The sequence below is a fragment of the Hemitrygon akajei genome, chromosome 5, assembly GCF_048418815.1.
Source record: "Hemitrygon akajei chromosome 5, sHemAka1.3, whole genome shotgun sequence".
NCBI lineage: Eukaryota > Metazoa > Chordata > Chondrichthyes > Myliobatiformes > Dasyatidae > Hemitrygon > Hemitrygon akajei.
In genome coordinates, this window is record NC_133128.1 from 161,434,695 (window position 1) to 161,578,873 (window position 144,179).

General features: G+C 39.8%; 1 protein-coding gene and 1 long non-coding RNA gene across 4 annotated transcripts; one reads left to right on the top strand and one right to left on the bottom strand.

Annotated features, from left to right (window-relative positions):
• The first annotated feature begins 20,617 nt into the window (after positions 1-20,617).
• LOC140728387 (calcitonin gene-related peptide type 1 receptor-like) lies at positions 20,618-109,479 on the top strand. Of its 3 annotated transcripts, none has more exons than XM_073047037.1 (13): positions 20,618-20,955; positions 73,999-74,118; positions 75,026-75,176; positions 77,330-77,446; positions 84,991-85,103; positions 85,194-85,285; positions 90,725-90,851; positions 97,351-97,504; positions 99,580-99,640; positions 99,758-99,824; positions 99,965-100,183; positions 106,094-106,135; positions 107,341-109,479. In XM_073047037.1, exons 2-13 carry the CDS (start codon positions 74,059-74,061, stop codon positions 107,560-107,562), a joined length of 1,425 nt encoding a protein of 474 aa, XP_072903138.1. In that variant the 5' UTR covers positions 20,618-20,955; positions 73,999-74,058; the 3' UTR covers positions 107,563-109,479. The 3 variants fall into 3 exon arrangements, with proteins under 3 accessions (XP_072903138.1, XP_072903137.1, XP_072903139.1); XM_073047036.1 differs by having other exon boundaries at positions 20,619-20,955; positions 74,026-74,118; XM_073047038.1 differs by having other exon boundaries at positions 20,620-20,955; positions 74,026-74,118; positions 75,029-75,176.
• Positions 109,480-127,175: 17,696 nt separating this feature from the next.
• LOC140728388 (uncharacterized) lies at positions 127,176-132,157 on the bottom strand. The gene is made up of 2 exons (XR_012099060.1): positions 131,518-132,157; positions 127,176-128,832 (listed from the first exon to the last, which is right to left on the bottom strand). It is a non-coding gene; the product is annotated as an uncharacterized lncRNA (long non-coding RNA).
• Between the last annotated feature and the right edge of the window lie 12,022 nt (positions 132,158-144,179).

The following is a 144,179-nucleotide window of genomic DNA, read 5'->3' on the forward strand; positions in this document are numbered from 1 at the left end:
CCTTTTGTAGGATTTTTGATTCAAGAGTATTGGTGTTTCCATACCAGGCTGTGATGCAGCCAATCAATATACACTCCACTACACATCTATAGAAGTTTATCAGACTTTTAGATGTCATGCCAAATCATCGCAAACACCTGAGGAAATAGAGGCACTGCAGTGCTTTCTTTGTAATTGCAGTTACATACTGAGCCCAGGACAGGTCCTCTGAAATACTAACACTGAGGAATTTAAATTTGCTGACACCTCTGATCCTCCAACAAGGACTGGCTCCTGGACCTCTAGTTTCCTCTTGTTGAAGTCAATGACCAGCTCCTTGCTCTTGCTGCCATTGGTGAGAGGTTGTTATGGCATCACTCAGCCAAATTTCGATCTCTCTCCTATATGCTGATTCATCACCACCTTTGATTCGGCCTATGACAGTGGTGTCATCAGCAAACTTGAATGTTACTTTGGAGCTATGCTTAGGTACACAATCATAAGTGTAAATGTAGTAGAGCAGAGGGCTAAGCATACAGCCTTGTGGTGGCCCTATGCTAATGGAGATCATGGAGGAGATGTTGCCAATCTGGTGACCGTGGTCTGCAAGCGAGGAAATCGAGGATCCAATTGCACAAGGAGGTATTGAGGCCAAGGTCTTGAAGCTTATTGATTAGTTTTGAGGGATTTATAGTATTGAATACTGAGCTGTGTTTGATAAAGAGCATCCTGATGTTTGCCTCTCCAGATGTTCCACGGTTGGTGAAAAGCCAATGAGCAGCATCTGCTGTGGACCTGTTGCTCCAGTAGGTAAACTAGAGCAGATTCAAGTCACTTCTCAGGCAGGAGTTGGTATGTGTCATCACCAACCTCTCAAAACACTTAATCACTGTAGATGTAACTGGACGATAGCAATTGAGGCAGGTTACCATGCTGATATACCTACCTTTTTAACAACGAATCACAGTTTTACATAATTTTACATGAGGAAACCTCCTCTCCACAACCACTTTGATAAGGCCCTCAAGGTCATTTATGTTCTTTCAAGTCATCTCTCACTTTTCTGAACATAGAAACTTAGCCTGTCCGACTTATTCTCATGACACAACCAGCCCATTCCAGGACTAGTAAACCTCTCAACTGTTATCAGCACATTTACATCCTTCTTTAAACATAAAGACTATTATTGGACCCATTTTTCAGATCATTTCTCATCATACCTTTATTAATTGAAATAAAACATTTTTCTCTACTTTTGCATTTGAATCCTTTAACAATGAACAAATATTCTGTTGATAATTAATTATAGTATACTAGCTTTTGTGAATCATGCATTACAACAAACAGGCCACTCTACATCTCATGAAAACTAATATTTTTACTTCTGTTTTGCAAATTTCGCATTTTACTGCATTATACGTTATTTTCCTGATCTTTTCCCTCTCACTTAAGCTAGCTACAGTACATCCTTTCCTAGCCTCCTATGTCCTTTACGCAATTTACTTTCCCACCAGCCTTTGCTCATCAACATTCACATCAATGGTGTCATCATCTAGGTCATTAATATAAGTTATAAAAGGTGAGGCTCCAACACTGATCCCCATGGCACACAAGGCCATAAGATATAGGAGCAAAATTAGGTCATTTGGCCCATTGAGTCTGTTCCGCCATTTCATCATGACTGATCCATTTTCCTGCTCAGCCCCAATCTCCTACTTGCTTCCTGTATCCCTTCAAGCCCTGACTAATAATGAATCTATTAACCTTTGCCTTAAATATACACAATGACTTGGCCTCCACAGCTGCCTGTGGCAACAAATTTCACAGATTCACCATTCTTTCTCTAAAGAGATTCTCATCACCTCCATTCTAGAAGGACGGCCCTCTGTTCTGAGACTGTGTCCTCTGGTCTAAGACTCCCTCACCATAGGAGACATCTTCTCCACATCCATTCTATCAAGGCCTTTCAACATTTGATAGGCTTCGATGAGGTCACCTCTCATTCTTCTGAATTCCATTGAGTAGAGGCCCAGAGTCATCAAATGCTCTTCATATGACAAGACGGAATCATTTTTGAGAACCTTCTTTGAATCCTCTCCAATGTCAGCACATCCTTTCTTACATAAGGGGCCAAAAACTGCCAGCAATACTCCAAGTGAGGCCTCACCACTGCTTTATAAAGCCTCAACGTTACATCCTTGCTTTTATATTCTAGTCCTCTTGAAATAAAAGCTAATATTGCATTTGCCTTCCTCACCACCGACTCTGAACCATGTCAGAATAAATTGATTCTTGAAAGTTCATTACTAATGCCTTCACAATCTGTTCAGCCTCCCCTTTCAGAACTCTATGGTTTAGACCACTTGGTGCAGGTGACTTATCTATCTTATGACCATTCAGGTCCCAAGAACTTTCTCCCTAGCAATGGCAACTTCACATACTTCTGCTCCCTGGCACTCTTGAACTTCTTGTACACTGCTAGTGTCTTCCACAGTGAAGACTAATGCACTGGTTCATCAAGATGGCGGCGCGATGCAGCTTGCAGCAGCCACTCTGGAGCTGATATGTTAGTTGTTAAGCGGGGTGCCGTGCGTAATCCTAATCTAATGAAAAACGGATGTGGGAGAACGGAGCACGGAGGAACATCTGGAAATCTCCAGGAAGGCCCTCTTCGTTGCTGCTGCTGCTGTGAGGTCTGGGTCTCTGCTGAGAAGAACAGGACCCCAGTCCTCGGGGTCGCGTTGCCGATGGCCGTTGGCGGGGGCGTCTTAATACACTCAGCAGAGGATGGTTCTCAGAGAAGCTCTGCTGAAGGGGATGGTCGGAGGCTAGGAGGTTCGACAGACTCGGAGTTCGCTGCGGTCAGGTCGCTTTCAGTGTATGCTGTGTCTGTGAGGCTGGGTCCGACGGAGCTTTCATTGTGTGCTGCGTCTGTGAGGCTGAGTCGGGCGGCACCATGGAAGTCCATAGCAGAGGTATTCCCTTCTGCCAGCTGCGTGGGATGACAAGTCTATTGGGACTCTGAGGACTTGTGGAAACTGTGTGGTGGTTACTTTTGAACTTATAGTCTTTTAACATCGTTGGACTATTTTTACCATGCCCATGGTCTGTTTTTTTTAAAATCAATTATGGTACTATTTGCACTGTTGTAACTATATGTTGTAACTATGTGGTTTTGTGCAGGTCTTGTAGCTTTAGTTTTTGGTCTTGTTTGTCTGGTGGATTTGGAGCTCCTTTCTCGGGGAATATGCTAAGATGGTAGCACGATATTAATACGCAGCAGCCTCTCCGGACTCTGGATTGGGGATTGCCAAACGTTATGTGGATTTTCTGGTTTAGTCTGTTTTGTCATGTGCTTTTGTGATATCATTCTGGGGGAACGTTGACTCATTTTTTAACTGCATTGCATTTGTGGTTTTTAAATGACAATAAACTGAATCTGAATCTGAATCTGAAAATACTTATTCAATTCATCCGCCATTTCCTTGTTCCCCATTGTTTTCCAGTGGTCTTTACCTACTCCTGCCTCTCTTTTATACTATATGTATCTGAAGAAACTCCTGGTATCTTCTTTAATATTACTAGCTAGCTTACCTTCACTTTCCATCTTTTCCTTCTTAATTACTTTTTTAGTTGTATTCTGTGGTTCTTAAAATCTTCCCAATCCTCTAACTTTTCCATTTTTTTTTGCTTTATTATATGCTCTCTCTTTGGCTTTTATGTTGGCTTTGACTTCTCTTGTCAGCTACAGTTATGTCATCCTGTCTTTACAATATTAATTCCTCTTTGGAATGTATATATCCTGTGCCTTCTGAAATGTTTCCAGAAATTGCAGCCATTGCTGCTCAGCTGTCATCCCTGCCAGTGTTTTTTTTTCCAATCAATTTTGGCCAGGTCCTCTCTCATGCCTCAGTAATCCCCTTTACTGCATTATAATACTGATACATCTGACTTGTTCATCTTGCCACTCATAAAAAAGATTTTTTTTTGGTCTTCTCTTTACTTCCAGTAAGCCAAGTAACCTTCAACATCCAAATTATTACTTTCTAATGCAGCACCTTATCTTCTGGATATCTACATTTAGTCCATTCAGAAATATTACTTCTGAATGGCAATGAATTGGTTAAACATAATTTCCCTTTTATAGGATAATTCTGATTTTCTGATTAGCTGTTTATTTTTATTGCCCTGCAGATAATAGCTTCTGACATTTTCCCATGACAAATGTTTAGTCAACTGGCAATGCTCTTTTCAAATCTAATGAAACCTCTATGAATTTGAGGGGATTTAGGAAAACTAAAATCAATATATCAATACCTCTTAATACTCTAGGATGAAATCCCTCAGGACATAGTAATTTATCAGCCTGAAACTCTCCAAGAATTTGTTGAGAATCAGTTCCCTGGATCTTGTAGATTTTTTGAATTCTTCTCTTCCTGCCAATTCTTGGTTAACGACTGTTTCTGGAATATTGCTCATGTCATCAACCATGAAGAATTATGCTTCTTGCTTTTCATTATTTATTCCCCAGGCTAACTTCCTATTGAACCAATGATTATATTGCTTAAACTTTAAAAAATACTTACTGAAGTTATTAATACTTTTCCAATTCTGGTCATCTTTAGCTTCACAGGATGTTTCTGTTTGTTTGCTGTAGAACAATGCACATAGAACAGTACAGCACAGGAACTGGCCCTTCAGCCCATGACATTGTACTGAAATAATTAAGCTAATGATGCTTAATTGCACTAATCCATTCTGCTTGCAATTGGTCCATGTTCCTCCATTCACTGCAAATTCAAGTGCCTAGCTAAGAGCTTCTTAAGTGCCTCTATCATATCTTCCTTCACCATCACCCACCAATTTCCACTTAAAATATCAGTGCTTTGAACATCCGCTCCTTTCCCTTTAAGCGTGTGTCCTGTAATATTTGACATTTCTACCCTGAATCAGATTCTAACTGTCTACCCTATCTATGCTTCTCATAATCTGATAATGCCATCAGATCTCTCCTCAGCCTCAGACAGTCCAGAGAAAGCCACCCTAGATTGTTCAACCTGTCCTTATAACACATGCCCTCTAATCCCAGCAGCACCCTCGTAAACTTTTTCTCTAGTCTCTCTCCAAAGCTTCCACATCTTTCCCATAAGTGAAGAGGCAGGTCGTGTTGAGGAAGCAGAGAAGCTATAGAAGTACTTAGGAGAATGGGCAAAGAAGTGGCAGATGGAATGCAGTGTCGGCCATGCAATTTGGTAGTAGAAATAAAAGGGTAGACTGTTCTCTAAATGGTGAGAAAATTCAAAAATCTGAGGTGCAAAGGGACTTAGGAGTCCTCATGCAGGATTCCCTAAAGGGTAGTTTGCAAGTTGAGTCAGTGATGAGGAAAGCAAATGCGATGTAAGCCTTCATTTTGAGAGGACTAGAATACAAATGCAAGGATGTAATGCTACGGCTTTATAAGGGACTGGTGAAGCCTCACTTGGAGTATTGTGAGCAGTTCTTAAAAAAGGATGTGCTGACATTGGAGAGGGTTCAAACAAGTTCATAAAAATCATACTGGGATTGAAAGGCTTATCAAACGAGGAGCCTTTGATGGCTCTGGGCCTTTACTCACCGGAATTCAGAAAAATGAGGGGGGATTCTCATTGAAACCTATCGAATGTTGAAAGGCCTTTATCTGGAGAAGAACAATTTCAGAGTTGTATACTGCATATATACTTTGATAATAAATGAACTTTTGAAACTTTAGAGTGGATGTGGAGAATTTGTTTCCTATGGTGAGAGAGACTAAGACCAAAGAACACAGCCTTAGAATAGAGAAACATCCATTTAGAACAGAGATGAGCAGAAAGTTCTTTAGCCAGAGAGTGGTGAATCTGTGGAATTCATTGCCGCAGGCAGCTGAGGAGGCCAAGGCATTGGGTATATTTAAGGCAGCAGCTGATAGACTGTTGATTAGTCAAGGCATGAAGAAATATAGGGAGAAGGAAGGAGATTGGGACAGAGAGGGAAATGCATCAGCCATAATAAAATGGTGGAGCAGAGTTGATGTGTCAAATGGCCTAATTCTGCTCCTATGTCTTATGGTCTTTAATGGGCCAACCAGAATCGAATGAAATACTCCAAATGTGGTCTAACCAGAATTTAAAAAATCTGCAACATATCTTGCTGACTCTTGAACCCAGTGCCTCAACTTACAATGGGACGCATGCTATATGTCTTTTTTGCCATCCTTTCGATTTGTGCGGGCACTTTCAGGGAGCTACGGAAATGGATCCCAGGATCTCTCTGTACATTAACACTGGGTATTTGCCAATATAATGACCGATGAGAGTTCCAAATTCAGCAATGCCTCGCAGAAATCAGCTTTGTATGATTAACCAGATTGAAGATCACTCTCGTAACCACAAATCCCTACTCTGGGAAGAAAGCTGTCTGTGAAAAGAAGAAACCTATTTAAATTGGTCCTACTTCTGCACAAGCAAAAGCATGGCCCCAGCCTTTGTGTATATTATCTCCTAATATGCATGTTGCTAGTAGACTTGTTAGTAACAGAATAGGTAACTGGTTCTATTTGAAAATGTTGCAGGAACAAGATATTGCGCTGAAGTTATCTCAATTCCTATATTAGTGTAAGGGGGTTTCTTCTTTTGCGAGGGTTTTCTTTGTGTATTGAGGTTTCTTCTTTATGTTACTGGGTATGTTAATCAAAATGTCTTCTTTGTTTTGTTAAAAGTAGGAATGCTGCTTTGTTATGATAAGTGCTTTCTCTCGCAGTTTGTTTGGGTTAAAATTACTGATATTGCGAATTGTATTTGTTTGTTAACCAATTGGGATTAATGTTATTCTTTCTTCTGGGTCTGTAAACTGATCGTTGTCGGGCATTTTGGGGAGTCGGCGCAGGGGGTGAGAGAGAGAGGACGCGATGCTGTAAGCTGGGCGACAGAACGGACCTAGTACGGGGGGTCCGAGGCCAGGATTTTCAGCGAGGAGAGGAGACGAACACAGACGTGCCAGGGGTGCTTGGTTGATCACTTCGGGTGGTCCTGAGCTGCGAGTCGAGGAGGTCTGAGGGGATCGAATTGTGGCCAGAAGACTTCATTAATTGAGCTCCAACGGTTGTGCACTAAGTGGTTTGGACTTTGATAAGTTTGGCGCCTTTTCTTTATTTTCTTTTCCTTCATATATACTGTTTCGTTATTAATCATTTAGTTTTAGTAATCTCTATAAAGTGTAATCGTTTAATCGCATTTGGATGAATAATAAAATAAAATGGGCGGCATGGTGCCCTGTTGGTTGGCACTGTTGCCTTGTGGGATTCGGTGAAAACTAGAGTTAAGATTGGATCAGCCATGATCTTGTTGAATGGCGGAGCAGGCTTGAGGGGCCGATTGGCCTACTCCTGCTCCTATCTCTTATGTTCTTATGTTCTTATATTCTGTACTGTCTGTTAATTGGCAGGGTTGGGGACATCACACAACATTTACACAAGCTGATTATCCAGTTTGGTGGGGCCGAAGGCTGCTGCCCCTAGACGGATGTGAGCTGAGCGAGCCTGAGGTGAGCCAGGGGGCTATGTTAGCTATACTTCTCTTTTCTGTAATAGTGCCTTGGTTTTAAGGGAAGCTATCATCTATTGAGTATGATCGGCCATTTTCTTCAGTAATGATTCAACTGGTTAGGTTCCACATTACATTTGAAGATAGATTCTGGATCAAGCAAGTTTTAAAGAAAGAATATCCACCAGCAGGATTGACCCTCCTGTCAATCAAAAGGTCAGATGAATTGAAGGATTTTAGTAGTTCAACAATGATGTCTTTTAATTACATATCAATTTATTGAGTTGTTTTGGATAAGGCTAACATCAAATTCTTTTATCTTTCTGTCAAGCTTTAAAATATGCTCGTTTTCCTGCACACTAATTATTCAAATCTAGGCAAATGGTTAGAAAGAAATAATGCTATTGGTGAACCTTGCCAACTACGAAAGATCTGTATGGACCAATGGCTGGAGTGTTTACAGACACATTCAGTTTCACACTTGTACTTCAGAAAAAACATCTATTTTACCAGTGCCCACCGGTGACCTGCCTCAGTGACGACAGACTGGTGGCACATCAACTATAATGAAGCTCTTTGAGAGATTGGTTATGTTGTGAATCAACACCGGCCTCAGAGATGACCTGGATCTGCTCCAATTTACCTACCACCACAACAGATCGACAGCAGATGTGATTATTCAGGCTCTTTACTCTGTTCTGGACCACCTAGACAACTGTTCATTGAGTGCAACTTGACTTACAACAAAATCATCAATTCCAAATCTATTATCAAACTTCCCACTGTACCTCCCTCTGCAATTGGATATTTAAATTAATCATCAGTAGATCAGTAGGGGAGGAAGCATTAAGAAGAGGGACGCCTCACGTCTTAATAAGCTGGTAAGGAAGGCGGGCTCTGTCGTGGGCAAAGTACTGGAGAGTTTAACATCGGTAGCTGAGCGAAGGGCGCTGAGTAGGCTACGGTCAATTATGGATAACTCTGAACATCCTCTACATAGCACCATCCAGAGACAGAGAAGCAGTTTCAGCGACAGGTTACTATCGATGCAATGCTCCTCAGACAGGATGAAGAGGTCAATACTCCCCAATGCCATTAGGCTTTACAATTCAACCGCCAGGACTTAAGAACTTTTTAAAAGCTATTATTAATGCTTTTTGAGATAGTGATTTAGATGCATATCATATTTTTTACTGAGTTAAGTATTGTATGTAATTAGTTTTGCTACAACAAGTGTATGGGACATTGGAAAAAAAGTTGAATTTCCCCATGGGGATGAATAAAGTATCTATCTATCTATCTATCTATCTATCTATCTATCTATCTATCTATCTATCTATCTATCTATCTATCAGTCCTTGAGGTTTGGTAACAACATCTCCTCCTTGCTGATTATCAGCACCGGCACACCTCATTAGCTGTATGCTGATCTCCCTGTTCTACTTTCTGTACACACATTACCATGTTGCTGAGCACATCTCCAATGCCATCTTCAAATTGACCAATGACGCCACTGTTGTTGGATGATTCAGGGCTGGTCATGAGTCAGCTTAGAAGAGCAAGGTAGGTCACCTGGTTGAGTGGTGTCACAACTACAACCTCCCGCTTAACATTAGCAAAACTAAAGATTGTTAACTTCAGGAAGGGAATGAGGGCCAACATGTACCCGTCTACATTGGGAGATCTGAAGAAGAAGAAGAAGAAGAAGAATAGCCCTTAACTCGGCAGTGGAGTTATCGGGGCACCGTTTTTTGACGGTGTTTCCAGCTATTCTTGTTTTTTACGAGGCTGAGTTGCTAGCTCAACGCTCAACCCAACTTGGATTCAAACTCAGGAACCTTCGCTCTGGAGTCTGGTGCTGATATTATTGCGCCACCAAGTGGGGGATCAGCAGTAGTTTAATTTCCTGGGCGTTGACATATGAGGTGACCTGTCACGGGCCCAGCATATAGATGCAAACATGAGGAAAGTGCTCCAGTGTCTTTACTTTCTTAGGAGGTTAAAGAGGGTTGGCTTGTCACTAAACACTCTAATAAACTTTATCAGGTATACTTTTGAAAGTATCCTGACTTGCAGAATCATAGCTTGGTACCGGAATTCGAATGCACAATACCTCAAGGAGCTGAAGAGATCAGCGGACTCTGCCCAATGCATCATGGGCACAGCCCTCCACACTAGTGGTATTACCTACAAGAGGCACTGCCTTAAGAAGGCACCATCCATCATCAAAGATCCTCATCATCCAGGCTATGTCCTTTTCTTCGCAACTACCATTATGCAGGAGGTGCAGAAGCTTGAAGTCACCATCAGATTCAGAAATAGTTACTTTCCTTCAGACATGCGGTTCTTGATCCAACCGGCAAAACCATAATCACTACAGTTTACCAACGCTATGCCCACTTTTATCACTTTGCAATTCAATGGCTTTTTTGTTTTTGTAAAAATGTGTAACTTATGATTAATTTGCCTTTCATGAGGATGCTGCTTATATGATGCCATGTGTCTGTGAAACTGCTGCAAATACATTTTTTGTTGCACCTGTGCATACACATACTTGTGCATTGGAAAATATGCTTTGACTTTAAACATTGAATACATTTAAAACGGAAAACGCTGAAAACACACAGCAGGCCAGGCAGATCTATGGAATGTTAAACGGCATTAACATTTGAGGTCAAAGGCTCTTCATCTGAACAGCTGCGTCCGCTCTGTGTCTTTGATTCTATAGATTGCAAGTATTAGTGTTTACGAAATAAGACACCTATTATTAGTGAAATGCATTTTACTTCTGAGGGCTTTTAAAGTTAGTTAACGTCTACAAGCATGCACATTATGAAAACTGGGATAAGCATACTATGATGATCCTCTGCATTAGCTGCTGGTGTTCTGTGTGTAATTGTACACCAGAGGGCACTCTCTAATAAGTTTTCCCTCTTTAATAAATTCCCACTGAATAAGAACTGTTCATTAAACAAATTCTGGTGAGACAATGATGGATCAGTTTCTACCTTTTATATAATGCAACACTATCAACCTCAAAATGTTGGCATAGTTTCAGAATGAGAATTGTTCGGATGCAGATTTATAGATTTATGCCATTCCAGTTTGTGTGAATTTCAACAGGACACCTGGTAGAGGGGAAAATTTCATGCAAATACTCAGTTTAGTAAGTCTCACGATAGCCTGATGTGTTCTACATGATCTCTGCTTGGTGGCTTGGTAATCAAAGATACCCATAAATTATATGCAGATGTAAAAATCAACTGATGAAGGCTAATATGGCGGGCCATTATAAGAATAGCTGATGCTCTATTTGCGAAACTATCACTTCTGTAAGAAATTTACATGATTCAACCCAGTGCAACTGGATCCTGAATTTCCTCACATGTAGGCTCAGTCAGTATAGATCGGAGCAATGTCCCTTCCATACTCACCTTCAACATAGGTACACTACAGAGCTGTGTCCTTAGCCCCCTGCTTTATACCTATGATTGTGTGGGTAAGTGCAGCTCCAATGCTATATTTAAGTTTGCTGACAACACCACTGTTCTTGGCTGAAGCAGAAGTAGTGATGAATCAGCATATAGGAGAGAGATTGAAAATCTGGTTGAATGCCAGTGGATGTAGTGTATATGGATTTCAGTAAGGCATTTGAAAGGTCCCCCATGTGAGGCTCATTCAGAAAGTAATGAGGCATGGGATCCAAGGAGACCTTGCTTTGTGGATCCAGAATTGGCTTGCCCACAGAAGGCAAAGGGTGGTTGTAGATGGTTCATATTCTGCATGGAGGTCGGTGACCAGTGGTGTTCCGCAGGGATCTGTTATGAGACCCCTCCTCTCTGTGATTTTTATAATGACCTGGATGAGGAAGTAGAAGGGTGGGTTAGTAAGTTTGCTGAGGATATAAAAGTTGGGGATGTTGTGGGTAGTCTGAAAGGTTGTCAGAGGTTACAGCGTGACATCAATAGGTTGCAGAACTGGGCTGAGAACTGGCAGATGGAGATCAACCCAGATAAGTGTGAAGTAGTTCATTTTGGTAGATCAAATTTGAAGACAGAATATAATATTAATGGTAAGACTCTTGGCAGTGTGGAGGATCAGCAAGATCTTGGGGTCCGAGTCCATAGGAGACTCAAAGCTGCTGTGCAGGATGACAGTGTTGCTAAGATGGTATATGGTGTGTTGGCCTTCATCAACTGTGGGATTGAGTTCAAGATCCGTGAGGTAATGTTATATCTATATTAATGTTATAACTATATTAGTTAGACCCCATTGGAGCACTGTGTTCATTTCTGGTCACCTCATCACAGGAAGAATGTGGATACTATAGAGGGTGAAGAGGAGATTTAGAAGGATGTTGCCTGGATTGGAGAGCATGCCTTATGAGAATAGGTTGAGTGAACTCGGCCTTTTCTCCTTGGAGCAATGGAGGATGAGAGGTGACCTGATAGAGGTGTATAAGATGATGAGAGGCATTAATTGTGTGGATAGCCAGAGGCCTTTTCCCAGGGCTGAAATGGCTAACACAAAGAGCCATAGTTTTAAGGTGCTTGGAGTTAGATACAAAGGGGATTCAGAGTTATGTTTTTCACTCAGAGAGTACTGGGTGTGTGGAATGCACTGCCACTGAAGGTGGTAGAGGCGAATACAATAGGGTCTTTTAAGAGACTCTTAGATAGGTACATGGAGCTTAGAAAAATAGAGAGCTATACAGTAGGGTAATTCTAGGGAGTTTCTAGAGTAGGTTACAACTTTGTGCGCTGAAGGGCCTGTAATGTGCTGTAGATTTCTATATTTCTATGCTTCTATGGTGCCATAACATTAACCTCTCACTCAACATCAGTAAATGTAAAGAGCTAATGATTATCGATTACAGGAGGAAGGAACCGAAGATACGTGAGCCAGTCCTCATCAATGGATCAGAGGTGGAGAGGGATGGTCACTTTAAGTTCCTTGTTGTTCTCATTTCAGAGGATTTATATTGGGACCAGCACGCAAATGTTTACACAAAGAAGGCACGTCAGCAACTTTACTTCCTCAGAAGTTTTGCATAGATTCAGCATGTCAACGAAAACTTTGCCAGCCTTGTGTTAACATACAGTGAAGAGTGTCATCCTGGCCAGGTATGGACAGGAAAAGTCTACAAAATCTGATGAATTCAGCCCAGTCCATCCCAGGCTAAGCCCTCCCTACCACTGAGCACATTTACATGGAGTACTGCTACAAGAACGCAGCATGGATGAATAAAGTATCTATCTATCTATCTAAGGACTCCCACCATTCAGGCCACAATTGCATCTTAAGACTTACGTCCACACTACCAGGTTCAGGAATGGTTCTTACCCTACACACTCCCGAACCGGCATGGATAACTTCACTCAGCACAACTCTGAACTAATTCTGCAAACTACAGTCTCACTTTCAAGGACTATTTACAGCTCATATTTACAGTATTTTTTTTTGCGCAATCTGTCTTCTTTTGCACATTGGTTGTTTGTCAGTCTTTATTTATTTTATTTCTTTATTTTCCTGTAAATGCCTGCAGGAAAATGAATCTTGAGGCAATATACGGTAACGTATAATACTTTGACTTCACTATGGCAGTAAGAAATTTAAGTTAATATCACCGTTGAATTTATTTGAGCAGTAATGTAGCTTTCTGAGTTATTTGACAGCTTCTTATTGGTTGTCATTTTTCTTTTTGAAATTGAGTCTATCAAAGTAAAGAACATTTACTCTAACACCCACTCCCTGGCAATAATCAATGCCAAAATAATCTGGTTTTCCATTTCCAGAACTGGATGTGTCCTTAGTTAAAGGTGTGCGCTGCTGAAAATGTGCAGCCCACTGCTAATTTTCCCAGGTTATGTTCATGTCAAGGCCAGTACCCAAAGTTTTTGATTTTGCTTATAGCATTTACAGTGGGCTGATTCTTTTGACATGATGGCCCGATGCCAGAAACACCAGATTGACTGAGAGCTGAAATGACTTGCTGAGAACCAGCTGTAATTCTCATTGAAGGCAATGATCATTATCAGTCTGCCTATGTAAACAGTACTTCCACACTTAGGTGACTACTATATCTTTCAGGATTGCAAAAGTGATGTTTATTGCCACAGTTAGAAAATCATCAACATGATGAACATTGATAGTTAATGAGAAACTTAGCTGGAAGCAGATGGGCAAACCATCTGACCTTGCAAGTCTTAATATGGAAACCGCAATAATATATTTGGCATAGAATTTACATTGGAGGGCAATGCTCTGTGGGTTAACAATAATAGGGAAATCAAAATTCTGAAAGCAATTTCTGTCCCATCATCCATTACAGGAATAATCACCATGTTATTTTCATAATTCAGGAATTACATGCTAACTTGAATGTTCTACTGGGGCAGGAAATGACTTACCACTGAGATTCTTCTTACAGTCTTCAAAGGGCTTCTGCTGGTCACTAGACTGGCCCCTCACCATTCTTTGGATATGTTTGGTGCTGCTCCCAGCATGCACTTCCGTGTTCTTCATTTAACCAGGTTGATCCCCCTAAGCTGACAGTATTGATAGAATGAAGGATGCAGACCATGATGGTACAGATTGTGGTGGTAAACAGCATCTCATGGATGCCCACATTTGGGCTTCCATATCTGCACTGTAGAGTGTCAGAGCAATGCAGCAACAATACAAGCCCTTCAGATGAATAGGTCCATGCTGGTGTCTATTCAGCTAGTTTTAATTTCCTGCATTTGGACAGTACTTCTCTAAGCCCTGTGCCTCCATGTCCCTTATCCAAGTGCTCTGAACTGATATTATTTTACCTGCCTCAACCACTTCCTCTAACAGCTCATCCATTCAGTCACCAGCCTATTTCCCTTCCATCCTAAATCTATGCACCTAGGTTGGATTCTCCTACCTGGGCCTCTCATAATTTGAAATATGCCTCTCATAATTTTAAACATATCGATAAGGTCACCTCTCATTCTCCTCTGTCCCTAGCCTCACCGATCTCTCCCTATAACTCAGGCACTCTTAGCCCTGGCAATATCCTTGTAAATCTTTTCTGTGTTCTTTCCATTTTCACCATGACTTTCCTGTAACAGAGTGACTAAAACTGTACACAGCACTCCAAGGGCAGCCTTGGCAATGACTTACACGACTGCAACATAATGTCCTATCTCCTATACTCAATACCCTGTCTGATGAAGGCCAGCACGCTAAACACCTTTATCACCTGTGATGCCACTTTCAATGAACAATGCATTTATACTCCAAGCTTCATCTGTTCCACTACCCTCCATGGTGTTCTACTATTCAAAGTATATCCTATGCTGGTTTGGCGTTCCAAAATGCATGTTCTCACATTTATCTGTATTGAACTTCATTTGCCACTCCTCAGCCAACTTCCCTAACTGATCAAGATACCCCTGTAGTCTTTGATAACTTTCTTTGCTATCAACAACATCTCTGAATTTTTCAGCAGCTGCAAACTTACTGATCAAGCTTTATGCAATTGCATCCAAATCATTTATATAAATAATGAATAGCTAGGGCCAAAACGCTAACTTCTGTGGCATACCATTTGTCACTGTCCTTCATTCGGAGAAACAACCTTGAACCATCACCCTCTGCTTCCTACCTCGGGGCCAATTTTGAATCCACTTAACTAGCTTTCCCTCAGTTCCATCGGACTTAATCTTTTAAACCAGCTGACCATGCAGGACCCTTGCAAAGTCCAAATAGGCAAGATCCACCACTCTGCCTTTGGTTACCTCTTCAAGAAAAAACTCTAAATGGTTTGTCAGTCACATCTTCCCATGCACAAAGCCATGTTGACTCCATCTATCCAAATGCTTTAGTTTCTGTCCTGCAGGAACCTCCCCACTACTGATGTCAGGCTGACTAGCCTGTAGTTCCATGCCTTGTCTTTGCTACTGTTTAACAATGGAGCAATATCAGCCACCTTACAGCCTTTTGGAATTTCACTGACAATGAAGAAAATATCTTGGCGATGGCCTCCACAATTTGCTCTCTAGTCACCCATAAAGTCCAAGGATGTATGAGCTCAGTGAATTCATGAGCTCTGTGGATTTGTCCAGTTTAATGTTCTGTATGGCTGTAATTACCTCCCCCCAGTGACAACTTCATTATTTGTTTCCCTTATCTCTTGAGCAACCATGATTTTCTCCCAGTGAACACTGAAGAAAAATACTAATTAAAAATCCCACCCATCTCCTATGGCTTGAGACTAGGCAGCCTTGTTGATCACTTGTTGGCAATTATCCTCTCCCCTGCAACCCTTTTGCTTTTTATATTCAGTAGCTATAGAATCTCGTGGGATTTTCCTTAATCTTGCCTGCAATATTCATATCATACTCTCTCCTTATCAGTGCCATACAACACAACAAATGGAGGATTGTAGATTGGTGGAGGTTACTGAGAATTTTAAACGCAGGATTCACTGGAGCTCATGTAGATTAAGAATGGGGTGGACAGATGGTGTCAGTTATGATACAGCTTTAGCACAGAAAATGCTGGAGGTACTCAGCAGAACAGGCAGCATCTATGGAAAACAGTATAATCAACATTTCGGGCCGAGCCCCTTCAGCAGGACGGCTGATGATGAATTGAATTGAATTGACTTGATTACTCACATCCTTCAAATACATGAGTAAAAATCTTTGCCTTACATCTCCATTCAAATGTGCAATGTGCAATTATAGTAATTTATAATAAATATTGTGTATGACAGGATAGTCAATACAACATGGAAATACAACTGCATCAGCATGAATTAATCAGTCTGATGGCCTGGTGGAAGAAGCTGTCCCGGAGCTTGTTGGTCCTGGCTTTTATGTTGCGGTATCGTTTCCTGGATGGTAGCAGCTGGAAGTTTGTGTTTGGGGTGACTCGGGTCTCCAATGATCTTTCAGGCCCTTTTTACACACCTGTCTCTGTAAATGTCCTGAATGGTGGGAAGTTCACATCTACAGATGCTCTGGGCTGTCCACACCACTCTCTACAGAGTCCTGCAATTGAGGAAAGTATAGTTCCCATAACAGGCAGTGATGCAGCCAGTCAGGATGCTCTCAATCGTACCCCTATACAACGTCCTTAGAATTTGGAGGGGGGCATACCAAATTTCTTCAGACTTCTGAAGCGCAGAAAAAGCATTTCAGGATGTATATTGTATACATTTCTCTGACATTAAACGTACCTTTGAAATCTTTGAAGAGGCACTGTTGTGCCTTTTTGACCAGGCAGGCGGATGATGATCAGTCTGAAGGTAACTGAAGTATTAAGGTTGGGTGTGACATTAATGAAGGTTTCAGCAGATGATGGATTCAGGGTTAAAAAAAAACATGCGCAACATTCCTTTCCTGAAGTCAAGAATTAGCTATCAGAACTTTGGAAAGAGGACTAATTTTATTTTGGGAATAACCTGCCTCACAATCTTCCATTCCCGGTATGAACACCAGGGGGGCACCGGTCCATGCGAGAAGCTCAGAAAAAATCATCCCATGGAAATACTTACAGAAAAACATTAAAACAACCGGGGAGATTTGATTATGAAAATAAGAATGGCGAAGATATGTCGAAGTGGATTATCTGAAGATCAAGATACGGGAGGGTGTTAGTGGGATAGCTACTCAGTTGTCTTCGGCATTTTAGGAAAGTGAAGAGGACGTAGGTTGTTTTACTGCGTCAGTGCAGTAAGTTTTAATATGGTATTCGAAATAGAGTCATTCGGAGAGAACTACTTGTAAAGACTACACTTCCTTTTATTCAAACGGGAAGTGTTCCTTGTCTATTTACTCCTTTGTCTCCTTTATGCGAGTGTGTCCAAAAGACGCTGTACACCTCAAATGCTTTGGACACGTTTCGGTGTAATCTCACTAAATAACCTCTTCTCCATCCGACCCAGATTAGTTTTAAAGATCGCCGAAAAAGTTAACAGTACTCAGCTCCCCATTAACTGTCGGCAGTAAATCAAAGTCAAAATCTAAACAATCAAAATATTTCGTAAGAAGAACAAGTGGTAATTGATTCTTTCAAAATGTAAAGCTTGTTTTCAGCAAGATAGCTGCAAGCAACAACCCCCGAAAATAAACGAGGGAATGCGACCAGATAGATACGCAGCCAGGGGCTTCTTACAGCTTTTGAGCCAGTGACACTGGGGGGCGCCATATACCCGTAAAATAGTGGGGGAGGGGTATGGGCCGGGGTGGGAGGGGGTGGGGGGGAAGTTGTTGATGAAGTTTTGTGACATTTCCACCTGCTAGAAAGTTGTCAAGATCCACCATGTAACAGGATTTAAAAAATTAAAATCAGGTGAAAGCACCTTCATTTTTCCTGTTAAATGCAATTATTTTCTTAATAGTAAACGAACGGAATGCAGCCGGGGTAATTATGCGCTCTTTTGGGGAATGCGGATTACGCTTTGCGGTTTCCAGATCTGAATCAGATTTCTTTGAACAAGGGTTGCAATTAAAAGCATGTCCATTCGGACCCTGCCGAGCCGCTCGCGTATAATTCTGCGAACCAGCCGGTGTTTGAAAACTGCCGCTGATGTAGAATTTGGAGCAGGTAACGATTCAGCCAGCGTATCCTTAAATAAAAACGGAAAATACTAGGGACACTCAGCCAGTGAGGTAGCAGTGCGAAACGACAGAGAAAGACCATACTTAACGATGATTTATCATTCAGTACCGGGACACCAGGGTGGTTGGGTATGGAGTCAGGGGCGAGTAATAACATCCTTTGTAGGCAGGAAATATTCCAACTCGTCGAACTAAATCTGATACTGAAATTGTAACTGACATAGTCTAGTACAGAAAAGATATCTGAAAATAGATCAAATACACCGCTCAAACTTCAGTCAAACTGTAGAACGGGTAACATTTCTCTTCTGATATCTTGTCTGTTGTCCGATGCTGCACCTGCACTACGGCGGGATCAGCGAGCTCTCCCGAGATGTTTTGAATGCCCAGGCTATTCAGAGAAATCCATCTGCATTTTCCTGTGAGGTAACGATTGTTTTAGTATCAAGAAACGATGGACAGAAGTGAAACGTAAGAGATGCAAATGCTGGAGTCGAGGATCTTGGGACTGTTCGTGGACTACCCCGAATCATTGACTCTCTCTCTGCCTCCGCAGATCTTATTTGACCCACTAAGTTTTTCAACAGAAAGACACACTAGCAGAGATGGAGGCTAGCTAGCAGAGGTGGAAACCAGCAGATGTGGCACAAGTGGAAGTAGACTGCAGTAGAGGTGGAAACTAGCTGGAGAACATCAGCAGAAATGGCCACCCGTAGAGAAGGATAGTAGCAGAGTTAGTTGTCAGCAATATAGACATGGTGGTTATGATTACCGCAATGGACTGACACTGGTAGAGGAGGACACCAATTGCGATAAACACCAGCAGAAGTGGGAATGGACTGAATGGGAGACTAGCAGAGATAGATGCCTGCAGAGATGGACACAAGCAAAACAGGCAGTAGCAGAGAGAGACACCAAAGTCAATCTACTCTAGGAAAACTGGCACTAGCAGAGATGGACACCTGCTATGATAGACACCAGAAGTGGGCATCAGCAATATGCTCAGCAGAAAAGATGGGCACTGACAGAAATGGACACCAGGAGAAGGGAACACCAGTAGAGGTAGACACTAGCAAAGATGGATATCAGTAATTATGGACATTAACAAGGGCGGAGTGGGACCCCATCTATATGGATCAGGCAGAAATGGACACTAGCATAGTAAAGATGGCCACCAATAGTAACAGACATTCGGAGAAGTGGATATCAGCTAAGGCAGACAGCAGCAATACAGACAGAAGCAGAGGTGGACACCAACAGCGATAGCAACCCGAGTACCAGGCTCATTTTTGTATCCATATTATCTCGATATCGTGAATCGTTGGAGATCTATTGGTCTGGTTTCGAAATTCGGGTGTTAGGCATTGTTGGTTCATTGGCCTTCCAATGATCAGTCTGAGGTAACTCCTTGAATTCAGTGGTTTCGACGATGCCAGAATGAATGCCATAGGCGTGAGTGATTGGCATAAGATTCTACAATTCTCTACAAGGGAACTCGCATCATACTGGCACCGATTCCCTGTCAGCAGGCACTAACCGTGCCGAACGTGGGTCTGCGCTGAAGTATGTTATCGCTGCTGACCACTGCCGAGGCGATCCCTTTATCAGCAAAGGCAGCGTCCATTATTAAGAACCTCCAGCACCCAGGGCATGCCCTTTTCTCACTCTTACCATCGGGTAGGAGATACAGAAGCCTAAAGGCACACACTCAGCGATTCAGGAAAACCTTCTCCCCCTCTGCCATCCGATTCCTAAGTGGACATTGAATCTTTGGATTCTACCTCACTTTTTTAAAAAATATACAGTATTTCTGTTATTGCACGCTTTAAAATCTATTCAATATACGTATACTGAAATTGATTTACTTGCTTATTTATTATTATTTTCTCTGCTAGATTATGTATTGCACTGAACTGTTTGCTGCTAAATTAACACATTTCGTAGACTGATTTTGGTGTCTCTCTCTGCTACTGCCTGGTTCTGATTCTGCTGGGGACCATGTTACTGAGTAAAACAAACCAGAACTGTAGTTGTGCGGATGTGTCGCACACTCTTGCCGTATAGCCTTCAGCAACCTTAACGTTCAACAACGCTTGAAACGACCTAACTATAAGGACGGTCGCTGTCTACTCGCTCCCAGTTGTAACGTCGCCTTTCTGTTTATTTCCCTTTACTCCGAAATTAATATTTCTAGCTGGTGGGAATGACGGCGAATCCAAGTTAATGTATGCCCCACTCTTTGGACAACTTAATTTCTGTCCAGCACCGTGTGCGTGTTGGTGTATAATGCGCCGACAGGCTTTAGGTCGTGATCGGCCTTTCATTATTTAGTACTGATTATGTTTCGTGAAGTTTATTGGCACGGAGCAGTGGTTGTCGCGGATCACGCTTTCCCCCACCGCCGGTTTCCCCCCGGAGAGGAGTGAGGTAGGCTGCACCTCAGGTGCAGGGGTGCTCCCGAGTAAAGCTAGAGTTCAGCACCCCCACCCCAGGACTGATGGTGAGCTGAAGGCGGGGTGAGAATGATGTAACAGGAAGCCGGAGGCTTGCCCGCTAATGATGATGCCCTTGTCCTGATCACTCACTCTCCTGACAGTGTTTCCAGCACTAAACTTAAAGCAGGCAGCCCAAGAGGAGCTGCTACACACTCTGAGAGCGTACGGCACGCTGACTGGCAGTCTCTGTCTGGATTACCCTTCGGCACCCCCTCACTTTCTAATCTCAAGCAGAAGGACCAGTTATTTGCAGCTTGGAAAGAAGCAGAGAGATTCCCCGCCCCCCTTCCCCCTCCCATTCTTGACGACCCAGTCCTGCTCTGGTTGGTAAGTACAACACACAATTGTTTATTCTGTCACCTAAAACCAGATTTATCCGGAGCTCCAGAATCTCCCGCGAAAGCCATGTCCTGATATATTATACAGTGTATGTTGGCTGATCTTCCACAGCGGAATTAGCATCTGTAAAAATAACTGCAGTCGCCAGTGTTAGCAAAATGAGTCGCGTCCTCATAACTCGCCCTCCGACTCCCAGCAAGCTGCTTCCTCACGTTTGGCGTTTGACTTCTCGGCGACAGATTATATCGTTAGTCCGCTCTCTTTAGGCTGTGGAGTAAGCAGGCTGCACGTTTTGTGTTTTGTTTTCGTTTGCAAAGGAAACAGGCGTTAATTGTTGAAAGCAGTTTGAGATTGTAGCATACCTTTCTATTTTAGACCCCGGACCTCATGTCCATCTGTTCTGGCAGAATAAGATTTTAGCAACCTACTACAACCAGCAGTGGACACCCTCCCCGTCCATTGTTAACAAAAATAAAACTCTTCAGTAAACCTAACAAATATTTTTTAACTGAATATATTAATTAACCTTGTCTAATGATGCGCCAAAGTCGCTACACACTTTGCAAGTAGTTGTTTATTTACAGGAGTTTGTAGGGGTGAAGGCAACGATCTGTCACTTTTACGTTGAATTAAATATTAATGCAAAAATAATATGAATAATAATGCAAAAATGAAATCACATTGGTTTTGCAGTCTGCCGAAGTCTGAGGTAGTTATGTGAAGAGAAGAAAGCACCGTGTTTAACGCTGCCAATTGTATATTCTTAAAAAGTTGGATGTAGTCTGTACTTGTCTCGGCTCAGCACTTAAAAAAAGCTTGGATTAAGTTAGTAACTGCCAGACAAATAGAAAGGAAGACCATCTAGCAATGGATCTGGAGAGGGTTAATTGTATAGGAATAAAATTTGAAATGTCCGAGTAAAATACAATATTGACTCCACAACTATTCGGCGATCAGGTTGGAACTCGTGCATATTTTAACTTATTCGTATAATTATCGTCATCACTGTAGTGATGCCCTTTGGGAGCTCTCTTTATTTACATAAACACAAGAGAATCTGCAGATGCTGGAAATCCAGAGCTATACACACAGAATGTAGGAGGAACTCAGCATTTTGTGTGCTTTTTATTTACATAACGGGAGTAAAACAATATTAAGGCTACCGTGAAAAAGAAGTTGATAGATTAGCTGAGACAAATAGCCAATCTCACGACCAAAGCCGTTTTGCAGAAATAAATCGGGTATACTAGAATGCATTCTGCAAGGATTAGCAACTGACTTATTTCAAATGATATAAATACGGATTAGCTTTGCCTGGAAAAGCTGTTTAACTCTTTACCAGCATTCCCCGGTGTGGTGCAGTACAACGTACATCCTCGAGGGGGAACCGTAAGGTTTGTTTTACGGAAATGCCATCGATAATGTTTTATGTTGTTCATTCACATAACGTGAAGAAGAGGTTGAAGTTGTATGCAGGGAAAGAAAATATCTGTTCATTATTGCCACCTTCAGTCTGGAGCCTTGACACATGTAGTTTGTTAGTGATAATCACACCTGGTCTTAGTGAGGATTCACACTTAATGCACTCTTTATAAGTGAAAAAATCTGATTTAAGAAGAAAAATGAAAGTAATTGTACACCAGATGCCTTTCGTGCTGTAATGCTGCTCATTATGTTTAAGGCCAAGACACAAGGGACTGCAGACCCTGGAATCTGGAGCAACAGAAAACTCAGTGGATCAGGCAGCATCTGTGGAGAGTAATACTGTCAATGGTATCAACTTGTAGGAAATAAATTGTCCATCATCTGCCACAGATGTTGCCTGACCCACTGTGCTCCCCTCACAGCTTCTTGTTGCTTCATTATATTTAAACTAAATTTACAACCTGCAAATTGCCGAGTACAAAAGCAAAGCACAGGAACAGTAGTGTAAACTATATAATTACATATAAAAATAACTTGCTTGATGCTATTACTATAATAAGATGTTTCCAGACACTTCATGGAGGCTTAATGTGTAAAAAAAAACCCTGATTGCCAAGCCTAAGAATAAATTAGGCAAGGTAATAAAACAAATTAGTTGAAGTTCTGGGCTTTAAGCAAGGAGGACTAGGAGTGAAGGGACACAACAGAAGAACTTAGTGAGCAAAGAGGATGCCGGCTGGATGATCTGAGTCAGGACGGGGGGGCGGGGGTGATGGGGGAAAGTAGAATTGTCAGAAGGAATGTATCATTGAGTAAGAAGGGGTGAGACCAAAACAAGTTTCAAGCATGAAGATAGGAACGTTATACTGTATATGTCGGTGCAAGGGCGTGGAGGGGATGGTGGGTGTGGAGTAGATGCTGAGAACCTTGCATTGCACAAATGACAGAACTTGGGGTTAATGTGTGGGCAGGACTGGTGCAAGGGAGCAAAGGGACAGGGTGAAATCAGAGAGGGCGGAGAATAAGACTCCCCCAGGAATGGGGGATGAGGGGACACACAGCAAAACACCACAGCCAGCCAATGGGAATATTTTTCCTCTCGATTGCCTGCCCAGTAGATGGATGTGAACGGGTAAAGGATCACTGAAGAGTTTTGTGAAGTTATTGCCTTGTTCAAGCAGAGCGAGATAGGAGATGGAGTGCAGGCATTGCCTGGCCTAAAATGAGGTGTCGCAGCTGAAGTTCTATAGGTGCACGTTGGGGAGTGTCCTAACTACTTGCACTACTGACTGGTATGGAAGCTCCAATGCTCAAGAACAGAAATATCTACAGAAAGTGGTGGATGTAGCCCCGTGCATCACGGCACAGCATCCCCACCACTGATCGGAGTCATGTGGAGTGCTGCCACAAGAAAGCAGCATCCATCTTCAAGGATTGCCACCATTCATGCCATGCCCTCTTCTCGCCATTACCATCAACAGAGTGTACAGGTGCCTGAGGGCCCACTCCGCTAAGTTCAGGAACATTTATTACCTACAACCATCATGCTCCTAAACCAACGTGGATAACTTTACTCATCTTACTGATGAACTGATTCCACAACCTACAAATACATTTCCAAGGACTCTACAACTTACGTTCTCAGTATTCTTTATTTTTTTTATCAGCACTATTTGTTTTCTTTCGCACATTGGTTGTTTGCCAGTCCTTCTTATGTACAGTTTTTCATAAATTCAGTTGCATTTCTTTATTTTCTTGCAAATGCCTGCAAGGAAATGAATCATAAGGAAGCGTATGGTGACTTACAGTATATGGACTTTGATAATACATTTACTTTGACTTTGAATTTGATCTTGATGCTGCTTATTCAAATATGTCAGGCAGAAGCTTGCTAAGAATTGAGCCCCAGGCTGTGGGTGTGAATCAAACTTCTTGAAAGTAAGGTCTGAAGTAGGGAAGGGCGGAAATGTGTGTGAAACTGGGTCAGCGTTAACCTACGGTGTTGATATGGAGCATGGCAAAGCATTCTTGCTGCTCCTGGTTCTAGATCAGGTAGTTAAAATAAACGTTAGCATTTGTTTGTTGGTAGCCTTCACCAGCCCCTTTTGAATCACGCACTGGAAAAATAATAAGTGCAGCGTCACACTACACGTTCCATTCAGCTTTGGCTGAACTTGATAGCAGAGTCCTAATGTGGTTTTCTTTGCCTTGATTGATAGATGCAAGGGGTTTCATCTCTCTTTTAGGTGGACATATTGGACTTCTGGAAATTTGTGCCTTTAATACACCATCTTCTCTTTCTTATGAATTCATTGTGATCATGATTGCGGATGATACGAAGATAGGTGGAGGGGTAGGTAGTGCTGAGGAAGCTAGGCGATTGCAGCAGGATGTATACACATTGGAAGAGAGGGCAAAAAAGTGGCAGATGGAATAGTGTTGGGAAATGTACGATAATGTATTTTGGTAGAAGGAATAATAGTGCAGACTATTATCTAAATGGGGAGAATGTTCAAACATCAGAGGTGCAGAGGGACTTAGGAGTCCTCGTGTAAGACTCCCAGAAGGTTAATTTACAGGTTGATTCTGTGGTAAAAAAGGCAAATGCAATGTTGGCATTTATATCAAGGGGAATAGAATATAAAAGCAAGGAGATAATGCCAAGGATTTATAAGACACCAGTCAGGCTACACTTGGAGTATTGTCAACAGTTTTGGGTCGCTTATCGCAGAAAGGATGTGTTGTCATTGGAGAGACTCCAGAGGAGGTAATGAGGATGATTCCGAGAATGAAGGGGTTAACATATGAGGAGCGTTTGGCAGCTTTGGACCTAAACTCACTGGAATTTAGAAGAATGCGGGGCGGGGGGTTGGAATCTCATTGAAGCCTACCAAATACTGAAAGGACTGGATGTGGAGAGGTTGTTTACTATGGTAGGGTTGCCTAGAATACCTAGAACTAGAGGACACCGCCTCAAAGTTGAGGGACAACCTTTTAAAACAGAGCTAAGGAGGAATGACTTAGCCAGAGAGTAGTGAATCTGTGTAATGCTCTGCCACAGACTGCGGTGGAGGCCAACTCCGTGGGTATATGTAAGGCGGAAGTTGATAGTTCCATGATCGGTCAGGGCATCAAAGGATATGGCGAGAAGGCAGGTAAATGGGGTTAAGTGGGATCCAGAATCAGCCATGATGGAATGGCAGAGCAGACTTGATGGGCTGAATGGCCTAATTCTGCTCCTATGTTCTATGGTCTTACGATTTATTTACCATCCAAAATACTAAAAACTGAGCAGTTTGATGAGAATTTAGAAGGTGAAATCAGAATGTTATTTTAGAGATTTTAATCATTCACCAGAAGTATTTTGTAATTTTCAGAGATTTTTGTTTTTATTTTAGATGTGCAATTTTAATTATTTTTGTTTGATCTCTCAGAGAATTTAATTCTAAAACTTCTTACGTGAATCGTAACATTCAGGTGGCTGTTGCAAGCTGTAGGATTTTGTCTTAGATATTCATTTGTATTCAGTAAAATCACTGGCCTTTAATCAGAGGTGGGGTTGGCTCACTTCCCCAAATAACTAATTATAGGGTAGATCAAGGCTGGAAGAGTACTATGCTCGCATGATATGAACTAAATACTTCTACTTTTTTGCACCTGCATAGAATGTCTTCCAATCTTTCCAATTCCGGACTGAGAAAAAAAATACTCGAATATATAAAATTAAACACAATTTTAAAATCTCATTTATTTCAGAATCTGCCTGCAAAAGCTAATTGTACAATTGGACTTCTTTCAATATGCCTTTTAAATCGATGATAAGAACAGGAGGAGGCCTCTTGGCTCCTTGAGCCTGCCCTGTTATTCAGTAAGATCGTGGCTAATCTTAACTTTCCTCAAGTCCACTTCCCCCTCTAATTCCACAATATTTGATTGTCTTACTGAATTAAAATCTATCTCAGGTTTCAATGCATTCCAGAGTTCAGGGTGCACAACATTCAGGAGCAATGAATTCAAAAGACACATGTACTTTTTACTGCATAAATTCTTGCTTATCTCAATCCAAATTGGATGACCCCTTTTTTCTGAGACTCTGCCCTCTGGTTCATGGTCGTTCCCATGAGGAGGAATATCCTCCCAGCATTTAACCTGTTAAGCTCCAAAGAACCTTCAGTAAGATTACACATCAGTCTTTTAAACTCTAACTAGTTATCCTCATAATAACACAATTTCATTCTACGTCAATTCTCTGAACTAACTCTAATCATAATTTATCTTTCCTCAGATAAGCAGATCAAAACTGTTAACAACACTCTTTTGTTTCATGTTTCAGGTGTGAAGACCTCAAATCCTTTTGTGGTGCAGCTTTCTGCAGTCTTTCTCCATTTAAATAATAACCTGTTTTATTAATCCTCCTTCCAAAGTGAACAACTTCACTTTTTCTCCATATTGTACTCCCAACATTTTGCCCACTCACTTAGCCTATCAATATATACCTGTAAAGCATTTGTATCCTGCTCACAACTTTTCATCCCACATACTTGTATTTTCTTTCTTTAAGTTATGAATACATATTGTAAACAGCTGCAGATCAACCACTGATCCCTATGCACCCATCTCATAATTTCTTATGGTATTAAATGATGTAATTTGATTCATCAAGTTTACGCTGGCCCTCAGAGAATTCCTGCCAATTGTATTCCTCCACTTATCGCCCTATAAGCTATTCTTGCTAACATATTGATCAGCTCCAGTCTGATTCTGCTATCATCCAATTTCCTGGCACACAGGACAACCTAGCTCATTTTATTTAATAAAAGAACAAATGAGTGAGCAGGATTGCTGAATTGACAAAAGTGATTACAATGCAACTAAAATCTTCATACCATGTAAAATCTAAGAGTGTGACGAGTGCCCCGTCAGTGTCCAGCGTACTGAACATTGCCACAATTTATTTATCCTTTCACAGTTCAACGTCAATTTATTATCAAAGTATGTTTACAGCATGTCATCAAGTATACTGCCCTGAGATTCATTTTACACAGTAGAACAAATAAAGTACAATAGAATGAATGTCAAACTACACACAACCAATGCAACCAATGTGCAACAGAAGGCAAACTGTGTAAAACAAAGGAAAATAAACAAATAAATAAATAGCCAGCTGGTGGTGGTCCATCAGCACTGGACTTTGAGGCAAACTGTCCTGAGTTCGAATCCGGCTGACTTCTTGCATGTTTTCCATCCGCACTGGGTTGAGTGTTCAGCTAGCAACTCAGCCTCGTTAAAGACAGTCAAATGCTATGGAAGTGGCTAAAATGCTGCCCAATGTGCCACAAGGTGTGAGAAGGAACAACAACAACAAAGAAATAAGTACACAATACTGAAAACATGAGTTGTAAAGTCCTTGAGAGTGAGTCCATAAGTTGTGTTCAATGATCAGTACAGAGTCTAGGTGAGTGAAGTTATCCATGCTGCGTCAGGAGCCTGTTGGTTGAAGGGTAATAACTGTTCCCGAACCTGGTTGTATGGGACCCAAGGTTCCTGTACCTCCTTCCTGGTGGTAGCAACAAGAACAACACATGGTGTAGATGGTGAGGGTCATTGATGATAGTTGATGCTTTCTTGTGACGCACTCTTTGTGGATGTGTTCAATGGTGGTGCGGGCTTTTCCTGTGATGAATTTGGCTGTATTCACTATTTTTGGTAAACTTTTCTGTTCTTGGGTACTGCTGTTTCCATACTAGGCTGTGATGCAACCAGTCAGGAGGCTCTCCTCTGTGCATCTGTAGAAGTTTGTTAAAGTTTTCCATGACATGCCAAATCTGTGCAATCTGTCCAGAATGAAGCAGACGCTTTCTTTCAGATAAGATATTACAAATTTTTCTCTGACTGTTAACAGCATTTAGAAGAACTCCCAGTAAAGCAGAAAAAAAGCCACAGAAGACTCAGATTCACACTTAGAATCAAGTTCTAGAGACCTTTGGAATACTTAGAAGGAAGATTTCAATTTCCAGACAGATTCATAGGTTCCCTTAAGTATGCTACTGATGTTACCTTGTGAATTGTAACATAATGTGTCTTCTGCAGTTGGGCACAATTGAAAAACTTGGAAACTGAGGTTCTTGAAACATAATCAATTTAAGAAGCTGTGGCCTTCGGGACTCGAGAACTTCAACATGTGGAGGGCATATATGAAATTCTCAATGATCATTGGAAAAGGGCTAAACAATAAATCTGTTTGTAAGGACTTGTGCAAAGTCTGATCACATCAGAGTCCTTAAACATCTACAATAATCAGCCTAACCTATACAGTTTAAATCAATGGCTTTTCAGTTGTGAAAGTTCTAGACTCCTCAGCATCGCCATGTCTACAAATACCTTAATACTGGCATATCTTAGTTTCAGTAGGACAATTATAATTACCTTAATAGTACTTCTCATAGCAACAATGATGTTGGAGTTCTGAAACTTGATAACATTGCAACTTTTTGTTTCATCCCTATTTCGTAGTTCTACTCCCTTCACTTTGAAAGTTTGAATTCTGGGATGTGTGTAGCTGCTTCAAGACTATGAATTTCTTGAAATGGAGGTGTCTTTCATCTTTTATATCAAGGTACAGCCAGGTTTTTTTTTCTGGGTTTGCACTCTCCACAGTCTTCAACCATGTCTTTCTCCATCAATGATTATATCTGAGCAGAAAAGGTCCATGTGCTTTTGGAAGGTAAGCACTATCTTCAGAACCATCCAGTGTATCTAATTACCACGGATCGCTCAGCATGGAAAAGGATATTTTGAATCCTGCTAATCTATTTTTTCTTAAGTTCATCAAATCAACAACTTCAATTCATTTCATATTTTTGTAATTACCCACTTTCCCTTAAATGCACATTATAGAAACCCAAATATATAAATATATCACACTTATGAGAAAGGACACTCCAACATGTATGGTAGTGTAGTAGTTCTCACAATACCTTACAGGACCAGCAGCCTGGGTTCAATTCCCACTGCTGTCTGTAAAGAGTTTGTATGTTCTCCTCATGACCACGTGGGTTTGCTCCAGGTGCAGCAGTTTCCTCCCATGGCACAACGATGGACCGGTTGGTAGAGAGGCTGCTTAACAAGCTACAGGCACGTGGTATTAAAGGAAAGATTCTAGCATGGATAAAGCAGTGGGTGATTGATAGGAGGCAGAGAGTGGGAATAAAGGGAGCCTTTTCTGACTGGCTATGGGCGACGTAGTGGTGTTCCACAGGGGTCTGCGTTGGGACTGATTCTTTTTAAGTTATATGTCAATGATTTGGATGATGCAATTGACAGCTTTGTTGAAACGTTTGCAGACGATATGAAGACAGGTGGAGGGGCAGGGAGTTTTGAGGAAATAGAGAGGCTACAGAAGAACTTAGACAAATGAGGAGAATGGGCAAAGAAATGACAGTTGGAATGCAATGTCGAGAAGTGTAGGGTCATGTACTATGGTAGAAGAAATGAAAGGGTTGACTAATTTCTAAATGGAGAGGAAATATGTAACGGGAAATGGGACTTGGGTGTCCTTGTGCAGAATTCCATAAAGGTTAATTTGCAGGTTTAGTCTGTTGGTATTCATTTCAAGAGGACTAGAATATAAAAGCAAGGATGTAATGTTGAAGCTTTATAAAGCACTGGTGAGGCCTCATTTGGAGTATTGTGAGCAGGTTTGGGGCCCTTAACTTAAAAGGGATGTGTTGAAACAGGAGAGAGTTCAAAGGAAGTTCAGAAAAATGGTTCCAGGATTGAATAGCTTGTCATATGAAGAGTGTTTGATGACTCTGGGCCCGTACTCATTGGAATTCAGAAGAATTAGGGGGGACCTCATTGAAACCTATCGAATGGTGAATGGCCTTGATAGAGTGGATATGGAGAGGATGTTTCCTTTGACGGGAGAGTTTAAGACCAGAGGACACAGTCTCAAAATAGAGGGGTGTCCTTTTAGAATGGAGAGGAGGAGTAATTTCTTTAGTCAGAGAGTGATGAATCTGTGGAATTCTTTGCCACAGGCAGCTGTGGAGGCCAAGTCTTTATGCGTATTTAAGGCAGAAGTTGGTAGGTTCTTGATTGGTCAGGGCATGAAGCGATACGGGAGGAGGGCAGGAGATTGAGGCTGAGAGGAAAAATGGATCAACTATGATGAAATGGCGGGGCAGACTCGATGATCCAAAATTGCCTAATTCTGCTCCTATATCTTGCGTTATTATGGTCTTAATTGGTCATTGTAAATTGCCCGTGATTAGACTAAGGTTAAATCAGGGGTTGCTGGGCAGCACAGCTCGAAGGGCCTATTCTGCATGTATTGCAATTTAAAAAAATCTTATAAGTCTTTGTAAAGGGCACAGTGGAAATCTGATAGGTATGGGTGACTTTGTTGTGAACTGAATGATAAATTACTCTCAGGACTTCTATATTCTGTGTACTGAGAGTACAGATTTTGCAGCTGTCAATTGTAACATTGCCCACTCTACATTGTTAGCAACCTTTTTTGTGTTACAATAGCACACGTTGATGTTGGATACAGTCACCAATCTAGACTCATGTTCTTTGATGCAACTTTAAATCCAATTCTACCTCCGACTTCTTTGGCTCTAGTTTGGAATGCAGCACCTAATATTTGCTTAGACTTTGTAAATCAGCTTTCAATTATGATTAATCAAATTTGATGGAAATCTTAGTGTCTGGGTATGTGTTTGAAAATTAATTTTGAGCCTTTAATTCTGGTCTGTAAATTGCATGCATGGCTGTCTTTTTGTATTCGCCTTTTAGGCATTTATCCTGCAATAAGCTTCATGAATCTTTAAATGGAACCTTTAAAAGCTGACATATTTAACATAGGTTAAGTCTTGAATATACTTTAAAGTCTGGTTTGCCTCTTGCTGTGGTCTCGTCAGCTAAATAGCTTTTTAAAATTTTAATAATTAATTATTAAATAATAGTAATCAAACTGGACGGCAATGTTTTATGATATACAGTATTAGGCTGGATGTAGGTTACAGAAACATGATTATGTCACCACCTTAAATTTATTACACTTCCTTAATATAGAAAGCCAAGGCATTGTTCATGATGTCACAAGGAAAAGCAAGGAGAAGTTAAGCAAAGTGAAAATAATATGATTAAAGAGATTTATTTTAATGAATTTTAAAGCAATGTGGGAGAGAGTTGTGGATTGTGAAGCCTAAATGCTTGAAAGTACATTTGTTAATAGTTAGCAATGTCGTAGTTGGTGGGTTGGGGCACATTTGTGTGAAGAGAATACATAAGTAGAATGCAAAGGAACAGAGGGGTTTGATGAGATGCTTACATGGTTAAAGAAATTACAGAGATAAGGAGGATTTAATTACGAGGATAAAATCTAAGGACCAGGGAGATGTTGGACTAGGGTAGGCAAATGTGTTTGGTAAGCATGAATTTATGTGGGATATCACATGGGCATCAGGATTATGAATAAAGACCAGACAAGTAGGTCTTTTCAGAGGGAAATTTTTTTTATGAAAACTGTTGACCTTGAAAATGTAGGTCATGTTTTCCATTCTAAGTCAATTGTGAGTAATATCTGGGACTAATCTGGCCCTATTCACTTTCCTTTGAGGGAATTGCATTAAAGTTACTGCCAGATGTCAGATAATCGGTCAGATAGCGCAGCCAGTAGGGGGTCAGCAGATGCAGTGGGAAGGTAGAGATGGGTATCAATGTCACTTGAGTTGAAGAAACTGATCCACTTCTGTGAATAACTTCACAAAGGAGACATGCATGTGAACTTCACGACTTGTGAATGTGATATACATGACTGAGATGTGGCCGGGAAGGAATGAGTGCCACCAACTGCACAAGAACACAGAAAGCAAGAGGAAGGGTAGGCACCTGGCTCCTCAAAGCTACCCCCTGTTGTTTGGTATGAACACGGCTGATCTGTGCCAACCTGAACTCTTCTTTTTCAGAAAGATATCTTCATCGATCTTTAGTACTTCTAAAAATGGCCTCCAGCAACCTCTAAGGTAGAGAATTTTTGAGATGCAGCATTTCTGCAGAAAGAAATGTTTATGCATCTCAATTTTAAATGAGTCTCTCCTTTATTTGTAACTGTGTTCCACCTTCAAGACTCCCTACTTGTAAAACCATTTCAACTTCTATCCTATCATGTTCCTGTGGGATCTCATATGCCTGTGTTCTCTAAATAGACCCAATCTGTTTAGCTACAGCAGATTAATTATTTTTATTTCTTCTTACCGAAGAGTATGACCTCACATTTTCTGGTATTAAAGAGAGAGTGAGAGAGTGAGAGAGAGAGAGAGAGAGAGAGTAAGTAAATGGCATTCAAATTTTACAAGGAAAGCAAGATACTGTGTTACTATGTTTGCACATAATAAAGAACTTCAATTCCCATTGTGCAATGCAGGTGGTTCACCTGGAACTGGAAGTGACATCATGTGAGATGGTTGCACGCACTCATATCGAATGGCAGCCATTTTACTGTAAATAAATATGTGTTAGTTTTACCCACACTAAGTTTGCCCTTTATTAACAATAAACATAACAGATACAAAGCAAAACGTTGTGATGTAATGGCTGGCATATTTTGAAATATTTGAATGAACTGAATGAGTTAAACTCTCAGAACTACTCTAGCTATAAATAATCTTTTCTTATACAATTGCTTATAATGATTCACAATTAACTTAATGAACACCCAAATTCACCGCCATTGTTAGGAAGTTCAATTGAAGCATATAGTTGTAATTCAGGGATGAGATGATTTTTCTTTGCTGCTAAATGAATGTTGGACATATGGAAGTTATACATTCCTGCTTTTAATGGAAGGATTACCGTGTGAGGAGAATCAATTAAATTGCCATACAAAGTAACACACATAAGGATTGGCAATAGTTTAGATTTCCATAAAGAAGGATGAAGAAATTGATTAGGAGAGAAAAACTAGAGCTTGGAAGTAAATTTGAAGGGAACATAAAAGTACATAGAACAGTACAAAACAAGATGACTGTGCCAAACGTAATAGCAATTTATAATAATTCCAGCTGCCTGTACATTTTTTATATCCCTCCACCCCAGTTCTGTACATGTGCCTGTCTGACTGACTCTTCGGTTATCATTGAATCTACTTCCTACCATGTCCCTTGGCAGAGCATTATAGACACAACACTCTTTGCCTTGGTTATCTCCTTTCACCTTCTCCTCTCACCTCTAGTTTTTGACACTTCTACTCTGGGAAAAAGACTCGATCTACTCAATCTATGCCATGAATTAATCTGCCTCTAACACCACCCCTGGCAGGGCATTCCATGCACTCATCATCCTCTTTGTGTGGAAAAAAAGATGACTCTACCATCCCCCACTTCACTTTCCTCCAATCACCTTAAACTTATACTCCAAAGAGTAAAGCCCTAGCTCGCACAACCAGATCTGAACACAATATTCCAAGTGTATTTACAAGTGCATGTAAAAACATGTATTTGCAGTAAGCACCCGAGAAGGTAAATGTTATGTTGAGCAACACACAAAGTGCTGGAGGATTTCCAGCACCTGCAGATTTTCTCTTGTTTGTGAAGTGTTATGTTGACTTTCATTGCAAGAAAAAAATCAGTGTAGGATCAATAGTGTCTCATTACAAATAAAAAGAGCCTTATTTGGTGATCATACTCAGAGTGCTGTGAGCAGTTTTAGCTTGTTATCCACAAAAAGATATTTTTGCTCCAAAGGCAATGCAACCAAGGATCATGAGGTTGTTTCCTGGGCAGAGGAATTGCTGTATGAGGAGTACCGTAGATGTTGGATTATAAGCCGCTACTTTTTTCCGACATTTTGAACAGCTTTGAACACTGCGGCCTTTACTACGGTGCGGCTAATGCATGATTTTTTTTCATGCCGCCAAAAACATTTTGCCTCGTAACAGTAGACCAATAAAATTGATGAGTAGTTCACAGAGGACCAATGAAATTGTACGATAAGTCAAGCGCACTTTCACAATTAAATTATTGTAAATCAGTCATTTGTACTCACCCTCATCAACATGGAAAACACTCGAAGAAAAGCATTGTGCTGCCTTTATGGCAGTTATTTAGTTTATAATATTTTCGCTTAGTAATTCATTTGTTAGTTAAAGTTAGAAGTGTTTTAACTATATTTGTTTTCTGTACTACATCCCGGGATGCTATGACGTCACACCCGGTTTCGCCGCGTCTTGTGGGAAATGCCGGTTTGCGATAAACGGGAAGGCGGGGGGCGAGCGGCGGAGCCAAAACGCTACTTTTAAGTTAAAGGCGATCAATAACTTTTCCTGGTAGGCTGCAGTATATATATTTTTTACCAGTCGTTAGGAGATATTGGAATGTTGTTCAGTAAAAAAGTATACGCAACGTATATTTAAAAGTAGCCGCGTTACGGGCACGGTTCGAAAAAAAGCATTTGCAATATGTATTTGTTTATGTTACCATATGGATTTAATTAAAAGTTAAAAAATCCTCACGTGTAATATCTTTCTGTGTAAATATCTCATATTACAACGTGGGACACCTGCGGCCGAAAATCCGGTGCGGCCGAAAATCCGGTGCGGCCTAAAATCCAGTGCGGCTTAAAATCCGGTGCGGCTTGTACAAGTACAAAATTGATTTTATTTCTAAAATTAGAGCCAGCGGCTTTTAAGCAGGTGCGCTCTGTAGTGCGAAATCTACGGTAATTACATTGACTAGGTTTATAAGGATTCATTGGAATTTAAAAAGGCTGAAAGAAAATCTGGTGGAAGCTAACACAATTCTGGTGTAGCTGGACACAATGGATGTGGAAAGAATATTTATTTTGGCTAGGATGTCTAGAACGAGTGTTATCACAGTGTCGGCTTAGAGGGCAAGAGCTTCGAGACAGAAGTCAGTGATCTGACAGAAGTTCCTACCACAAAGTCAAAGATCAACTTGCTGAAAGCATACTTCTGTTTTTGTGTTGCTATGTGCCGTTGTTGTTAAAAAGACCTACAAGGTTTAATGTTACACTCTGATTATGTGATTTTTCTGAGGGTCACAGCAAGGTTGTGGGCCTTCAGAATGTACTGACACAGTGACTGCAAATCCCTGTAATTTAGAAACACAATGCGTTTTTGTTTACAAATTACTGTTTAAGGCAACAACCACTTACGTAATTAACAAAACAAAGTAATTGGTCTTTTCCAAGGATATGATTCAGTCAGAAGATGTACTACACCCTCCAAACAACCATTCTTCTGCAGGAGAGACAGCTGCAGAAGCCTTAAATTCTAAACCAGGATTGGAACTTGCATTTGCATTGGCAAGCTAGCAATAGGTAGGAGCTGTGAAGTGGGCAATTGGCTGCCCAAAGAAGCTCCCATCTTATTTTGCTTCTTGTTGCCATCCAAGCTAACAGTTCCCTAAGTGCCAAACTCAGAGCAGACTGGTGTCAAGCAAGGCTGGATCAAGGCACTGACTTTTTCTTCAAGGTTTCTTGCTATGATATGATACCTCTCCTCCAACCAGCTCCTCACTAGAGGTGTCCTAATCTGGAGGACTGTCATAAAACTCTTCCATGTATGTGCCCCTGGGAACATCCATCCTCAGTAGTATGAAGACTACACTTGCATACACACATATTCATGACAGTTGTTCTAACACAGAAACATAGAAAACCTACAGCACAATATAGGCCCCTCGGTCCGCAATTCTGTGCCAAACAGGTACCAACTTTAGAAATTACCTAGGATTACCCATAGCCCTCTGTTTTTCTAAGCTCCATGTTCCTTTTTCTAAGCTTCTGATGGCAGAACAATACAATGGGATCATGAGCAATCACTGTAGCTATTGAATGATTTCATCCAGATGTTAGTGCAGTAGTGCAAATTTCTGGAGCATTTCTAAACGTGACCAAAGTTGGGAAATGTCTTCCTAAAGAGCCTCAGCTGCTGCAGGCACAGCTGTGAAGGTAAAGCACGGCGTGATGCGGTCCTGAAACGTTCAGGATCTCAGCCTGAAGCGTCGACCATCCTTTTACCTCCACAGGTGTTGTTTGACTTACCGAGTTCCCCTGACAGCTTGTTTTTCCAGTATTGACTGCAATACTGCTGGCTGCTGCAATGCTGTTAGCTTAAAGTACACCTGGTTCCTCCAGGCAGCTGTTGGGGATTGGGATAACATCAGGCTGCAGATCAAAGCTGTGTACAGGATGTCACTTAACTCAGAAAACCTTTAAGCTATGTTGAGTTTATTGTCATCTGCACAAGTAGGGTGAAATGTAAGTCCAGTGAAAAACTTGCCTGTTGCAACATCACCCAAACATGTAGGTTCAGATAACGCACAGAACATAAACTGTATAAGCGGTAAGGGACTGTGCAAAATAAGACGTTAGTGCAAGAAGCAATCAGGGACAAATTCATGATAGTGCAAAATGTGGTCTGCATTGTTCCATTGCTGAGGTAGGATTAGGGTCATGCAGATCAGTTGAAGAAGCTGGTGGTTGTAGGAAAGAACTTGTTCCTTAATCTGGTGATGCGGGACCTCAGGCTTTTCTTCGTTTTGCCCGATAGTAGCAGTGAGAAGAGGGCATGTCCCAGATGGTGGAAATCGTTATATGATAGACGATCCCTTCAATGCCGTAAATGGTGGTGGGGGATGGGTGCTCTGCTGGTGATGGGTTGGGTAGTATCCAGTACTCTGGGCAGTCTCTTGCATTCTTGTGCACTGGAATTTTCCTCATACCCCCTTGCCAGAGGCTGGCAAGTCGAGTGAGCTGATGAATTTGCAAAATTTTTCCATAATGCAAATTGCCATTTACTGCTGAGTTATCGCCTTGTACATGCTTCACATGAGCCTTTACTATTTGTGGCAGAGTCAGGCAGTGATTTCGCATGACTGTTCTCCATGACGTAAATCAAGGGTTACCAGTTAGCAACCCACTCGTAACATAGTGGATATGTTGCTATAGTTTATGCTTCAAGAACCCACTGTAGTGAGTGAAAGTATAGTGACTGGAAAGACAAAAATACAGCCGAGAGAATGAAATAAAGAACTCTGATTTGTTTAGGATATCCCTTACCAGGGCTATATTAAGAGAAATGCCACAAGGAACATTATAGCATGCTGATTGGAATTTTCCTCATACCTCCTTGCCAGAGGCTGGCAAGTAGAATGAGCTGACGAATTTGCAGAATTTTTCCATAATGCAGATTGCCATTTACTGCAAAGATGTGCCGCTAGTTGGCATTTCTCACTCCTGTACACATTCTTGTCAGCACCTGAGATTCTACCAACAACAGTTGCATCATTATTAGATTGTTAACTGTATTTCCTGGTAGCTTTTTCTTTTTGGAAAGATGACAGTGATGATGGTAAAATGAAGAGTATGGGACCATTGGTCAATGGAGTGTCAGTTTAAGTTACTGAAGTTATTTGTGAATAACTTGATCTTGAAACAGTTCCTGGTGTAAATGGCCCATTCTTTTCCTGTTTCTCCATTCTTAATTACACTTCCTTATTCGCTTTCTATTTCCTTCCTTCGCTTCCTCTTTTTCATGCTGCCTCTCACAGGATTCCTCAAGTAACATTCCTGCTTCCTAGACTGCTATGGAATAGCCCCTTGGTTTTAGTTGAGCTGGTTCCTAGAATATACTGCATGCTGCTTGTTGTATGAGGCTGTAACACCTGGTGTGATTTAACAGAGCACAAGAAAGAAGACTAGGAAGGGAGTAGAAAGTGAACCAGGAAGTGCAACTGAGTAAGACTGATCTCTCTCACTTAGAAATGTCTTCTTATTTGTCATTTGAGAAATGGTTCTAAAATATTCATTCCATGAGCTTTCGAGATTCTTCGTGGTTTTTCTTATCCTACAGATCCACTGGATAAGTTCAAAGTTTGTTTACAGCTGTGTATGGTATATACTTTGAAGATAAAAAATAATCAGAAGAGAGAACAGCACTTTTCACTCATTATGAAAATAAACCTCTAGTGTGCATAATTCAACAAAAATATTGCAGTTTGACATTTATGACAAAATACTTAGAAATATATAGAATGATGAAAGCCACTTTTTTCAAGTTTTCAAGGATTATTTCCACATCTTTTTTTAAAGGAGCTAATAGCAGAAATAGACTGCTGGAAACCACAATGATGTGACAAGAGGTGGGGGAGAGAATGAGAGAGAAATAGAGAGAAAGAGAAAGAAAAGCAGCGAGAAGGAAACTGGAGAGAGAAAAAGGTAGAGTTATAGAGCAGTTTTCATGACCTTAGGATGTCCAAAAGCTCGTTGTGAATAAGTACTCTTAGAGGTAATTTTGTAATGTAAGAAACACAACAAGCAAATTGCTTACAGCAGGGTCTCACATATATCAATGCTAACCAAAAAAAAATTGTTTTAGAGTGATGGCTACTTAAGAGAAAAGTGCAGGTCAAGATACCAGAGAAGTTGTGTTTGTCATGGAATCTTCTAAATTTTTTTGAGAAGACATCCATGTCCTGATTAATTCTCATCCAAACTGTTAGCCTTGCAACAATTTAGGATCATGCTCATCCAGTTCTGCCCTGAACTATCAGTCTAGATTATAAATTCACATCCATCCAATTGGCTAGTCTAAGTTCAGTCAGTGAGCCAAAACTGGGACAGAAAATTCCAAAATTTGCATGTATAAACTTTAATTCCACATTATTGTTTTGACAACGTGCATCAGGGATTGATTCACTTCTTCAAATTTAGCAGTCTTCTAGTTTTGGGATTTGTGGAAGTCAACAACAGGTTAACAAGGGTGATCTTTCACAGCCAGGACCAGCTGTTTTCACAGCCATGTGCTAATGCAAACCACCTGCACTAAAGGGAAACTTTTGACATGCTGGACAGTTTTGTTTGCAATAGCCATCTGACTTTAAATGCTGCTCTACATCAGAAATTAATTAGAAGTTTACTTTCAGATTACATCAGACTTACAGGAGCACACCCAGTCAAATAAATCAAATTATCACACACTTTAATTCCATTCTCTTACTTTATGCACTGTTAAAGATGTGCATTTTGCATTACAAGAATGAATCTTCCATTTCTGAAAAAATATTTGCATATTGAAATGATCTGTGGCCCTATAGCCCAGAAAATAGGTTCATTTGCCATTCAACTTCTGACTGCTTGTTCATTTGCAACTTGCTGACTTTGACTTAGGAAAATTCAAAATGCGTCACAGATGTGTTTTCTGTGAAGGAGTAACCTCATTAAAAATGCAGGTTCCAGTAGAGTTCGACAGACTTATTTATTGATATATTTTTGCATGTAATGACCAAGGTAAGGAGAATGAACCACTTTCCCATTTAGAAATTAGGGTCAAGTTACATTAATCAAAGGCAATTATTCAAAGAGTTTCTTGTGTTTGATAGACAATGAAAGCCCCTCTTCTTGAATAAATGAGCAGATATTCCATGTATGGTCTAAGCTTTCATGTACAGTATTCTGTATTTATAATGTGACTACATGCATCAGATCAAAACGTATGGCCAGTGTGGTCTTTTGTGACCATACCAAAACATATGGTCTTTTTTTTACACAATTTCTACAAACTCCATGAAGATTCCACCACTGGACACATACAGGAGGGCTTCAGATTTTTGGACCATTAGGTTCTCTTCCAGGGAAGGTGGGACCTTTACAGAAGGATGGTTTGCACCTGAACTGGAGGGGGACTAATATCCTAGGGGGGAAATTTACTAGTGCTGCATGGGGGGCTGGGGGTGGGATGGGTTTAAACTAGAGTTGCAGGAGGGTGGGAAACAGAGTCAGAACAGAGAGTGGAATGGTTGTGAAGAAAGATGTTGTTAAGCCTGCATACAAAGTCAAGGAACTAAAAGGTTGAGCATGGTGGGATTGTTGTTTTGAGTTACAGACATTTCAATACAAGGACTGTGGTAGGAAAGCCGGATAAGTTAAGGGCATAAATCAACATGTGGAATTATGACATTGTCGTCATTAGTGAGACCTGGCTGTAGGAGGGGCAGGACTGGTAGCTCAGTATTCCAGTGTTTTAGACGTGTTAGAGTGGAAAGGATTAAAGGGGGAAGGGTGACATTACCAGTTAGCAAAATTGTCATGGCAGTGCTCAGACAGGACCAACTGGAGAACTTGTCTACTATAATCACATTAATGGGATTATGTTGCAGACCACCCAACATTCCATGGGATTTAGAGGAGAAGCTAATTTGTAGAGAGTTCACAGACTGTTGCAAGAAACATAAAGTAGATGATTTTAACTTTCCACATATTGACTGGAGCTGCCATACTGTAAAAGGGCTGGATGGGAAGGAGTTTGCCAAATGTGTTTAGAGAAATTTCTTTTATCAGTACATAAAAGTCCCAACTGGAGAGAGTCACCTAGGGCAGGTGACAGAAGTTTGTGTAGGGTAACACCTTGCATGTAGTGATTGTAATGTGATTAATTACAAGGTAATTATGGAAAAGGATAGGTCTAGTCCTTGGGTTAAAATTCTAAATTGGAGAAAGGTGAATTTTGATGGTATCAGAAAGGATCAGGCAAGTGTGGAATGGGAAAGGTTGTTTTATGGTAAAGGTATACTTGGTAAGTGGGAGGCCTTCAAAGTGAAATTTTGAGAGTGCTGAGTTTGTATGTTCCTGTTGGAAGGCACAGCCAGCGCAACTGTTTGTAGGTTTGATTTCAACGTTTAAGAGAAATCTGGATAAGTTCATGGATGGGAGGGGTATGGAGGGCTATGGTTGGGCTGCAGGTCAATGGGACTAGGGATGTTACTGGTTTGGCATGGACTAGATGGGCTGAAGGGCCTGTTTTCTTGCTGTAATGTCCTATGACTCTACGAATCTATTGTATATTCCAACACTTCCTCTTTCAGCATTCTGAAGAAATTGTCCTGTTGCAAATCTCTAGATGACTCTTTTGTCTCATCAACCACTTATTCCCCGTGCCACTTTTTAAAAGGAGATGCAACACATGTCCTTTCACCTCCACCCTTCCCACTGGTCAGGTAACCCAATGTTTCTTCCAGGTGAAGTAATGCTTCACTTACATTTGTACTCCTGTGTATTCGTTCATTGTTGACAATGTTGTCTCCTCTGCATTGGGAATGACCGAACATGGATTAGGGGATTGCTTTGCAGAACAGCTGTGTTCCATTCACAGGGCACTCCTAGCCCACCATTTTAATTCTTTATCTCATTCTCACTCGGACATCTCTGTCATGAGTGAGGCCTCATGCCAAGACTGGGCAGCAACACCTCATCTTCTATCTGGGCATATTGCAGCTTTCTAGACTCAATGTTAAATTATCCAATTTCAAGTAACTTTCTCTTTTTGTCTGTACCATACTTGCCAGTTCGGCTGTAAGTCATTCATCTGTGATTTTGGCTTAGATTTTTTTTGATATTTGCACAACCAGGCCTACTAGCCACTGCTGCCATTAGTAACACATAATACAGACATAGAAACATAATTAATCTCATTTCCCATTTGACTTGGTCACACCCTATCACAGATATTCCCTTTGTTCTATCAATCCCTTCTGCCCTCTCCTCAACACAACAGTTCCTTCTGCATCCCCCTTTTTCAGTTCTGATGAATGGTCTCTGTCTTGAAACATTAACTGTTTCAATTTCCACAGAACCTGCCTTACTTGCTGGGTGGTTCCAGCATTTTATGCTTTTATTGTTGCCTTTTTTACATTGCCTGATTCAGACTGCTATTTTCATGTTATCTATCATCTATCATCTATTATCATCAAAATTTAAATTATCAGTGATTACGACTAGTAGCTCCAGTACTGTGTATGGTCCATATAACTGCAAGTGACTTTATCACAGCAGGGTAAAGCAATAAAGCAGTTAGCAGATGGCTTTACAGTACCAGCAATCACTGATTGGGGATCACTTCCTGCCACTGTCTATAAGGAGTTTGTACGTTCTCCCTGTGACTGCATGGGTTTCCTCCAGGTGCTCTGGTTTCCTTCCACAATCCAAAGACTTACAGTTAGGATTAGTGAGTTGTGGGCATACAATCCTTGCTGGTTTGATTTGACACAAATGGCAAATTTCATGGTATATTTCAATGTACATGTGATAATCTAATCTCCCACTTCAATCTATGGTAAGTGTAGTTCTGCCAAATCCAAGAAGGATTCTGCAAGCGCACGATTTAGTTGGACAACTAAACAGGAGTTGGACAAATAACTTAATCTCTACCTTTATTCATCCATGCTTTATTTTTTAACACTGGCCAATTATTATGGAGTCATGAAGTCATACAGCACAGAAACCAAAACAGGCATCTCCGTCAATATCCTTCATCAGATCCCCTCTAAACATCTTATTACTCACCTTAAACCAAAGCTGTCTGGTGCTAGACACCTCTGTCACAGGAAATATTTCTACCTACACTATTTATGCATTTCATAATTTTGTCTATCTGTATCAGGTACACACCCCAATCACTATCCTTCAGACATCTCCTGCTCAAAGGAAAACAAACACACACTCTCAGTCTCTCATCATAACTGAACTATTCCATTCAAGCCAACAACATCCTGGTAAATTGCCTCTACACTCTCTCCAGTACAATCACGTCCTTCCTGTAGGGTTACGTACAACATATTCCAACTATGGTTTAACCGATATTTTATTAAATTCTAGCAAGTCCACTTCACCCTTTATTTTATGTCCCAGTTAATGAAGACAAGTATCCTTTATGTCTTCTTCATCAGAGTGTCTACCTGCACTGCCACCTAATGGATCTTTGACTTGTACACCACGGTACCTTTTTCCCACAATACTCCGTAGGGTTTTATCATGTAAGGTATAGGCCCTACCTGTAAATGATACTCCCAAAATACAGCCCTCACTCTTAAAGGGTTAAATTCTGTTTGCTTTTACTGTACTCAATTTGCCAGCCTAAGCTTGCTCTCCTCACTATTACCAACATTACCAATTCCCATGTCATCAGTAACTGCTCCACGCTCATGTAAGTCGTTAATGTACATAGCAAGCAGCAAGGTTCCCAGCATTGATCCAGGCGGTACACTGCTGAACATAGGCTTCCAATCACAAATAGACCCCCTCTATCATCCTTTTCCTTTTTAAATTTCTCTTTAAAGAGAAAATACCTTCTGTATATCCTCCCTTTCAAGATCCTTCACCGTAATGCAACTCTGTACTTCCAAAGACCACTCGCACATGTACACTCTATTCCAGTGTTCACTGGACTGCTTTCAATTTGTTGACATATTGCTTTAAATAAAGAGATCAGTACTTCAGATATGGTTTCACCGTTGCTCTATTTAATTGGAGCATAACTGCCCTACTTTTTAATGAGAAAAGAACTGCAACATAAATCCAGTCTTTCATTACAAACATCATTCTGTTTGGAACAGCATATTCTTCATGATGTTATTTGAGATAATGATACCAGTATGTTGACTCCAAATGCTAATGACACAAGAATGTAAACTCGTCCACGACTCATGCACAACTGTGTATCTAGCATTGATACGTTTGATGTCAATAGCAACTGCGCATTGCGACTTGATAGTGAGACTCATACAACCAGATAGCCAAGTGGTGTGAGATAATTCAGGGGTAGTTTTACACCAGGGAGAATGACTGCAATCCTATCGACCATCAGGGAATACTTAAACTTAATTTGTCTGTTTGCAGCTATTACATATTCACTGACTTGCAGATGTCAGTGGGATCTGTTTGTCCCCAGCTGCTAAATGATGTGAAACATTGTTTTAACATATTGCAGAACACAGTAATGCCAGATTCCTAGAATATAACAGCAGCCTTATTAATATAGGACACAATATTCTGCTGTGGATACTTGGGTTTCTGGTTCTATAGAATATACACCTTTGGAAACACATATAAAAGACAATAATTGACTCATATTTAACTACGTAGATTGTGAATAGAAGGCTATGCTTGTATCTGTGTTATCAAACTCTTCAATGAATGTTTAGCAGCTCAGATAATAATAAGCTAATACACTAAGGAAAACTAATGAGAATAAGCTTTTTTATTGAATGGACAGAATTAACTCATCAAAATTGGTAAGGAAGACAACATTAATAAAGTGGATTTTCATTAACGTCAAACACTTAATTTGTCTTAAAATTAATAAACTGAGAGTTTGAATTATCAATGTGTGATCAACTTACAAAGATTATTAAGAAAATGTTATATTTTTACTAGCAAGCATTTCTGACTATTTGAACGACCTTAAAATATGCAAAGCAGTTATGGAGATATGACGCTGTGTTTGGTGAATTTGTTTTCAAGGCAGCTAAGACTTGCTCTTTGAAGCTTGAACTGCCATCTAATTTTTGAATTAACGTATAGCTCACTCATTATCCACAAGCAGTTAAAAGCAACCTGACAATCTAGTTTGGATTGAAATAATACAATTAATGCATACAGTAAAAGTGTCATACTAACCTAATACCCACAGTGATCTGAATTTAATAATGGTTTAGGAAAAAAACACAGTAACTGTTGCTGGCAGACAAGGAATCTTCATGTGTTGGAAACTCTGAAGTCTCTCCCTATCAAATGTTATCATATGATACTTTTTACCTCCATCTGGTAATGATTCTTCTCAAATTAACCAAAACCTTAAATGTTAGATTTTCACCAGATGAAATCTGTAGTTACTCAGGAAAGACATAAGGGCTGAAAAAATATACAGATTTTAAGCCAGCTGCTCTGTTTTAAGAAATATAAACTGTTTGATTGTGTTTTGTGAAGTGATATTTATTGTTTCCCATGTGACAATAACTTGTAAGTTAGAAAGGCAATCAAGATGGCAAAATGCAAAACTACTACTACTGCTGAATTTTCTTGTTCGTTACATAAGCACATTTATCCTGATGTCTTCAGTTCTGAACTAGCCTTGCTTGTTCTGTCATCATGGCTGCCAATTCATTGTGATATCAAGGGGGTGCTGCACTGCCATAGTCTTCTAATGAGATGCTCATTTACTCTTGAACATTGCCTTAATAGATTCCATGGCTCTGTATTGAAGAAGAGCAAGGAAGTTACTAACAATTTTCTATACAGTATTTCTTCATCACTCATTACGCTGGGCAACTATGATTTTGCTTCCTGAATACTTCTGGGAGTGTCTAATAAAATTTTGGTGGAAAGATATTTTCAGTATTATTTCAAGAGTTCTGAATATCAATTTCCAACCGCATCCTTTTACTGCAATTTTTGGTTTACCAGTGGTGGATAATAGTCGTTTATCCTCTTCATCTCGACGAATGATTGCATTTGTTACATTAATGGCCAGAAGATCGATTTTATTGAATTGGAAAGAAATTAATCCTCCAACTATATTTCAGTGGTTTTCTCAAACTATCTCTTGTTTGAGCTTAGAAAAAATTAGAAGTGTGGTTTTTGATCCTTCAGTTAAATTTGAAGAAACTTGGAGACCATTTATTCAACATTTTCATATGAGTTAAATTGTCTTTTCCTAAACATCACTTTGATTATCCTTAATTATTTGGATGGAGGTTCGGAGTTATTGGCACTACTGTATGTATTTAACATTATGCAATGGCCCATGTTGGTTAGTGTTTTTTTCCTCTCTTTTTTGTTTTTTTTTCCCCTTTTTTCTTTTTGTTTCTTTTGTTCATATATACTATGAGTTTGGGAGGCTATATATATTGATTATTATATATTTGAATGTCTACTTAAACTATTAATTATGTACTCTCAAACACTTTGTATTCATGTTTCATTTATGTTTGTTTAAAAAATTAATAAAAAGATTTAAAAAGAAAAAAGTAAAATTTTGGGCTGTTGATCATGAAAATCACAATGATATTTTCCTATCACACACCATTTTTATGAAATTGCCTGTATTTGTTATTTCAATTCATAATTCAAGCCAGAATAATTGATGCCAAGATTAAGGAAAGCATTTTTGTTGGTCCACAAATCAAACAGGTCATCAGCGACAGGCAATTCAAAGAACTTCTAGTGGGACTGGAGAAAATCACATGGAAGTCATTTAAGAATGTTGTAGAAAATTTTCTTGGCAACTACAGATCACCAAACTACGTGCAGCTGGTTGACAACATGCTTCAAACATACAAAACCATGTAGTGCAACATTGCACTAAAGGTTAATTTTCGGCATTCCCATTTAGACATCCTCCCTGCAAATCTTGGCGCTGTCAGTGACAAGCATGGTGAAAGGTTTCACCAGGACATTGTTGTCATGGAGAAATGATATCCGGGCAACTGGAATCGATCAATGCTGGCTGATTATTGTTGGACACTTAAATGAGAAGCCTCCAAAACTGAACATAAATGAAAATCATCTAAAAAGCACTTTAAGCTCAGTAGAACTATTGAAAACCATCAGCACCATTATGCAATTAAACACATTATATCCAATAGAAGTTAATTTTTTGTTTCTCCAAATCCGTACGTGATACAAGTAGTTTGAAATTATATTTGTGTTCAGCTTCAAATGGTCTATAATAAACAAAAAAAATCCTGAGGAAGCAGCACTTTCAAAAAAATCTGTTATCCACTTCTGTTTATTGGCTAATACTGTGCTCAGATTGACTGCCCCATTTCCCACAAAACAACATTTCTAAATGTGTTCCATTGTCTGTAAAGTTCCTTGGGATGACATTAAACAGCAATTGATAAATTTTCCATTTCCTTCATCAAATTGTTATCTATAATAGATCACCTTGACATTGCCTTTTCAACAATTTCTTAGCTACTGTTCCATGACATACCCATGAAAATCATTCCAGTTTTGTGGAAATGAGTGTATTTCTACTTATTGCAGTGAAAGACCATAAGTATTTCAGCCAAACTGAGTGAGATTCACTTCATGTGAATGAAAGTTGTCAGATTTATGCAACAGAGGAGATTAACATGTTTATCATTCGGAAAAATATTCTTTTGAAGATCAGTACCCAGAGGAGTCTAAAATCTAAATGATATCCAAATCCATATCGAGACAATGACAAATTAAAATCATGCTATCTTCAAGAGCTTTTCTGATAACTGAATAAAATAATGGAATTTAGATGGTTTCTTTGAAATTGGAGCTGAAAAAAATAATTGAGGGCTTCTAATTCAAAGCTAATTAACTTGTTGCCTCATAACAGTAGCTGGAGGTTAATATTGTAAGAACACTAATACAATGCAGGGAATCTTTCAAAAAATGTTGTGCAATATGTTTCACCTGCCTGATATTGCATATTTAATTCCTAGTTATATTTATTTTTAACTAACAGAAAATACAGAACATTTCATGGGAAAGAACAATTGTTCATTAAAAAATGTGAAGATGAACATTTTCTCTATTGTGAAAACTCAGGCTGCATTAAAATTAAAACAGACAAGTGAGTGACCATTTTTCATAAAATAACCAGGAATTTCAAGCAGCAGGCCAAGCACTAGAGAAGCAAAGATGGTGAATCTGATGACTCTTAAATAGAATTCTGTGAGGATGTGTTTACAAAATTATCAGCAGTTCTCATTTGCCAGTGACTTTTTGACTGCACACATGAAAACAGACAACCCTAAATTACAGTCAGCTGTTTTCTGTGATTGTTCTAACTAGTGTCAGATGCTATGGAGTTCACTATGCAATGGGAAATTGCTGAGGGGAATCTGCAAGAAGTGTCTGCATTAGGTTTTACCGAGTACATTGGTAGCTACTCCATTACACCCAGGTCTCGTTACACCTCCCCTTTTCCTAATCGGTCACCATTCAGATAATAATCTGTTTTCCTGTTCTTGCAACCAAAGTGGATAACCTCACATTTATCCACATTAAATTGCATCTGCCATGAATTTGCCCACTCACCTAACCTATCCAAGTCACCCTGCATCCTCTTAGCATCCTCCTCACAGCTAACACCGCCGCCCAGCTTCATGTCATCCGCAAACTTGGAGATGCTGCATTTAATTCCCTCGTCTAAATCATTAATATATATTGTAAACAACTGGGGTCCCAGCACTGAGCCTTGCGGTACCCCACTAGATGCTGCCTGCCATTCTGAAAAGGTCCCATTTACTCCAACTCTTTGCTTCCTGTCTGCCAACCAATTCTCTATCCACATCAATACCATACCCCCAATACCGTGTGCTTTTAATTTGCACACTAATCTCTTGTGTGGGACCTTGTCAAAAGCCTTTTGAAAATCCAAATATACCACATCCACTGGCTGTCCCCTATCCACTCTACTAGTTACATCTTCAAAAAATTCTATAAGATTCGTCAGACATGATCTTCCTTTCACAAATCCATGTTGACTTTGTCCGATGATTTCACCGCTTTCCAAATGCGCTTTTATCACATCTTTGATAACCGATTCTAGCATTTTCCCCACCACCGATGTCAGGCTAACTGGTCTATAATTCCCTGGTTTTTCTCTTCTTCCTTTTTTAAAAAGTGGGGATACATTAGCCACCCTCCAATCCTCAGGAACTAATCCAGAATCTAAGGAGTTTTGAAAAATTATCACTAATGCACCCACTATTTCTTGGGCTACTTCCTTAAGCACTCTGGGATGCAGACCATCTCTCCCTGGGGATTTATCTGCCTTTAATCACTTCAATTTACCTAACACCACTTCCCTACTAACATGCATTTCCCTCAGTTCCTCCATCTCACTAGACCCTCGGTCCCCTACTATTTCCGAAATATTATTTATGTCCTCCTTAGTGAAGACTGAACCAAAGTAGTTATTCAATTGGTCTGCCATGTCCTTGTTCCCCATGATCAATTCACCTGTTTCTGACTGTAAGGGACCTACATTTGTCTTCACCAATCTTTTTCTTTTCACATATCTATAAAAGTTTTCACAGTCAGCTCAGAGTTTTCCTTCTCCTAGATAAGCTGCTGACGAGCCCCTTCTGCCCAAAGCAACTGATGTTAAGGCATCAGTATCCCGCCTTTACCCCTTCTCTTGTCAGTGGAAATGTTTCCGCTGGACTTAGTAGTAAAGCCACACATGAAGGCCAGCAGGTGGACTTGGTTGTCAGAGGCTATTTGAATCACATGTCATTGGGAGCATTTAGTAGGTAATGGGTGCTTGTCGCATTGATTTTGTTCTGCATTTAATTTAGTTATATCATTTGTTACTCAGTTAAATGGCAGTTTGATATTTTTAAATACTTTTAAACTATTTCCATGAAACTTCAGCCACTTAATTGGGCCAAAATGTACTGGTCCCTAAGTGCCCCAGTTAACTGTATTTCAGAGCCATTATTTTATTTGATTCAGATTTCAGTCTCCATTTCCAGTGCAAAAATGCTAAACACCGATGAGTTTGAATAATGCTAAATCATGCGTGTGAACAATAGCCTGTTTACCAGCTGTTAGATCCAACTGATATAGAACTTGTGCTTCTGAATGCATCATTTGAATTCAGATAAACAGCATTTAGATGAAACATCAAGCATGTAAACAGTGTTTTTATTCAAATGCTCTGTTTATTCACAATCAGAACTTCTTTTTGGCAAAGTAATGTGTGTAAAAAGTAATATGGTTTTGAAAAAAATAGTTTATATAGGTTGAGTACCCTTTATCCACAAATCCAAAATCCAAAAGCCTTTGAAATCAGAAATTTTTCTCTGAGCACTGACATGACATGGCAAATGGAAGATTTCACAGGGCGCTGGGAGTGTTCCCAGGTGATGCACAGGCCTTCACGAACCGCAGACAGTTCTGAGAAGTGACCTCACATATGTAATGAACAGAAGTTAATGAAAAATATAATAAAAAATTAATAAAAGATTGGAATGATAAATGAGGTGAGATGAAGGTATTAAATTGCATATGTTATGTAGCTGAAAAAGCAGGAATCCTGGATTTTACTACCATAGTACCACAGCCTACACTGCTGTTCCCTTGAACTTGCTTTAGCTGAATTCAGAATTCCATTCTTGTTTATATAGAATATTCTAGAACTGGGCAAATTCTCCAGCACGGATTTTGTAGATTCTCAGTAAGATACAATTCTGCATCAAGGCTTGACAGAGATTCATGTTGTGAACAGCAGTCAGAAAATAACACTTGAAGGTTGACCAGTAAGTTTAGAACATACTCATTCACACAAACTCACCTTGAGAGGTACTGTAAGTTCGGTATCAAACTGTGGGCATTTACCTATAGTACTGTGCAAATGACTTGGGTACATGTATATAGCTAGGGTGCCTAAGACTTTTGCACAGTAGTAATTTTATGTACTGTACAGCTGCCAAAAAAAAGAAAATAAATTTAATGACATGTGAGTGATGATAAACCTGAATCTGATATGGTTCTCTATTGTGTATTGAGAGTGAGAAGGGAGCAGGGAGTGGGGAATCATGGTTGAGGAGAGGGAAGCACGAGAGAGATGTTCTGTAATGATAAATAACCCACTTGTTTGGAATTAAGTGACCTTGCCTGGTGTATCTGCACCTGCACCGCCCCTGTCCTGGCACTCCTCTGCCAACTATCCCACACTCCTCCTGGAGCACTCCACCCTCAACATTTCCAACATCCTCTGCTCCCACCAGATTTACAAACCCTTCACTCCATGTTGACAAGTACATTACAGTGCCAAAGCCTTTGGCACCCTAGATATATATATGTGCCAAAATCTTTTGGACAGTACTGTACAAAACTTGGGTCACTATGTCTGATGCTAAGGCATGAGTACACTCAGTATCTCCTGCACTTGATTAAGTGGCCACCGAGTGTATGTCTGTGGTCTTCTGCTGCTGTAGCCCATCCACTTCAAGGTTCAATGTGTTGTGTGTTCAGAGATGCTCTTCCACAGACTCACTGTTGCAAAACATGGTTACTCGAGTTACTGTCACACTCCTGTCAGCTTGAACCAGTCTGGCCATTCTTCTCTGACCTCTCTCATTAACAAGGCATTCTCAACCACAACTGCTGCTCAATAGTTGCTTTTTGTTTCTCATGCCATTCTCTGTAAACTCTAGAGGCTGTTGTGCTTGAAAATCTGAGGAGATAAGCAATTTCTGAGACACTCAAATCACCCGATCTGTCACTGTCTAGCTGAAAATTTCTTTTATATAATGTTAATATAATCTCAAAATGATGCAAATATAATTCTGAAATATATGTTAAAATGATTGTGGATACCATGTAATTAATTATGTGTGAATGAATATAATTCATAAATATTCTAAATGATAAATGTATCAGAACCTTTCGAGCTTCAACCTATGTACATTGTCAGTGTTTCAAGTTACAATATTGTTACAAATTGTAACAATAAACAGAATGGAATTCGGTAGCTCTATGTTAATAAATCGCCGGACCGCTAAGCACGGATGCCATTTAGTCGAAATATTTTACTTTTCCCATTGTGCCTGTTATGATTTGACTGCCTGACATAATTTACTTGCGTTGTGAGTGTTTGTTTGATGAGAATGATTCTATACTTTGACTTCTTCAGTAAGTAATCTTTCAAAAAAAAACACGATCTAATAAGATTATTTAAATTAATAATTTGTTAGAACAAAGTAAAAATAATTTTCTATAAAATTGTTTGCATGACTGGTTATTTTATTAAAATTATAAAGTTTTTGACTTGTTGAATTATTCAAAAATGATTATTTTTAGTATTCTCTAATAATAATAATTTATTATTATTATTTTTAGTACCCTAAGCATATCAAAAAGAAAAGCAGAAGAAGAATATAAGGGTATATTTAAGGCTGAGGTTGATCGGTTCTTGATTAATCAGTGTGTCAAAGGTTACGGGGAGAAGGCAGGAGAACGGGGTTGAGAGGGATAATAAATCAACCAGGATGGAATGGCAGATGGGCTGAGTAGCCTAATTCCGCTCATAGCTCTTATGGTCTAAGAATTAAATGCAGTGAAGAACAAAACTTGTACAAAACTTAAGGTAGAATGGCTTTTGCAACTTGTAGATTCTGAACTACAGTCTTCGTATCAAAAACAAATAAAATTGGTGATATTTTTGCATATCAAGATGCTGACGATGTTGTATGCATTACTTATGCTGAAATGAAAATTTGGGGGCCTGTTCAGCAGTGCAAAGAAAGGGGAAGAATAGAAGTTAGTTTCTTAAAACAACCAGAGAATTTGTATAGTTACCAAATTGTACAACCAGAGGAAATGTGGAATTTTGTGCATGTTGACTTAAACTTCAAAAGAGTGTGAAACAAGATGCGTGAAAAATGTCTGACTTTGATGGCGTCAAAGTTGTAATTGATAACATTATCTTAACAGTTGTTACTAATGCTTCTATGCACTTCATGCAAGAAATTCATGCACGTGGCCAAATATGTAAATATAGCAGAGAGCTGGCTCAGCAAGAACTATGCATTTGAATTTGTTGAGTGCATCAGATTTGTGCTTCAGGACAGCTAATGGAAAAATTGTGGAAATTTGCTTTCTATACACTAACTGCTGAAGAAATTACCAATACTTCTGTACAGAAAATGTTAATTCTGTATTTTAAGTTTTGACCGGAAAGTGAAATTTCTTATATGGCTGTGTTTGTTGGTGATTTGAAGTTAACTACATGTGACAATATCACTATTGTTGAATCTGTAAAAAAATTACATCAACAACGGTATTCAAAAATAGTGATATTTATGTCAGACTTGGCAAATATTAAGCTTGGAAAGAGTAATGGTGTGGCAGCAATTCTTCGACTATAAATAAAGCAACTGTCTGGGTAACATTGTGTTGCACACAGAGAAGATCTGGAACTGGATGACACACGGAAAAAAGCATCAATTACGCAGGATATAGAAACACTGCTATGAACAGTGTATGCAATGTACTGCAGGTCATTGGTTAAAAAAGGAAAACTAGAAGAATTAGCTAATGTTACAGAATGACGGCATGTGGTATTGTGTCATTTAGACCACTAAACAAAGTAAGATAGCTGCCAAGACATTTTGCTGTTACTGCTTAAATAAGAAACCATGAAGCTTTGATCCAGTATTGTAAAGAGCACGTTAATGAATGTTATAATCCAGTCAGCAACTGCTGTCTGACGAGTTTGACCGCTCCACAATATCGAGTAGCAACCACTGTCCTTAATGATGTTTTAGTAGATCTGGCATCTCTGTAAATTCCTTCAGAAAAGCTGTTTGAATACAATTGAAGCATTGCAGTGTGAAAAACAAAAATTAACAACTTATCTGAGCAATACCATTTACTGGAGTGAAAAAATGAAACTTATAGATGTTTGCATCTATTAATTCTGACATTGATTGTGCATCTATTATTTGATTCATTCAACGTGTGTAATTACTTGGATAACAGATTACATGAAGATGAGTTATGAGAATGGCAAGTTTTTGACAATTTTGCTATTGCAAATACAACCAATTTTAAATTTGTAAAAAGAGAATGTAGTACAACCGACATAAACATATTTGACTACTATTACAAATTCTGAGAAAAATGTTACCTCTAAAGTATTGCAGCAATATTCTGATCTCAAATTTGTCATTTCTGAGAAAGTTAGAATTGGTTCAATTAAGATGTTTACTGATATGTTGAATTATGTGCTTAGAAATGAAGAGTTTGAAGAACTGTTATTTCTTGTTGACGTCGTTGGAACATTTCAGCCTTCTCGTGCAGACTGCGAACGTGGATTCAGTCTAATGAATTCAATCAAATGTAAATCCAGAAACAGACTAGAAGTGGAACATTTAGATGAAAAGGAGTAAGACAAATTTTTCATTTGATGAGAAATAAGACAAATCATAGCCAATGAATTTGTAATGAAGATAGATGAGGAAAAAGTATAGGAAACATGAATGAATTTCTTTGTACTGTATGTCATTATACGCTTCAATTAATAAATAAAATCAAAAGTATCTGATTTTTCAGTTTTCATTCTACATGTTCATAGTATAGATACGGCAAAAGAAATCATTTAAAGTGGCGTGTAGGTTTCAGGCCATGTAAAAATTTCCTGCTCAGAGCAATGGTTGGTCCGTGCAGTTGTTTTTAAAAAAAATAATAGAGCGAATGTTGGGAGGGCTTTACCCATGATGGACTGGACCATATCCACTATTTCTTGTATGATTTTCCATTCAAGGACATTGGTGTTTCCATACCAATTCGTAATGCAACCCGGCAATATAACTTCCATCAGATGTCTGTGAAAGTTTGTCAACATTTTAGATGTCATGCCCAATCTTTGCAAAACTTCTAAGGAAGTAGAGGCACTGCTTTCTTCATAATTGCACTTACGTGCTGGGCCCAGCACAGATCCTCTGAACTGATACGCTGAAGAAACTTAAATATGGTGTTGGAGCTATGCTTAACCTCACAGTCAAAAGAATAAAGTGAGTAGAGCAGGGAGCTAAGTACATAGCCCAGTGGTGCATTTGTGCTGATGTAGCAGATGTTGTTGCCAATCTGAACTGACTGGGTCTGCAAGTGAGGATCTAACTGCACAAAGAGGTCTTGGTGCTAATTGATTAGTTTTGAAGGGGTGATGGTATTGAATGCTGGGCTATAGTCAATATAGAGCTTCAAGGTGTGTGCATCTTAGCTGTTCAGATGTTCCAGGGTTGAGTGAAGAGCCAATGATATGGCATCTGCTGAGGGCCTGTTGCACTGATAAGCAAATTGGAGTGGATCCAAGTCGCTTCTTGGGGAGGAGTTGATATGCTTCATCACCAATCTCTCAAAGCACTTCAACACAGTGGATGTAAGTGATACTCAATGATAGTCATTGAGATGGGTTACTACATTCTTCTTAGGCACTGGTATAAATTAAGCCTGATTGAAGCTGTTGGGTAGCTCAGACTGCCAAAGCAAAAGGTTAAAGGGAACAGTGAGCAGTCTTTAGTACATGGCCAGGTACCCCAATTGGCAAAGTACTTTCCATGGGTACACCTTCTTGAAGGATGCTCTCGCATCAGCCTCAGAACTGAAATCACAGGGTTATCAGGTGCTGTGGGAGTTTGTTAAGTTTCCTCCATGTCTTGATGGTCAAAGCGAGTATAGAAGGCACTGTGCTCATCTGAGAGCAAAGTCACTTGGTTTCACTTTGTAAGAGGTAATAGCATGCAAGCCCTACCACAGCTGTCAAGCATTCTTCATAGTTTCAAGTTTAGTCTGTAATTGCCACTTATCATTTGAGATGGCTTTCCTGAGAGCATACCTGGACCTCTAGTACCCTACTTGGCTTCCAGACCTGAATGCCACTGATCTGGCCCTCGGCAGATTGCAGATCTCATGGTTCATCCAATGCTTCCAGTTGAAGAAGATTCTGAATGATTTTGTGGGGACACGCTGGTCTAAAACCACTTTAATAAAGTCTACCTGTTTGCCATGTTTTTACAAAGTTAAGATAAATGGGTCATTTTTGGATTGGCAATCTGAAACTAGTGGAATATCATAATGCCAGGGACTTAACAACTTACAATAATTACTAATGACTGGAAGAAGGGGCCAGGTCTACTGTTGCCATTTTTGCCATATGATGCAAGGTTAGGTGGAGTAGGCAGTTGTGAAGAGCACAAAGAGGTTGCAAGGAGCTATAGAAAGGTTACAGAGTTGGCAGGAAATTGTCATATAGAGTTTAATGTTGGAGTGAATAAAGTGTGAGGTTATCAATTTCAGAGGAAGAATTTAAAAAGTCATTATTTAAACTGATTAAGATCCTGGTCAGACTCCTCTTGGAGTACTGTGCTCATTTCTGGTTGCCTCACTACAGGAAGGATGTAGAAACCATAGAAAGGGTGTAGAGGAGATTTACAAAGATGCTGCCTGGATTGGGGAGCATGTCTTATGAGAATAGGTTGAGTGAACTCAGTCTTTTTCCCTTGGAGCGATGGAGGATGAGAGGTGACTTGATAGAGATGTATAAGATGATGAGAGGCATTGATTGCATGGATAGTCAGATGCTTTTTCCCAGGGCTGAAATGGCTAGCATGAAAGGGCACAGTTTTAAGATGCTTGGAAGTAGGTACAGAGGAGATGTCAGGGGTAAGTTTTTTTTAATGCAGAGAGTGGTGAGTGCATGGAATGGGCTGCCGGTGATGGTGGTGGAGGCGGATACGATAGGGTCTTTTTAAGAGCCTCCTGGATAGGTACATGGAGCTCACAAAAATAGAGGGCTTTGGGTAACCCTAGGTAATTTCTAAGGCAAGGACATGTTCAGCACAGTTTTGTGGGCTGAAGGGCCTGTATTGTGTTGTAGGTTTCCTATCTTAAAATGTTGAGGCACAGAGGGATCCTAGTGTATGAAACACAAAAGTATCTGCCTTGCAGGTAGAGAAAATAAGTAAGAAGATTATGGCATCATTGGCCTTAGTTGTAAGAACATGGAAAATTAAAATTGGAAAGCTGTGATGCAGATTTACAGAATGGGATCATCCCTGGCTTACTGTCCATGGTTTTAGTCTCTATATTTGAGGATGTGTTTGCTTTGGACACAGGACATAAGAGGTTCATTGGATTGATTCTTGGGAATGCAAAGGTTAAAACCTGAAAAGAGGTTGGACTGTTTTATAAGAAAGATTGTCTTATTGAATGATAGGGATTCCGGGGTGTATAGAAAAAAATAAAGGGTGCTTCCCCTCATTATTGATCTCAAACTAGGAAGCAAATTTTCAGAATAAGTATTTGTACAATCTCAATTGCGATATGGGCTAGACTCTTCTTTCAGTAGGTCTTAACTATTGAAGTCAGAGGGTTAAAAGCACCATCAGGGTGAAGATAAACAAAGCTTGTCTACAGCCTTAACAAAAATCTGGAGGCAGTTACATGAAAGAGTTATTAATGGTCTGAGAAGTTTGCAGAGAACGTTAAGGGACTACAAAGCAAGAAGGCTAAAAATTATTGAATGAATTGCTCAGGACTGATTGATGACGGAATTCTGAAATGCAAATTGTTTTGAGGAGTTACTTTGTGGCAATTAAGACCTTGAATGCGCACATACCTGAGCAGGAGCCAGGCTAAATGGAAATGTTGAATTGAATTAACTTTATTACCGGTACTTATATCCTTCATGCACATGAGGAGTAAAAATCTTTACGTTATGCCTCTGTCTAAATATGCAATGTGCAATTTATAGTAATTTATAATACATAGTATGTACAACAAGGCGGTCATTATAACATAGAAATCCAATTGTATCAGCATGAATTAATCAGTCTGATGACCTGGTGGAAGAAGCTGTCCCAGAGCCTGTTGGTCCTGGCTTTCATGCTGCCAGACCATTTCCTGGATGGTAGCAGCTGGAATAGTTTGTGCTTGGGGTGACACTGGTCCCCAGTGATCCTTCAGGCCCTTTTTACACACCTGTCTTCGTAAATGTCCTGAATAATAAGAAGATTCCATCTACAGATGTGCTGGGCTGTCCACACCACTCTCTGCAGGGCCCTGCGATTGAGGGAAGTACAGTTCCCATATCAGGCAGTGATGCAGCCAGTCAGGATGCTCTCAATTATGCCCCTATAGAAAGTTCTTTGGATGTGGGGGCCCATACAAAACTCCTTCAACCCTCTGAGGTGAAAGAGGCGCTGTTGTGCTTAATCTTGTTGTGCCAAGAAATGTGTTTAATCTGAAGGTACCTTGGTTAAGGAACCACCAGCTCATTGGGCTTCCTCCATGTTAATAGAGATAACCAGAGGCCTAGAGCAAGATACAAACCTACCGTAGATTGGGAGACCATTTTGCAGAGCACTTATGCTCCAACTGCCAGAAGAAGTGGGATATCCCGGTGCCCACCCATTTTAATTCCACTTCCTGTTCCCTTTCCGATATGTCAATCTATGGCTTCCTCTACTGTCGTGATAAGGCCATGCTCAGGATGGAGGAACAACACCTTATATTACGTCTGGGCAACCTCCAACCTGCCGGCATGAAAATCAATTTTCAAACTTCCAGTAATATTTTCCCCAGGGTAAACATGTTTTAAGGTTGGAGGGGGGGGGGGGGGTAGATTAAAGGTGACATGGGAAAAAATTATTTTACGCAGAGTGGTATATATGTGGAATGAGTTACCAGAGGTAGTAGTGGAAGCAGGCAATTTGGTGGAATTAAGAGACTTTTAGACAAACACATGAAGATGAATGGTATTGGGGTGTGATGAAACACAGGAAGAAGACATTTAGCATAAATGGGTATTAAGATCAAAGCAATTTTGTGGGCTGAATAACCTGTCCAATGTTGTCCTGTTCTATGATCTATAATTATCTCAAAGAGTGACCCTGGTTCTAGATTCGAACACAAGAGGAAGCTTTCCCTCCCTATCTATCTGAAATGGCCTCTTAACATCTTGCATGTTTCAGTTAAGTTGGGCCATCTTTGTAAGTTCTGCTGCATAGAAACCTTGTTTGTCTAAACTCTCTTCATTAGTGAGCCCACCATCCACATTTTAGTCCAGTAAATCTTCCAATGTATTACTATCATTCCTTCATTGTTTTTGTTCCTCGCCGTGCCTTGTGGCACATCATTTGTCCGCTTCTTACGAGGTCGAGTTGCTGGCTTGACACTCAGCCCAGCAGGGATGGGAAGTGTGCATGAAGCTGGCCAGATTCAAACCCGGGACCCTTCGCCGTGACGTCTGGTCCAGGTGCCACTACACCCCCGGCCAGCACACCATTCTTTAAATAAGGAAACAAATACTGCATAATGTACTCAGATATGGTCTCACCAATGGTCTGCACAACTGAAGAGTAACCTCCCTCATTCGCAATAAGAACAGCAATATGAATTTCATTACAAACTTTATTCTGTTTGGGATTTGCAGAGGCTTCATAATTCTAAGTGGTATTCTCTCCTGAAGTAATGAAAATGGTATATTGGATCCTTAAGTTAATTTATCTAGGAATGCATTCATTTCCCCTAACAGTAAGTGATAGCATTCCACTAGGTATCTTATTTACTTGTGTACCTTCACACTAGCTTTTTATAAATCATACAGTCAGTTAACCAGATCCCTCTGCATCTCAAATCTATGCAACCATAAAATGATTTTCGTATTTCCTGCCAAATAGAGAATTTCATGTTTTCCCACGCGGTCCTTAATTTGACGGATCATTGTGCACTCATGATACTTTTCTATATCCCTTTGTGTTTTATATTCCTCCTACAACTTACTTTCCAGCTTTGCGTTGTCAGTGAATTTAGCAACTTGTACTTTTGATGCCTGGTTCCCAAGTAACCACTGACTGATTCTCCCAGGTTTTGATTGCATGAGTCATATTTATAGCGCCCTGTGATCTCAAACAGTTCGGATTGTTTTGGAGTGTTTCCACAATCAAACTTTCCAAGGAGCTACAAAATTAATAAATGTACCACACATATTGGGATTGATTTCTATTAACAATATTGTTTTCTTCTCCTACTCTCCCACTCACGACTGCATTCTAAGTCAAAGATATTATCGGCTGTCTCTTCCCTGCCTGTAGTACTCATATATAATGGCTCATACACCCAGGCTACCCATTAAATCTTCTTTTATTGGAGCTGTTATGATCTTCTCTTTCCACTAAAACAATGTTGCAGCACTCAAGCCTTTTGTGCATTTACATCTACCCTCTTAGTTCGTTTCACAGATACAGACTTGCATTGTATTCCTTGCTTAATTCTGCTTTAGTCAGTTGGTGTAGCTTTAAGAATAATTGTTGGTATTCACTGGGAAAATAGTTCTGAGCAGACCCAAAATAACCTGCACAGAATCCCCATACTGAGTTAAGTAACTCAGTGCTGTAATTCCACTTTATTTTCCAGGTACTTATCTTTTTAACTTTCCTGATCCTCGTCACGAATTGCGGATTGTGACAGATCTCTGCTGGAGTAAGCAGGGCCCAGGAGTTTTGAGCAAGAATGTTTGCTCAAGTCAACCGTTTCCCAGCAAAGAACACACTCCAGTCCTACTTACATCATCAATACATGCACGTGATGATGTCATTTCAGAGTTGGACTGCACCCAATCAGTGAATGGGATTCATCAGAAAGGCTGTGTTTTGTTCTGTGCGTGAAATGTGGGAATTCTGGGAGACCTCTACTCTCCCAGGTAACCACATCTGCACCAGGGCACCAAGCTGCAACTGCTCAGAGATCGTGTTAAGGAATTGGAGCTACAGCTCAATGACCTTTGACTCATACAAAAGACTGAGGATGTTAAAGATAGGAGTTACAGGGTGGCAGTCACCCTTAGGTTGCAAGAGGCAGGTAACTAGGTGACTGTCAAGAGAAGGAAGGGAAATGGTGGGCAGTGCAGCATACCTCTGTGGCAGTTTCCCTCAATAATAAGTATACCACTTAGGATACTGTTCTCGGGGGACAACCCACCATGGAAGGACCTGCAGCGACCAGGTCTCTGGCACTGAGTCTGATGCTGTGACTCAGAAGAAGAGAGAGGTGAAGAGAACTGCAGTAGTGATAGGAGATTCCATTGTTAGCAGAATAGAGATGGGATTCTGTGGATGTGATAGAGACACCCAGATGGTATGTTGCCTCCCGGGCACAGTGGTCAGGTATATCTCAGGTTGGGTCCACGGTATTCTAAGGAGGGGAAGGGGAGCAGCCAGAAGTCTTGGCAGATATTGACACCAATGACATGGGTAGGAAAGGCGAGGATGTCATGAAGAGAGATTTTAGGGAGCTACAGTAGGTAGGAAGTTGTAAAGCAGGACTTCCAGGGTAGTAATATCTGGATTACTGCCTGTGCCACACGCCGGTAATGGTAAGAATAGGATAATTTGGCAGGTAAATGTGTGGCTGAAGAACTGGTGCAGGGCTTCAGATTTCTGAATCATTGAGATCTGTTCTGGGGAAAGTCCGACTTGTACAAAATGGAGGGTTTACACCTGGACCTGAGGGGGAAATATCCTTGCAAGCAAGTTTGCTGAAGCTGTTCAGGAGGGTTTAAACCAATTTGGCAGTGGGATGGGAACTGCACTGAGTGGACTGAGGATGGGGTAGTTGGTTTACAAACACAGGCATTTGTAGTGAGATTGCTGGCAAGGAGAGGCAAAATTGCAGTCAACGGGATGAGATGCAATGTAAAAGGTGGACAAAATCAAAAAGTGTGATGAATGCAGGACTGAAGATGTCATATTTGAATCCATGCAGTATACGTAATAAGGCAGATGAACTGGTAGCACAGTTATAGATTTGAGTGTATGACTTTGTCAGCATCACTGAAAGAAGATTATAGTGATAAATTTAATATCCAAGGATAAACATTGTATCAAAAGGACAGGCAGGTAGGCAAAGGAGGTGTCATAGGATTGGAAGGTGTAGAATCGTTGTAGGTAGAGCTAAGAAACAGCAAAGGAAAAAAGACCCTGATGTGAATTATGTACAGATCTCGAAACTGTAGTAAAGATATGGTCTACAAATTACAACAGGAGGTAGAAAATGCGTATGAAAAGGGGAATGTGATGATAGTCATGGACGATTTCAATTTTGGGAATATTAGGTTGGTGCAGGATCCCAAGAGGTGGAATTTGTAGATGGCTTTTTAGAGCAGCTCATGGTTGAGTTCACTAGGGAATCAACTGTATTCAATTGGGTGTTGTGCAAGGAACTGGAATTGATCAGAGAGCTTAAGGTAAAGGAACCTTTAGGAGAGAGTGATCATAATATGATAGGATTCTCCCTGCAGTTTGAACAGAAGCTAAACTCACATGTATCAGTATCACTATGGAGTAAAGGGAATTACAGAAGCATGAGAGAGGAGCTGGCCAAAACTGATTGGAAGGGGACACTAGCAGGGTTGATGGCTGGAATTTCTGGGAGCAATCTGGAAGGCTCAGGATAGATTCAGTTCAAAGAAGAAGTATTCTCAGGCAGAATGACACAACCATGGTTGACTAGAGAAGTCAAAGCCAATATAAAAACCAAAGAGAATGCATATAACAGAGTGAAAATTGGTTGGAATTCAGGGAATTGGGAAGCTTTTAAAAACAAATGGAAGGTAAATAAAAACTCATAAAGAAGGAAAAGATTGAAGACAAAGGTAAGCTAGCTAATAAAACTGAAGATACAAAAAGTTTCTTCAGAAATATAAAATGTGAAAGAGAGGTGAAAGTAGATGTCAAACTGCTGGAAAATGCTGGAGGGTGGAGAGGAAGTAATAGCACACAAGGAAATGGTGGATGAACTGAATAAGTATTTTGCATCAGCCTGTCTATGGAAGACACTGGCAGTATGCCAAAAGTTCAAGAGTGGCAGAGGGTAGAAGTGGTTGAAGTTGCCATTACAGATTGGGAGAGTGTGATAAGAAGTGGCAGATGGAATACATACTGCTGGGAAATGTATGGTCATGCACTTTGGTGGAAGAAATGAAAGGGTTGACTAATTTTTAAATGGAGATAAACTTCAAAAACCTGAAGTGCAAAGGTATCTCATAATCCTCATGCAGGATTTCCTAAAGGATAATTTACACATTAAGTCAGTGGTTAGGAAGGCATATGCGATGATAACATTTATTTTGAGAGGACTAGAATATAAAAGCAAGGAATTAAAGTCATTGGATATATTTAAGGCAGAGGTTGATAAATTCTTGGTTCATCAGGGCATGAAGGGATATGGAGAGAAGCTAGGAGATTGGGATGAGAGAGAAATGGATCAGCCATGATGAAATGGTGGAGCAGACTCAGAGGGCCTAGTGGCCTAATTCTGCTCCTATATCTTATGGTCATATTTTGTTTTCTGAACGTAATATTTACATAATTGCAATCAGATATATCAAAAATTCTTGATCAAATGATGGTTAGAACGGTTTGCTCTATCAGAAGGAATCAGGCATATGGTGCTTAAGGTATGGGGAGGAGGTGGTGGAATTAGCAATCCCTTTTGGTGAGTGTATTACTGAAGCAGTTGAATGCTTCAGTTGTGTAAAATAAGGAATCAGATTTCTGATCATTACTTAGGTGAAGACATCTATAATTTTTGGGTCTGGGAACTTGGGCATTGATGTTTATTTCTTGTGCCTCCAGTTCTGTGTTAGATAAGTAGCTATCCAAACCAATATCAGTTCACCTGAAATTACTCTAAGATTTAGCATTGTAGCTTTAAGAGCTCAAGCTACTGTGTCGCATCATACAGGTTAATCTGTGACTCCTGAAATTACAGCTGTCACTGTGCGTAATTGTGTGAGGAATATGCTGCTTGCGTATACAGCGCCTTGATGTACGCCCACAAAAATATTACGCAGCGATATGAGATCAAGCTAACTAGGAACCCACGCACAGTCATGTCTTAGCAAATACTCCTAAGAGGCCATGAATTTCCCAGCAATAATTCCTTCAATATTTCATGGCGCTGTTATCTTTACTTATAACATTTTTGCTCTAATAGGATTTTTAAAATTTGATGTATTGCATTTAATAAAATCAAACTTTCTATTGCATTAACTCGTAATACATCATGGAAACTGAAGCCAGTTTATAGCTAAAAGAAGCATCTTATTTACTGTATTTCCATTGTTTTCCAGTTATAGATCTTTGAATGTCATACTTCTCTAATTGATTTATGTGCAATCTCAAAAACTAACGCTCCAAAAATGGTAACTGTTACTGTGCCAAAAAACAATCTCATGATGCAGTAGTATTAAGATTCTTGCAATTGATATTTTTACTGGTTTACTTAAAAACAAATCAAAGAGCTTCAAATTTGGTTTTAAGTATACAGCACCAACATAAAAACAATTAATTATTTTAAGCAAAGTTGTGCTGAATTAGTTAGGTCAGTCATTGACAAGTCTGTAGCATCTTCAGTATGTAAAAGCAAATTCATCAGTTACTGTCTTGTGTGTCAATATAAATTGAAATAATTTTGGCTGATTAATCATGAGAATAAGCTATTTTAAACAATCAGTAAATAGTCCATCGTGCAGTTTTTCAACCAATATTTTTAACCAGTGTACTGTGATGCAATTGGCCCAGACTATTAAAAAGTAGACATTGTTGACATATGAAATAAAATGGAACACACTCACTGAAACATTGTCATTCACACATCAAGATTCAAGAATCACAATTAATGATTTATGATTTGATTACATTTATTATCAAAGAATGTATAAATTATACAACCTTGAGATTTGCTTACTCACAGGTAGCCACAAAGCAAGAAATCCAAAATAACCCAATTAAAGAAAAAAATAAAAATAAAAAGACTAACACTCAATGCACAAGGGAAAGAAAAAAAATACAAGTCATGCAAACAAATGAAGCAAAAAGCAGTATTCTGAACCAAGAATGCATCTTCTGATCTGAACCCTGGAGCAGCCTGGAGTAGGCCCAAAGCCTCACTTATCAGTTCATCATGTTAACAGGCACTGAGCACAGCAGCCAGGGCAGTCTTCATAGCCTCAGTGCCATGGAGATGGCCATCATGGAGAATGAGCGAATTCAGCACTCATCCCTCCCAACGTTGTAATATCATTGATTTTAGTCAACTTTCTACATCATTTCTTATGACAGATTTTTTATGTCTTGCACTGTACTGCTGTCACAAAATAACATATTTCAGGATGTACGTTAGTAATAATAAACTAGATTCTGATTTAGTGTTATTTAATATAAAAAGGAGCATTACAGATATCTACAATAACATAGCATTGTGTATAAGATATTAATGAAGTTCATTCTACATGGAGTCATTGTATCGAATCCCATGTGGCTGTGCTAGAGTGAACACATAAAGAACCAAGTTCTGCTATATTTTCTTCCAATTAAGACCGACCTGGATAATTTTTTTAATTAAATGGACAGTCAGTGGGCACTTTATGAGGTATCTCCTGAGTGTATATTTGTGGTCTTCTGTTGCTATAGCCCATCCACTTTAAGATACGACATGTTCTCCATTCAGAGATGGTCTTCTGCACACACCTGTTCCTGTTGTCATGCCAGGTTACTGTTGCCTTCCTGTTAGCTTGAATCAGTCTGGCCATTCTCCTCCGACTTCTCTCATTAATAAGGGATTTTCGACCACAGAACTGCAGCTCAATGGATGATTTATGTTTTGCGCACCATTCTCTGTAAATTCCGGAGACTGGTGTGTGTGAAAATCACAGGAGATCAGCACTTCCTGCAATATTCAAGACACCCTGTCTGGCACCAACAATCATTCCGTGGTCAAAGTCACTTAGATCAAATTTCTTTTCCTGATCATGTCATGCATGCTTTTATACATTGAGTTGCTGCCACACATTTGGCTGATTTAGATATTTGCATTAATGAGAAGGTGTACCTAATTAAGTGGCCGCTGAGTGTACAATTGTGATTAAATATTCTCATTCAGATTAGTACAGCACAGCTATCTAGGAAAACTATTTATTATTATAAGATATTTATGTGAAGGTATATTTTAGCTTTAGGTGAATTGTCAGTTATTTTATCAGAGTTATGTATATGCCACATTTGTGCCCTGAGCTTAAATATAAATCATATTGAAACATAATTTGAATGCTTGGGATGTTGCCTGTTTCAGCTGATTAATCATAATAACATACAGTAAATTTCCATAATATTTGGAATAAATGACTAAGATATGGATGATAGTCTTATATTAATGTTTGCACTCAATTTCAATTATGTCATTTGAATATTAAATCATTACATACCAGGCACCTTATTTCATGATTGTACATTGTGCTGTTATTCCAAATGACCTTTATATTGATGTCCATCAAATCTCAGCATTGTGTACGCTAGCTGTCTTTCAGTATTACTGTGGCGGATTTCTTCAGTCCTCTGAGTGCAGTAAAATTATAAGGCCTTCTTTATAAAAACAGTTATGACTTTACAATAATGAACAAATAGAGCAAATTCCTCTTTATTATTGATTATCTTTTTAACTGTCTTGATGGTTCTTATAGCTGTTTAAGGGCAAACAATCTGTTGAAACATTGGAGTAATACTAACAAAATAACATTAAGGAACATCTTTAATAACAATCCAGTGAAGCATTGGAGTAATACCAGTAAATAGTATTAAGGGGTGTTTTAAATAGCTTTCTTGCAGTTGCAGAATAGCTTTAAAAGCCATGTTAAACTATTACTAATATTTTGTATTTTTCTTGCTTTGATTTGCAACTCTAGTGTTTATAAAATTTGTGCTAATCTTAATGTGAGTTTTGGCACTAGGAGATGCTGTGAGCCCCAGAAGGGGAAGTCTACATGGCATTTTGTCTCTGGTCCACTGTTATCCCTCACCATTCCTATACCTTACTGGTGGTAGGCAATCTGGATTTTTGTCTCTGCTAGTACCATTCCCAAACAAGCTGTAAAGTGGTAGATGAGTCTACGCCAGCATGATCCATTTCCTATTTATCCCTCCCATCCTGTGGGAGATGATGTGCTTTCCCTGGAGCAGAAAGGTGGAGCCCAATGTCGTGACCAACCACGCTGTGGAGTCACACAAGTGTCAGTAAGCTGTTGTACCAAATAATCAATCTTAAACGTATCACTGCAATACGGCATATACATTAGAGTGCATTGTTCTTTACAATTATGCAAAAGATATCAGGGTAAAAATTTCCAAACTGTAAATTCTTATCATGTCACTTGTGCAGGTCTAATAAACACACTCATTATGCTGTCTTGCCAGTAGACCTCAGAAGGGAACAGTTCACATTGCGCATTCTTAATTAGAGTAGATTCTTTTCACTTGAATATTTATTAATAGAATCAAAATGCACCATCTAATGTCTTACTAATTTACAAAATCTAAGATATCATGAACGATGCTGTATTTTCTGCAATGTGATGACAAACGACAGATAACATGCGTTACCAAATTACATAGACCTTTAGCTGTGAGAGCATAGTCTGCACCTGGAACTGGTATGACTGCAGTGCAGTATCTACTGAGGATGATGGCAGGACTTTGGTTTAAATTGTCCATTGGCTTTATTAAAACAACATTGATGTACAATATTCAATTCACTACAAGTAGCTTGACAGTCTCAAGGGAGAAAGGCTCTCAGTAAAATAACAGAGCCACTTGGAGGGATTGGAGTCATTTTGGTTTGCGGTTTGAATTAGCCATCAGCAGCTGCTGTTTTAATATACCCAATGGACTGAATCATTTCTGACCCATTTCTCCACTGTACTCAGGTTCTTGTGGGTAGGTATGTCGCATCTGGAATTATTTCCAGGTAGTGGACAATTTCTTTCCACGCTGCTCTGACTTACTGGGAAATTGCATACTAGGCAAGTTACAGCAGTGGTTTGCCATTGCCTTCTGCCGGGTGAGTTTTTTTAAAGAGATCACCAGCTCTTAACGGGAGCCGGCTGGATTCGAACTCAGGACCGCTCGCCCCGAAGTCCAGCGCTGGTGCCACTATGCCACCAACCTGAAAAACTTTAATAGTATGTCGAACTATATTTTCTTCAACCTGCACTAATGTTGTTATGTTTATTTTGTTTTGTAAAGTTATGCATAATTCATGTTAATTTAAATTTATGTAATTTATGCTTTTCATGCTTGTAATAAACTGCTGCTTAAAGGTAGTTTTCTTGGTACTAACTGTATAGCTTGGGTGTGTATGGCTGTGTCAATAAACTTGGACTTGAACTCTGTCATCACTGAATAGCTACATATTTATCATACGGAAGTCAGCTTTCAATTTCCTCAAGATTATTAGCTTGGCGTTGAGAAGCTGGGAACATATGTAGAGCAGGGAAATACCTTGTCTGTGGCCTGTAATCCTATTAAACAAAATGCAGTATTTGGAATCTCAATTTTTGTTAATTGTCTTTAAAGATAGGAGCAGAGTGAAAACCGAGAGCAGGAAAAGAACAGTTTTTATCACTCTCATGGTCTTCATGATAAAGTAATGCTTTACATTCTCATATCCCTCCCTGCTTCCTTTGTAGCTTGGTTATCAAGTAATAAAGGGGAACCTTGCAAAGAAACCCAGATCGAGTGAAGGCAAGGAATGACAATTTCCTCAGAAATTCACAACGGCTGAACTAGTAAAGCACTGATTCACAGTGCTAGTGGCCTGGTTCAATTCCAACTTTGCATGCTGATTCTTGCACGGTCTCCCTGTGGCTGCTTGGGTTTTCTCCGGATGCTCTGCTTTTAAAGGCACGCAGACTGGTAGGTTGATTGGCCATTGAAAATTGCCGATAGTGTGAATAACTGAAACTGGGGTGAGCTGATAAGAATACAAAAAAAAACATGGAATGAATATAGGATTAGTGTAAATAGGTGATTGACAGTGAGCCCACACTGTATAGGCTGAAGGGTATGTTCTCATGGTGTGTCTCTCTCACGTTGTGAGATTCTGCTGAATATCATCTATTAATTCAGTGACCCTTTGCACAGTGTGAAGTCTGCTGTGGGCAAGAGCTGATTTTGCCTTCTCTTGAAGGAGAGTTACAAAATTACATAATTTTAGGCAAACTGGTTGCATGTTGCATCCACCCAATGGCTAACAGTTTGCACCCCTAGAGTAAGGTGTTCTGTTAAATAAATAAAATTGTTAAATAAAATGATGATCAAAGCTTCCAGTTAATCAAATATTTAAGACTGTTTAATACCAGGTCATTTAAGATTTAGAGTATCACTTCTGGCATCTATAATATCTGTCTTTATACAGGAAATACAACAGTGGGAAAGCTGATTTTGGAGAGCTGAGACTTTTTAAAATTTTACAATCAGTCCTTTCTGCTATGGAAAATGATAATTCTCAAGATATTCAATGCAACATTTTTAAATTTGTAAGCTGGAACTAAGCAATAGAATATCACGGGAAAGTTATAGCTTTGTTTTCCAGCGTCCTTCACCATAACGGTCCACGAAAATGTAGTTATGGGAATGAAAAAGATCTTATTCAATGCTATGTTCATCCTCTTTCCTAATCCACATGGGCGATTATTGTCTTTCTTCAGCCCAAGTCCCAAGTGCACTAATTCTTCAGTTTCTGAAATAAATGCTGAGGTTTCTGCAAACTATTCCTTTCTTATGCAAATTTAAAATATTCTCAGCATCTTTAAAGCATGATACTTTATTTTACTGATATTTTTTGATGGTTGTTAAAGCCTCCATCCATCGTAAGCCACCAGGAGTGTTGAAGACAATAATTAAGCTGCTTTTGAGTGCTGTAGTCACAGTTCCCTACTCTACTAGGTGTCAATCCCAGCCTTGCTTGTTTTTTGATCAGGGAGGCTTAATCCATATTGTGTTCAGTTAGATGAGAGTGAATGACACTTTGACACTTGGACTGCCAGACCTCGGGACTTCAACCCCAACCATGCACTATTAATAAAGTCTAACTGGACTTCAACGAAGGAAGACACCTAGACCTAACTGGTAGCAGTAATCCCTTCTCACTTATCTACTTATGAATCTTGAACCAGCTACCAGCAGGCATTTGAAGGTCCTAGAAAAATACCACCAATATTGGCTCAACAGTGGTAATGTAATGTGTAGTATAATCAGGGTTCAATTCTAGTTGCTATTTGTAAGTATTCGTTCTCCCTGGGACCGTGTAATTTTTCCACAAATGAAACAGCGGAGACATTTTATGTTTAAAGAAAAGCCATAGCAACTCATTTATTGAACACCAAAAACTGAACAGAAAGCACGGTAAAGGTCCTTTATGTAATTATCTCATCACGTCAGACCAGCCTCTTAAAGTGAACCCCAGCCAATGTCGGAGGTTGTGAATTCCGTATGTTTCCACATTACATCATTGTACACAACTGCAGAGTTTCCTCTGGGTGTTCCAGTTCCCTCCCACATTCCAAAGACGCATGGGTTAGTGGATTGTGGAGATGCTATGTTGGCGCAGTATGCGTGGCAACACTCGTGGGCTGCCCTCGACACGTCCTCGGACTGTGTAGGCTGTTGATGCAAACAATGTATTAAATAAAGCTAATATTCTAAACAAACTTATCCAGATTGGTTGGAAGGACAAGCAAACTAACGACAGTGTGCTCTCGTTGCTCATGTTAAGGCCCTGACTGTATCCAGCTATGTTGCATAGTCCACTTCACTTGCTCTGTCAGGGAAACTTTTGTTAGGCAGGAAAAGGAAAGAAAAATCAAGGATGTAATCAAATTTAACTTGGAATAAAAATGATTGGCCACTGGGAAACGCTGCGTGTTGCAGACGGAGCAAAGATGTTCGATCACAAAATCTGCACTTCCTCCACCCTAGCTCCCATTCTGACAGGTCAGTTCGTGACCTCCTCTACTGCCATGGTGAAGTCATTCTCAGGTTGGAGGAGCAACAGCTCATTGTCCATCTTGCTGAACATCTCCAACCTGCTGGCATAAACATCGATTTCTCTGAATTCCAGAAATATTTCTTTCTCCCCTTTCCCTCTTTTTCCATTCCCCACTCTGGCTCCCCTCTTTTCCCCTTTCCTTCTCATTACCTGCCTATCACTCCCCCCCTGCCCAGATGCCCCTCTTACTTCCCTTTCTCCCAAAGTCCACTCTCCTCTCATACCAGATTCCCCCTTCTTCAGCCATTTACCTTTGCTACCTATCACCTCTCAGCTTCTCACTTCACCACCCCCCCCCCCCCCCACCCACCTGGCTTCACCTATCAGCTTTTTGCTTGTACTCCTTCCCTTCCCACACCACCTTATTCTGGCTTCTTCCCCTGTCATTCCAGTCCTGATGAAGGGACTCAGCCCGAAATGTCCAGTGTTAATTCCTTTCCACTGATGCTGCCTGATCTGCTGAGTTCCTCCAGCATTTTGTTTCTGGTTTTCCAGCATCAACAGAGTCTCTTGTGCTCAGTCTCTGAGAATACTGTTACTAATGTTTCTCAGCAGAAATTCTGTATCAGAATTTCTTAATCCTCATCCTTCTCTGGTGTTACTTCTGAATCCATGTAAAATTTGAATTACAATTCGCGTCTCCTACATGGAAAATGTTGAAGTTCATTGGGAACTTCTGGGAAGGAGGGGAAGTAAAAGCACTGTTGCACTTCTTTAAGGAGCTTTATAAATAATGTTACTTGTTTACAGCGGACATGCTTGGAAAGACCTTTAGCCCTTGGCACATTAATCACACATTTTAGAGTATTCTCTGACATGTTATAGTTCCTATTTAAAAAGATGCCATCGATCCTCTGTGCTTTAGAAAGATATCTTTAAAAATACTTTCTAAATGAGGGATACCATGTAAAATAAGCACATGCATTTATAAATGCTTCAAATATTCTTCTTTAGAATGTGCAAAATTATTTTGGCATACTTCCAGGTTATGTGTATATATTTAGAATGTAACATGAATAAAAGAGTTGGGTGATTTGCTGTTAAGCAGCAAGAGATGGCCAACATTCTGGTGTATACATTATAGACTTGGTCATGAGGAGTTCCAGGAGCTGTGGATTATGTAGTGGATTTAATGATATTTATGTTAAGGCAAATGTCTGAAAGTATTTGGGAGTAATCTTTGGAAAGACAAAACAGGTGTGTGTATGTGTGCATGCATGCAGCATGAACAATCCCAGTTTGATAGTTAGATCACTAAGATTACTGCTCTGTGTTAAATTTGTAATGTTCTGCTGTACCACTCCAACCACCAAGGAAATATAATCACAAGATGATAATGACAATCTCTCTTCTATTATGTTTGCGTAGAAGTACTATGAACTCTAGTTAATCAGGCCAATAGTTAATCAGGGCAGCCGTTTATTGAGACAACTCTTAAAGAACAAAAACCAAATTGAGAAAATTGAGAATTGAGGATTCCCTTTGCTTATTTGGGACAGGAGACTGTTGCCGAACGTTCCTCATTGGCATCAGTTGTGTGTACTTTTGTGGTCAATAAAACGCAACACCGTCCTCAGAGCGATCAGTTTTAAAATAATGTCAAAAGCGTGCGTTTGTGTTATTCGTTGCTGATAGTTGGTGAGAAATAAGCAGTAAGATGATTTGAAACTATTTTGTTCACCGCAGTTTCAAGCATTCAGCCTTGCAGATGCCAGAAATAGCTGGGAATTTCACTATTTCAGCGTTAGTATTTGTGAAGGTATTGACAATCATCTTGAATGTTGCAATGAAAATGAAGATTTGGAGGATGCAGGCATCTGAACTAATCGTCTAGGTACCAGTGTAGTGTAGGGCTTAGTGCAATTCTATTACAGCTTAGGGCAGTGGAGTTTGGAGTTCGGTTCCAGCATCATCTGTAAGGAGTCTGTACACCCTTCCCTCGGAATGCATGGGTCTCCCCCGGGTGCTCCGATTCCCTCCCACAACCCAAAGATTTACTGGGGTGGTTAATTGGCCATTGCAAATTAACCCATGATTAGGTTAGGGTTAAATTTCTAAATGAAGTAACTAAATAAAACATTGTATGAAGGTAGTCCATTGCCTGCAATAGGTGTTTGCACTGATATTGTTCACTTACAGTCAATCAAAGGAACATTGCAGATGAATTTCTCCGTCAATAACTATTAGGAAATATTGCACAGTTTTATAGCACTCTACAGGTATTGGTAGTGCTCTTATCTGTTGTATATTTAATTTAAATACATAAATTGTTACTCAGTTAAACAGTAGTTTTTCTTTTTTACCCCTTTTTAACTATTTCCATGAAGCTTCAGCTAATTGGAGCAACCACTTAATTGGGCCAAAATGTACTGGTCTCAATGTGTTCCAATTAACCAGAATCCACTGTATATACTGTAGATAGCAATCTGAAATCAAAACTTGTGCATTGGTTCTGTTGAGTGGGAAAATATCTATGGAATTTTCCCTGTTGTATCCTTTCATAAAATTACAGATGACTATTAAAATTTTAGCAGGAAGAGTACAGATGCCAAAGTCAGGATTCACAGAACATTTAAAATTCTTTGTATATTTGAAGTTCCACTTACTGCCCTCTTCTTCAGTCTCAAGACTCCCCATCTGCTTTCTCTCTTCCACCTGGCTCCATCTGTTTATCATCCCCAAACACCTCTGGTTTCACCTATCACCTACCAGTATCTTTCTCAGCCCTCCAACTCACCTCTTTATTGTGGCTTTCTACCCTTTACACCTTGTCCCAATGCTCAGCTGGATGTAGAACATCATCCATCTCACTGCCTCCACACATACTTCTTGACCTACTGAGTTCCTCCAGCAGTTCGATTTTTGCATTTACAAAGTGCCCATGAATGGTCAAATAAGTCATATGGAACAGCTTTAACATCCAGATTGATTCAGCCACATGGTGAATTCATTCCATCATCAGGCCTGAATAGCGTGAGATTGTCTCCTCCAGGGAGTTTTATACTGTTTCTTTCTGGATCCGTCCCAGCATTAAACTGTCATTTTTACATTAATGTGAAGTCGAGAACACTTCTCGTCACAAGTTTCAATGTAGATGTGTTTTTAAATAGGCAGGTGCCAGCAGCTTTCTCGAATTTTAATGAGAATCCACTGCTTGTACTTCAGACAAATTGTCCTTTAGTGTTCATTCTAAGTTTTTAATCCATTGGATGTATAATATAAAATGGGAACGCACACAATCGCTTTGTATTGTGATATTAAGCAGGAAATGTAGAATTTCTATGATATATGATATCGAGCACAAAATGTGCGCAATCTTTATTATGTGATGAGTCTGATTTTAATATATTTCTGCTGCCGTTTGCCATGCAGGCTGTTTTTTTGCTATCCCTTTTACAGGCTGTCATCTTCAATAGTGAGTTACTCCAGACAATGTCTTCAATGAAAGAAAATGTGGTGTATCGGATTCTGTTCCTCATCTCAATTTCAAAGGTAGGCCCTAAAAAATCCTGTAACTAATTTGTTGAGATAGTTAAATGTAATTTAGCATTTCTCATTTGTTGAGTTTCATATCTTCCACTGTCGTATACACGATGTAAATCTAGTCACTGTGATACCCATTTAATACAGCAGATTTGCAGTAGAAGACACACGTTGTTTATGTGGTGATGCAAACTATTTATGTGCCAGATTTACTATTGTAAGATTCAAACATATCTCACTCTATACTCAGTGGCTTTGTTTATAATGCCCCGAAGCTTCGCCATTATTGTTAGAATAGATTTTTACCTTAATGCTCACCTACTCAGTAAAAAAAAGCTATTCAATAACTACTTATTGAGTTGCTTATATTAGAGAGGATGCATGTTATATATTAGAGGTACTAAATCACAGCATGCATGGAGAATTACTTCAGCAGATTTTCACTAAACTTTATCGAAGATGAAGATGTTCAGGTGATGGTAGTGGGGTTGCTATGGGAGCTGGATGAACAGCTTGTAGATAATGGCTTACAGCTTCCAACAGCAAACTAATGAACCCTTTTTTGTGGTACATAAGAGACTTCTCGCTCAACTTCGAAAAAATTAACATTTCTTGTACAAATTTTTGCTGGTTGTGATGTATGATTTCTGGGAATACTATTTACCCCTACAGATTTCTGGGAATACTATTTACCCCTACAGATCCGTGTGCATTGCAGGTGAAAGAGAGAGATTTATTCCCAGCTATTCATATTAAACAACAAAAATAACACTATCAAATTCAACTTGTAATGTGGTTCAATTAAACTTAGTAGAACAGAACTTCAAAACCAGGATAACAACACATTGTTCCTTGTGTACTGAGTGCTTAGTACAAGCAATTCTTTCATGTCGCTAATATTGTATTTGTTTACCAGCAGCAATTTGCTGCAGCCCAGAAGGATAATGAAACAGGGAGCTTGCCAGTGGAAAGATATCGTGGGCTTGCCTTAACCAGGGAGAAGATAATGACGGCGCAATATGAATGCTACCAAAAGATTATGCAGAACTCCATGTACACTGGAAATGGTAAAAGGAATAACTGCTTGCAAACTGTGTTGTTGTGTCAGTGATTGCTTTTATTGTTCAGGGTTCTGCCCTGCAGCCAGCAGCACGTTCGGTTCAAACAATGCAATGGACTCTTATTACCGTAACTGCCAAGGGAGTTATTTTTCTGCAGTTCAAATGGTCAGTTGGCTTTATGCTCCAAATTTGAGGGATCTGCATAATCAAGGGAGTAAGAGGAGTTAATGCTGTTGTGGCAGAGTATTTCTGCTATGCAGCCGGTAATGAAGGGAGTTGATTGTGGACCTCAGGAAGGGGAAGTCAAGGGAATTCACACCAGTCCTCATCGAGGGGTTAGATGTCGAAAGGGTGAGCGGATTCAAGTTTCTGGGTGTCAGCATCTTTGAACATCTGTCTTGGGCCCAATTATTGATGCAATTACAAAGAAGGTAGAATGGCAGCTATATTTTAATAGGGGTCTGAGATGCATTGGCATGTCACCAAAGACACTCGCAGATTTCTACAGATGTACCCCGGAGAGCTTTCAAATGGGTTGCACAACTGTCTGGTATGGAGGGGCCATGATAGGAAAACCCTGCAGAAGGTTGTAAACTCTTGACATCTCCATCATGGGCATTAGCGTCGCTAGATCCCAGCTCTATCATTAAGGGCCCCTGTCACCCAGGACCTACCTTCTTCTCATTGATACCATCAAGGAGGAGGCACAAGAGCCTGAAAGCACACACTTAACGTTTCAGGAACAGCGTCTTTCCCTCTGCCATCAGATTTCTGAATGGACATGGAACTCTGATTCAATTACTTTGATTCTGAGATTCATTCAGATTCAGATTCAAGTTCAGATTTATTGAGCACATATACAGGGAAACAGTGAAATACACCATTTGTATTTACAGCCAACACACCTAGAGATGTACTTGGGGCAACAGTATGTGCTGCCCATATTCCAGGACCAATCTAGCATGCCTACAATGCTTGGCAGAGCAACACAGCAAACAACAAAATGGAACACAAGAAGCAACAAAACAACATTACAAACCTCTTTCCTCCCTCCCAGTCACCATGCATCAACCCACACATATGGACAGTCCTCCAGCTCCAGGACAGCACTCCAGTCTCCTGGCTTCGTCCATCGGGCTTCTGGCCTTCTGATATTGACTTTCAAGCTCAGATGTTTGGTATCAACCCCTGTACTAACCAAAGATCGGACCCCAGACTCCAGGCATGAGTGCCTGGCATGCTTCGGATGGACTCTCATGACTGTTCTGCCTCCATGCCTCCTGCTTCCATGGATCCATCCAATCCCAGGATCCACTAACTTGGGACAGACAGCCCAATATCACCCATCCATGTCGATGGCTTTCCAACACTGAGCAGAGGGGCTGGATGACCTTCATCAACTATCCTCATCCCTGACCTACCAGCAGGGAGGGGAGGCCCTTATGACCCTCCACATCACTGACCTTAAAACGCAGGACAAAGGCCTGACTACTAACTTCTCCACATCACTGTCCCTAACCCTACTCTGAATTCTAACTCCTCCACATCACTATCTGGCCCCTAAACCCCTCTCTCTCTCTGAACATTTAAAAAAAACAGCTAAGTCCGAGCCACGATCTTGGTGGTGACGCAGGTCGGCACCATCTTAACCGCAAGTTTTGTAACTTGTTTGTTGTCTGAATCAGATCCGGGTGTACAAAATCAAGTTCAGTCTCTTACAGCAATGCTTAGCTAACAGTACAATGTCCCAATCATCCTCACAGTGACTGGGAATAGTGTTAGCACTATCTGCAGCCTTTTTTTAAACTTTTAGGTACTTACTTTATAGCCACGAAAGCTTTATAAATAGCTTGAGGTTGGCACTGAATGGGCTGCTGGCTCAGTCTCATCAGGATTTGGTCCTGATGAGGGGTCTCGGCCTGAAACGTCAACTGCATGTTCATTTCCATAGATGCTGCCTCACCTTCGGAGTCCCTCCAGCATTTTGTGTGTGTTGCTCTGGATTTCCAAGATTTGCAGAATCTCTTGTTTTTGAATAAGAGATGATGTAATTCCACTAGTCTCTGTGCAATAGTTGTGAAAGTGCTGCAGTTATTAATTATATGGATTACAACCATAATATTTATTACCTCATGTCAAACATATTTGCTTTTCACCAGGGAATGGCAATGTGTGTAACAGAACATGGGATGGCTGGCTGTGCTGGGATGATACCCCTCCAGGGACAGTGGCTGTCCAAAAATGTCCAGATTATTTTCAAGACTTTGATCCATCAGGTAAGAACACCCAATAAATTGTCATTCTCAGCTGAAGTAATCACCGTGCTAACTTTTGGCAAAGTTCAGGTTAAAAGACCAATCATCTCCATTAGTCTCGCCTAATCTCAACAACAGCTGTGCTTCATATTTCCTTTCATAATTTTTCCTTAGTATGTGACAGGCATGAACAGAGGAAGTTCAGAGCTGCAGTGTACTGGCCCTGATTTAAACACATTTGGCAAACGGATCACAGGAAGGCTGTTTCTGTGGCAGTACAGGCAGGTTAGTTCAGAGCTGGCAAACTGAAAGAAGCAGCTTCTGAATTGATTTATTGTCCAAAAGAATGAATTGCTCAGTCTAATTGGAGAACTGCCATAAAATATTGTAAAATTGTAAGACCCATGTGTTTTCCTCTCCTGCGTTGAAAGGCTCACTATTTATTACCGTAACACCCTTCCGACGCTTTGCTTTACTGGCTCACAATAGTATACAGGGGTACGTCTATGATGGGTCTTTTTCAGGATGTCATCACTCCCTATATGTTTGTCCAGATGTGAATATTCAACAGCTGCAGAATGAACATACTAGGCAGGGTAGGCCAGTATATCTCCTTAAGCCTTTTCGGACATTCATTGAGATTATGACGGATTTGTAACTTTACTTCAAATACCTGTCTTTTTCCCAACTCCCATGATACTTTTTGCTCAGCATAAAGCTATCTAACAACTGGCGAAGAGCCATCTATTGTTTACAGAAGGAAGTGCATAATGTTCATTTCTTTTTAGTATTGAATTCTTTCTCAATGTCACTGATTTTTAGGCCATACCTCCTATTCCTGTATTCCCAATCAGAACAAATGGTTTCCATCTAGGACTTCCTCTGCTTTCAAGGTTGCTATGTCCTTCCAAAGGCATGGTGTTCAACTGAACACAATCCTCCAAACAAGTTGTATTAGCTGCAGTATAATTTATAAGAACTTGTATTCTACTCGTGTAAATTTAAAACTCACCATTCAAAGCCTTTAAGATTGTTTTCAAGTCTATTTAATTTTAGCCATCTTTATAACATAGGGACAAAGCCCCCTGTGCCACAAAGAATTTTAATAATATCCCTTAACTCATGAAGTAGCAACAACTGAGTTTCTGTATACCTGTAATTCAGGTCATAGAAGAGTTTTGGAGACCTACAGAGTTTTGCAGTACTATACACACCTACTATAGTCATTTCCATAGACATATACATTTGGGAAGTTCAGGTAAGGATGGAGTCAAGCAGTTGATTGATGCTATCTATCTATCTATCTCATATATCTGTCTGTCTGTCTGTCTGTCTATCTATCTATCTATCTATCTCATATAGCTATCAAACAGCGTGGAACAGGCCCATCTGAGCCAATGAGCAGTATACCTAGTAAACCAACAATTTAACACTATTTTAATCACAGTACAATTTTACCAAGACCGATTAACCTACTAACTGGTACGTCTTTAGTCTGTGGGATTGTTTCCTCTGGATCATATGGAGGAAACCCACGCAGTTACGGGGAGAATTTACAAAAACCTTACAGAAGGCACCGGAAATGATCTGCAAATTCCGAGGCCCTGAGCTGTAACAGCATTGTGCTAACTGCTGCGCTATCATGGTTCCCCTTTTATGCGGCACCTTATCAAACACCTTCTAGAAATCCAAGTACCCCCCTATCCACTATGTTCATTGTATTCTCAAACCACAGTGAGTTTGTCAAAAATAGGATCTTCTTAAATCCATGCTGTGTCAGCCTGATGGAGCCAGTTCTATTCAGATGTCTTGCTAATTCTTAATGGTAGCTTTAAGCATTTTCCCAACTACAGACATTAAATTGCTGACCTACAATAATCTGCCATTTGCCTCCATCTTTTCTTTTGAAACAATAGCGTGACATTCAGTGTCTTCCAATCCACCATGCTGGGATTTGTAAGTCCCTAATGACAACTGCCATCCCACTCTTACATGCATCAGATACAGTACATCTTGGTTTATGTCTATGCCACTGTAATAATTTTATTCGGTGGCCTACAGTCAATTCCCACCAGAGGTCTTCCCCCTTTACTATTCCTAATCTGTATCCAGATGGACTCAACATTTTGCTCGTTAGATCTTATATCATCTCTCACAATCACCCAGGACTTAATGTTAATTATTAGCTCTATTCCACCTCCTTTACCTTCATGCTTTTCATCGAGTCAGAGAGCACTGTAGCACAAAAACATGCCCTTCGGTTCATCTAGTTCCTGCTGGACTGCTATTTTGACTGGTCTTATCGACCCGCACCTGAAGCATGGCCCTTCATACCCCTCCAATTCTTGTACTTAACCAGGCTTCTCTCAAATGCTGCAATTGAATCTGCATTCACCACGTCTGCTGTCAGCTTGTCCTACACTAGCACTACCTCTGAGTAAAAAAGTGCTGCCTCAAATTCCCCTTAAATATTTCATCTTTTGACCTTACCCTCCAACTTATTCTCGTCCAGCCTGAGGGGAAAGAGTCCTGCATAATTTTATATACCTCAAGAAGATCTGCACTCATTCTCATGTGCTTCAGTGAATGAAGTCCTAACCTGTCAACCTTTCCCTATAACACAGGTCCTCAAGTCCTGATGGCATCCTTGTAAATTTTCTCTGTGGCTCTTTCCATCTTACTGATATATTTCCTGTATGTAGGTGACCAGAACTACACACAATACTCCAAATTTGGCCTCACCAAAGACTTTTACAAGTTTATTTCCTGCAGTATTACCTAATACCCTTGGATGTTAATTCTCCATTATCTCCAACCTGCAACTTTTCTGTGATGGCCAGCAACTCATGTCCATTTGTACTAATTTATGATATTAATTCACTGACCTTGTTTCAAATACTATGGCCATTCAGATAGAGCGCCCTTACACTCATTAACCTTTAAGAATTTAGTAACTTTTGTGCCTTCTGCATTTCACCTTTCTGTACGCCACTCGGACTTATCTAACTTTTTGGTTCAGTCTCTGCATGACTTTCCTTGCCAGCCTCATTAGCCCCATTGTCTTTTAGTCTCTGTTCCTCCAACACAATAATCCTACGTTACTCAAATTCTTTTTCATTGCATTTCATCTTTCCTTTGAATTTCTACACTGTAACTTCTCAAATTCCCTTCCTAAAACTTGCTTCATTCCTTCTTTTGAAGTCAGTCCTTAAAATTTACTTCTGAAAAAAAAACTGTATAATATTATGATGGGTTGAGCGTTTGAATCTTGTGAAAAAGGCATGTCATTAACATTCTTTGTGACTTCTTTTTACACTGATGGCATTGTATGTTGCTCTTTCCCTTACTTTCCATGAAGTACCTGAAGGTAAATATGTTTCCCATTATTCAATGGCATAAGTGGACCAGAATACTTTTGTAGCAAAACAAAAGCCACACGAGGAACTTAATCAGAATCTATGGAGGAAATAACCAGCCCATTTTTCAGATTAAGACCCCTCATCTGGACTGACACAACAGAGCAGAGATAGTCAGCATGAATAGTTGAGGCCAAAGGTGTGTGTCAAGAGCTGGCCACTATAGGTGGAGACAACAGATGAGGGGTTGATTGGCAGATGAAGTTAGGTGGGAAGGAAAGGGCAGAGAGAGTGATGAAGACTTGGAAGATTTAGGTGGACGCGACAAATGGGGACAGATTATGAAATCTTAAAAAAAAGGAAGGTGAAGAGTGTAACCAAATAAGGGAGGTGGGGTGGGCAGGGAGAGGGGAAAGCAGTGTGCCAGGGGTAGAGGGGAAAGAAAGTGCATAAAAGGGGATTGTGTGTGTGGTCTGGGAGAAGGGTGTGTGTGAAAGGACCTACGTTGCTCAAAAGGAGAGATAAAGAGAGAGAGAGAGAGGATGCTGATTTCCTGAAACTGGAGTATTCACTGTTCCTTTAGTGCAATATGAGGTGATGTTCTTCTAATTTTGCATTTGACCTCACCGAACAGTGGAGGAGTTCAGGGGCAGATGGTTTGGAGTAGAAATGGAAGTTGAGATAGCTTGCAACTAGCAGCTCCAACTTTCCATAGCGGACAGAATAATTTGTGTACATATGCCTTCAGGCTCAAGCATCTTTGCATATTTCATTGAAACTGAACGTACATAATAGGAAATACTTCCAATCTAACAAATTTCATCTTGGATGCTTACATTAACCAATAATTAAAGTAGAAGCCTTGATAGTAAATTTGGTGTATAGCATGAAAAGAGATAGTATCTACTAACATGAAAATAAGTAGTATATTATGCTTCCTTGCTGGAACTTGGTTAAAGGCATGCGTACAATAACACCATTTAAAATATATTTGGTCAGAAGGTTTATAGAGACTTGGGCCAAACACAAGCGTATAGGACTGGCTCAAGTAGTCATGCAGGCTGGCATGGATGGGTTGGGTTGAAAGGCCTATCTCCATGCGATATAAATCTATGATTCTATGACTCTGAGATCCCCTAAATAGTGTAACTGCTTTTTACTCTGTGGGAAGATGCCCAGAAACCAATAACAGATGAATTATAGACACAATTTCCAAACCTGATAAAGTGGAGCAAAGCAGGTATTGGTTAGTGTGATGTATTCTGCTAGTTGTAATAAAGCCACAGCTTCTTTGAAGACTAAATTACATTATTTTGAAATAAAAGGAACATGAGAAGGTGATCCCAATGTCATTAATCTGCATCAAGAAATATTACAGCTTTATAGCTTTGAGCATATTCTAAATTCAGATTGGATATGTATTGACCATTATGTTTAGATGCTGTCAGATTGGGATGATGAGTGCCTTACCCCTTGTGTATTCATCAAGATTGAAAACTTATTCAAGGATAGAACATTTTATAAATGGATCAGATTTATTTCATTCCTTCATTTTTAGCTGTAGGGCTTCATTTTGATTAATATACACAGTTCTTGCAACATTTAACAACATTTCAATTATGGTGAATATTCTGATTTCTGAAAGTGCAGTAGATTCCGGTAAATTGGGCCATTGCTTAAACAGAGCAGTTGCTTATTTGGGACAACTCTTAGAGAACAAAAGCTTATCAAGAAAATAGCCCTGATTCCCTTTGTTTATTTGTGGCACTGTGCCACCTAATTGGGGCAGAAGACTGTTACTGTACCAAACAATTTCTAACTAGCAATAGATACGTGGACTTGCATAGCCGTTTTACACTGCACTGTGCTTAGAGTGAATAGTTTTTAAATAGTGTTATTTGCATGTGCTTGCATTTTTTTAAAAAATCAATAATTTTTGTCACTGATGGTTGGCGAGAAATAAGCAGTAAGACAATTCAAAACTGTTTTGCTCACTGCGGTTTCAAGCATTCAGGCTTGGAAATGCCAGAATCGGTCAGGAGTGAAAGTGAAACAATTTCACTATTTCAGCAAGTTGGGAACTATGAAGAAGTTGAAGTATCAGCAATCATCTTGACTGTTGCAATGAAAATGACGATTTGTAGGATGCAGTTGTCAAAAGTTGTGTGAAAGCAGTCTGTTACCCACACTAGATGCTTCCGTTGATTTTGTTCATCGGCAGCTTTAGTCCTCAGTTGAGGAACTAATACGTAGTTTCATAATACTGTAGTATTATTGATCATGTTTTAATTGGTTCTTTATTTCATTTAAATACTGAATTTGTTACTCCGTTAAATGATAATTTTTTAAATACCGTTTTAACTACTTCCATGAAAATTTGGTTACTTGTGGCATCTGCTTAATTGTGTCAAAATGTACTGGTCACAATATGTCCCAATTAACCAGAATCCACTGTATATCATAAAAATTGCAAACCAGGGAAGAACATTTGTAAAGCAGACCCACTGATTTCATTCCTGATGAGTAACATTCAATGCATCTCCAAAAGAATATTGTTACAAACCAGAATCCTCAGCAAGGATGAAACAAGTTCAGTATTGCAGAGTAGAATACAGTCGGCCCTCCTTATCTGCGAAGGATTGGTTCCAGGACCCCTCACAGATACTAAAAAACACGAATGCTCAAGTCCCTTATTTAACCTGTCTCAGTGCATTGGACTTTAGGACCCAGTGGAACCGCGGACCTTATCTAACCTGTCTCAGTGCGGTGGTCTTTAGGACCCAGCGAAGTTCTGAATCCGCAGTGTTTCTGTTCATGAAAATAATCACGATCATGATTGAAAATAAAGTGGAAATAATAAAGTGATCGGAAAGAGGTGAAACACCATTGGTCATTGGAAAAGCATTAGGTTACAGTCAGTCAATGATCGGAGCAATTTTAAAGGATAAAGTGAGAAAGGCCCTGCCCCGATGAAAGCTACGATTATTACTAAACAATGCAGTGGTTTAATTATTGAAATACATACATTTCTTAAGTGATATATATGCATAAAAAGGTAAAATATATACTAAGACAAACGTTTGACTAATTGACGCTAAATAATACTGGATGTATCTGTTCCGACTTACTTAGTAAGAGAACTTCCAGTTTTTTAAAAATCCCAATGCACGATAACCTACGCACATCCTCCCATATGCTTTAAATCATCTCTAGATTACTTATCGTACCCAATACAGTGTAAAAGCTATGTAAATAGTTGTTATACTGCATTGTTTAGGGAATAATGACAAAAAAAAAGTCTATACATGGTTGAATAACAAATGCTGGAAGAGCACTTCCCGATTTTCTCGATTCGCAGTTGGTTGAATTTGCGCATGCGGAACTCACAGATAAGGAGGGCCGACTGTAATATATTGTATGAGGCTTACCGAAAGCTGGATACCCATATTATTCCACTTTATGTAAGGAGTTCTGTTTGGGTTTGACAATAACTTAAGTGCTAGAATAGTACTTCACATTCACTTCTTAATGGTAAGCTTCAGTTACAATGAAAATAATCTTTATTGGTAATTCATCTTTTTATCATTACTCCTAAAATTAGGAAAAGTTGTACTTAATATTTAGTAGAATAACCAGTGAATCCATTATTAATAAGAAGTGGTTCATTAAAATGTTGAACTATTAAATATATTTGTCTATAATATTAAACCATTAAATATGTTTGTTTATTATATTAAGAATAGCCAGTGTAGCAACTGTCACGATACTTAAAAGCTAAATTTTTAAAAATAATTTTGATACAATTGGAGTATTTAAACATACTTATTAACAAAGTTGTTTATGATTTGAAATCAAATGGAAACTGAGGATATCATATTTTCCTTCTCCATTAATAATGTACAGCCTAAGAAACTCAATTTGTGGCTTCAGGCCATTTTTAGATGATTAATAAAAAGTCTCATTGAGTAGGTATCTGCAAATGGAAAGAATAAATGTGAATGTAATTAATATTTATGCAATGGGAGTTTGTTGTGGCAAACTATACATTCAAGTTTCCTTATATTGCAGGTTCGCCTGCTGTTTAAAGTTAACTTCAGCTTTCCATTCTGGTAGAACTATAATTTCTCTTTAGTATAACTTTTAACATAAGTTTTGGTATGATGTTTTTTATACTTTGGGTGATATTTACTCTGCTCATTTCTTATATAGAGAAAGCAGTAAAGATTTGTGATAAAACTGGAAAATGGTTTCGACACCCAGAGAGTAACAGAACCTGGACAAACTACACACAGTGTAATGCACACACAAAGGAGAAGCTAAAGGTAAAATTGCTGTTTGCAATTCATTGCTTCATTATTAAATTAATAGAGAATAATTATATAATAATGAACCTTATTTTCTTGTCAATACAGACAGCATTGACTCTATTGTACTTGGCAGTGATTGGGCATGGATTATCAGTGGCTTCGCTGCTGATTTCTCTCGGCATATTCTTTTACTTCAAGTAAGTATTTTAGTTTTTTTTGTCTATGTTACTGATCCATTATATGGATGCTCTTTGAGGCTGAGCTCAAAACGTGCTCTAGTGTGATGCATTGGAATAGTAGACTCTGTTTAAGTCGCCAAGCTTGTATTGTGACGTTGATACTATTCAATAATAAAACAAATTTTGTAACATAAATTTCAATGAATGTTATTTTCCTATTTTATTTAAGTAGCAATGCTAAATATGCAGTATGGGTACATATGCAGAATATTTTCCATATACTCATAGCAGTGCAGAAAGAGATCATTCAGCCCATCTGATCCAGACGAGCCACCAAATCAGTCCCATTTCCCCTCTTCTTATTTCCCTGTAACTCTGCTTTTTCTTCCCCCTTCACACATGCCCAACAACTCCCCATTCAATCCCTTAAGCCGCTTACCTATATTAGGGCTAACATACTGGAGCCAGTTACCCTACCAGTGCTTCTGGAACAGGGGGGACATCATATGCAGTAACAAAACATGTGCAAACTTTGCACACGCAGCTCCAGAGTCAGGATTGAACACAGATCCCTGGAGCTGTAATGCATTTTATACGTCAGTGTTGAAAATGTAAAGTCCAACAGAAATTTTAAAAATTGCTAGTTTGTACTTTGTGGGCTTCTGTTATGTATATCACTGTTACAGGCTTGCTGTACAAGATTAATTGGGAGTCAGAAATGCTGCAATGCACTTTTAAAATCTCTGCTAAATTCTGTGTTGCTGCGAGTCCCAGATAGGAAATGGAGATATACAAGACAAAGCATCTGGCTGGGTTTTCATGGGTGTCACCAAGATAGGTACTGAAGAATATTAGAACTTTGCACAAGTTACTAATTAGTAAAAGAGAAAAGACATCAGGTCAGGACAGTACATTTATTTGTTAGTAATCTCATTTCAAAGAAGGGTCAGAGATTAATTATTCACTCCCGTTGAAAACAATGATGGTTGTTTATCTTAGATTTATCTTGCGACACCACTTCCTTGCAGTGGATCTACAGAGGAAATGTAGTAGCATGTCATTTGTAAAACTCTAGTGCATTGATTTGTTTTCTGACATTTGCAGTGTAAAAAGAAAAAAATGTTTTCCACCAAGGATTTAAATTCTTTAGTGGCCTACTGCTTTGAAGGGAAGAGGTGCTCTGAGATCCCTATTATATAGTTTACTCCTTATCATCAGAATGCTGCAAATCAGGTCACTCAAAACATTCCTTTTAACAAACACTTCTGGTCACTGAATACCGAATTATTGGTGTCTTATTATACTAGTCTTGATTCCCACACTAATATGAAATGCTGTTTAAAGGTAGCTGCAGAAGATGATCAGGCTGCTGTTGTTCCTTTTCACGCCTCATGGTGTATTGAGTGGCAACTTTTTGCCATTTTCTTAGCTTTTGTCTGTTTTTTATGAGCCGGATTGCTAGCTCAATGCTCAACCCAGCATGGATGGAAAGCACGGCTAGGTTCAAAACCGGGACAGTTGGCCTTGGTGCTGATGCCGTTACACCACCGGTCAGCTTGTGATCAGGTTAAGGAAGGATTTAATGATGATGAAACAGATTTTGAATTCAGCCCAAGATGAAGTAGAACTTTAATAAGATTATCAAAGAGAGAAGCAATATTAATGAGCATGTACTGTAGACGTGGGGCTATGGATTCAGTAGACTTTACATTTGATAGTGAAGTAATGAATATTTCAGCAGCATGGGGCTAAATTAATGAGACAGAGGAGGTAACAGGAAAATGACAATGTGATAGTCAGCATATGGGTTACAGTCTTCAGCACAAAAGACAATTTAATCTAATTCATCGGGAGATGGGTATCATTGGCGATGTGAGCATTGAACAGCTATTGTTAACTGTACTTCAGGAGGAGGTTGACACTTTCTTAAACAACAGCAATCAGTGTGCTGTTAGGTAGTGAACTCCAATTTTCATACCCAGTGACAATATAATTTTACATGTCGGGATAGTGTGCAGCTTGGAAGGTACTTGTAGATGCTGGCATTCCTTTTTACATTTGCAACTCAAGGTGAAGGTTGCAAATTTGGAAATTGCTGTCCAAGAAACTGTGGTGGATTTCATTCATATATTTATAGATGATACACAGTGTAACCAAGTTACTTGACTGTTAGAGGGAATAAGTAGGTAGAGTGAGTTGATGGGTCCCAGTCCTGAGTGGTGTCTCAAATGGTGTTGAGCTTATTGAGTGTTGATGGAGCAGCACTCTACTTTGTGCCTGGCTTGTAGTAGGATGACTTTGGTCATTCACCAGGTCAGAACACACAGCCTGTTACCCACATTTTGGGTGCCTACCAGTGTTGTAACTGTATTGGAACAGCTTAGCTTGATCTTGGGATAGTTCTGAAACACAATCTTTCAGTACCACAGCTAGAAAATCATAGTCTTTTCTGTATCTGGTGCTCTCAGTCATTTCCTAATATCATGTGGCTAGTTCTGGTCACTGAATTATAGGAAAGATGTCAACAAAATAGAGAGAGTACGGAGGAGATTTACTAGAATGTTACCTGGGTTTCAGCACCTAAGTTACAGGGAAAGGTTGAACAAGTTAGGTCTTTATTCGTTGGAGCGTAGAAGGTTGAGGGGGGACTTGATAGAGATATTTAAAATTATGAGGGGGGTAGATAGAGTTGATGTGGATAGGCTTTTCCCATTGAGAGTAGGGGGGGGATTCAAACAAGAGGACATGAGTTGAGACTTAGGGGCAAAAGTTTAAGGGTAACACAAGGGGGAATTTCTTTACTCAGAGAGTGATAGCTGTGTGGAATGAGCTTCCAGTAGAAGTGGTAGAGGCAGGTTCATTTAAAGCAAAATTGGATAGGTATATGGACAGGAAAGGAATGGAGGGTTATGGGCTGAGTGCGGGTCAGTGGGACTAGGTGAGAGTAAGCATTCGGCACGGACTAGAAGGGCCGAGATGGCCTGTTTTCGTGCTGTAATTGTTACGTGGTTATATATATGGTTATATGTGGAGTGAATCAAAATGGCTGAAGATTAGCTTCTGTGACAAAATGGACCTCAGAAGTAAGCAACAATGGATTATCTGTTTGGTACATCTATCTGACAATGGTTACAGATGTTTCACCCTGGACTGAGACACTGCTAATGGTGGGGATGTTCACTGGAGCTTTGTAGCTATTATTTGTTTTATTATCCAATGTCATTCACAGATGAATGAGGAAGATATCACCAGTATTTTGTCTCTTTTGTCCATGGTGTGTTGCTTCTGTTGTTTAATGTGCAGACAGTACTGTGTAATGGGTTGGTACCTCATTTAGATTATGTTTAATGCTTTTGCACTGACCAAAACAATCATGAAGTGATTTGAGTGGCTGGTAATGGATTGAATGAAATCCCACCTTCCAGCTACATTGAACTCTTTGCATTTCCCTACCACTTGAACCGGTGCACTGATGATGCCATAGGCTCAGCTCCTCGCTCCATCCTGTCCCACCTAGAAAACAATTTCTCATACAGCAGGTTGTTGTTCATCAACGTCAGCTTGGCATTTAATAAGATTGTCCTTCTGAGACTATTCTTGTTGGGATTCAAAACCTCTCACTGGGTCTCAACAGCCTCTCTGTAACTGGATCTTAGACTTCTTGACAGAAAGACCCCAGTCAGTCTGAGGTGGCAGCAACATCTCAAGCTCCATCACGCTGAGATCTGGTGCTGCCCAGGGCTGTATGCTCAATGTGCTGCTGTTCACACTCCTGACTCATGCCAGATCCAGCTCAAACCACATCATCAAATTCCCTGATGATACAACAGTGGTTGTCCTCATCAACAAGTACATGTTAGTACATGTTCGGCACAGCATTGTGGGCCAAAGGGACTGTATTGTGCTGTAGGTTTTCTACGTTTCTAACAACAATGATTCATTGGCATACAGAGAGGAGGTAGAGGGGTTTGTTAAATGGCGGAGAATAATAACCTGATTCTCAATGACAACAAAAGAGATGATTATGATCCTCAGGAAGGCACAGGTTGACCACTCTCCATTGTGATAGATACTTCCCAAAGGAACTTACAGTGTCACAGTAGCATTACAAGTGCACAGATATAAATATTAGAAGAGAAATAGAAAGAAGAATAAGTTACCACGAACAGTCTAGCAGGAGGGGGTCATCACTTCCCCGGCTATAGGTCGACTCATTGTAGAGCCTAGTGGCTGAGGGTAAGAAATATCTCATTTAGCACTCTTTAGAGCAGCGCATTTGTTGTAATCTATTACTAAAAGGCCTCCTCCGTTCAGCCAATGTGGCATGCAGAGGGTGAGAAACATTGTCCAGAATTGCCAGCATTTTCCAGAGGATCCTTTGTTCTACCACAGCCTCCAGTGTGTCCGCTTTGACACCTATAACAGAGCCAGCCTTTCTAATCAGTTTATTGAGTCTGTTGGCATCAGCCAAGTTGATGTCATTGCCCCAGCACATCACCATATAGAAGTGGAGAGAGTGAAGAGCACAAAGTTCTTGGGTGTGCACCAATGGACGATCTAACCTGTCCCCACACCACTTCTCACTAGACAAGAAAGCTCAGCAGTGTCTACACTTTCTGAGGAGACTAAAGTGTGCAAAGCTCCCCATCCCATTCTAACAGCTTCCTACAGGAGCACCATCAAGAGTGTCACGCCTGGCTGCACTATTGTGTGGTATGGAAGCTGCAAGTCAGCAAACTACAAGACACTAGAGAACATAGTAAAAACATCCAAGAGGATAACAGGGGTCTCCTTCCCCACTACTTGTGACATTTATCAGGAGAGTTGTATATGAAGGGCCTGAAGCATTGTGCAGGATCCCTACCACCCAACCCACAATTTTTATGATCCACCACCATCAGGAAAGAAGTACAGGAGCATCAGGACTAGGACAGCAAGACTGGAGAACAGCTTCTTCCTTCAGGCTGTGAGACTAATAAATACCCTGCCACCACCAAGATCCCTCACTAGGACCTCAAACTGCTTACTGTTACTATTTACCTGTGCTGCACGCTACATGAACTTTGAATTATATTTTAACAGTTTGAGTAATTTTTTGTTTTATGTGCTGTGTGTGATATATGCTTTGTGGGTGCACAGTTATCTGGAGGAAGGTTGTTTCAGTTGATTGTGTATATGTACAGTCAGATGACAATATACTTGGACTTGACAATTAAATTGACTAGAGCCAGCAGCTTAGACAAGGAAATGTTATCAGAGCTTAGGCATGGTGTTTTTGTAGAATTACAAGTGACGCTTCGCTGCTTTTGATTTCAGACAGAAATAGAGAAGCTGCCAGTTCTAAGCAAGGCAATGCCAGCATGAGTCAAAATGAGTGATTTTAATGATAACATTCAAAGAACAAAGAGAAGAGCAAACAGTTGAATTAATCTGTTTTCTTCCATTTTTCTTTTGTAGAAGTTTAAGTTGCCAGAGGATAACGCTTCACAAAAATCTATTTTTCTCATTTGTCTGTAACTCCATTGTCACCATCATCTCGCTAACAGCTGTGGCAAATAATCAAAAGTTTGTTGAAAGTAATCCGGTAAGTTTATCAGACAGTTATTGTAAACTGCAGTGATTAGTTTGATATCTGAAGGAAAGCAAAAGCTTGTTTTTAAACCTTGAGATATTTACAGTTCCAGAATATCATAACGTGCTTCACACTTCATTGAAGGGTAGTCATTATTGTAATGTAGCAAATGCAAATTTGTACAAAACTACAGAAACAACTGAATGATGAATATACAGATAATCGGTTTCTGGTAAAAACAACTGAAAGGTAATAGAGGAACTGAGGGAAGACACAGGTCTTCTGTGAAATTTTACCAGGGCATTTTTCACAGCTTTCTTCAAAGGTGGATGTGAACATTGTTTCTTGTCCCGTGTTCTGGATGACATCTCTGATAATGAAACACTCTCATAACTGCATTAGCATATAAGTGCAGACTCCTGTGCTCATTTTTTGAAGTAAGACTTGAACTCTGAACCCTTTGCCTCAGAGATGAGAGCATCAAAGTCCTGAATGTTTCTGGTAGAGGAAAACTGCCACTGAATAAACAACTTTTTTATACTGCTCCTCTAATGTAGCAAAACATCACAAGGTGCCAAATACAAGTAATGGAAGGGTGGCACAATATTAGACCTTGACCTAGGTTCAATCCACAACTCAAGAGTTTTCCCGTTTTGTTTGAGAGCAGGTTGGAGGATCTGGATCCTCCTTCACTTCAAAGACCTGTGGTTCAGTGGGTTAATTGTCCACTATAAATTGCCCTAGGTGAGTGATAGAATGTGGAGCTGGGTGGGAGGTGTGCCCTTGATAAGAATGTGGGCATAAAAAAATGGAATTAATATAGGACAGTTGATGGTTGGCATGGATTTGATGGGCCAAAAGGTCTGTTTATCCACTGATGCTCGGTTTTAACACAATTTCATAAAAAAGCTTACAGGCAAGTGTCCAAAAAATTGTCCAAAGTAACTCGTCTAAGAATTTGGAACAACTTAAAGGAGAAAAGAGTGGAATAAGGGTACAAAGATTTTGTGTACAATTATAGAGCTTCTGGCTTGGTAGGTGAAAGCATGATTATTGACAGCAGGGGCAATTACATCAAAGAACGATCAAGTAAAGGAGGAATGTAGGAATGTGAGTAGGTTGTGGGGCTGGGGAATGAGAGACATGACTGTGAACAATTTAATTACAAGGCTGGGAATTTTATAATCAAAACACTGCATTACTGCCTGCTACAGTAGTTCAGAAAGCATGAGGCTAATGGACTTCATATGATTTGGAACTCAGGCAGTCGGGTTTAAGTGACCACACATTCACAAAAGATAGAAGGAGAAAGCCTGGCGCAAAGTGTAACGCAATCATTGTATCCTCTACTGAGACTCTGTACCCTTGAATAATCCTTGTCCAGGAAGAACTACGGCAGGGATAGAATCTGATGAAGTTACTGTGGTGGAAGTGCGAGGAAAAGCTCATCACTAATGCTGCTAGCAACCTGTTTCAGCTTCACTTATACACATTCCACAAAGTGTTGAAAAAAAAAATGGACAACTATGTAGGACTCTTCAACAAATGGCCCGTGACCATGGAGAAGATGAAAGGGTCAGTTTTCTGGAGATTGATGCAACCTTTAGACTTGCCCTGACGTTTCTGCATTGTCTTTTGCTGTTCACAGTTATGTTACTCCCCGAGTGGTAGGTAGGTAAATGCAGATGGGTGATTCTGCGGCAAGACCATTAATCAGTACGTGAGAAAAGTGTATCAGAATCCTGTAATGTTATGGAATCTACTGAGTTTGTTTAAGCTGCTTCCATCTATTTTAATGACAACAAGAATTGCTCAGCAAAAGTGAATTGCATTTGTTAGTCTTCTATTGCCTTATTCCCATGGGTAACAGTTCTCAAACCTGACTTCTTTCTGTTTTTGTGGAAGTGCAGGTTACTGACAGTAGTTCCCAATTAACTGAGAAATTAAACAGAAATATCTGCTCACACAATATTAAATAACAAAAATGCATTTGACTACCAAGTTCTGATTTTCAGCATATGTACGTATTTGCGTACATTTTTCACATTTGCTAAATTCCATGAAAGTGAAGAATGACAGGTATAATTTCTATCAGAAATATGTGTTAAATATGTTTATTTGATTTTAATCTAGTAGTGCAATTGATCCCAATATTACTATAACAAAAATAGTAATTCAAAATTATTTGACTCTCAATATTAATATACTTTATACTTCTGGGCAATGGAGTCATAGAAACAGCGCAGCACACAAACAGGCCCTTCAGTCCATCTAATATGCACTGAACCATTAATCTGCCTAAACTTCTGCCAGTGTTTTGATGGAAGTAAATTATACACCACAAATTACTTTAGGTCAAAAATAAACATGAGATTTTGAAAGATTACACTTCTAAAAATATTCTATAAAATAAAAATCAAAGCTACCAGAAAAGCATGAAAATAATTTAATCTTGCTTAGAGTGTCACCAAGTATTCACAGAACTCTTTTCACCTGCTGTGTTCTCATGACAGTAATGATTATTGATCTTAATCTTGCTGGCAGATATGGTTTAGCTTTGGAAATAATGTTCCCATCAGACAGAAATTAATGAGTTTTATATACAGTATTTCCAGCAACAATCAATGTGCTGTTCCCATCTTTCCAGCTTAAAATTAGATTAATATTCTGTATACTTTATCTCAGAGTCAATCAGTACAATGAAAGACCATTTGGCCCATTTTAATTTATGTGACTCTTTGAAAGAGCATCCTAATTAGTCTCATTCCTTTGCACATTCACATACCCTTTCAATCCTTTCCACTTCAAGCATACATCCATTGCCATGACAATAAAACATGTTAAACAACTTTAAAAAAACATAGTTGTTAACTTCTGTTTAGAGGTCAAAGTGACTAGCTGTCTTTAATCGCATAGTTCTATGGCACTATTGAGACTTAATGGAAGTGACTTTGAAATTCCCAGGAGGTTATCTGAAATGTTACTTTGGGCTAGTAAAGCAAACCAAGGCAGAACAGGTGGGGCTCTTAAACTAGGAGACCGAGGGATGCCCCTGATAATCGGCTTGAAAATAGACAAAAGTTTTGCTCCAGTAAGGTGTTAGAAAAGCAAAATAGGAGACCATAAATATCAGGATCCAATAGAAATTTAGGAGAAACATTTTCGCTTGAAGAGTGAAAAGAGTGCAGAAATACAAGATAAGTTGAATGTTCAATTGGTTATCAGACAAGGAAAAGAAAGAAATGTTATGTCAAAGGTTTAAGGAGAACAAACACTTCTCATTATGTCTCCTATTTTTGTGCAATTTTCTCTCCAATATCACCTTTCCAAATTACACTTGAATTTTACCACCCTGTTTAAAATGTCCTTTAGCATGGCTGCATCAAAATTTTGTTTGTACCTTAGCTACCTCTCTTCTATTCTTCCATCGATATTTGGCTGAGCTAAGTTCAGTGGTGTTACGAGCCTGTCAATAAAATCATGGAGTCACCAGAGGTGCAGATGCTAGAATGTGGAACAGCTGGAATAATCAGCGGCTCAGCCAGGGGCAAAAGGACAGTAAAAATTTTGGGAAGAAGCCTGTATACTGTATAAGAGTGTAAAGGGGGGATAGTCAGTATATAGAGGTGAGAGGGAGGGGTGAGACAGAGGTTGGAAGCTGATAAGTGGAAGCAAATAAGAGGAACGATGGACAGATAGAACCAGAAGGGGAAGGGGGTAGGAAGCGGGTGGTTGTGGGAGACTCAGGTATGTGGGTAATGAACACTTGGAACGAGGTGAGGGAGGGTGATTCACCTAATTACCAATGGAGGGTGGGGGGGATGAATAGAAAAGGTGAACAAGGAGACACCCTAGGTGAACAGGTTTCAGTGAGAAGAGAATACAGGTGGAGTGGATTATCTGAAATTGAAAAAATCAGTACTCGTGCTATTGGGATGAAGGATACACAAGCAGAATATGAGGTTTTATTCTAGTTTGTGTTTGGCCTCACTGTGGCAGTGGAGAGGACTAAGGACAGGTCAGTGTGGGATTGGGAAGGAAAGTTGAACAGACACACAACCAGAAGCTCAGGATAGCCAGATTTGGTCTCCTTGGTGTAGAAGAGGCCTCGTCACAAGTACTAAATGCAATGGACCGATCTGGAGAAAGTGCACATGAATCTCTGCCTTACCTGGAAGGTCTGTTTAGGTCCCTGGATGATGGTGAGGGTGTAGGTATAATGAAAAGTGTTGCATCTCCTCTGGATAAATACAGAGGAAAGAATTGATTCATTATTTTATTGAATTGAGTCAAAAAGTGAAATTGCCCATAAGTCAAGAACTGGATATACACACAGTGGCCACTTTATTAGAGACACCCTGTACCTAATAAAGTGGTCACTGAGTGTATGATCATGGTCTTCTGCTACTGTAGCCCATCCATTTCAAGGTTTGATGTACATGCATTCAGAGACACTCTTCTGCACACCACTGTTGTAACACGTGGTTATTTGAATTACTGTTGTCTTTCTGTCAGCTCGAACCAGTCTGGACATTCTCTTCTGAGCTCTCTCATTAAAAAGGCATTTTCATCCACAGACCTGCTGCTCACTGGACGTTTTTTTTTGTTTTTCACACCATTCTCTGTAAATTCTAGAGACTGTCGGGCATGAAATTACCAGCAGCTTCGAAGATACTCACATCACCCCCATCTAGCACCATGGTCAAAGTCACTCAGATCACATTTCTTCCTCGTTCAAGTGGCCTGAACAACAACTGAACCTCTTGACCATATCTGCATGCTTTTATGCATCGAGTTTTGCCACATGATTGGCTCATTAGGTATTTTCTTTAATGAGTAGGTGTACAGATGTACCTAATAAAGTAGCCACTGAGCATAATGTCAATGACACAATGTGATCCAGAAAACTTGTGGTTAGGTTAAATACATAGATAATGTTAAATACACAGATATATAGCTAGGATGCCTAAGGCTTTTCCACAGTGCTAGATTCTTCAATATGGAGCATAGAGTGAGTTTGTAGATCTGGCGGGAGCAAAGAATGTTGGGAATGGTGCAGATGGAGTATTGCAGGTGGGCTGTGGGACAGGTGGCAGAGAAGGAATGCCAGGGGCGGTGGGGAGGGAGTGTTGTGGGTGCAAGCACACCCAGCCCTGAAATACCAGACAAGATTTGATTCCAGACAACTGGTTTACTGATCATTAGAGAATGTCCCTCTAGTGCTTCTCGCTCCCTCCCCTTTTCCCAACATTGATTCCCTTCTCCCTGCCCTCCTCCACCCCCCCCCCCCCCCAGTTCACAATGCTGATGCATATCTGAGTCAGGTTTATCATCACTCATGTATGTCATGAAATTTGTCCATTTTTGTTGCAGCAGTACAGTGCAATACACAAAATTACTATAGTGCTGTGCAGAAGTCTGAGGCACCCTCGCTATATAGATGTGCCTGAGGCTTCTGCACGGTATTGAAAATTATCCTTTTCAAAAGGGGAGGTGTAGATTATGGTGCTTGTGTTTGACGTGTGCTCACAAGGTCAGTGTAGTTGGACAGAATGCAAATAATATCAAAGCATATCTTAGTAGCTCTCCATGTCTCGTAGTGATTTGTTGCATTCCTGGCAGCTCACACAGCTGGAATGAGAACCTACACACATGCACAAGAATCAAGAATCAACACAAACAGTTATATGGCTTGCACTGACAGAGTTAATACTGAATCAGCAGACTTGGCATGCAGGATGTGACAACAGAAGGCCAACGCATTCAAATTAGATGATTCGATTTTTCGATGGAGAATTCACTTTAAAACTTTCTTTAGAGTTAATGTTCAAATATATCTGCTTTCTCAAAAATAGTTTCTAAATGTTTTGTTAATTGCAGTGGGAAAATAAATTTCAAGAGAAAGTGAATTTTCTGATCTTTGAAGTGGGTTAATTTTCTCCAGTCACTGCCACTTTTTTGTTATATGAGGAAGGACCAATAAAGTTCTGTAATCCTGAACAAACATTTTTTCTTTGTACTTTTTAAAGTCCCTGTACTTTATTTCATTCTTATAATAAACAATTTATTCCCTGTATTTCTGGTACAAGATTAATTAAAAGAGGACAATCAACATAACTAAATGGCCTTAGCTTCCTTATTTTCTTCTATCCAGGCTCAATTTCTATCGACCATAGTAATAATTGTTCCCAAGTGTTGCTAGGCTGCATGCAAACGCAGGAGAAATGTGCTTTGCTGTTTGCTCGGGTCATCCTCCTAGCTAATTACAGAACAGTTTCCAGTTTTGGACCAGTATAATTAACTATCACCCACTACTTTACGTTATGTAATTATAAAGAAAGAGCTTTTGCTTGGGTAGCACAGGCTGCTTTCCATGCCTTGAATAAAATCTTTGCCACAAACTTAAACTATATTTAATGCTGACTTTGCTTCTCAAAGTTCCCATAGTTTCATCTTGGGCGTAGTGAGGTGCCCCACACATAGTCTTAACGTAAGTCTTTTTACCTTGCAGATCAGCTGTAAAGTGTGTTCGTTCATCCTTTTGTACTTAATGGGCTGCAATTATTTCTGGATGCTGTGCGAAGGCATTTACCTTCACACGCTGATTGTTGTTGCTGTCTTTGCTGAGAAACAACACTTGGTATGGTATTATCTTCTTGGATGGGGTAAGTACTTTCCGAAGCTCAGTACTGTCAGTTATATCACCCTTGAAACTCTGAAATTCAGCACAGCATTTAGCTATTTAATTGCATTGCATTAATGTTTGTGGAATGCTTACACAGTTTTTAATTTTATCAAGAAAAAGCTTGTCATTCTGAAAATGATCATCTTTATCTGAAATTAGATACATAATGATAAATTTGTTATCAAAGTACATATATGTCACCATATGCCACTCTGAGATTCATTTTCATGCAGGGGTTTATAGTAAACACCAAAATACATGCACAACGGAATCAATGGAAGACCAAGTATGACATAGGTAGACTACCAACCAAAGTGCAATAGACAACAAACTGCAAATACAAAAGAACCAGAAATAATAACAATAATAATGATAATAACAAGCAATAAGTATCAGGAACATGAGTTGTATAGTCCTGAAAAGTGAGTTCATGGGTTGTGGAATCAGTTCAGTGTTGTGGTGAGTGAAGTGACACTTGCACTATACTGCTGCTGAAAAACAACACATTTCATGACGGATATTAGTGACAATTCTGATGTGAGATACCATCTGTGGAGAGAAACACTTAATATTTTGGGTGCATGGCCAACTGTGTCATTAATTGAAACATTGACTGCTTCTCTCTCCACAAATGCTACCTGATCTGTTTTACGTTCCAAGCATTTTCCGTTTTAATACTGGGGGAGTCCTGGATTTTGTCATTCCCTCTGTATTGGAAATCTCGGGGGAAAAAAAAACTCAAGCTTCATGTAGGCTGGCCAAAGGGAGAAGTTGGGAAATTTGTAACCAGAAGGGAGAGTAATTCAGGATACATTGAGAAGCACTTCTGGGACCAGTGGAAAGTTTGAAGTAAACTTATTATCAATCTATGTACAGTATATATCATTATATACTACACTGAGAATCACTTTCTTGCAGTCATTCACAGCAGGAAAGAGAAACTCAATAGAGTCAATGAAAAACTCCACACAAGCAAACATTGACAAACAACCAATGTGCAAAGGACAAAATGCAAATAACGCAATAATTAAGTAAATAAATAATACTGAGAGCATGAGTCCTCAGACCTCGAAAGCCAGTCCATAGGTTATGGAATCAGTTCAGAGTTGAGGTGAATAAACTCAACAACACTAGTTCAGGAGACCGATGGTTGACAGGTAGTAACAGTTCCTGAATGCGGTGCTGTGGGACCCAAAGCTCCTGTCCCTCATTAGGTCATGAGGAAAAGCTGCCAGCTTTCTCTGCTGGCAGCTGATGCCCATTATGTACAGTGCACACACAATTTACAAAGTTATATTTCACATGTTATTCAGCATTCTTTTACTATGGGCAATTAACACATAATTAAGGTAAGATTCTGAATTTTAAAGAGGCCTTTCCCAGATACTTAAGGTGCCCAGTGACATGGCATGGCTGTTCAAAGTTCAAAGTAAATTTATTATCCATATGTCACCATATGCAACCCTGAGATTAATTTTCTTGCAGGCATTCACATAAGTACAAAGAAACACAATGAAGGACTATACACGAACAAGACAGACAAACAACCAACGTGCAAAAGTCGACAAAATGTGCAAACACAAAAAGAAATTTTAAAATAATAATAAATAAATAAGCAATGAAGCAATAAATATAGACAAAGGAGATGAAGAGCCCTTGGTCATATATTTCCCTCCATATCTGCAGCATTAGGAAATGTGAGTGGAAGGCAGCTGAATCCACTCAGTGGGAGTTTTTACTTCACTTGAAGCCACCAGTTTGCACGTCTTCAGATGTACCAGGAATCAAACATATCTAAGCATTCATTTTTTTCTCTCTATTGACATCCTGGTAACATTCAAGGAAATGGGTCATTAGTGGTTTCTATGGAGACTCTGTTATTGTAACCAGTGGTGTTCCTGAAGGTTAATGTATACAGTGCTCTATTAACTTTATATTACACAAAGGAAACTATAGGCTGCCTACTGCAACCCCTACAGAACAGATCAGTGAACATAGTCTATATTGCAACCAGTTATATTGATCACTGAAACTAATAAATTCTGTATTCTGCAGGTTTCCCACTCATTCCTGCCATAATACATGCAATAGCAAGAGTCTTGTATTACAATGATAAGTAAGTAGCTTTTTGTGTATGTGTGTGTATTTTTGCATTTCAATAAAAGAGGTGATATATATCTTTTGATGAAAATAGGATTCTACTCACATTTTGAACTGAATCTCTTACACACAGCTGTTGGATTAGTTCAGAAACTCATCTGCTGTTTATCATTCATGGTCCTATTTGTGCAGCATTACTGGTAAGTTTACATGAGAAGTAAGTGTAATCTGTTTTCCAAAAAAGATGGTAGAACAATGGAATATCTATTATGCAAACAGCACAATTACAAATAAAGTGTTTACATCTGGAAAATCCTAACAGTTGTTTTTGTATCTGTAGGTAAACTTGTTTTTCTTGCTGAACATCGTGCGTGTCCTTATAACCAAGTTGAAAGTGACGCACCGAACAGAATCAAACCTGTATATGAAAGCTGTGAGGGCAACCCTGATATTAGTCCCACTGCTTGGGATCCAGTTTGTCCTGTTCCCATGGAAGCCAGAAGGCCGAATAGCTGAAGAAGTCTATGACTATTTGATGCATATTTTAATGCATTATCAGGTAAGGAATATTTTCAAGCTTAATTTGAAAGGTCTCGGCCCAAAACGTCGACTGCTTACTTTTGGCCATAAATGCTGTCTGCTCTGCTGAGTTCCTCCGGAGTGTGGCTGTGGATTTCTAGCATCTGCAGATTTTCTCTTGATTGTTAATTTTTTTCCTGCTTGCCCCACACCTGAAGCCAATGTTAATATTTCTAGAAAAATAAATACATTGTTAGAGGAGCTTGGCGGCATTTTTGTCCCGTGCATGATTCTCTCAGTGGGAAACACGTCCTTTCTGAAGTGCACAAAACATGTAATATATTAGCAACTACTATATTAAATCACTGGAACCATATTTTAGAAGACCAGTGTAATGGTTATCCTTGTAATTCTGCATATTTACAACATCTATGTTGTAAACCTTGATGACCTTCAGGGAGAGTGAGTAGGTGATGGAGAGGAGCTATAGGCAGGTAGTCACACTAGGGCCTCGGGATACGGATAAGTGGTAACAGTCAAGAGAGGGAAGGGCAAGAGTCAGATACTAGAGAGTACCCCTGCGGCTGTCCCCCTTAACAATCAGTACTCCTGTTTGAGTACTTTTGGGGAGGGGGGGATGGCCTACCTGGGGGAAGCAACAGTGGCCATGCCTCTGGCACAGAGTCTGGCCCTGTGGCTCAGAAGGGTAGGGAAAGGAAGAGAAAAGCAGCAGTAATACGGGACTCTGTAGTTAGGGGGTCAGACAGGTGGTTCTGCGGACACAGAAAACAAACAATGATGTTAGTTCGTCTCCCAATTGCCAGGGTCCGGGATGTTTCTGATCGCGTCCACGATATCTTGAAGTGCGAAGGTGAATAGCCAGAGGTTGTGGTACATATTGGTACCAATGACATAGGTAGGAAAAGGGAGGAGGTCCTGAAAACAGACTACAGGGAATTAGGAAGGAAGTTGAGAAGCAGGACCTCAAAGGTAGTAATCTCAGGATTACTGCCTGTGCCACGTGACAGTGAGTATAGGAATAGAGTGAGGTAGAGGATGTATGAGGGATTGGAGCAGGGGGCAAGGATTCAGATTTCTGGATCATTGGAACCTCTTTTGGAGCAGGCGTGATCTGTACAAGAAGGACGGGTTGCACTTGAATCCAAGGGGGACCAATATCCTGGCGGGGAGGTTTGATAAGGCTGTCGGAGAGAGTTTAAACTAGAATTGCTGGGGGGTGGGAACCAAACTGAAGAGATGGAGGAAGGGGCTGTTGGCTCACAAATAGAGAAAGCTTGTAGACAGTGTGAGAGGGAGGATAGGCAGGTGATAGAGAAGGGATGCACTCAGACTGATGGTTTGAGATGTGTCTATTTTAATGCAAGAAGTATCATGAACAAAGCAGATGAGTTTAGAGCATGGATCAGTACTTGGAGCTATGATATTGTGGTCATTACAGAGACTTGGACAGCTCAAGGGCAGGAATGGTTACTTAGAGTGCTAGGCTTTAGATGTTTCAGAAAGGACAGGGAGGGAGGCAAAAGAGGTCGGGGCATGGCACTGCTGATCAGAGATAGTGTCACAGCTGCGAAAAAGGAGCAAGTCATGGAGGGATTCTCTACTGAGTCTTTGTTGGTGGAAGTTAGAAGCAGGAAGGGGTCAATAACTCTACTGGATGTTTTTTATAGACCACCCAATAGTAACAGAGACATTGAGGAGCAGATAGGGAGAGAGATTCTGGAGAAGTGTTATAATAACAGGGTTGTTGTGGTGGGAGATTTTAATTTCCCAAATATTGATTGTCATCTTCCTAGAGCAAGGGGTGTAGATGGAGTGGGGTTTGTTAGGTGTGTTCATGGAGGTTTCCTGATGCAATCTGTAGATAAGCCTACAAGTGGAGAGGCTGTACTTGATCTGGTATTGGGAAATGAACCTGGTCAGGTTTCAGGTCTCTCAGTGGGAGAGCATTTTGGAGATAGTGATCACAATTCTTTTTTTTTTGTAATTTATTTTTAATTGAAGTTTATCATCAAACAAACATTTCCATAAGATGTATTTCAAATACTGTACAAATATATCATATAATTGTATTTGTCACAAATCTCCACATAATAATTATCGGCGGTATACACTTATAGAAAGGAAAGGAGAGAAAGAACAATCAAAATAAGAAAATTATGTACAAAGTAGGGAGTGATCTTTTTTTTAACAACATATTCATTGACTTGTGAGAATAAAATCAGGCCTATGAGATGTTATGTAGTTAAACCATTTTTCCCAATATAAATCAAATTGTTCCAATTTATGATTAACAGATACTGTTATCTTCTCCATTTTGCAAATGCCTATTGTAATTTCCATCCATACCTTTAAAGTTGGGCTTTCCTGTGATAACCATTTCCTGGTAAGGGCCTTTTTACCAGCCACCAGCAGTACATTCATTAAATATTTATCTCTTTTCAACCATTCTTCAGGTATATACCCAAAATATATGGTCTTACTCTCTAAAGGTATTTCACGTTTAAAGATGTTCTGTTGGCCATTATGTATCCCACTCCAATAGTCTTTAATAACGGGGCATTCCCAGAAAATATGATAATGGTTTGCATTTTGATTTCCACAACTTCTCCAGCAAACAGGGACGTTACTATCATAATAGGGTTTCTGATAGGGTGTAATAAAGTGATCACAATTCTATCTCCTTTACCATATCATTGGAGAGGGATAGGAACAGACAAGTTAAGAAAGTGTTTAATTGGAGTAAGGGGAAATATGAGGCTATCAGGCAGGAACTTGGAAGCATAAATTGGGAACCGATGTTCTCAGGGAAATGTACTGCAGAAACGTGGCAAATGTTCAGGGGATATTTGCGTCGTGTTCTGCTTAGGGACGTCCCAATGAGATAGGGAAAGGATGGTAGTGTACTGGAACCGTGGTGTACAACGGTTGTTGAAAATCTAGTCAAGAAGAAAAGAAAGGTTTACGAAAGGTTCAAAAAACTAGATATTGATAGAAATCTGGAAGATTATAAGGCTAGCAGGAAGGAGCTTAAGAATGAAATTAGAAGAGTCAGAAGGGGCCATGAGAAGGCCTTGGAGAGCAGAATTAAGGAAAACCCCAAGGCATTCTACAAGTATGCGAAGAGCAAAAGGATAAGACATGAGAGAATAGGACCAATCAAGTGTGATAATGGAAAAGTTTGCATGAAACTGGAGGAGATAGCTGTGATACTTAATGAATACCTTGATTCACTACGGAAAAGGATCTTAGCAATTGTAGAGATGACAGAGGATTGAAAAGCTTGAGCATATAGACATTAAGGAAGAGAATGTGCTGGAGCATTTGGAAAGCGTCAAGTTGGAAAAGTCTCTGGGACCGGATGAGATGTGCCCCAGGCTACTGTGGGAGGTGAGGGAGGAGATTGCTGAGCCTCTGGCGATGATCTTTGTATTATCAATGGGAACAGGAGAGATTCTGGAGGATTAGAGGGTTGCATCTGTTGTTCCCTTATTCAAGAAAGTGAGTAGAGATAGCCCAGGAAATTATAGACCAGTGAATCTTACTTCAGTGGTTGGTAAGTTGATGGAGAAGTTCCTGAGAGGCAGGATTTATGGATATTTGAAGAGGCATAATATGATTAGGAGTAGTTATCATGGCTTTGTCAAAGGCAGGTTGTGCCTTACGAGCCTGATTTTTTGAGGATGTGACAAAACACATTGATGAAGGAAGAGCAGTAGATGTAGTGTATATGGATTTCAGTAAGGCCTTTGATAAGGTACCCCATGCAAGGCTTATTAAGAATGTAAGGAGGCATGGGATCCAAGGGGACATTGCTTTGTGGATCGAGAACTGGCTTGCCCACAGAAGGCAAAGAGTGGTTGTAGACAGGTCATATTCAGCATGAAGGTCATTGACCAGTGGTGTACCTCAGGGATCTGTTCTGGGACCCCTTCTCTTCCTGATTTTTATAAATGACCTGATGAGGAAGTGGTGGGATGGGTTAGTAAATTTGCTGATGACACAAAGGTCGGGGTATTGTGAATAGTGTGGAGAGCTGTCGGAGGTTACAGAGGGACATCAACAGGATGCAAAACTGGGCTGAGAAGTGGCAGGGGGAGTTCAACCCAGATAAGTGTGAAGTGGTTCATTTTGGTAGGTCAAATATGATGGCAGAATATAGTATTAATGGTAAGGCTCTTGGCAGTGTGGAGGGTCAGAGAGATCCTAGGGACTGAGTCCATTGGACACTCAAAGCTGCTGTGCAGGCTGACTCTGTGGTTTAGAAGGCATACAGTGCATTGGCCTTTATCAACCATGGGATTGAGTTTAGGAGCTGAGATGATAATGTTGCAGCTATATAGGACCCTAGTCAGACCCCACCTGAAGTACTGTGCTCAGTTCTGGTCACCTCACTACAGGAAGGATGTGGAAGCTATAGAAAGGGTGCAGTGGAAGTTTATAAGGATGTTGCCAGGATTGGGGAGCATGCCTTATGAGAATAGGATGAGTGAACTCGGCCTTTTCTCCTTGGGGTGGCAGAGGATGAGAGGTGATCTGATAGAGTTGTATAAAATGATGAGAGGCATTGATCATGTGGATAGGCAGAGGCTTTTTCCCAGGGTTGAAATGGCTAACGCAGGAGGGCACAGTTCTAAGATTCTTGGAAGCAGGTACAGAGGAGATGCCAGGGGTAAGTTTTTTATGCAGAGACTGGTGAGTGCATGGAATAGGCTGCCGGAGATGGTGGTGGAGGCAGATACCATAGGGTCTTTTAAGAGACTCCTGGATAGGTACATGGATCTTAGAACAATAGAATGCTATGGGTAACCTTAGGTATTTTCTAAAGTAAGTACATGTTCGGCACAGCATTGTGGGCTGCAGGGACCTGTATTGTGCTGTAGGTCTTCTATATTTCTATCTAATAGAACTTGAGTTTTAAGGCAACTGCTTTCACTTTTAATGTTGCTCTTTTTAGAGATGACGGATAGGCTCCCCATTTAAGGATGTGGATTTGAATCTTTGTAATGTACAAGAAAAATATAAGGCATTAGTCAGTGACTTTTGCACTTCCTGAAAAGCTGCAAGGAATAAATAGTTTAATATTTTACATAATTTTTGGTAAATAGTTTTAAAATCTGTCCTCTGTAAAGATGCTGTGGTACAACAATTTTTCTTTATTACGTGGTACTACAGGTTTCTGATTATTAATTGTGTTTGCATAAAAATAAAACAAGTCTGGTTCTGTGAAAATGTAAGTTCAGATCCAAGTTCAGGTAACTTGAGACTAGTACTCTACATGAGCACACTACTCTTCACTTCGACAGCGTACATACAATTTATTAAAATATTAATAGACATCAATATTTGTTCTGATTCAGTTGAATGAAATAACTTAATCAGTAACTTTTTTTTTGGGTTGGGCTTTTATGTTGGTCAAACTTCTGCTAAACTTCATTCGGTAGGAACATCAATCAGCCATTGCATTCCTCAGGGAATTGATGCATGTTGCCTTACTGTTCTAAGGATGCAAGACATTTTTCAAATATACATATAACTGCCCTTTCTTTCAACATTAGATTATCCTCCCTTGTAGACTTGCTTGTGAAAGCTTCCGGGCACCTGGTGACATTGAATACAAAGTCTAGCCTTCAGGGTCCAACATTCAAATGATGCAAGTACTGGGAAGTGTGATGAAAGATATATTTCCTTCATTTGCAACTGGTTTCTGTATAAATTCTGTCCCACCTATCACATGTATTGTGGAAATAGATCAGGATACAGCAATGTGAGGCTGACCACGTCCGCTTGTTCATTATGCCAATCTGATAATGCGCTCTCCAAAGCATGGATAATGTATGAGCAAAATGCTGAGGCTATACCATTTAGCCTGTTTAGCTAATACTCAGCAATGAAATGTTTTTTCATACTCTTGTAATTTTTCTTTTCTTAGGGTTTATTGGTGGCTACAATATTCTGCTTCTTCAATGGAGAGGTATTGCATTCTTTTGAATTCTACTTGTTTAGAAAGTTAATTAAGATGAAACCTTTGAGCCTATCCATTTCCTTTTTATTCCCAACTGATTTTGCATATCAGTTCCATTATAATGCCATCCAATCCTTTTAAACTGTCTAAGCAAGTTCTGTATGAAGAGATCCTTCGAGAAATTTATTTTTAGAAAGCCCGCTTCCCAGGCATTATGAGTCTTTGGAAAACCAGTATTAGTTAGGAGTAACTAAACTTTATTAAACATTGGAAAAAATGTTGAATTTCCCCATGGGGATGAATAAAGTATCTATCTATCTATCTATCTATCTTATAGATTCAACATGGTTTTGATCTTCTTGTGTGCTTATTTCAAGAGGTAGAATTTAATTCTTCATGCAATGTCTGCTGTAGGTTATTTGATATGGTCTACAACACAGAAATTTTAAAACGTTCTGATAATTCTATCATTGGGAGATTAAAGAACACTGTAAAAATAATAAAATGCTTTGCATTCAGCTTACTAGAAATAACCCAAATAAACTATTTAATACAGTATTTTTATGTAAACTTTGGACAAATGCTTTTATGAAGTTAAAAGACATGTATCAAGTTCAATTCGCTTTGCTGAATAGCCATGAAATTATCACACACAGTTGTTATAGACAGTTTTTAAAAATTGCCACCCTTAATTATAATGAATTATAACTTTTGGCTATATAAATCCTGGAGAGTTTTTAAATCTAGAAGGGATTTAAATGCAGTTTAGAAATTACGCACATCAAAAAAAGACCTGAGTTACGTGTTTCACAAAAGAATATAAAGTTAATTTTCATGAAATCAAAACCATAATTTTCCATCATTAGACAAATAAAAAATGAATTGTTATTATGGAGATTTAATGGAGAAAAATTAGTCTTTGGTTGCCAGAGATAAGTGGTATCATATTCATAGAATAACAATAAATATTCTGTAACAATAAATATTTGTCTATTTAGCAAAGATGAATTCCTCCCCTATTTTTCATGTTAAAATGATTCATAATATTAGGGAACCCATTGTGAAATGGGACAGAATTCAACTGCTCTGTTCTGTTCTGAAACAAATACTTAACCAATTTCTACTTGATTTATTCCATCAAAATTGCAAATGAAAAAAACTGGGCAGAAGTTGCCATGATAGAAATGATAAATGTTGTTCCCTTCTTGTGATAGGTTCAAGGTATTTTAAGACGCCACTGGATGCAGTACAACATTCAGTTTGGAAACAGTCTTACTCACTCAGAAGGTCTACGCTCTACCTCTTGCACTGGAACATCTATCACAGAAGTACATGGGAGCTTGTACAATCATGATCCCAGTAGCGAATATGCAAATGGAAAGAATTTTCATGACATTGAAATCATTGGTGTGAAATCAGGTGAAATGAATACCTAAAGAAAATTAAGAGTGCTTGCCAGTGATGTGGATTTCAATGACTACAAACTTCTCTTTTCATTCCAGTGGAAGAGCTAGTTCAATCTCCACTGAAAGTTATTTTCATCATCAACCATCCTCTTGTTACTTCCCAATTATTTATTTCACCTGATGAAATAAAAGTCAGAACATATAAAACTATGGCCTGTGGCACTGTTGGAAGAAATCTCTTCCACTGAAATATGAGACTCACAAATATTCTTGTACTCTGGTCTTCACACTAACAGCTGATATTATCTCACAAACTGTCAGGCAGCAAAGGTAGGTGCAATAGTTGATTCTAATTTATCAGTAAGTTGATCTTTGTCCTTAATATTCTGATTACTGTACAATCATTCACTTGTGCCAACATTATTATACAGCTGATCAATTCCAATCTCTGTGTCTGATGTAACTTCAACTGGTGAAGAATAAAATCTTCTTAACATTCCCTCAGGGTTGAGGCTCACTGCCCTAATGATATATTAATTTTATGTTTTCTATATTTTATATTAAAACAGCCTCTTATAATTATCATATAAGAAACCCCTTACAACATAGCTATCTTGCAGTATTGAACTTTTGAATTTCTTGATGCTGGAAAATAGAATAGTATTCAATTATTATCACTTTTTTTTCTCTGTAAATATGATTTGTGAAATTTTGGTGTATTTATTGCTTGGTGAAGAAAACTTGTAACAAAATGTGCAAAGGGTTCTTTTCACATTTTGATCTTTCCTGATAGTGTGACTGTATTTCATATATGACATGTGTAATGTGCGTTTGAGGTTATATGCCAAAAAGGGAATAAGCCTTTGCGTTCTCATGTGCCAAGTTTCTCACAGATTCCATCACGACTTGGAATCTATCACTACAATTCATCTGTAGGTGGAGAGAGAGGAGAATCTTTGAGGAAAATGAGGGATTGATCTTCTTCCAGTTGGCTCTAATTAAAAATACTCTATTTACATATTCTATTAGATTTTGTACATTTAAAAAAAATTCCAAGCATAACAAAACAATGTGTAGCAACTAAAGCCACTATTTACTCACTAGATGATACAATATTCAGTGTAGATGCAGTTCCCTGATCCATTAATTCTCTGTTAATGTTTCTTTGCACACATTGTTTAATCCCATTCATTTGCTGCTTACCCTCAAATCTTTTTTGAAGATTCGTGAACTCTTTCAATGATACCTTCACTTTCATCATTACCTCTCTATCAGATTTTACTTCAAGAAACCAAACTATGAAAAAACATGAAATATGTTACATTAAAAAAGTATATATAAATGCATATATATTTATACTGGCAATAACAGATTTTCCATTGAAATGGAGGATACTTTTTAAAAATGGTTTATAAGAAATATTAAAAAACAAAATTTCATATTTAATGGCAACAAATAATTCAGATTAGTAAGTGGCACATATGTCATCATTTCATCTATTTGACAGTTGGCACCTTCAGTTTTCAAACCACTAGATTTTTCCACTGTTGCACAATTGTTACCATATGGAAATGATCTTCTGTGACAAATTTTGTCTGCTATAGAGATTAACTGTGGGGATCGAATTAATGCAATGACAGTCGACAGATTGTAAATCTTTGAGAAGGTTTCAGTTTAAAGCATATTCTGTTTCTAAAATCTTTAAAATACAGTTTTCATCCAAACCAAAGTGGATCCTTTTCTTGAACCTATTATACTGTATGAATGTCATAGCTTACTTTTGGCTGTTTTGATTTTCATGTTTATTAATGTTTTCATTGAAATGCTTGTGACCACAGCTGAATGTTTCATTTAGTTACAAACAGAACAATTTGTTAATTGTGTGTGATAATGAATATTACAGTCAAGTACTTAATAAAAGAGTGCTTTCAGTATAACATATCTAAATGACATGCATGTGTGTCTAAATGTGATGGCAGATCTGTGTTTTTGCAGGGTGCTATGACCATAACATTTTAAAGAATGATATAAAGTTGTTTTTAAGTATTTGAGAGAATTAAGATGAAGTTATTCATGTGGGTGTATGTTGTATTTTCATGGGTTGCAAATTGAACCATTAAAGCCAAATTTTCCAGTGAAATTTAGGGTATTTTTAGAAAAACAGTAGTAGCAGTGTGCACACAAGAGAAAATCTGCAGATGCTGGAAATCCAAGCACCACACACAAAACGCTGGAGGAACTCAGCAGGCCAGGCAGCATCTATGGAGAAAAATACAATTGATGTTTTGGGCTGAGATCCTTCAACAGTATGCTTTCAAGTTGCCTCATGTAATGATATTCATAATCTTTCCTGCGAAATAGTCCAATAATGAAGAGACAGATTGTTTGCAGAAGAATCCTAATCCTTTGGGACGTTGGTACCTACAATTTGATCACTTTAATGCTCTACACTCACACTATAACTTCTGCCATCTTCAAACTCAGCAGCCAAACTTACTTTGAGCCAGGCTATTCTCAATCACTTTGGCTGACATATGAATAACATAGCCGAGATGAGAGAGCCGGAAATGAAAAATTGATCTTTGTAAGCTTATCCTCAGGATATCTGGAATGATATAATAGAATACTGAGATTTGAGCAAAGCCATTGCTTTCGATTCCATTCTTTTTTTTCTAAGAATTATAAAAGATCCCTGCAAGGCTAGGATAAATTGTCCGTTCACAATCGCCCCTGAAAAGTTGATGTTGAAACACTTTATTAAGCCACTGCAGTCCCCACAATGAGAATGTTCTCATGCTGTTAGTAGTGTATCCAATTTCTGACCAAAGAACAATGAAGGTATGGCATTATATTGCCAAAGCATGATTGGAAAATGACTAGAAGATAGATATGGCTATGATTCCATGTCATGCTACCATGCTTTACATGGCAGTAGAGGTAAGTATTTGGGACATGGCATGAAGAATTCTTGGAAATGGGTTACATGGACAGTACCTTGCCCACTTATGTCACTAGTGGAGGGAATCAGGGCTATCAATTTTTCTAATCAAGCGAAAAATATTGTCCTGGATGGTGATGAGCATCTTAAATGGTGGATTAATACTACTCTAGACAAGAAGAAAGAAGTTGTCGACTCAGGAGGTGAGTCTTTACTGTAGTATACCCAGCTTCAGACCTGGTGGACTTGTAGTCACAGTATTTATACTACTATCATAGATCTTTATTAATATTGCACAACCAACAAGTAAGCAGCTTGAAATAACTTCTAAATTACGCCTTGACTGCAAACTGAGATTAAAAAAATTCCAGAAATTACTTCCTCCATGATTGTAAACAGCAAACATTGGGAATGTACATAAATTGCTTACTTTCTCCTTTGTAGACAGCGCAGAACATATTTTTATATCTGCTGACTTCAGTGTAGACTTGTATAAAACACGAATTGAGCACAATGAAATGAATGGTTTCCATGGAAATATTAAACATAGATATAAATTAAAAAATGGTATTATGAAGGGTCTCAGTCCAAAATGCTAACTGTTTATTCCTGTGCATAGGGACTGCCTGACCTGCTGAGTTCCATCAGCATTTAAAATGTTTTACTCTGGACTTGCAGCATCTGCAGAATCTCATGTTTATCAATGAAAAATGTCAGCATTCAAGTTTAGTAGGCAGTTCTTTCACAAAATCAGGGTGTTCTACATTCCTCATATATCTATATATCAATACATATGTTCTTTATCTAGCTGAAAATCTTTGTGTGCATCTCTATTCACATGAATTCAGAATAGCAATAATCAATTATTTTGTAAGCATTGCATCATCCATTTTATATATGACAATCCATGATATATTAATCAATGTGCTATTGATGTTTGTGCAGGCAGAAATCTATTAAATTACTTAGAATCTGAAGCCTTGTCCCTTTCGCATACAGTCACATGAAATGCAGTTCTTCCATAACATATGTAAAGAATTCCCGTCAGTAGAAATTCAAAGTGCATGTGTTGGATTATATCTCCATGAAATTAAAATGATGCATTTCTCTAACTTTTATTAGGCAGAAAGGTGCTATTTTCTATACATCAATATCTCATCCATTGTTGTGGATCATTTACATTTTTTCACAAGTCTTAAGGGTATCTAACAGAGTTTATAATTGTCAAAAAGTTGCAAAAAGGAATGGTCGTGTCTTCCACCACTTAGCAATTTTGATGCACAGATTAATGTCTTTAATGTCTGCGATGCTGCTGCTAAGAAGTTAATCTTTGCATCTGTGCATAGTGCATGTGACAATGAGCACAACTTGGATTTCTACATCACTGACACTGACTGCCAAAGCCGCAGACTGCCAAAATAAGGACTGGAACACCATGCCAATCAGAAAATGGGCAAACGGGCCAGTGAGTGCTGGCACTAGAATCATGACAGTTGAACCTTAAATACAGTAATTCCTAAAAATAAAACCCTGAACTATTATTATGTTAAAGCATTATTATTTCTTTGTGAATTTACCAACAATTATTAGCCGTTCAATCAATAATTTGCTACGTTCATTGTGGTTCTGCAAGCCATTCTATAAATAGTGTTAAGCTTAAATATGCATTTTGCAATACCATGACTTATTTCACCTTGACATCACCCAACATAATTTGTGGATTGTATTTGACCTTTGTGCTTTCAACTTTTCTCTGCACTCAATAGGGCAGATACGATAGGGTCTTCTAAGAGACTCTTAGGTACGTGAAGCTTAGAAAAATAGAGGGCTATGCAGTAAGGAAATTTCAGGCAGTTTCTCAAGTAGGTTACATGGTCAGCACAACATTGTGGGCCGAAGGGCCTGTAATGAGCTGTAGATTTCTAAGTTTCTGTGTTCTAAATGTTAAGCATTTTAAATATGAATGTATAAAGAGAATGAAAAAGATATAGTATATGATTCAAGATATTTAAATTTATCAACTGGTCATGATTTATTTTTGCCATAGCATATTGAAATAATTTTACTGCAATGGCTACATTACACCTGACTGTATTGACAGTCATTACAAAATATTCCTGAGCTCACGGTACTTTTACTTGCTAATTTTAGTATCCAAAGCTTAGGACGAGATAAAAGTATTATTAAAATATTTACACTGAGCATGGTTCAATTTTTGGAAGTGCGTTGTAAATTACTTGAAGGACTTCTTTAGTTCTATATTTAAATGCATAGCAGGCTCTTTTGCTATCTGCAGACCTAGTTCCAAAACAGTGGCCTTGGCAACATGAAATGAAATTTCAATGGAATTTGTTTGCTAATAAAGAACCAGTGTTAGAAAATAAATTGTCATCATTGATCACTCAGAGAAGCCCTGAAGGGAAATGTCAATATGATTGTGTGGTGATCACTTCCTCCAACAGTGACAGGTAATGAAAACAGAACTTTGAATTCTCAGGATTTCAATTATGAACCAATGGATTGTACAGGCCTAATCACTGAATATATTCATTGAGCTCTGCAGCACAGAAACAGGCCATTTGGCCCATCTAATCTGTGCCAAGCTGTTGTTCTATCTAGACTCATCAATCTGCACAACCATAGCTCTCCATATTCCTTGCATCCATACTTATCCAAACTGCACTTAAATATTGAAATTAAGACCACATCGACCACTTCCACTGGCAGCTGATTCCACACTTGCAGCACTGTCTGAGTGAAGAAAATCTCCCTCAGGTGGCTTTTAAATACTTCAACCTCAGTGGAAAAGCCATCTTGCATTAAACCTATCTATACTCCTCATCATTTTGTGTATGAAAATGACAAGATCCTTACGAGCATTGATGACAGAGGGATTCTGGGGTCCGGGTACTGTACACAGCTCCCTAGAACTGGCTATACAGTTTGATAAGGTAGTAAAGAAGACATAGGCTTGTTTGCCTTCATTAGTCGAGTTCCAAATCCAGAAAATTATGATACAATATTATAAAATTCTGGTTAGGGCACAGTTAGAGTATTGCATTCAATCTGCTCACCTCGTTATATGGATGTGCAAGTTTTGAAGAGGCTGCAGAGGTTTACCGGAGGCTGTTTGCTTTAGGACAGCAGAGGCTAAGGGGGCATTTGATAGAAGATCATAAAATTATGCAAGGCATAGATAGAGTACGCACCCACTAACTTTTTCATAGTTATAGCTAAGGCAGTTATTACCAAGGCCAGGATATAATGGAATCAAAGGTTATTGGGAGCAGGGAAGAAAGTGAAGTGTAACTGATGTCAGGTATGATCTTATTGAGTTATGGGACACATTTGAGAAGCCATATGGCTTATTCGTCCTTCTATTTGTGATATTAAATTTTGATTGAAAAATGTACCTGAGGGTGAATGGAAATCCGGGAACCACTCACTGGGAAGCTATTGGGAAATAACACATCCTTGTAATGAGGTGAGCAGATTGAATGCAACATTCGACTGACTGGACAACATGTCCAGTTTTATTTTCCACTGGAGCCAGATGGAAATATTATTGGAGAGAATATAACTCTAATGTTCCTGCCCTGTGATTTAAGTTCAAAGCACCTTAGTAATTGATCTTCTATTTTTGATGTTGCCATTTGGCTTTTCTTGGTAAGTACTTTACAAGCCTTGTCAATTAATCCATATTTTCTCCAACTTGATGGGCAGTTCTGTTGGAAGTGTCAAAGTAGATCTGAATATTAACACATGCAGTGGAGCAAAAGGTTTCATATACCTGTTGCATCAGAGAGTTCCATCTGTTCTACATTATCCTGTAACAGGAACACTGAATCCATTCACTGAAAATTCTAAGCAATGATTTAAGATGAAGGTTCAACTTTGATAGATTGTATCATCTGATATATGAAGGTCTTCTAGCTTGCTTTAGTGCATGGGTACAAATCAACATAACATAGGGAGTGAGCACATTCAATGCAGGCACCGGTATGAATTGAATTGCATACTAGGATAAACAACATAGGCAACAATATCCATAGCAACAGTTACTTAGATGAACCAATGACTGTTGGGCATTAAAATTATTTAACAAACATGTCATGCATGGAAATATTCATTCAACACTGAATATGAAATATCAAACTTGATATTAACACATGAACATACTCTGTGATATTGTGGAGGAAGCCTTGGTCAATATTACAGCAACATGCTATTGTTTTATGCTCTCTCTTCCATTTTTGGTACAAAAGCTGCTTTGTAAACTTCTGCAAGTTTTATACAGAAGATGGAAGAGGGAACATAAGATTATAGAGCTGAAACGAGTTAGGAGGGATTACAAATGGCCTATTAAAACCTGCCTTACCCTTTTATGGTGATTACCATTGTAATTAAAAAAAAACTCAGTTTTCAACTTCTTAAGTTTGTAAATTTGGTGTCAGAGAACAATTAATTTCCATGTACCAATTACTGCTAAGTTCCCTCTTCCCTCTTTTGAACAAGGCCAGGCTTCTAACAAACTAACATTTGTTGTCTCCCAGCAGCATATAAGCAACAGGATTTCATCCTCATCTAACAAATAGCTATGAAGAATGGCTTCACTTCTTGCTGGGTCAGTTATGTATGTCACGCCTGGAAGGGCAACATTATGCACAGGAACAGTTTTAACACATTATTTATTTATGAGCTTTTTTGGTGTATTATCGTCACATACAGCGAGAAGCTTCTCGTGCTGACGGTTTATATAAATCAGGTCATTACACTGTGCATTGAGCTAGAATACGGTAAAACAACAATAATGCAAAATAAAGTGTAAAAGCTACCCAAAAAAGTGCAGTGCAGGTAAATCATAAAGCACAAGTTCATAATGGTGCAGATTTTCCGGCCAAGAGTCCATGCTATGAAATAAAAGATCTGTTCAAGGGTCTGACAACAGTGGCATAGAAGCTGTCCTTGAGTCTGGTGTTACATGCCTTCAGGCTTTTGTATCTTCTGTCTGTTGGGAGAGGGGAGACGAGAGAAGGTCCAGGGTGGGTGAGGTCATGTGATTATGATGGCCGCTTTACTGAGTCAGTGAGAAGTATAGACAGAGTCCATAGAGGGAGAGCTGGTTCCGGTGATGTACTGAGCTGTATCCACAACTTTCTGCAGTTTCTTGTGGTGACGGGCAGAGCAGTTGCCATTATTCATCCAGATGGAGTGCTTTCTATGGTACATTGATAAAAATTGATAAGCTTTGAAAAGGATTTCTGTGCTTTCATCAGAATTCTAACCAGGATACCAGTAGTGATTTGATATATAGTGATTTTGGACTGCATTAAACCTTGCCCAGAAATACTCAGATTCTAAGTTTTAAATTTTAATCAAAAATTAAATGTTGTGTGAGAATAATGCATGGAAATGCCAAAATGCATAGACCATACAACAGTACAGCACAGTAACATGCCTTTCAACCCGTCATGTCTGTACCAAGCATGATGCTAATCTAAACTGATCTTCTCTAGCTGTATCTGGTCCATGTCCTCCTATTCCCTGCCTTTTCATGTGTCTGTCTAAATGCTCCTTAAGCATTACTATTAATCTGCTACCACGTTGCCTGACGCTTACTACTCTGTTAAAAAAAAATGCCTTGCACATCTTCAAACTTTCCCTACCTACAATAAACTTATGCCTTCGTCTATTTGACATTTCTATCCTAGGGAAAAAAATCTGAGTGTCTACTCTGTCTATTCATTTCATCATTTTGTATACTTCTATCAGGTTGCTTCTCAGCCTCTGACAATGAAGAGGAAACATGTTTGTCCAACCTTTCCTTACAGGAAATACTCCCTAATCCAGGCAACATTCTGATGAGTCTCCTTTGGACCCTTTCTTAAACCCTCAACATCCTTACTATAGTGAGGCAACCTGACCCATACACAGTATTCTAATGTGGCCTTACTGAAGTTTTATGCTGCTACAACATAAAACTTAGGGTGGTATAGTAGAGTACAAGTTTCAAGGTAGCATAGTGGTTAGTGAAATCGCAGTACAGTTCCAGCAGGCATTGATTGATGTTTGATTCTTTGAGCACTGTGATGTTTTGTAACTTTAAATCATTAAAGTAATTCAATGGAAAACGAGATAGCTGGGAGATAAGATATGTACAGTACTTCAATGTTACTTTCAATGAGGCACGCACTTGTCATGCGGTCGTGTCAGGACGTATACAATTCATGTTCTTACACATAAACCATAATAAATTATTTAAACAAATAAAGAATGCTTAATCAACAACATATATACAAGATTACTTAAATATTACTGAAATTTTAATAAACACACTACTCCCTGCTTAGCTATAAACTGCAATTCAATATAGAATGCATCTCAACTAACTGCATGCACATTAATAATACAACCACTGTACAGACATCCACAGCACAGTAAATTTTAAATTGTTCCATCAGGCCTAAAGCTTTAATTGCTGTGGAAATTTTCTTGCTCTTGTGGGATAACATCTTTCCTGACAAAGGAGGTCACTCTGCTTGGCAGGTGAGACATGACCAAGAAGACAACTTCAGGTTCTGGAACCTCCTCTGTGGTGGTTGTAGGAGTTGACTCTGGGACTGCAGGAAGTGGTTTTGACAGCTCTGGACACCTTTCTTCTCCTTCCTTTTGATACTAGCTTGTGCATCTTGATTTTGGGAAGGTGTATTTAGTTCTCTGATTAATCCTTCTTCCGCTGCCTTAATGATCTGATCTGTCCTCTTGGTTTTCTTATCCACAACGCTGAACTGATTGGAAAGGCTGACTCTGTTATGTGGGCCAAACTGGACACGCTGGAGACCGTGGTAGAATAATGGACCCTACGGAAACTCCTAGAAATTCTGGACAATGTTTCTCACACTCTGCATGCTACCTTGGCTGAACAGAGGAGCATTTGTAGTACTAGTCTAAGGCAATTGAGCTGCTTCAAAGAGCGTGAGATGAGATCATTCTTACCCTCGCACATTAGGCTCCATATTGAGTCAATCTATAGCCGGCGAAGTGATGGCCCCCCTCCTGTTAGACTGTTTATGGTAATTTTTTTTGTTCTTTCTACTTCTCCTCTAATATTTATATTAGTGCACGTGTAATGCTACTGTGACACTGTAGTTGCCTTTGGGATCAATAAAGCATCTATCTATCTATCTATCTATCCATCTATCTGATGAATCCTCTGTTTTTGTACCTCTATTGACTCCTTCTCCTTGGACTTGAATTCATCCAGCTGGACTTTGGACTTTGCATCTACTTTTACAAATAACTTTTTGTCTCCCACTTGAAGTTCATTCAATAACCTTAATGCACACAGAGAGGATTCAGGTCCTTTATACTCACAAAACCGAATGCTTGCAAATTTCTTGAAGCTCCTTGCACTCTGTTGCAGCTTAAAATAAAGCCACATTTTGCAAGTAACTGCCTGATTAGCATATCAAAGGCTTTCTCAGATTATGTTCCCTACTAAAACTGTTGTAATCGGACCACAGTTTTCATCACTTTCACACTTCTGAGCAACATGGTCCTTGGTCTAATATACTTTCCAACCAGAGTCACAGAGGTTGACACCAATACAATGTTTACCCTCTGTTGGGCAATGGTTCATAGTGTATACCATGGAGACAGTTGTGGCATCATCTAGTACCTTTCCTAATTTGCCTTCAGCCTACTGTTGCAGAGGAAGTGGCATGCAAATGGTGTATGGATGTCCAGTTAATCTGTAGTCGTCTCAGCCATTCATGCCCCCACAATACAGGCCCTCCTGTTTTTACCACATGCAAACCCCATGTGGCTTATTGTTTGTTATATTTCGCTGTTACTAATGTCATTCCCACAGGAGTTATCTTCTCTCTTGTATAAGTTCTTAGTTGGATATCTGCAGCCCTCAATTCAGTATTTTAGAAACGTCTCTCAAACTCATTTTGTGGAATTACTGAAACAGCTGTGCCAGTGTCCAATTCTATTTTAATTAATTTGCATTTTACTTCTGGTGTAACTCATATTGCTTGACTATTGTTAGTTTTCACATTGTAACTCTCAGGGCTAAGCAGTCCTGCGTTACTCTCATCATTATCAGATTTTTCATCATCAACATACAGATTAATGCTCTTTTTGAAACTGCAATTTAACTTTTTATCTTTTTCTCTTCCCTGTGCAGTCATTTACTCTTGTCTGCTCAACATGCTGTTTGTATGTGTCTTATTTTGTTGCATTTTCTGCAAGTTTCACCTTTAAACCTGCATTAGTCTAGTGTATGTCAGCCCCTGCCAAAACTGTAACAAAATTTGTCTAGCCAGGCCAGTTTCTGATCAGACATTGCAATTTTGTTCACACACCCGTTCGTTTCTGAATGTAACTCAAGTTGTGTCTCTGGTTGCTGTTTCCATTGACAAAGCTATTTCAACTGCTCTGTTTTTTCAATGTAAGTTGTACTTCAGTTAGCAGCCATTCTTGAATGCTTTTTGTAAGATTCCACAAACTAAACAATCCCTCTTTGCAACATTAATCTCATTACTGAACTGACAATGCTTAGGCAACGTTTTCAATTCACCCATGTGTGTTGAAATGGACTCCCTTTCCTTTTGACTCCATATAACAATTACAGCATGGAAACAGGCCATCTCAGCCCTTCGAGTCCATGCCGAACGCTTACTCTCACCTCGTCCCACCAACCTGCACTCAGCCCATAACCCTCTATGCTTTTCCTGTCCATATACCTACCCAACTTTTTTTAAATGACAATATCGAACCTGCCTCTACCACTTCTACTGGAAGCTCGTTCCACACAGCTACCACTCTCTGAGTAAAGAAGTTCCCCCTCGTGTTACCCCTAAACTTTTGCCCCTTAACTCTCAACTCATGTCCTCTTGTTTGAATCTCCCCTACTCTCAGTGGAAAAAGCCTATCCATGTCAACTCTATCTAACCCCCTCATAATTTTAAATACCTCTATCAAGTCCCCCCCTCAACCATCTATGCTCCAAAGAATAAAGACCTAAGTTGTTCAACCTTTCTCTGTAACTTAGGTGCTGAAACCCAGGTAACATTCTAGTAAATCTCCTCCGTACTCTCTCTATTTTGTTGACATCTTTCCTATAATTCGGTGACCAGAACTGTACACAATACTCCAAATTTGGCCTCACCAATGCCTTGTACAATTTTAACATTACATCCCAACTCCTATACTCAATACTCTAATTTATAAAGGCCAGCATAGCAAAAGCTTTCTTCACCACCCTATCCACATGAGATTCCACCTTCAGGGAACTATGCACCATTATTCCTAGATCACTCTGTTCTACTGCATTCCTCGATGCCCTACTATTTACCATGTATGTCCTATTTTGATTAGTCCTACCAAAATGTAGCACCTCACACTTATCAGCATTAAACTCCATCTGCCATATTTCAGCCCACTCTTCTAACTGGCCTAAATCTCACTGCATTCCATTTAAGAAACCTAAAGTGTTCTGCAATCAGCAATGGTTTTGGTTCTAAGTGATCCTACATTACTTTCACAATATCAACAAAGCAAATTTCAGCTGGTTTAGTTGAGGCAGTCAAACTTCAAAATAAACTGTATGCCTTTAAACCCAATGTATGTATCAAAATTGGTATTTGTTTCTCATTGGCTATTTCATTTGCTTTAAAATATTGCTTAATCTGTTCAGTATACAAAATCCAGTTATCTTTTATGTATTCAAATACATCAAATATATCAATACATCAATAAGTCATTTCTGCTCTTACTTTTATGTATGGTTATTATCACCAGTAGTCACCATTTATGAATCCATGAATTCTTCAGTTTTCTGCTGATTTTTTTTAAAAAATCAATCATTTGTCTTTCTCCCTTCTGAAGACATGTGCTGTGTCACTTTTTAAAACCTGAATGTCTTGCTGCACTTTCAGGGTTAGATCGTCATCTCAGGTTTGTTTTAAAAATACGTCATTGTCACTGTTATGTTTTGTAACTTCAAGGCATTAAACTAGTTCAAAGGAAAACAGGAGAGCCGGGAGATAAGTCGTGCACTTCAGATTTTACTTCAAATGTGGCATGCACTCATCATGTGGTAGCATTGTGACATATGCATTTCACATATTTTTACATATAACCAGTAAGGAATTATTTAAACAAATAAAGAATACTTAATCAACAACATATTTACAAGATTACTCACATATTACTGAAGTATTAAATGCACAACAAGGATTTTGTACATTCTTCCTGTGACCATGTCAGTTTCCTCCAGATGTTCTGCTTTTTTTTTCCGCCATTGAAATAAAACTTGAGGAAAAGAATTTTAATAAAGGTGAAGGTCTTGCTCTAAGTAAAAACTGGAATTCAATTGGAAGCAAGGTGGGAGAGCAGAAACCTGATTGGATGAGATCTAACCAATCAGGAGGAACGGACTGCAGGTGTATAAATACCACCAGACTGGACATGCCCAGGCATCATCTCTGATGAAGATGGCAGAGTTTATCATCAGAACGTTGGTTAAAATTGATACCTGTACATGACTGGAAGCCTGAGAAGAGTTTATTTGTCGCATATACCAATAATACATTAAATACTTTTTCAAGGGAAGTCAAAGCCAACATAAAAGCCAAAGAGAGGGCATATAATAGAGCAAAAAATTAGTGGGAAGTCAGAGGATTGGGAATCTTTTAAAAACCAACAGGAGGCAACTGAACAAGTCATTAAGAAGGTAAAAATGGAATATGAAAGTAAGCTAACTAATAATATTACAGAGGATACCAAAAGTTTCTTCAGATACATAAAGTGTATCTTTATGTGAGAGGTGAGAGTGGCTATCAGACCATTGGAAAACGATACTGGAGAGGTAGTAAATGGGGACTTGGAAATGGCAGACGAACTGAATAAGTATTTTTCATCAGTCTTCACTAAGGAAGTACAAGTGGAAGTTCCAGGTGTCAGGGCTCATGAAGTGTGTGGTTACCATTACTAGGGAGAAGGTTCTTGGAAAACTGAAAGGTCTGAAGGTAGATAAGTAACCTGGACTAGATGGTGTACTTCCCAGTGTTCTGAAAGAGGTGGCTGAAGAGATTGTGGTGGCATTAGTAATGAACTTTCAAGTATCTCTAGATTCTGGGATGGTTCTGGAGGACTGGAAAATTGCAAATGTCACGCCACTCTTCAAGAGGGGAGAGAGGCATAAGAAAAGAAACTATAGGCCAGTTAGTCTGACCTCAGTGGTTGAGATGATGTTGGAGTTGATTGTTAAGGATGACGGTTTGGGGTACTTGGAGGCACATAATAGAATAGATTGTAGTCGGCATGGTTTCTGCAAGGATAAATCTTGCCTGACAAATCTGTTGGAATTTTTTGAAGAGGATAAACAAAGGAGAATTGGTTGATGTTGTGTATTTGGATTTTCAGAAGGCCTTTGACAAGGTGCCACACATGAGGCTGATTAGCAAGCTACGAGCCCATGGTATTACAGGGAATATTCTAGCATGGATAAAGCAGTGGCTGATTTGCAGGAAGCAAAGAGTGGGTATGAAGGGTGCCTTTTCTAGTTGGCTGCCGGTGACTAGTGGTATTCCACAGGGGTCAGTGTTGCGACCAATTCTTTTTACATTATATGTTAATGTTATTTGAATGATGGAATTGAAAGCTTTGTTGCAAAGTTTTCAGATGATACCATGATAGGTGGAGGGGCAGGCAGTTTTGAGGAAGTTGAGAGACTTCAGAAGGATCTAGAAGAATGGGCAAAAACTGGCAGATGGAGTACAGTATCGGGAAGTGCATGGTCATGCACTTTGGTAGAAGGTATGAAAGGGTCGACTATTTTCTAAATGGAGAGAAAATACAAAAACAGAGGCACAAAGGGACAATGAGAGTCCTTGTGCAGGATTCCCTAAAGGTTAATTTGCAGATTGAATCTGTTGGTGAGGAAGGCAAATGTGCTGTGAGCATTCATTTCAAGAGGACTAGAATATGAAAGCAAAGATGTAATGTTGAGACATTATAAGTCACAGTTGAGGCCTCACATGGAGAACTATGACACACACAAAATGCTGGTGGAACACAGCAGACCAGGCAGCATCTATAGGGAGAAGCTCTGTCAACGTTTTGGGCTGAGATGTCCTGACGAAGGGTCTCGGCCCGAAACATCGACAGTGCTTCTCCCTATAGATGCTGCCTGGCCTGCTGTGTTCCACCAGCATTTTGTGTGTATTGTTTGAATTTCCAGCATCTGCAGATTTCCTCGTGTTTGCTGGAGAACTATGAGCTGTTTTGGACCCCTTATCTTAGAAAAGATGTGCTGAAACTGGAGAGGGTTCAAAGGGAATTCCCAAAAATGATTCCAGGTTTGAACAGCTTGTCATATGAGGAGCGTTTGATGGCTCTGGGACTTTATTCACTGTAATTTAGAAGAATGAGGGGTGACCTCATTGAACCCTCTTGAATGGTGAATGGCTTTGATAGAGTGGATGTTGAGAGGATGTTTTCTATGCTGGGAGAATCTAAGACCAGAGGACACAGCCTCAAAATAGAGCAGCTTCCTTTTAGAATGGAATAGAAGAGGAATTTCTTTAGCCAGGGAGTGGTGAATCTGTGGAATTTGTTGCTACAGACAGCTGTGGAGGCCAACTCATTGAGTATATTTAAGGCAAATTTTCATAAATTCTTTATTGGTCAGGGCACAAAGGGATCGGAGCGAAGGCAGGAAATTGGGGCTGAGAGCAAAAATGGATCAGCCATGATGAAATGATGGAGCAGACTTGATGGGCCAAATGGCCTAATTCCACTCCTATTGCTTACGGTCTTATGGTCATATTCTAACACTGCCTTGCCTGGAAAAACATGTCTTTCCCTTTATAAGCCTGGGTTTAATTAGTCCAATGCTTTCTTAATTGGATTATCTCAGTCAGCCTTTATTACAAGCAAAATGCCATATTTCTTGTAACATGGTAGGGGATAATTCACCTCACCAAGTTCAGGTCCTTTGTCACTCATCCACTAATTATCCAAAAAGATTGCTAGCACAAACTAGCATGTAATTTGCACATACGAACAGATAGGAATTGGTCCAATTTCTTGACATTGCTTTTGTTCTCCTTTATTGGTTTAACTTTTAATGGTAAACCTCCAAGTGGACCACAATCTTATCGTGGTTTGGAGGCTTGCATACTTAAAAAGATCTGGAGAGCTATGTTGGCTGGAGTCAGGGTTTTATGCTTTGGCTCTTGATAGAGTCAAGCCAAAGAGGTCAAAAGGTAGAGGACAGACTAAAAATGTTCCTTCAGGTTCGGGAGTTCAGCTCAGGGCTAACAAACGTGAGTGGTAAAGTAAAATTGCTACAGAAACAGCAATGAAGAATTCTAAATCTGAGTGCAATGGTATTCCTGAGTCTCCAGCTGGGACTTGTGTGACTGACAGTGGTGAAAACCGAGTGGAAGCTACTGATATAATGAAGGAAGCCCTGAACACTGCCAGAGATGGAGGACCTTCGTTGCTGCCCTAAATGCCAGCAGCATAACAGGCAGGAAGTAAATATGTGTTAGTTGTGAAGGCAAGAATCAAAGGAAGCTGAAATAATTTATGTAACGGTGGTACTCACTGAAATTGTGCAATGTGTGGCATAATGGAATGGACGTGTAGTCTGCATAAGACAGGTCCTTAATTTGAAGAACGTTTTTTTAAAGGAGCAACATTTTCAAGTATCCTATCTTACATCTTGAGGAGACAGCACATTGAAATCCATTAGAAGTGATTAGACAAACAAATAGTCACCCAGTGTGCAATGTCCTTGAGGCTGCTATTTGTGCAAAATGGATCTCATCAGAGGATAATGGAAATCAATTTATAACTGTTGTCATCATGACTTACCCAAAGATTTGAACTTGCCTCTTCTGTGCCCAGGACCACTTTGCTCTATAAAACTATACAGATTTGTTTTAAAACTGAGGCTAAACTTAAGGCATAAAGTATGTTCACATCAGCAGATATTAATAGGCTGCAGCTTTCATTTAAACACATTCACTGATTCATTCAAGATTTGAAAATGAATGATTTGGTGATAGCTTACACAGATGATATTCTTAAGTGCAAATTTTCAGCCTACAGACCAGTCCAACAAATTCTTGAAGTTTTTTGGAATCTAATGGTTGATTTTCTGATCTCTATACAAGGAATTTGCAGGTATTTCCACCCTACACACAATTGTGCACATTTTATGTTAATGACTATCACAGATGTCTGTACAATAATGTTTTGCGCCCCCTCCCGCACAGCCCCGCCTTGTCATTAGCTTATTTCTAATTACAGAAATAATACACCATTGTATGAAATCCCTTGAGTCAACAAATGTAATACTTTAATCTAGTAAAACTGGTGCACAACAAAATCAACACAGTAAAAACAAAAGATTTCACAGAAGTATACAAAGACTATTTTGCTAGGATTTCTAATAGACCTATTATCATATACACTACAGAGTATTAACAGCATTGCAACCAATCACCATTAATACATCAGATTGATCATTAAACAGTATAACTTGTCCAGGAGCTTTTCATGGCACTGCAACATCTCTTTCTGTGCCATTTCCAATCTCAGTGTTCTGAGGTCAGGCTTGCTCCCACAAGACAGTACCGCCTTACTTCAAAAGATTTAGAGGGTATACCGTAGATTCCGGATTTTAAGCCGCTACTTTTTTCCCACATTTTGAACTGCTTTGAACTTTGCGGCCTTTAATACGGAGCGGCTAATGCATTATTTTTTTTCATGCCGCCTCGTAAACATTTTGCCTCGTAACAGTAGACCAATAAAATTGATGAGTAGTTCACAGAGGTCCAATGAAATTGTACGATAAATCAAGCGCACTTTCACAATTAAATTATTGTAAATCAGTCATTTGTACTCACCCTCATCAACATGGAAAACACTCGAAGAAAAGCATTGTGCTGCCTTTATGGCAGTTATTTAGTTTATAATATTTTCGCTTAGTAATTCATTTTCTAGTTAAAGTTAGAAGAGTTTTAACTATATTTGTTTTCTGTACTACATCGCGGGATGCTATGACGTCACACCCGGTTTCGCCGCGTCTTGTGGGATACCAGTTTGCGATAAACGGAAAGGAGGGGGGCAGCGGCGGAGCCAAAACGCTGCTTTTAAGTTAAAGGCGATCAATAACTTTTCCTGGTAGGCTGCAGTATATATATTTTTTACCAGTCGTTAGGAGATATTGGAATGTTGTTCAGTAAAGAAGTATACGCAACGTATATTTAAAAGTAGCCGCGTTACGGGCACGGTTCGAAAAAAAGCATTTGCAATATGTATTTGTTTTTGTTACCATATGGATTTAATTAAAAGTTAAAAAATCCTCACGTGTAATATCTTTCTGTGTAAATATCTCATATTACAACGTGGGACACCTGCGGCCGAAAATCCGGTGCGGCCTAAAATCCGGTGCGGCCTTTACAAGTAAAAAATTGATTTTCTTTCTAAAATTAGAGCCAGCGGCTTTTAATCAGGTGCGCTCTGTAGTCCGGAATCTACGGTATATTGTCTACAGCAAGAAAACAGACATGGTCACCAGCAGGTGGTGGCCAAGTATATGACTGTGGAGGTACCAGGCATTTGGAGTGTCTAGCAGGAAGAGTTTTGGGCAGTTTTAGTGGTGGAGGTGAAGACTTCTGGAGTGTGTATTGCAGAGAAGATTGCCATCTGTGTTTCAGGAAATAATTGGCATGTGTGTTTGGAAAGATTATTATCTGAATGAACTGATGGTGCAGATGAGCAAAGAGAAATTCAGGTGCTATTGTGCATGTATCACAAAAAGTCAGCAGGCAGGTGCAGCAAATTGTTAGGTTGACAAATCACAAGGGAATTAGAAACGAGGAAGTATTGGGACAACTGTGGAGGGTACTGGTGAGACCACACCCCAGGTTTTGCAGTTTTGTTTTCCTTTTAAGAGAAGGGGTAACTTGGAATGGTAAGGTCAAAAAAAAGGATTCACAAAGCAAATTCCAGAGATGAGAGGGTACATAATTTAGATCTACATTCTTTTGGTTTGAGACAAATGATAGGTGATCCTATTGAAACATATGAAATTATGAGGGGTGGGAGGGTAGGAGAATTTTGAACCAGTGGACAGGGTTGCAAGATTAGGGGTGGCCATTGAAACCTGAGGTGTTCATGAAATTCTTTTCACCGAGGATGGTGAACCACAGAGGGTTGTCAAGGGTAGATTATTGGAAGTATTTAAAATGGAAGTGGATAAAATTTTGCCACATCAGGGGACTGAAGGCAACAGCGATATGGTACAGAAGTGTGGATAGGCCTGGGGTAGATCATTCGTGATCATATTAAATGGAGGGGCAAGGTTGAGGGATTGAGTGGGCTTCCTCTGCTCCCACCTTCTTATGTCCTCGTGATGGAGTCTTGGTTTGACGAGATGTTCAGAGTATGTGTTAAGGGAGATCATTAAAATTTGTCTTCGGAACAATGTAGGAGAATATATTTGGGGAGTCATTGCAGAATCTCTTTGGGTAGCTGATTGCTGGCTGTGCCTGGGAAGATAATGTTTGGAAATTTTAAAAAAGTACAGATGCTGAAAATCTGAAATAAAACAGAATATGCTAGAAACATTTGACAGGTCAGTCGGCATCTGTGCAAAGACAAATACAACATGACCATTGAATATTTTCAGCTTTATCTATTTTTATTCAGAGTGTGTCAGAAACGAGCCACGCTCCCGAATAATGGCTTCAAGACAAATTCAAGGAAACAAAGTTTATTAACAGTTCTGCAGAGCTGGGTGCCTTCAGAGAAGGGAACCCTGAACCTTACAGGGCAGCAGGTTTTATCCTTCTTCCTTACCCCTCCCCTCCCTGACTCGGGAGGTACATAGTCTTATCCCATTCCATATTTGGAGTTGTTTTTTTACACATTTCTGTAAAACAATAGTCCATATCTCAGGACTTCAATGATTCCACAAGCAGTTAATTTGTCAGGCGCTTCTGCATTCCTGCTTATCAGACATAATTAAATCACATTTGTTTTCTGACTTTAACCCAGACATAATTAAATCACATTTGTTTTCTGACTTTAACCCCGACCTCTTTCAGAAACACACATCTTAATTTACTTCAACTCTCACAATTCCACCCTTTTTCTTTTTAAGATGTGCGTAGCAGCTAGCATTTCTCCTCTTTCCAGGGGGCCCACCGTCCTTCCTCCGCCCCCCGTGGAGGGTCAACTTTCTTCTTTAATAGCATAAGTTTTAGCTCGTTTGTCCCATGTTGGGGTATCGCTACTGCCTGGAGCTGGAATATACTGCGCCTGATCAGTGTTCGTATACAAGGAATCCAACACGGCAAAAGTAAGAGAATCATTAGACCCCCGCCTGCTACTAGGAGAGCGGTGCGCCACCAACTACCTCCCAGTAGCCTGTCTAGCCAACTCATGTTCCCCAGGGATCTTCAGTTTTGTACTGGCACGTGGGCCAGTTTCCGAATTTTGTCGGATATTTTTAACACGGCCTTTCCACTGTCGTCTATCTTAAGGCAACAGTTTGTAAGATTGAACTTCCCACATACCCCGCCTTCAGAGGCCAATAGGTAATCCACAGCCAGCCTGTTCTGGTATATTGCTGTTCGCATCTGGCTCTGCGGTTTTGCCAACAGCTCCAATGCCAGTGCCGTGCTGAGGTATTGCTATTGCCTGAAGTTGTGACACACTTCGTCTTATTAGTGCTTGTACACAGGGAATGAGGCAGGGTAAAAGCATCAAACTCATTAATCCACCTCCCACCATCCAGAGTACTGTTCGCCACCAACCGCCTTTATTATAGACCTGATAGTACGGCTTACCATTTTCCCAACACCCTTCTGCTTTTATCATAACAACGGTCATTTAAATGCGAGTGGGACACAAATGATCCTGGGAACACCCTCTGCCCAACTCGTACCACGGTTCTGCACTTGTCACATTTCCCTTCAATTTCCCCGACATATAGAATCAAATATATTACAGTCAATAATGTTACAGTCCACATAGAGTTCATTTTTGCTGCCTTTTTAGCTTCACCACCAACGGTTCTTCACCGAGAACACAGGTCCACTCAGTGCGGCTGTCGGGCTTCACCGGTCCTTTTACCCTGGATGCGTGTGTCCACCCTTTTTCTTTTGTCCGTACAGCCGCCTCTGTTGTTAGCAGGACCTGGAAAGGGCCTTCCCACTGTGGCTGTAACTTCTCCGGCTTCCAGGTCCTTACCAGAACCCAATCTCCAGGCACGATCTGATGTAAAGCAAAGTCGAGCGGCGGAGTCTGGGCCAAGAGACCCTTTTTGCGCAGTTCTGCAAAGGAACGGGACAAGGCCAGTAAATTGTTCTTTACAAATAAATCACCCCCCTATAGTGTGGGATACCCCTCTATTTTATTCCAATATGGCAGTCCAAAGAACATCTCACAAGGAGATATTCCTATATCACGTATTCTCAGGAGAGCGATCGACAAACACTTGGTCCATGGTAGCTTGGTTTCCAACATCAACTTGGTTAGCTGTGCCTTCAGGGTGCTGTTCATTCGTTCTACTCTTCCCGGACGCTGGGGATGCCACGGGGTATGGTACTTCCATTCGATATCAAGTGCATCGCAAATTAACTGGTGCGTCTTGGAGGCGAAGTGTGTCCCCCGGTCAGAGTCTATGGACCCCACGATTCCATATCTGGGGATTATGTTCTCAAGTAGTATCCGAGCTACTGTGGGCGCATCTGCCTTAGTAGTTGGGTATGCTTCCACCCAGCATGTAAAGTGATCCACGATTACCAATAAGTATTTCCATCTCTGCACTTGGGGCAGCTCAGTGAAGTCGATTTGGATTCCATGGAAGGGTCTCATGGCCAGGGGTTGGCCGCCTCTTGGGATGGATCGCATCACTTTCTTGTTTATTCGTTGGCATGTTGGACATCCAGTTACCTCTTGTTGGGCCAAAGTGTAGATTCCCTTGCATGCATATTCCCTAAGTACCGTGTCACACATTGCCTGCACTCCCCAATGGGTTTGTTGGTGCAATCGTTGGAGGATACTCCGGGTAACCTCTTTCTTTTAGATCTATTACACTGAACCACTCATGGTCAGGGGAGATCTTGCTCATCAGTGTGTAGGGATTGGGGACTACAGGGTACCGAGTCTGTACCACCGCGTTTAAGCCCCTCAAGTCTTGGACCATCCTGTAACTTCCGTCCGGCTTCCTCACCGGGAGGATCGGGGTGTTATGGTGACATACACTCTTCCAAAAGTCCATCAGTGATCAGTCCTTCTATTACCGGTTGCAGGCCTTTCCTCCCTTCCATTGAAATAGGGTACTGTTTTCTCCGTACTGGCGAACTGTTAGGTAATAGTGAGATTTGCAAGGGGGGGGGACGTTCAAACCCCCCCGGTTCCCTTCCTGGTACCATACCTCCGGGCTTATTTTCCTATCGTCTTCTTCCCTGAGGGCAAACAGCTGCACCATTATCTTCCCGTTCCTGGGCACAGTCCCGATGCCTAGCCTGACTTGCAGATCCCGCCCGAGCAGGTTGAATCTCGCAGAGGGTAACAAAAGTAGGTCCTGTCCCGTTACCCTATCCTCATGTTCAATTTTCACGTTGTCCACAATTGGCACTTGTATTGTCTTTCCTCCGATACCGGATACTCCCATCAATTTTGCTCCGGTCTGGGTCCCTGATGGTATCTCTATTATACTCGATCTTTCAGCTCCTGAGTCGACCATGAAGGTTGTGTCACACCCTTGGGGACCTACTTTTAAGTTTACCAGGGGTTCCTGCCGTTGATCTTTTTCCCAAGGGTTAGAACCCCCGACCCCCCTAGTACTCTTCTTCCATCATGCCGTACGAGCACACTTCCCGTCGGTATCTGGGGCACTCGCGCCTGAAGTGTCCCTCTCCATTGCAATGAAAACATCTTAAAGCCTTCCTTAGCCTTCCTCCTTGCTCCTGGCTACTACCTCGATCCAACCATGGTCCCTGTCTCTCTCTCTACTATCTGCGGTTACTTGTCGCACTGTCTGGACCATTATCCTTGCCGTCTTCTGCTTCTCTTCATCCCTTCTTACAAACACTTTCTGTGCCTCCCTAAGTAGTTCACTTAAGGGTTTAGTATTCCAATCTTCAAGTTTTTCCAGTTTTTTTAAATATATCTGGCCATGCCTTCGATACAAATTCAAAACGAATCAGCTGTTGGCCAACCTCCGGCTCAGGGTCTTTGATTTGCGGAGCGGTAGGGGGCACATATGGGGGCGGCAGGTGGTCGAGCACCTCCCATGTATTCTTTTTCTGTCCCCCTTCATTTATCATTTTCAATTTATAACTATTTGTCGTTGGTAACCAGCATAGGACGTAATCACTTTCTTCGGGTTTAACGTTAGGTTTTGAATTCACGTACAGATTAAGGGTTTGTTGTACCCAATCCTCGCTAGACCCGAACTTAGGCCACCACACAGCTGACCCTTGGATCGGCTGGCGGGACCAGAATTCACAGTACTGTATCATTTTTTCTTTGACTTCCCTTTTTGCCTCCCGTAATCCCAATTTTCTAACATCCGTCCCAACGGACTATCAGGGGGTACCCCGGGGTATTTTTCATCATTGGCGCCTGGATTTCCTTTACCCTTTTCTCTCTTAGACCCCTTATTTCCCATCTTGAGGACTCTCCCGGTTCCAATCCACCCGCAGGCTACCCCGTGGTTCTGCACTTCTTGCGTACCACGTTACTGCAGGAATTTAATTTGAATGTGACCCACCTAGCTCGATCACTCCTGTCCAATTCCGGAACCTGTATTCCCGCGATCGCCCAGGAATCCACACGCAGGCTACCCCGTGGTTCCACAATTCCCATGCACTACGTCTCTGCAGGATTCACCTGCAGGGTAACCCCGTAGTTCCACAATTCTTGTGCACTACGTCTCTGCAGGATCCACCTTCAGGATAACCCCGTAGTTCCACAATTCTCGTGTACCACGTCACTGCAGGATCTCTTACCTGGGTCCTGTGCACAGAAATTACTTGATCGCTCACTGTCTCAACTGCTTCGACAACCCCCCTTTGTTTCCTTGAGTCCGCCGGATATCACTCGCTCAAGCCGCGCGGGGCGACGAGCAAGGAATCAGGGACTGCCGACCTCGGCAGGGTGCACCTTCTCCGATGTCCTTCCTTGCCCCCCTCACGGCCGGAGTGTGGATCCCGGATGAGCACCCCAAGTTGTCAGAAATGAGCCACGCTCCCGAATAATGGCTTCAAGACAAATTCAAGGAAACAAAGTTTATTAACAGTTCTGCAGAGCTGGGTGCCTTCAGAGAAGGGAACCCTGAACCTTACAGGGCAGCAGGTTTTATCCTTCTTCCTTACCCCTCCCCTCCCTGACTCGGGAGGTACATAGTCTTATCCCATTCCATATTTGGAGTTGTTGTTTTACACATTTCTGTAAAACAATAGTCCATATCTCAGGACTTCAATGATTCCACAAGCAGTTAATTTGTCAGGCGCTTCTGCATTCCTGCTTATCAGACATAATTAAATCACATTTGTTTTCTGACTTTAACCCAGACATAATTAAATCACATTTGTTTTCTGACTTTAACCCCGACCTCTTTCAGAAACGCACATCTTAATTTACTTCGACTCTCACAGAGTGTATGTTTAGGAAGGTGTTAGTGATGGGAAGCTGAGGATATTGGCAAAGAGACTGGGTGGAGACAATCAGAAATGACAGAAATTTCCAGATGACCCTTGTCAAATTTTTGTTCCTTGGATGAAAGGCTCCTTAATAAACAAAGGAGGCAACAGCCCCGCTATTAAGGCCTGTTTTCTTTTGGGCCTTGTGAGCATAGTCCAGCCCAAGTTGTCCAAATTTTGTGCACCTTCTGATGTTGCCAGATTTGACCTGCAACCTCTGTGAACATGTATGTTATTACAGAGAAACACCAAAAACAGTTTTACTCCACAGACCAATGATCAGAATTAAAGAAAGTGCTCTGAGTACTAATGTTAGCCATTTCTTTTGTGGAATAGCAGTCTAAAGGAGAATCATTTGTCCTCCAATTTTGCTTTGAAGGGGCAGTGAATTTTCTATTAACAAAATAAACACTATTTCATAATTTATTTTACAAAGTCATGCTGGCATGCTGGTCACATATTTGATTTTGAGTTCTACCTTCTGTCTTCTCTTCATTGGACAGATTTCTGTAGTTGCATAGTGGAGAGTGTACTAACTGATTGCATAATAGCTTGGTACTGGAACACCAATGCCCAGGAGTGGAAAAGTCTGTAGAAAGTGATGGATACAGCCCGGTCCATCAAAGGCAAAGCCCTTCCCACCATGGAGCAGATTTACATGGAGAACAACCACAAGAAAGCAGCATCCATCGTCAAAGATTCCCACCATCCACGCCATTCTCTCTTCTTGTTACTACCATCAAGCAGGAGATACAGGTCCCACATCACCAAGTTCAGCAGTAGTCATTAAACTACATCGATCAGGCTCATGAACTAGCATGGATAACTTAACTCACCACAACTCCTAAATGATTTCACAACTTGCAGATAAGTTTTCAAGGACACCATAACTCATGTTCTCATTACTATTTATTTTTTATTTGCACAATGTCTTCTTTTGCAGTTTTTCATAAATCCTATTGTATTTTTTAAATTTTCCTGTAAATGCTTGTAGGCAAAAATCTCAAGGTAGTATATAATAACATATACATACTTTGACAATAAAATTACTTTGACTTTGACTTCTAAACAGAGAAACCTCAGGTTGCTTCAGTCCTCCTGCAACACACATCTCCTGAGATTCTGGTTTAAGTGCTTGATAAAAGGAGACTAGACTCACTTAAGAAGCAGAGAATGTTCAAACTATCAGAGGACAATCTACATATTCACAGTTCAGGGAGAATCAATGCCTTCATGAGAGGATTGATTAAGGATAAACTAGAAGATAAAAACAATATATTTTATGTTATCAAATTAATTCAACTTAATGTAGAGTTAGTTTACTCTTATTGATGTTACCAGGGCAACAATGATCAAACTTGCCATAAGCTTCTGCATTCACTGTAACACATTTGGATCGATCCCCAGTCTCTGCTTTATATTCTATTGAATAAGGCTAGTTGCTGGTGATTCCTTATGGTCACAATGATAAAACTGCTGATCATTTTGCTTTGATCGTGCAACACTCCACTCCCCATCCATGCCCCATTCCAGAGAAGGTTCATTTGTAAACAGAGCAAGCTACTTACTCCACAATGTGAAGCCATTGCATTTTAATCTACTGTAAATGAAGAAAATTTGAAGATAATCTGAACAGGGATTATTTTATATACAATTTCTTAGCTTTGACGCATATTTGCAGAAGTTTCCATAAGTGACATTTTGCACATGATGTTAAATTATTTCTGGCAAACACTGATGATATCCAAGAAGTGGGCTCCTAGACTCATTGAAACTGATGAGAACAGACCAAAATTTCCAAGGCTAATCAGTGTAATGTTGGAACTGTGCCGCTGCTCTTCCTTGATGCTTTATGTTGGCTACAAGTTGTTATCTACTGCAGCCAGGACACTCAGCAAATATTTACTGTATTCAGCTCATTTTTAAAATCAATTTGTTGAAGTGCTTATTCTATTCCCAGTCAAACTAAAGTGCTATAAAACATTGCACAGTGAATTCAAGGAAATATAAAGTGGAGATGAATTAAATGGTAGGTAAGGGAATTATTTCATAAGTACAAATTATGAATCCACTTAGTATAGCAAATCTCATGGCAGAAATAGAATGGTCAAGACTCTAATGAGATTTAGATGATCTTAAACAAGCATATCATGTAGGACTTCCATTCACCATTGTCACACTTTGTAACTCCAAGGTATAAAACTAATTGAAAGAAAAACAAAACAACTGAGCCCAAAAGATGCATGTAAACTTCATTTTTACTTTAAGTGAGGCTTATGACTTATGACTTATGACATTGTGGCATATGCTATTCACGTACTTTTAAATATAACACGTATATAATACAACTACTTATATAGACATCCTCAGCATAGTAAATTTTAAATTGTTCCATTCTGGCCTAAAAATTTAATCGGTGTGGAGGATTTCTTATTCTTGTGGGATAATATCTTTGTTGACAAAAGGGGTCGCTGTGCTTGGCAGGTGAGACGTGGCTGTGAAGCAAACTCATTTCTGGGGCCTCTTCCATGGTGGTTGTAAGGGTTGATTCTGGGACTGCAGGAAGTGGTTTCTGACAGCTCTGGACATATTTCCTCTGGATGCATTGGCATCCTGAACAGCATATAATAAGTTGCTCAATCTGCTGATCTACCCCAGGCCTCCAGACAAAGTTTCAAGCTGATGGTTTCACTTTGACCATGCCTAGATGACCAACGTATAGCTGCTCCCACACCTTAGTATGTCCAGAATAATGGTTTTGGTTCTAAGTGTTCCTATGTTATTGAATTGAATTGCATTGACTTTAATACTTACATCCTTCATATACATGAGGAGTAAAGATCTTTATGTTACGTTTCCGTCTAAATGTGCAATGTGCAATTTATAGTAATTTGTAATAAATAATATGTACAACAGGATAGTCAATATAACATAGAAATACAGTTGTGTCAGTCTGATGGCCCAGTGGAAGAAGCTGTCCTGGAGCCTGTTGGACTTGACTTTTAAGCTGCGATACTACTCCCAGATGGTAGCAGCTGGTACAGTTTGTGGTTGGAGAGACTCAAGTCCCCAATACTCCTTTGGGCCCTCTTTACACACCTATCTTTGTAAATGTCTGGATAGTGGGAAGTTCACATCTACAGATGCCCTGTGCTGTCCACAACGCTCTCTGCAGAGTCCTGCGATTGAGGGAAGTACAGTTCCCATACCAGGCAGTGATATAGCCAGTCAATCGTACCCCTATAGAAATTTCTTTGGGTTGGGTGCCCAGACCAAATTTCTTTAACCGTTTGAGGTGAAAGAGGCACTATTGTGCCTTTTTCACCACACTTCCGGTATGTGCAGACCACGTGAGATCCTCGGTGATGTTTATGCTGTGGTGAACTACATTTACCTGTCTGGACACGCCCCCCCCGCTGACTGCTCCTGTGGCTCTTCCCACTGACTGTGGCTCCTCCCACGGACCCCGGTATAAAGGCCATTGGAGCCTGAGCCCTGGTCTCAGTCTCCAGGATGTAGTATGGTGGTCAATTGCTGCTTGTTCTTTCTTCCAGCCAATAAAAGCCTATATCTTGCCTCACATCTCGGAGAGTTATTGATGGTGCATCATACGCCGAATAACTTAAAGCTGTTCACCCTCACAACCCCAGATCCATTAACATTATTAGGGACTAGCGTCAATAGGGGGTATCCTGTCTCCATTCATCCTGTAGTCCACAACCCGCTCTTTTGTTTATTTTCATGATATCAACAAAGCTCATTTTGGCTTGTTTTGTTGGAGCTGACAAACATCTAAGCAAACAGTATGCCTTTAAACCCACAGCACTCCACTAAGCTGGAGTGTAGTGGGTTTAAATTCACCTTTCATTGGCCACTTCATTTGCTTGAAAATACTGCTCGATTTATTCTGTATAGAAATTCCAATTATATCATGTGTAATCAATTAGGTCATGTGCACCTATCTTTCTGATGCAGCTAGCCATTTTTGCTTTTTTAAAAATTTATGTAAAATCAGTGCTTACTATTTATGAAGCTATGAATTCATCCATTTTCTGCCCTTTTAAAAAATTTGACTATCTCTGTTCCTTTCTGAAGAAGCAAATGCTGCATTGGTTTTTTTACTCAACTGTTTCTTGCTGCACATTTAAAAAAACTCAAATGTCTCACTGCACTTCAACAGGTAGGCAATTGTCTCAGGTTCATTTAAAATTTCCTCATTGCCATTGTTATGTTTTCTGACTTTAAAACCCAAAACTATTGAAAGAAAAACAGGAGAGCCTGACAGATTTGCATAAACTTCATTTTTAAGTGAACTGCCCGCTTGTGACATGATGACATAATGACATGTGCCATTCTCATACTTTTACAATTAATCTGTAAGAAATGTATAAACAACAAAGAATGCTTAATCAACAACACATTTACAATATTACTGAAAAATTAAATACACAACAACCATCTTCTCTAGCATGTTTTATACTTGGAGCCTGTAGTTTAAAGTAAGGTTGTTAATATAGAGCATATTGTGTTTCTGATCTTCTGAATAACTGTTTTAATCTAGAAATGTAATATATCTGAGTATCTATTTAACTTGCATCATAAAGTCTTTAGATAGCAGTACTAAGTGTGAAAAAATATTGGCTTTCTGTGGAGAATGTTAAATAACAGCTCAAAATTTGTGAGAGCGGGGAGGTTGGAAACAGATTTATTTCTTCCAAAATAACACATTATAATACTTGCACACATATTTTCCTCAAAAAGTATAACACATTTTGTTCTTTAATATTCTTATTACTACCAAATTTCAGTTTTTAGTTCCTAATTGATATTTGGTTGTCTCCAAAGATGCCAATAATTCTTACAAGCAAAAATGAGAATAAAGTTTAATAGGGTAAATTACGATGGGGATAGAACTACAATTTGGAAGTTATCTTAAAGTTGTATAAGCTTCAATAGGTACATTTAATGTCAGAGAAATGTATACAATATACATCATGAATTTTTTTTTCTTCGCAAACATCTATGAAAACAGAGAAGTGCCCCAAAGGATGAATGCCAGTTAAATGTTAGAGCCCCCCAAAGACCCCACCCAGCTCCCCCCTCCCAAACACATATAAAAGCTTCATCAGAGAACAGATGATGTCACTAACAGACAACAATGTGAAGAAAGATATTGGCACACTAAAGTACACAAAAATGATTAAATTGGCTGGGTACCTCATGTCAATATTATTGCAATGACCTTTTCGCCAGCCCAGTATTTGGAGAGTTATACAATTACAATAGTTGATAAAGTGAATATAAAAAAGACCTGAAATAGATAGTATAAACATTAATAGATCCAGAATAATTTTCAGGAGAACTTCCTCTACTTAGGTGACATTTGGAATGCACAAATTGATATGCATAGAGTAATTAAGTGGAATAGCAGGTCAGGTTTGTTAAGGAGCAACTAGATAAATGCAGGAGGTTAAAAGAAATGGAAGGGTACATTCAGATTTTGAATGGAAACAATGTTATGGGTTGATGAGTTGCACCTAACTTGAGGGAGAACAATATCCTCACAGGGAGATTGCCTAGTGCAACTTCGGACGGATTAAACTAGAGTGGCAGGGGTTGGGAACCAGAGCCAGGGCTGGATTAAGCTAGTGCTTTTAGGGCCCTAAATTTAAAAAATGCACGTTAGTATTAAAACATAAATTATTTACTTGCATAGTAAATTAATTCAATTTTTTCATTTGCTATACAGCCAGATAATATGATAAATGTCTGACACTTCAGTAATAGTATTACTTACATGTAGGCATCAATTTCAAATGTCAAAAGTAACAAAACTACAATTTAAAAGTCACATTTTCTAGATTTAGCATGAGCAAATTTGTTGATGATACTGGAAATAGATAGATAGATAGATAGATACTTTATTCATCCCCATGGGGAAATTCAACATTTTTTTTCCAACGTCCCATACACTTGTTGTAGCAAAACTAATTACATACAATACTTAACTCAGTAAAAATATGATATGCATCTAAATCACTCTCTCAAAAAGCATTAATAATAGCTTTTAAAAAGTTCTTAAGTAGTTTTCTTAAATACATTGAGTCCTAACCCCAGCACTTTAACATATCTTACTCCTGGCGGTTGAATTGTAAAGCCGAATGGCATTGGGGATTATTGATCTCTTCATCCTGTCTGAGGAGCATTGCATCGATAGCAACCTGTCACTGAAACTGCTTCTCTGTCTCTGGATGGTGCTATGTAGAGGATGTTCAGGGTTTTCCATAATTGACCGTAGCCTACTCAGCGCCCTTCGCTCTGCTACCGATGTTATACTCTCCAGTACTTTGCCCACGACAGAGCCCGCCTTCCTTACCAGCTTATTAAGACGTGAGGCGTCCCTCTTCTTAATGCTGCCCCCCAACACGCCACCACAAAGAAGAGGGCACTCTCCACAACTGACCTATAGAACATCTTCAGCATCTCACTACAGACATTGAATGACGCCAATCTTCTAAGGAAGTACAGTCGACTCTGTGCCTTCCTGCACAAGGCATCTGTGTTGGCAGTCCAGTCTAGCTTCTCGTCTAACTGTACTCCCAGATACTTGTAGGTCTTAACCTGCTCCACACATTTTCCATTAATGATCACTGGCTCCATATGAGGCCTAGATCTCCTAAAGTCCACCACCATCTCCTTGGTCTTGGTGATATTGAGACGCAGGTAGTTTGAGTTGCACCATATCACTAAGTCCTGTATCAGTTTCCTATACTCTTCCTCCTGTCTATTCCTGACACACCCCACTATGGCCGTGTCATCAGCGAACTTCTGCACATGGCAGGACTCCGAGTTATATTGGAAGTCTGATGAAATGTCTATTTCATGCAGAAGTTCATGTCCAATGCTCATTAGAGTGAGATTGTTCAATCTGTTTTGACCCGTGGTGCTCCTTAGTTTATTTTTATTCCTTTTCAGTTTTGAAAATGAGCATTCTCCACTGCAGTTAGTAACCATGAGTGACAAATAGATGTGCAAGGCAATTTCTTCTTTTGGAAAACATGACTCCAAAGTTATCAAACGGTACAACTGTAACTCTGCAAGATCTTGTTTGGTGTCAATACGAGAAGCAAGATCAGTTTTCAACAGTTCAGACTTTCTTCCAGATCTTCTGGATATGACTTAATAAGAATTGATGACCTCTTTACAATCTCTTCAGGTGTAAACGACTGTAATTGATGAAGGAATCCAAAAATACCATTCACCTTTAGATAAGCTTTCTGCCTTTTTGACAGGGCAGAAAGCAAGCTGTCAATAATGGCAAGAAATGTTCAGACTTTAAACTTCTGAGAAAGTGTTTGAGATTCAACATGTGGATCAAGAGTGCTGGAACCACGGAAATCATCATACACGCAATTTTGCTTGTGTTTTCTTCGACTTTGTCACATGGTGTGAGCAGAATCATCTGCAGCTTAATGTGAAAAAGACTAAGGAGCTGGTGGTGGACCTGAGGAGGGCTAAGGCACCGGTGACCCCTGTTTTCATCCAAGAGGTCAGTGTGGACATGGAGGATTACAAATACCTGGCGATACCTGGGGATATGAATTGACAACAAACTGGACTGGTCGAAGAACACTGAGGCTGTCTACAAGAAGGGTCAGAGCCGTCTCTATTTCCTGAGGAGACTGAGGTCCTTTAACATCTGCCGGACGATGCTGAGGATGTTCTACGAGTCTGTGGTGGCCATTGCTATCATGTTTGCTGTTTTGTGCTGGGGCAGCAGGCTGAGGGTAGCAGACACCAACAGAATCAACAAACTCATTCATAAGGCCAGTGATGTTGTGGGGTTGGAACTGGACTTTCTGACGGTGGTGTCTGAAAAGAGGATGCTGTCCAAGTTGCATGCCAGCTTGGACAATGTCTCCCATCCACTCCATAATGTACTGGTTAGGCACAGGAGTACATTCAGCCAGAGACTCATTCCACCGAGATGCAACACTGAGCATCATAGGAAGTCATTCCTGCCTGTGGCCATCAAACTTTACAAATCCTCCCTCAGAGTGTCTGACACCCTGAGCCAATAGGCTGGTCCTGGATTTATTTCCACTTGGAATAATTTACTTATTATTATTTAATTATTTATGGTTTTATATCGCTATATTCCTACACTATTCTTGGTTGGTGCGACTATAACGAAACCCAATTTCCCTCAGGATCAATAAAGTATGTCTGTCTGTCTGTCTGTGTTGCTGTTGATAATCTTCACACTTCATCAGATCCTTGGCTTTTTGTTCAATGTCTCAAAAAGTAAACCGTATAGCTTGAATATATCCATGCAAGGATTCATAGAGTGTCCAAGCTGTATTCAAGTCTTGGCCAGAAGATTGCAAAGAAGCACTGGTCATCTGAAAATGCTGTAATACTTGATCCCACAATATAACCATTATTCCTGTTTCCAACTTCATCATGGTTGAAAGTAGTCCATGAGCCTGTTGTCAACACTCTGCCTTCTGATCATTGTAATTTGAAATGTCATCCAAGACTTGTTTTATTGCAGAAAAGCTGTGTAAAAGTGCTTTTATTGCATCTGCACAAGCTGACCACCTGGTATCTGACATTCTTTCCACAATGGGCAAATGAGCACCACCACCAGATAATGCAGCAGAACGGAGATCCCACCTGTAAGTAGAAGCAGGAAAAAATAAGTGCAGTACAGGCTTTCTACAAATTGAAAGAAAGTTAATGCTTCTTGACAACATTCAGCAGCACATTTTCCAACCAAATTTAGTGGTTGGAAAATGTGCAATGGAAAAATAATTAATGAAATATGCATTTAAAAACAAATAGTTTATGTTACAAAAGCTAAGTAGTGGTATCCACAAAGACCAGTGAATAATAACATATTTATGTGACTGTTGTGGCTATGAGCGTGTGTGGATCACGTGCACCCAACAACCAACTAGGAACAGTGTTCTGAAAATTATCTGTTTAGTTGCTTATTGAAACTCATTTCAATTGGGAAATACAGGTTGAAACTCACAGTCTAATCCGATCTTGTATGTTCCTGAGACAGTTCGGACTGCCTAAAGTCAGGGAAAAAATGAGGAATTATGAACTGGGTCACATAAAACTGTTGAGTCGCACATCCCTTGTCGCAGGCTCGTCGCGGCGGCGCACCCTCCAGCGGCTTGGGAGCATGGGAGATAGCACAAAGGTCACCACGACACAGCAAGGAGCCAACACACCCCTGCACACGCATACCACGCAGCATGCAGCTCCCCCGACATGAAAACAACAGCGTTGCCAGATCGTCGTGAGAATACGGTGAGACGCCGATTTCGCCAGACTGCAGTTTGCGAGCATTTAGTGCGGGGCCCGTAGCATATGCTACTTTTGCAGCTAGGTTAATTTGATGCCGACCAGAGCAGCAGGTCAACAAGTGGAGGGATTGAGGGAAAGCTCAATATCACAGCCATTAGATTGAAAGGAAGGACAGGCGAGAACAGGTCAAAGGACCCAGTGGGACTGATGGATTGAATTGTGCTTATTTCAATGTAGGGAGTAAAATAGATAAGACAGATGATCTAAGAGCCTGGATCACTGCATGGAACCATGATGTTGTGGCCAATACACAGTGGCAAAGGCATAGGACAGACAGTGTTTTTCCTCATTTTGATGTGACACAGAGGGAGGTAAAAAAGGTGAAGCAGTTACCTTGCTAATCCAGGAGAATGTCTTGCTGTTCTCCCAGTGAACATACTGGATGACTCGTGCACTGACATAGGTGGATCTCAGCGGGTGATCCCTCTGTTATGTCTTCTCTGAGCTCCAAAGTATGAAAGATGCAATCACATTGATGGTATTTTACTGTAGACCTTCCAATAGCAACTGGGAAAAAGAGGAAAATATGGAAAGATGTAAAAGCAATAGGGTTGCTGCAGTGGGTGACTTCCCTAATATTGGTCGGGACTTCATTGAGTCAAGAGTCTTAGATGGAGCAGAATTTCTTAGGTGTTTTCAAAAGGATTTCTGGGAAAAAATACTTGGATCATACTGGACTTTGTTCCAGGAGGTCAGCCCAGCCAAGCTGATCTAGAACTTTCAGTTTAAAACCAGGCCTTTAAGTAGATAGTATTTTGGGAATAGTGATCACAACTTCTTAAATTTTAAGATAGTTATGAATAAGGCTAAGTCTGGACCTTGTGAGAAAGTACTAAATTGGGAGAAGGCAAATTATGACATTATTAGACAAGAGCAGGAGAGATTCAATTCGGAACAGCTGTTAACAGACAAGTTGGTTTCTGATGTGTGGGAGTTGTTCAAACACTAGCTGATCAAAGTTTAGACCTGGTATGTTCTGGTAAGGAGTAAGGACAAGTAAGGCAAGGTAAGGGAACATTGAATGTTGAGAGAGGTTGTAAATGTAGTCAAAAAGGAAGCATATGTAAGGTTTAGGAAACTGAACTTGAGGAATATAAAGCAAGCAGGTAAGAACTGAAGTAATGTATTAGGATGTCCAAAAGGGAGCATGAAATGTCCTTGGCAAGAAGGGTTAAAAGGAATACCAAAGCATTTTATATTAGCAGTAAAAACCAGAGGGTAACTGGGGTGTGGGTAGGAGGACTCAAGAGAAAGGAAGCAATTTATGCCTGGAATCAGAGGTTGTGGGTGAGGTACCACTCGAGTAATTTCATATTCACCCAGCAGAGCAACATTAGGCGTACTGTTGTGCCTGAGCATTTTGAGTGGTGCTTGGTCTCTTGAAGAGCATTAAGGTGTATAAATCCTTGGAGCCTCATGGGATAAATCCCAGGTTACTGAAAGAGGAAACAGAGGGTATTGCTGGGGCCTTGATAAAAAATTTTGTATTCTCACTAGCAGCAGGCAAGGTTCCTGAGGACCAGAGAATGTTTTTCCATTGTTCAAAAAGTGAAATAGGGATAATCCAGGAAATTATAGGCTGGTGAGTATGGAGATGATTCTTAGAGATAGGAATTACGTGCATTTTGAAAGATATGGTGTAATTAGGGGCAGTCAACATGGATTTGTGTGAGGCAGGTCATGTCCTAATAACTTGATTCAGTGTTTGAGGAGGTGCCAATGTGATTGATGAGGGTAAGGCAGTAGATGCTGTTTACATGGACTTTACTGAGACATTTGACAAAATCCCTCATGGCAGAGGATTAAGATGCATGGTGATTTAGCAGTTTGGATTCAGATTTGGCTTGCCTGTAGAAGACAGAGGGTAGTGATACAAGTATGTTACTCTGGCCAGAGGTCCATTATGAGTGGTTTTCTGCAGGGGTCTCTGTGTTGTGGCTTGGATGAAAATGTTGATGTTGATGGGTGAGTTATTACATTTGCAAATGACAAAAAGATCGGTGGAGCTGTGGACAGTGAAAAAGGTTGCCAAAAAGCTTAGCAGGATATAGATTAGAATCTGACATCAGAACATCCCATAAGAGAGTGAACCATTGCAAGGCGTCAGGCCCCAGTGGTGTACATGGCAGAGTACTGAAAACCTGCGCCAATCAACTGGCTGGAGTGTTCAAGGATATCTTCAACCTCTGACTGCTGCAGTCGGAGATTCCAACTTGCTTCAAAATGGCATCAATCGTACTGGTGCTGAAGAAGAACAAAGAGAGCTGCCTCAATGACAGTTGCCTGATAGCATTCACATCTACTGTGATAAAATGCTTTGAGAGGTTGGTGATGGTTCAAATTTACTCCCACCTGAGCAACAACCTGGCCCACTGCAATATGCCCACTGCACACTAGGTCTAAATTGGGCAGTATCTTATTGGCTCAGCATTCAACAACATCATCCCTACATTACTAATAAAAACCTTCAAAACCTGGTCTTCTGTACGTCCTTCTGCAACTGGGACTTTGACTTCTTTATTGGGAGAACTCAGTCAACATGGATTGGTAATAATATCTCTTATTGCTGAAAATTGGCACTGGCATATCTC

Excerpts from the sequence above, each read along its gene's own strand:
- LOC140728387 (XM_073047037.1), top strand. The coding sequence starts at position 74,059 with ATGTCTTCAATGAAAGAAAATGTGGTGTATCGGATTCTGTTCCTCATC. Across the intron at positions 74,119-75,025 it reads TCCTCATCTCAATTTCAAAG|CAGCAATTTGCTGCAGCCCA; the intron begins GTAGGCCCTAAA and ends TTTGTTTACCAG. Across the intron at positions 85,286-90,724 it reads GGCATATTCTTTTACTTCAA|AAGTTTAAGTTGCCAGAGGA; the intron begins GTAAGTATTTTA and ends TTTCTTTTGTAG.